Genomic DNA, 111,766 nt, shown 5'->3' on the forward strand with positions numbered 1-111,766 from the left:
CTGTTTCATTTCAACTGGGGAGAAAAATACTAATCATCTTGAGGCAATGCCAAAAAAAAAAAATAAAAGACTTATTGGGCCAATTACTGATCTTACTGACCCCTCTGGGCTTCAGCGGCCTCACCTATAAAATTGGAATCAGGTTGCTGTATGGATCAAAGATGTAAGAAAATTACCCAATTAGCACACTAGCTAATTAATAAATAACAGCTATTGTTGTTAAGAAAAATTAATTACTGAAAAACGGAGAGGAAATCATGGAATCATATTTGAGGAGGATGGGAAAGTGTCCCTAACCTAAAACAGAAATGAGAAAATAATCACTGTATAATGGGTGAGCTCTGTCATCTGTTCCAAAAACTCCACCCCCGAGAAATGATCTCTAGTTGCTCCCAAACACACATCTGTGTAACCCAGGGTGACTGGTTTACATCATTGACTGGACTTGTCCAAAGCAGGGGTGCAGTTTGATTGTACTGTGAGCTGGGGAAGGAAGTCTGTTCAGGAACCAGAATGGTTAGGAAAGGGCACAGAGTCTTAGAGCTGGACACTTCAGCGTTGTCTCCTGCTGTGTTCAAAGCCGTCTGACAGGGTGGGGAGCCGCTGCAGAGCCCTGAATAAAGATGAGGCCCCCTGCCCTGGGAAAACCTTTCTTTTCAACCTAGTTTCAACCTAGAGTGAATCTAGAAGGACCCCCAAAGAGGCATTGAGGAGAGGGGGCTGCTCTGGCCGCTCAGGTCAGCTCTGGTGGATGCTGGAGTCGGCAGATGTTGCAACCAGATCAGCCTCCCTTCTGCGTGGTGCAGAAAACAGGGCCCCTTACCAGCCACAGGGAGCTTTGGGACCAGTGTCAGTGACAGAAATGGGAGTCACAGACCCCACCACACTAGCCTGGTGAGCTTCCTGCTGCCCACCCCCCTCCACCCAGCTCTAATTCGGTGCTCATCAAGCAACTGCTTATTGGTAACTTGACCTGCCGTGTAGACTCTGCTAGAACAGAGTGCCCTGGGTGCACTGTTGATTTCTGAATCTCCAAAGCTAAGGACCAGGCTGGGGGGCGCTGCCAACACTGAGACATCCCTGCCCCTGAGAAAAAGAATAACAAGTGTCAATAGTACCTAGTCTTCACTGAGCTCTGACCACCTGTCAGGCATTCTTCTAAGTGCTTTGAGTTTATTCTCTCTCTGAATCTCACGACAATCCTGTGGGGATAGTTGTCATTATTAGCATCCATTATCTGGGCCAACTGAGGCCCAGAGGGATTAAGCAACTCCCCCAAGATCACACAGTACCTGGCAGGGCTTGGCCGTACACCCTGATGCGCTAACTACGGCAGATGTTCTTAACCTGTGCCCTACCCGTCCCCTCTGAGGGGCCTCCCACAAGTGCTGGACAGAACAAGAGCTGGAATTAGGTTGCTAGGTATCAATTATTAGTAATAGGAATGGGGGTGGGTACCCCTTTCAGAAGGCATCATTGATTAAAAAGAGAGAGAAGCGTTGCCTCTCCACTCAGCCACGGATCTGTGTCTCCCAGCCCTACTTACCCAGCCGCCCATACCCACCCCCATGCACTCTCACGAAAATGGGAAATGGGCCTGGGGAGAAGAGAGGATTCCTGAGTGAAAATAACAGGATTTTTCAGATGCCCAGCTCCCCCAGGATAAAAAGAACAGGAAAGAGCTAGGGCCAATGAAACACTTTTGTTTTGTGGAAAGGCAAAGGGAAGCAGGAAGAAACTAGAACAGTTTCCATGGTGCCGGAGGGATGGGGGTAGGGGTACCAGGAATTAACCGGGAGGAGGGGCGATCTCCACTTGCCCAGAGAGCACGCACATGATGGAAACCCTAACATGCTGACCTGTCCCTCTCTACCTTTCTTCCCTGAATCAACCAGAATCAAGTTTGTGGTGAAACTAGGGAAGGCCCCACCGGGATCTGTAGACAAAACACTGGATAAAGAAGCAGGAGGCCTGGGGTCCGGGCCCAGCCCTGGAGAACCCTAGCTGGGTGATCTGGGGCATCTTTTCCTTTGGGAAATCTGTGAAGCCAGTGCTGAACATCGCTCAGCCCTGACTCTCTGTGATGCTGGAACTCTGTGCAGAGGCCGAACGTAAACAGGGATCGGTTGGGGGCAGCAGGCAACCCTGGATGCAGCCCTCCCCTTCCCTACACAGAGGAGGCCAGAAAAACACCTAGATGGTGAGTCTTCCCTGGGAGTTTCTGCTTGGAAGCTGAAATGGCCTGACGGTGACTCAGAAACCACGGAAGTTCTCGAGGCTGATGGGTTCTTATAGATTGTACAGGCAGCTCTCCTCGGGGCTGCAAAACCACAGGACGGGCTGTGACCACTCTCAAGGAAGGAGCCGTATACTGCAAAGAGCTATCTGCCCTCTGGGTCTTAAAGCAAACTCAGACTCAACTCTCCCTCCTTTTGAGACAAAATTGCCTCTGGGGATACAGCAAGCCTCAATGTGTCTCCTTCTCCTAGAATTCTCCTCAATGAAAATATCATTTTGGGTATTAACAATGGCAACAGTAATGACAGCCATTCTCAGTGTTGCTTGTGGGCCCAGCACTGTACTAAGAGCTATATATATTATATATAATCATTTCATCTTTACAGCCACCCCATAATGTGGCTACTATTTTTATGCCCACTTTAAAGATGAAGAACCTGAGGCCTAGAGAGATCGAGTAACTTGGCTAAGTCACATAGCCAATAAGGGGATAGAGATAGACTTCCAACCCGGGTAGGCAGACTCCAGAGCCTGCATTTCGACCTCTGTGCATAATATCCCTCTTCCTGTACCAACGTCATCCTTCTCCAGGAAGCCTTCCTTGATGCTCCTTTCCCCCACAGAGAAGCCCTCTCTCTGTCCTCTACATTCTCACAGGGTACATTTTCATACCATTCTTTGCACATCTTTCTTATACTACCCTGATGGTGTTTCCCCTCCAGCCTCTCCCTGGGAACTTAACTGCTGTGATTAGGTGGGGGGCGGCGGGGGGATGGGGCGGGTTGCGGCGGGGCAGGATGACCTACACTAAACAAACTCACAAGAGACTGATTGTTAAATCTGAAGTGCAATTTATTAATTTACACTGAGAAATGAAACCACCTAGGAGACAGGAATCCTGAGGTTGATTGGTCAGCACAATCTCTTTCAGGAAGGACAGACTTTTGGGAAAGGAAATCAATACCAGAAGGTTCTTTGTTCAGTACAAAATCAGATTGAAGGGGATTGATGGACTGACACTTAGGTGAAGGCTAACGTACTCCTGTAAAGCCTCCTACCTGCCAAGGGACCAGAATATCCAAGGCAGGGAGCCATATGGGTGTCCTTTTCTCTGGACAGTGCTGGATTTTTCTGGCTTCTATGAAGATCTTACCTTTCCGGATGCATTTATCATCATCGTGGCTGGCTTTTTTGTTCACTTGTTTGCTTAGATTGAATTCTGCGTATTTGATAGAACTGAAAGGCAATTTCCCATTGAGACCCACTGAAGAATTAGCAATACGTACCAGCCGTTCTGCCCTTTGAAGAACCTTCACATCCATGTTATCATTTCATCTCCACACTGCCTTGCAATGGAGGGATGGCAAATGGTACAAAATCTGAAGCCAGACTGCCTGGGTTTGAATCCTGGTAAAGTGTTTCCCCATCTCTAAGTTGGAAATAATAATAACACCCACCTCATCATTTGTTGACAGAATTCAATGAGTTAATACACATAAAGTGCTTTGAACAGTGTCTGGCATCTGGTAAGCACTCAATACTTGTTAGCAATGATTAATAATTCATTTTATAGATGAAAAAACTGAAGCCCAGGGAGATAAAAAGTCACTAATATCATACAGCCAGTAAGTGGTGGAGATAGAATTCCAAATCAAACTGGCTTCCTTCAAGTGCTAAGGTCTTTCTCCAGACCAGTTTCTTATCCTTTCTCCTTCATGAGAATCCCAAGGAAAGCCTGTTTTTAAAAATGCAGATACCCATCCACCAGAATGGGTAAAATTTGAAAGGATGAAAAGATCAAAGAATGGTGGAACTTTTCTGGCGGTCCAGTGGTTAAGACTCTGTGCTTCCATTGCAGGGGTTCGATCCCTGGTTGGGGAACTAAGATCCCACATGCCACAGTGTGGCCAAAAAAAAAAAAAATGGTGAGGATGCAGCACAACTGGAGGTAGGGAATAGGAACAGCCACTTTGGAAGAGTGTTTGACAGTTTCTAATTGAGTTAAACAAACACCTACAGTAGCAGCCAGGTACAACCAGAGAAGCAGAAGCACTATATATATGGATATATATGGATTTGTCACAGGGATGTGGCCTCTCTCATTGTGGGAGCTGGTTAAGCAGTCTCTCAAGGCTGTTGTGGTTGCATCTCATGTTAGAGTTTGAATTCCATGGGTCAGGCAGTTGGGAACAGAAGGTGGATGTAAAGTGGGGGAGATCAAAAATAGGCTGGACCCCGTAAGCCCTAACGGGAACCACACAAGGATAGACTGAATCCCTGAAACTCTTGTCAGTTTTTGTTGCCTCTGTCATTGATGATGTGGGTATTTTGCAGAAGCCAGCATCCCTCACCACCAGAGCTAAACACATACACGCCTGGCTTAGGAGGAGAGGCCAAAAGAGGAACCAGCTGCCGCTCCCTGCCAACAAGGTGTGTCAGCAAAGCAGCCACAAGGTGTGAGCTACACAATGGCTGCTGCTTCCCTTACACCCCCCAAACCCCCTTGAGAATCCCTCCCGTGGCCCACCTGAACCAGAAACATACAAGAAAGGGAATTCAGCCTAGCCAAGTCAGCACATCACAAAGCCATCACACCCACCCCGAGATATCTGCCCGATAGAAATGAGTGCATATGTTCACAAAAGGCACATACAAGAATGCTCCTGGCAGCCTTCTTCATAATAGCCAAAAGCTAGAAACAGCTTTTGTGGGTACACATGACATAGATTAATTTCACAGATATGATGTGAGCAGAAGAAACCAGACACAAAAGAGTATATGATGTACAATTCTATTTGTGTGACATTCAAGAACAGGCGAAATGAACTGATGGTGATAAAACTCAGAGTGGTGGTTGATTACAGCCAAAAGGGGAAAGGTGTGTTAATTGCCTCTCGTGGGAAGTTGTGTGATGGAACCTTGGGGGTGCCTGGAAGGGTTCGATGCCTTGATCTGGGTGGTAGTTATATAGCTCTATTCATATGTAAAATGTCTCTGGGCTATACACTTAAGGTTTGTGCTCTTTTTCCTATGTATGATATACTGTCATTTAAAATGAAATGCAGATTCCTGGGTCCCCCTCCCCCAGAGACGTCTGATGCAGTTTAAGGACCACTCTGGGGAAAACTCTGCCCTGTGCCTCATTTCTTCTTGAATCTGGTCCCCTTTTTGTATAGTCAGTTGTCGAATTCATCCTAAAGCCAACTTTTTAAAGGAGAGAATATGTCCAATTTTAATCCTACGCCTCTGGGATTTGAAAAAGCAAATTTCTGTTCAAAAAGTCACCCCGAGCATAGGACTGAATCACACAAAGCTTCCTAGTAACGGCCTCGGAAGGTGTGTTGACAATATCTGAAGTTGAACCGCTCTTGGTTTTAAGATGCCAAGTAGCTTAATAGTTTCCCACTTTCACGGACCATTCCTTTGGGAACTGCTAGGAATTGGAGCTTCTCTGTTTTCATAACAATTTCCCACATCCCAAACTCAGCCACCCTCTCCTGGCGTGAACAGACCCAGTACAGCTGCCTCCATCTTTGGAGGCTGAGTCTTTCAGAGACCGGAAGGTCTCACTCCCTGAGGGGAGGGGCAACCTCCCTGGGGAAAGCTCTAGAAAGTCCTCAGAGTCCTGGATGCAAGTGGCCCAAGTTTCCGCACAGTTCAAAATGAGCATAATCCAGGACTTCCCTGGCGGTCCAGCGGTTAAGACTCCGTGCTTCTACTGCAGGGGGCGCGGGTTTGATCCCTGGTTGGGGAACTAAAATCCCGCATGCTGTGTGGTGCGGCCAAAAATAAATAATAAAATGAACCTAATCCTCTTTCCCCCCACTTAGAGCACAGATCTGCCTGTGGAGGAGATACACCAGTATGCACTGACGTTCCTGTCCGGTCCTCCCCGTATCCCCTCCTCAAGCCGGAGTTTCCATTCTTCAGAGCTGAACATGGGATGCTGCTTCCCGCTGGAGAACAGGGACGAGACAGAATAACCACTCGGATTGAAGCAGCTCTCTACAACTTGTCAAACAGAGCACTTCCCCAGGTTCCCCCTGAGCGTCCGCCCCACCAGTCAGAAGGGATGCAGCAGAGTGTTTGCGGACAGGTTTGGTTTCAGAGTCCCCAGTGAGAAGCAGATACCTCCCAGAGGTAACGCAGAGATGTTATCAGCTGTTCATTAGCCCACACCTAATAGGTATCTGGGCTCAGGGGAAGTGACACCAAGAGGTGCCACTGACAAATTAAGTGATTAGGCTCTGACCCAGCACCTGAGTCCGGTGAGAGAGGCAGGGGTAGAGTGGTGATACCTAGATTCCATTTTGCAATCAGAAGCCTGAGGCTTCTGGAAGAGCTGACGTGGCTAAGTGTACTTTCTGTGCAATCTTACCCTGCCACCAGGTGACGAGTCAGCCACGGAACCCCTCTTCCATCTATCGAAGCCAGGCAGTCAGGGCAGCCAGAGAGCCTGGACTGAGGGAGGATGGTTGCCCTTCTGCCCTCTCCACCTCAATCACCAAACTCACGCTGCCCTCTGTACCTTGAAGTCTGGGCAGGTTGTAGCCCACCTGCCTCATCCTACAACTTGTGCCCTCAACGTCGGGGCTCATCAGAGTTTCTGCCCAGCCCACACCCGCACATACGGTCAGCCTTTAAGCTATGTTAAGGTGCAAAGGAGACACCTGAAGTCAAACCCGGAAACAAAGAGGTCCAAGGCAAGTGATGGGATTGGAGGGACGCTGACACAGGGCTCCCGGCAGATTTATCCAGAAAGGGCAACGGGAGTGAACTGATCCCCACTGAGCTCCATGCAGGGCTTGGTCTATACATGGTGGTGCTGATGGATTGGGTCCAAGGAGGATCCTGGATGTCTACGGTTCCCTGGGATTGGGGACCGGGAGGGCCCAGAGCTGTGAAGGATCCAGGTCAGGCTATAGGACTCAGGAGTTAAGACAACCTAAAAGGAGGTGGAGAGGGGGGAATTCCCTGGCGGTCCAATGGTTAGGACTCCGCACTTCCACTGCTGGGGGTCTGGGTTCGATCCCTAGTCAGGGGAACTAAGATCCTGCAAGCAGCGCAGCATGGTTAAAAAAAAAAGAAAAAAGAAAAAAAGAAAAGGAGGCGGGACTAAACCTGCTCACACCTGAGGGGAGTGCCCAGGGAGGCTGGAATCTGACCCTGAGTCACGATTAGGAGGGCTTGGGGCCACTCCTGGGAGCTCTGGCTTGACAAACGCCCTTGAGAAAGATGCAGTCTGGGCTGGTTTTTGACTTGGCCCCAAGTCACTTGTCCAGACTCCTCAAAACAGGAGACTCCCAGAAAACAGAAGGAACCAAACTGCCTTGGGACTTTCACTAAATAGCTTCAGCATTGGGACTTCCCTGGTGGCGCAGTGGATAAGACGCTGCACTCCCAGTGCAGGGGGTCCAGGTTTGATCCCTGGTCCGGGAACTAGAGCCCACATGCATGCTGCTACTAAGAGTTCACATGCCGCAACTAAGGAGCCCACCTGGCGCAACCAAATAAATAAACAAATATTTTTAAAAAATTAAAAACCTTCCAAAAATAATAAATAAATAAATAGCTTCAGCATCAGTAAGAAAGGAACCCTCCATCTCTCAGCCAGGACGGGAGAGAGGGGCTGCAGGCCCCACTCTGGAGGGAAGGGGCAGTGAGGGGCAGCAGGAGAGGAGGAAGCATGGCTGCAAGATGCATGGGACACTCAGGCAGGGGTGTGTCTGGGAGGGCCTCACCGCCCCCCCCACCAAGTCTACAGAATTGACGATTAGGAGTCAAAGGTCATTATGATCCTCGTCCAAGCCTGTGATGGGCACCCCTGGTCCGTCCACAGCCTCCCTCCAGCTCTGAAACACTCTCCCTGGGTGTCCTTGAATAAGTCCCTTCTCCTCTGAGCCACTTCTTCAACCTGAAAAGAGGAATGCAGTTGCACTGGGCTCCCTCCGGGAACGCCATGAGCATCGTGTGAGATTTGGACACCCTTGCTCTGAATCCACACGTGCTGTCCTCCGTGTCCTCTCCATCATCAGCATTGTAGAATGCAGGCCGCAGAAAGAACTCTGGTGCTGAGTGAGGGCCTCTGGCTGGGAGCAGCTTGGGTGCTGAGACCCTGGGGCACACAGAGGGCCAGGGAGTAGCCAAGGCAGGGGTAAGAGGCATTAGTCACCCCTGAGGCAGGCTACCTGGGCCCAGCACCTCATGGCACCTGTGCATCAGTACTGAGCTCCCATGGCCCTGGGAAGAGCTGCTGCCCTCCCTTTATTAAAGTGATCTGAAACCTGGGACAGGCTGCAGTCCTCCTGGGCCTCACTTCTCCTCGTGGTTCTGTGGGAGAATCCACCAGGCCCAGCCCAGCTCTTGCAGAAGGCCTCCTACTCTGTTCCTCACCCCCTAGCCAACTCCTACTCGTCCTTCAGAGCCTAGCTCGAATATGACTTCCTGAAGGACACTGTCCTCCAGCACCAGGACTGGCACAAGTGCTCTCACTGTGGCCCATACTCTCTCATCATGGACTTTATCCCCGCTTATAATTAACATATTTGTGTTCGGGATTATTTGATTTCTGAGTTCTCCCCCATCACAGGCACAGGTAAACACTCATGGGTACACAGTGGGGGCAAGGACCTTTAGTCACTTATTCAACGACCATTTATTAAGTGACTGCTGATGCCAGGATGGCTCCAAGGGCTGCAGTTACATCAGTTGGATAAAAAGACAAAAACCCCTGCTCTCATGGAGCTTACTTTTTTTTTTTTTTTTTTTTTTTTTTTTTTTTGGCTGTTCTGTGTGGCTTGTGGGATCTTAGTTCCCCAACTAGGGATTGAACTCCCGGCAGTGAGAGCACGGAGTCCTAACCACTGGACCGCCAGGGAACTCCCGGAGCTTACATTCTAGTAGGAAGAGACAGACAATAAACAATAAACCCAGTAAATAAACAATAAATCCAGTAAAAACAAACAGCACAAAAGGTTACATAGTAAAACCTAAGTCCCCCAGTAAACAGACAATAAACAATAAACCCAGTAAATAACTAACTTACATTCTGTTGGAAGGTTATGGAAAAAAAAGAAAAAGTAGAGCAGGGTATGGGAAGACCTGTGTGCCAGGTGAGAGCCAGAGGTGCAGGATTAAGCAGGGAGGTCAGGGAGGCCTCACTGAGAAGGGGAAGCAGGGGCAAAGCCTTGAAGAAAGCAAGGACTTGGCAGACGGTGGCTGTTCACTGCTAAATTCCCAGCCCCTGGTCCCATGGTGGGCCCCCGGTAGTCATGTAATAAATGATTAAACAGATGAATGAGTGGGTGAATGGATGGATTGTCTTTATCTAGCTCAATGTCCAGCCAAGACACTCTTACCTGGACCTGGGGGGGCTGTGGTGGTCCTTGTAGTTGACCCCCTTTTGAGCATCTCTTCCCCCCTCTCCGCTGTTCGGCAATAATGTGGCTCTGGCTTTGATCTAGTCTGCAAGACTGCCCTGATGCAGCCAAGATAATCATAGCAGTATCACACTCCCTGCCAGGGACTGATTCAGGAACCCCAACCCAAGTCAGTCAGTATATAATACCCTCCAGGTGACCATTGTCTCAAGTGAGTTTTGACCTAAGATAACCCAGAGAGAAGGGAAAGATTTTTGTCCCGTGATGGGGGAAGGCCTGATTTCTCCTCCCAAGGAAGGACAAGGAGGCCAGATTCAGCCAGTTTGGGCTGGGTTTTCTATAACCTCCCAGAGCACTCTGGCCGATGAGGGGCGCCCCTTCCACTCCCACCGTGTGCTGGTTTGACCCCCTCACGGGTCAACATTACCCTTTTTGCCAAGGTCACAGATAAAGCGGTCTGTCCCATCTCTGGGTACCACCCAGCACCAGCTCCTGTCCTCTCAAACCGCCCTGTGAAGTATACATTATTCTCACCTAAATTTTTTTTTTTTTTAGTTTTTTATATCATCCCCATCTTAGAATAAAGCCCTTGGACTCAGAGAAGCTACTGAAATATGTCTTGACCAAAAACCCATCTCTGAAGCCATCCAGCTGCTGGTCAGAGAAGGGAGAGGATAAAATCTTCAGCTGAAAAAAGAGAGGGTGCCTGGGTCCTGCATGTGCCGTGGAGAGGCTCCAGCTGCAGCCTGGAGAGCCCCCATTTCTTAGGTGGGTCTTGCCTCAGGCAGGAAATTCCTCTTTTTTTTTTTAATTTTAAATTATTAAAGAGGTAATACAGGCACAGGGTTTTAAAAAGCAAATAGCACAAAAGGTTACATAGTAAAACCTAAGTCTCCCAGGATCTGGGGCAGTGCCTAGGGGTGGCTGTGGTGGGCATGGAGGTGGGGAGATCTCTATTACTTGAATCCACAAGCCCTTCAAATTACCCTGAGACTCAATACAGTCTGCTGGCTAGACAAACATTGCCCTTCCCTCCCTCTCAACCAGAGTCTTTCCAATACAAAATTCTGGGCAGCTACTCTTACCTATTTTATTTACGCTCTTCCAGAGATTGTCTATGCGTGTATCAGTATATGTGTGTATAATTATATATATATATATTTTATCCCACAGGGTTTTGATACAAATGATAAATATTATTACACTCTTCTGCACTTTGCTTTGTTAACTTAGTATCTTTGATATTGTTCCATATAAAAACATATAGACCTCGTTCATTCTTTTTGATGGCTGTATATGGACGTACTAAAATTTATGTAACCAACCCCTATTGATGATACTTAGGTTGTTTCCTACATCATATGCTACCACAATCAAGGCTACATTGGCTATTGAGCTACACATATCTTCGTGTACATTTCAAGAGTAACTGCAGGAGGGACTTCCCTGGTGGTCCAGTGGTTAAGACTCTGTGATCCCAATGCAGGGGACACAAGTTCCATCCCTGGCTGGGGAACTAAGATCCCACATGCCATGCAGCGCTGCTAAATAAATACATAAATAAGTAAATAAATAAGTAAGTAAGTAAGTAAGTAAGTAGAGGAGGGCTTCCCTGGTGGCGCAGTGGTTAAGAATCCGCCTGCCAATGCAGGGGACACGGGTTCGAGCCCTGGTCCGGGAAGATCCCACATGCCGCGGAGCAACTAAGCCGGTGCGCCACAACTACTGACCCTGCGCTCTAGAGCCTGTGAACCACAACTACTGAAGCCCGTGCGCCTAGAGCCCGTGCTCCACAACAAGAGAAGCCACTGCAGTGAGGCCTGTGCACCACAACGAAGAGTAGCCCCCGCTCACAACAACTAAAGAAAGCCCGTGCGCAGCAATGAAGACCCAATGCAGCCAAAAACAATAAATAATAAATTTATAAAAAATAAAATAAATTCGTAGAGGAAAATTAACTTAAATAAATAAATAAATAAATAAATGCACTCTTTGGAGGAAAAAAAAAAAAGAATAACTGCAGGATAATTTCCTAAACAGTGAATTTTGAGATCCATGAGCACGTGCGTTTTATTTTATTTTTATTTTTCTAAGTGTTTTGTTTGTTTGTTTGCTTGTTTGTTTTTTTGGCTGCATTGGGTCTTCGTTGCTGCGCGCGGGCTTTCTCTAGTTGCGGCGAGTGGAGGATACTTTTTGTTGTGGTGCGCGGGCTTCTCATTGTGGTGGCTTGCCTTTGTTGCGGGGCACGGGCTCTAGGCTTGTGGGCTTCAGTAGTTGCGGTGCGTGGGCTCAGTAGTTGTGGCTCGCGGGCTTAGTTGCTCTGCAGCATGTGGAATCTTCCTGGACCAGGGCTCAAACCCGTATCCCCTGCACTGGCAGGAGGATTCTTAACCACTGCACCACCAGGGAAGTCCCAAAAAAGAAGATTCTTAAACAAAAAGGAAAACCACTCATCAATTCCCCAACCTTAAATAATTTTCATTTTTGCATATTCTCCTCCAGACTTTGTCAACATGAATACTTACTATTTGTGGTTGCGATCACAGTGTTCATGCAAATTGTGTATCCTGCTTTTTCTCAACAAACATGATGTTATAAACAGTTTCCATGCTTCTGCATATTCTTTATAACTATCATTTTTGTGGCAGCATAATATTGTATTGACTAGATTAGGCATGGTTTTCTTAACCATCTCACTGCCTGGAAAAATACAGGAGAATAATGCCAGTGGCATGCCTGGAGCTTTTTTCTTCTGTTGAATTACGGTCTTAAGATCAATTCCCAGGAGTGAGATTAATGAGTCAAAAGGTAATAATATTTTCAAGGCTCTTGTTACATTGTACTAGGTTGTTTTCCAGAGTTTTGCACACTGCTTCCAGAGACGGAGGAGCACAGACTTCATCCAATCTGGCTAGCACCAGGGTAATGGTGTTTGTAAATTCTGCTAATTTAATAAGTATGAAGTGCTATCTCCATACTGCTCTCATTTGCATCTCTTTGATCACTAACCAGTTGAACTATTTTCCAAGCATTTGTTTACTCTCTGCTTATCCTCTTGGGTGAAGTAGTGGTCCACGACCTTCACCTGTTTATCTGTTGGAGTCCTGAGGCCTTTCTTATCAATTTGAATGAGCATTTTAGAGTCGATAAATATTAATCATTTGCCAGCCAGATTTGGCCATTGGAGGCTTCTGAGCAGGTGAGTGCATGATCAAACTACAGCTTGGGAAGATTAATATTTAGGTTGATTGAGGAAAGTGGGCTGAGAGACAGAGAAATCTGTCGGTAGGCTGCCAGGCTTGATCCCACAGAGGGGGCCTGAAGAGCACGGTGGGAGTGGAAAGGGGCAGGAGGGTCCGCGGCCCCCATACTGGAGCTTGTGGTTCTCTGCATTGCCTCCAGCAATGCCCCTCATGCTCCCTTGCAAGTTCAGTGGCTTCAGCCCACAGAATTGGAGGGGAAAGGGATTGTTGTGTCCTGTTCATTCACTCTGCAGATAAGAAATGTTGTGTGTGGAGGACCACACAGCGAGGGGATGCCCTAAGCACCTTCCTCATCTGGTGTCTCCAAGGGGGTGGGGGAGGGGTTGGAGCATTAGTGCAACAGGGAAGGGGGAATCACCAGAGTCTTTTGCCCTATTATTTGGGTTCCCAGACAAATGGAGTCTAAGGTAACTCATCCCATAGCCACCCCCAGGCAGGGCTTCCCAATACTTCCCCATACCCACCTCCACCCCAGATTTTTTTTTTTTTCCCATTGGATTATTTTATTACATTTCACAACTAGTTTATCTCTGCGAGTTCACCATGGTATCACAAGATTCAAAGTCTGGTGTTATTAAAATGTGCTATTGAGGTTTTTTTTTTTTTTTTTTTTGGAGTATAGTTGCTTTACAACGTTGTATTAGTTTCTGCTGTACAGCAAAGTGAATCAGCCACATGTATACATATATCCCCTGTTCCTTGGATTTCCTTCCCATTTAGGTTACCACAGAGCATTGATAGAGTTCTCTGCGCTATATAGTCTGTTCTCATTGGTTATCTATTTTATACATAGTAGTGTATGTATGTCAATCTCAGCCTCCCAATCCATCCCACCCCCGACCCCAGACTTTTCACACACTGCTGGATACCAGCATGACCATCGGCACCTTGCACCATGATTGTCTGATTAGCATCTTCTTACTAGTCGGTGGGTCCAATAGGTCAGCCGCACTTGTGCTGAGTGCCTACTCTGGACCGGGCTGTACCAGGTACACGAAATAAAACAAAGTCAAAAAAGATATGGACCCTGCACTCAGTGAACTCATGGTCTCGTGAGAAAGGGAGGCTCTCTGCACCGGGAAGGGCACTCCAGCAGACACAACGGGACCCAACTTTCTAACCAAGAGGCCTCCAGGGCACCAAAACTCTGACTTACGGTCAGGACTGGCATGGAGCTTCATGAAAGAAGGAAAGGGGGCACACAGACCTGGATTCAGAACCTGGTTCCACAGCTTCCTTGCCCTATCCCCTTTGATGAAGCCATGTGACTTCTCGGTCCAGCTGCCCTTAATATTTGCAGGGCCAGGGCGGGATGCAAACAGAGGCTCTGGGACGCTAGGCTGAGCGGTTCCTCCTCACCCCACCAGCCCACGCCGGGCAACCCGTGCCCACAAGTTACCCCAGCCTCCAGCACAGGAACTTTGCTCTTTTGTGTTCTTCAAAGGGACCCAACATTGGAAGGCAAGGTTCAAATGTCAAATGATCCAACTCCTCGGAGTTCTGTACAGAAATCCAGCCATCTCCTCTTCTCTTCCCAAACACAACTCCACCCCAAACCAGGGGCCTCATGGACATGCATGGGAATATGGCACCCACATGTCCAGGCTCCACCCACACCTCCTCCAAACAGATGCCCCTCAGCCACCCGAGGGGCACACATACTGGCACAAAGGTAGAGGGGAGATTATGCCTACACAGGTGCTAGAAGTAGACTTGGGCCATTTGAGCAAGAGATGCCAGGATTCTGGACACCCAAAGCGTGCTCTAAAAGGGGGAATGCGGGGAGTTCCCTGGTGGTCCAGTGGTTAGGATCCTGGGCTTTCCCTGCCATGGCCCGGGTTCAATCCCTGGTCGGGGAACTGAGATCCCGCGAGTGGCACGGCACAGCCAAATAAATAAATAAATAATAAAAAATAAAAGGGGAATTCAGGCTCTCAGAGGACACATCCCCTTAGCCTCAAGGTCTTTTTCCCCCATGGAAGGATGCTGGCTGGAGGAGGACCAGAGCAAAAAACCCTCTAAATCATGGGACCCAGGGCAAGACCCTTCTTGCCCAGATCTAAAAGTAGTACTACCGCTCTGAGTTTGTATCTCCATCCGTGAAAAGGGGATATTAGTAGACCTCCCCTCCCATAGAGCTGCTCTGAATGTTAAATGAGCCAGCACACATACATTCATAACATGACGTGAGTAGTTAACAAAGGTCAGTTATTATTATAAATAATGTAGAGGGACAGAAACTCGAGAAACCAAGCAGGGAAGGAGAAAGCACATTCTGACACCCCTGCCCTTTAAACGAATCTAGTTTAGGTTTTCTCCCCTGTTATAGAGAGGACCCGGAAAGGAGCCCTGTCCCCATCGGGCCAGGCAGAATAGGATGTGGAACTCACTGGCAAGGGTTCTGGGAGGCAAGTGCAGGCCCAGCTTTTTCCCCCTCCCTCCAGAGTATACGATCACCCCGACAGGTTCAGGGGCAGACCTGGTGGCCAGTGGGAGTCCTGAGGGGCCCAGAGTGGGGTCTGGGGGAATCCCTAGAAATTCTGATCTTCCTCTGGGGCCCACATCACAGCCCCAGAGCTGGGAAGTTGGGGACAGCATGGGATCTGGCTGAGATGCTTCACCTTAGCTTCTGATTCCAGAGTCACAGAGAAAGGAGGATGTCACCAAGTCATGGCTTTTTGGGACTTCAGGAGTTTTGGGTCCAAGATGTACCTTCTGATAATGGGGAGCCTGAAGCCCGGGGAGGAGAGAGGTCAGTCCCACATCACACAGCCATTCGGAGGCAGACTCCAGGCTAGAACTCAAGACTTCTAATTCTCAGGTTTGGATTGCTTTCGTCACACTGGGCAGACAGCCCTGGTCTGTGGCAGGGGCAGGTGGAGATGTGGAGGTCAGACACACACACACAGGGTGGGGAGTCCTAACTAAGAACTGACTCCCAGACCCAGCTCTGCCACTCAGGACTTCTGAGACCTCGGGTCATAACTTTACTTTCTGCCCCTGAACTGCAACATCTATTTCCTCAGCTTGCTGTTAGGCTAAACAAGAAAATTAATATGAATATTATTAGCGTTTATTGAGCACAGGGTCAGGCTCTCTGTCAGGTTCTTTCATGCTTTATCTCATTTCATCCTTAACCTGATGAGCTGGGAGCTACTATTGCCGCCCCCCCCCCCACCTCGTTTTCTGGATGAGAAAACTGAAGCTTAGAAATCTTCAACACCTTGCCCGAGGTCATCTAGCTATGAGAGCAGCAGAGGCAGGGCATGAACCCAGCAAAGCCTCTGCTCTTGACCATCGATTGAGCCAGCCCATCTTGTATGCCAACTGCCAAGTGTCCTACAGTCAAGTTGCCAAATAGGTGAAGAAAAGAAGCAGGGAAGTTCTGTGGACTCACTAAAGCGGTCCCCAAGAAGGAAGAGGGGCCCCAGGTGTCACACTGAGAGTAGGGGTGCTATTAATAAGCGGGAGCTGGTAGATGAAGTCAAGACTCATCTAGTTTGTGTCAATGTCCTGCTTCTTCTACATGACCTCCTTTCCAAAGCGCACAGTTCTCCACACAATGAAGCCTCCTTCTCAGGGAAAATCCGTCCATCAGCCCATTTCCCTGAGATCCTTGGCTTCCCTTGGGACTGCAGGTCCCCCTACAGCCACCAGAGGGTGGGCCAGCTCTGCGGCAAGTCCTGAGGACACAGTAAGCCGCCCACCAGCCCCCTCCCCCAAGTGTCCGGCCAGGAATGGACCTAGATGCCCTATGGCACAGCCCTCGGTTACACTTTGCCTCGGGTACATCAGTTTACTCCCTTAGATCTCAAAAAGTCTAACTGCAGAAGTTCAGTTCGATCAGACGTGGTGTCTGATTCTACTGAGATAAAGATCTTAAGAATCACCACCAAAACAGTAATGACAACAGCTACCACTACAGACACTGGTTAGAACCTCATTCTATGAAGCACATTCTCATACCTTGACGGGCTGGAGATTTACTGGGTAAGCTGAAGCTTATGCGTGAGTGGTGTATTCCATTGTGCAGATGAGGAAACTTGAGGCAAACGGGAAAGGAAGTAACTCCCTTCGGGTCACCTAGAGGACTCTGGTCTTCGGGGAGAGCTGTTTCCAACTCCCTGCCTGTCTGAAGGAGGGGATGGGGGTTGGGGGGACTGCAAATGTGGATAGGGAGAGGAGGAACAAGGGGTCAGGATGCTCTACTGGGAATATCAAATGCATTGTGGTATTTCCTGTAAACTGAGACCCTGGGCCATCACCCATGCGCCATTCTCCATCCAGCGGTGTTCACTGAGCACATGCTGCGGACACAAAGATGGATGAGAGGAATTTCCTGCCCTCAGAAAGCTGTCAGTCTAGTAGGGGAAAGTCGTGAGTCAGCAGATAACTATAGGAAACCGACGCCTGTACAGTGGGGTATAAGCAGAGGAATTTTTGACCGTCTGGAGCACACCCAAGTTCGGGGTGTCTCTTGGGGCTCCCAGGGCTGAAGGACAGGACTGGAGCCAAGGATCATTGGCGGGGACGCCCCCTTTCCTGAAGCTCACCCCGGGATGGGGGCTCCCCTCCCAGCTTCGGGTCCCCACCTGTGTTGGGGGCCGGGGTCCCAGCCCTCCCCCCCGCAGAAGAGCGCCAGCCCAGGGAACGGATGACAGCACACACCTGAGTCAGCCCGCCGCCCACCCGCCCCTCAGCGTCTGTCTCCGCATCTTGTGATATTTCGCTCGCCGGGAGCCAGCCCCACTGCGCTCCGGAGGCAGCTCGGCAAACAAACCCAGCGACAGATTGTGCCGCGGCTCATTCCGGGGAAGGACGCCAAATCCCACCCTACTACCCCCAACACTCCCTCCCCGCCGCCCCCTCCAGGCCTTCCTCCCAGGCGCGGGCCCTCGGCAGGGTGGGTCCCGGGAAACGCAGGGACCCTGCTTTCTAGAGATGGAAGAGGGACAGGAGCCCCAGAGACGCCCCCTTTTCACTCCCACCTCACCCAAACATAAGACGGGCCGGAAGAGGAAATTTAGTTGCTGGCAGGGCCTGGGAGCCCGGGAAGGGCAGAGGATGGAACCAGCAGGGGGCGCCCGAGCGTCGAGGTGCAAGAGGGCTGGGAGCCCGCTACTGAAACCCGGTGGAAAGGGAGATAAGCGACAGACATCCGACCCAGAGATGGAGAGACAGGGAGGCACAAGGACAGAAGGGAAGCGACAGAGACACGGACAGAAAGCGAGAGAGACAGAGAAGACAGTGACACAAAGAGACAAATCATAAAGGAAGGAAATGGCAGGGAGAGAGTAAGGAGGGGAGGAAGGGAGGGAGGGAACAGAGAGACGGAGACCATAAAATATGAATAAGAGCGGGAGGAGAAAATGAGAGAAATCGAACGAGAACGAGGGAAGAATGAGATTATGGATGGAACAGAAAATGAATGGGAAAATGAGATCAGCATTTATAAAGCGCCGACTGTATGCCAGGCGCTGCGTTGGGCTCTGGCACAGACGGGAGAGGAGGAGCCAGAGAGCCAGGTGGAGGGGCGAAGGGGTTGTTTTTCTTTGCTCGCGGGAGCGGCCGCCCGGGACTCCCGCGCTTCCTCGGGCCGGCTTCGCGCAGATTTCCCTGGCTCTGGCCGTCGGCGCCGCTCCAGGAGCCCCAACCCGGCCTGCGCCGCTTGGCCACTGTCCCCGAAGCGGCTACCCCGAGGGCCCCGCGACTGTCCCGCGCCGGGGCGGCTCCCAAGGTCCGGATGCCCGACGCCCTGGACCAGGTCAAGGCCAGGGTGATCCGCATCGCCCCCTTTATAAGGAGACGCTTAGGTCGCGGGCCTGCAGGTATCGCCCTGAACGAGGCCACGAGGGGCGCAAGGGGTCCCGAAGAGATCAGAATGCCCCCCTCTTTAAAAGGAAGCAGAAGAAGCTCCCGTGAAGCCAAAGCTCTCCTCCCACCTTTGAGTCTTCTATCCCCCTCACGGGCGATGAGACACACGCGCACCCAAACTTGCACCCGCTTGCAGATGCATTAAGGGACATACACACACCAAGGTACACATACCCTGGCCACCCATCCCCAAGTTTGCTTGCGCCAAACTCTCACACGTTTCCCATCCGCGCAGACACGCGCGCTGGCTGACACTCAGCGGCTCATCCATTCGCACACTCACGAGCCCCTGCTTCCCCCGGCCCGTACAAAAGATAACGTGCAAGCACTCAGTCACACCTGCACAAGCGTCCTTGCGCGCGCGCGTGCACGCTCATATGCACTCGATCTCGCACCCACAAACTCTTGCATATACTATTCTTATAGTCGCACACACTCAGGGCTTGGGGTCTGGGAACGGAAGGGACAGTGGAATCTTGGAGCTCTCCCAGAGGACAGGAACATTGGAGGCCTGGGCAAAGGTGCCTGGGGCCCGGCAAGGAGGAGGAGGTGACCCAGGAGCGCGGCTCCTCCCAGAAAGTTGGGAGGGGGGAACTGGGCAAGTCCACGGGGTTCCCTTACACTAACGCACCCCCCCCCCCAGGAAGGGATTTCTCTAGAAGCGTGGCGCCGTGACGGCGATCGAACACAGTCCTCCGGATCCCCCAAGAAAGAGAGGGGGCCTGGCTGGAGGGGGCTGGGAAGCCGCTACCGCCTCCTAGTGGCCAGGAAAGGGTTAAGTCGGCAAGCTAGGAAGCGAGGGAGGAGCCAGCGAGTGCGTGAAGGAGGGGGGTGGCTGGGAAGAGCATCCTCGCTGTCCCCACTCTCCCTCGGCGAGCAGCCGGCACGCACGGGCCGACGGACTGACGGACACCGCGCGCTGCCTGCGCTGCTGGGGGGCGCGGGCACCGGGCATCGACGGCCGGCTCGAGCCCCGTCCCGCCGCGCCCCACCCCGTCCCGTCGGGGCCGATGGCTCCTCCCGAGGTTCGCAGCCCGGGGGGCGCAGGGTAGAGCGCCGCGGCCCGGCCACACAGCCCGGGGACTCCCGGGCCCTCCCGGAGCCCCGCGGAGTCCCCGCCGTCCGTCTGGCCGGCTCAGGGAGCGAGTGGGAGCGCCCTCCCCCCCGCCGCCCCCTCCCCCGAGCGTCGAGACAAGATGCTGCCCGGGCTCAGGAGCCTGCTGCAAGGTAGGGACCCCAGCCTGCGGGAGGGCAGAGAGCATCCTGTGGAGGCAAGCGGGGCGCCCCCTCCGCCAGGGCGCGAGGGTGGGGCAGTGGTGGGGGTGGGGGTAGCCTGGGAGGAAAAACGCTTAGCCCCGGGCCCCGCCCCCGCCCCCGCCCCCAGAGCTGCCGGCAGGAGCCGCGCACCCGACTCGGAGCCTGCTGGGCTGTGCGGGGAGCTCGTGACCGAGGGGGGACGCAGGGGGCAGGCGGACCGGCCCCGGGGGGTGGGGAGGGAGGCTCAGGTTCTGCTGTCCCGGCTCCACCTGCTCTGGGGGGCGCTGAGGACTCAGGCCGGCTGGGGAAGCGCCGACTCAGCAACTTCTCGTGCCCCGTGCCTCAGCACTTTCCAGTCACCAGGGAGGACGAGGGATGAGGGTAGGGGGCTGTCCGGGAGGATGGGGAGCAGAGGGAGATCCAAATGGCCCTCCCCGGTAGAACAGATGGAGGGCGCTAGAAAAGGGATAGTTCCACGAACTGAGTGACAGACAGACAAGGGTGTGGGCCAGAGATTGGGGGTGGGGTGGGGAAGGGGTAAGAAGGAAGGGGATAGGAAGGGGCCAAAGATGGAGAGAGTGGTCAGGGGAGGGAGATAGGAGGAGGAATAAAGGTTAGACGGGAAACGCTGGGAGGGAAGTGAGACCCTGGTGAGGACAGAGGAAGAGGGAAAGAGAGGGGAGACCAGATTAGGGGAGGGATGGGGAGAAGACTAGGGCCAGGGACCCAGAACCTGGCGGTGGGAGAAATAGGAAAGAGAATGAGGTCTGGGACCCTAGGGATGGGGAAGGAACGGGGAGTGAGAAGATCAGAAAGCCAGAAACCAGAGGAGGATGGGGATGGTGGACAGAGATGGGGTGTCAGGAACAGGGGAAGAGGACTGGGACGAGCTCTAGGGCTGGGGATGGGAAACCAGAGACAGGAGAGGGGCTGGGGTTGATCAGGATAGGGATGGGGGCTGGAAAGGGAGGAAAGGACGAAGGAAGAGAAAGGGGAGAGAGAGAGAGAGACCAGGGTGGGCGGCCTAGGGATGAGACAAAGAGACTTCTGGTAACCACTTCCACGTGGGAAGCCCTCCATTTCCAAAGCGCCTGCCTGTCACTTCCCTTCTCTCAGGGAGTGGCCAGTGGGCCAGACCCTGGGCTCTGAGCTCAGGGCCTTGGGGGCGGCTGTGAGGGGGAGAGGAGGAAGACATTCAAGCGGAGTGGCAGCCTCCGAGGGTGGGCACCCCGGCTGGCTCAGTGCTGCCATTTATATCTCCGGGCCCCGTCGTGGGATCCTGCCGGCGCCGCCACGGTGGCTGCTTATTTTGGGGTGTTACATTCTGGCAGAGTGAGAAGCTGTTTGCAGCAGCTCTAAACCTCCATCACCCGCGTCAGTGCCTCCCCAGGCCCCTGCGTCACTGGCATCATCACCACCTCCGTTCTGTTCCCCGGCTCCCACCTCCTCAAGCCCCTGCCACCTCAGCATCTGCCCGGCAGGCCCAGCCCTTTTGGGTGTGGAGCTGTTGCTTCTTGTCTGGGACCCTGTGCCCCTCCTGCAGAACCAGAGGCCTTGACTCCCTTTCCAGGGAGCACTTTTCCTGGGGCCACTCTGCCCTGAGGGTTGGCACCCTGTTTCCTGCCTCTACACTGGGTCCATCTGCTTCCTTCTCAAGTTTCTTCTTTCGCAGGGATCTCTGGACTTAATGGTGGCTCCCGGGCTGAGAACTTTGTTTGTGAGCCTTGGTGCTCCAGGATGATAGCCCAGAGTCCTTGACAGTGGGCCCTCAGTGAATGGATACTTTTTGGCTCTGGGCACCTCAGTCTTCTGGGATCAATACCATGTTCTGACCTCTCTCCGTTCCCTCCCCTGGTCAGTTCTGGCCACATCTTCTGGACACTGGTCATCTCTTCCTGACTCCCAGGTGGGCCGTCCCCTAGAACAACCACAGCCTGGAGCCCAGGAGGGGAAAGTTGGAGAGAACCTGGGTCCTTTACCTTGCCTTGAGCCTGAATAGCCAAACAGACCCGGTGTCATTGCTGGCCCAGCCCTGTGCACCTGGGTGCAATTTCTGTCCTCCCTTTACCCCGAGCGCAGTAACTCGCACACTCAGGGGTGGTGTCTGTGGACGACGTGGGGTCTCCCAAAGAAAGGTCAGAGAGAGTCCCTCTTGACATGGACTTGTCCAGTCTGGCTTCCACCTTGTACCAGCTGCATGCCCTGAGGCAACTCACTTCCTGTCTGTGAGCCTCCCTCCCCTCATCTGCAAATTGGGAGCCATAATATCGATCTCACCTATGTTACGTTGTATTCTATGCATAAAGACGTGTACAAATACAGTGGCTGGCACACAGTAGGTGTTTCATAACAGATGGTTTCTGCCCATCCTTGCTCTATGCTCCCCTGTAACTCTAGCCATCACCTGCTGACTTGAGAAAAAAAAGAGGATGGATGGAATGAGCAGAGAGGGTGGGGAGGCTGTTAGAATAGGCCCAGATAGTAGTGGGGGCATAAAATGAAGCCTTCGAGAAAGATAACCGAAGGTGGATTGACAGAGGTTCGGTCAGGCCTGGGCTGCTCCCTCAGAAGTGAGCTCTTCCCCTCTCCCGTCCTCAGTGGTGTGGCCTGTGAAATAAGGGGTTTGCTCTTGATGGCCGATGAGGTGTCCCCCACCTTCCTGCTCTGACACTCTGTGCATCTTGCCCCCGTCTTTGCCAGGGATTCACAAAATGGGGCCGGGAGTGGAACTGTGGTCCTCGGGGAGAGAGGGAAGACCCAGGCCTGGAGGGAAGGAGTGTTGGTGAAGAGCCGGGAGAAGCAGGGGGTGGGGAGGCGATGGTGGTGGGAAGGAAAAGGGCACACGCTGGGCAGGGGCTGAGGGCAGAGGAGGGAGAGAGAGGCACAGCTCACCAGGCCCTGCTGCCTCTGCCCAGGAGCACTCCAGCCAGGCCTGGGGGCAGAGCAATCTAGAGCCCCACCTGCCCCTCCTCCTCGCTTCCAGTGAGAGCCGCAGCCTGAATTATGGATGAGGCTCCTTGGGTTACAGCTGCTTTGCACGGCAGCAGCAACGAGGACCAGAAATGGCAACGGAGTCACTGTTACGCAGCAGCTGTCACGGAGGGGCCCCCTGCTCCGGGCCCCCCCCCTCAAAGAGCCCACAGGGAGCACCATCTTGGCCTTGGGGAGGTGGGTCATGATGGGGGGAGATATGGGGGCAAGAAGGAGGGGATGTGGGGAAATAAGAGAGAAGCCCCCTAATGAGGGCAAGCAGGGGGCCAGGGAATTGTGGGCTAGAGGAATGAGTGGGGCCCCCGCCAGCCCCTGCTGAGCTCGGCCTCCAGGCTGGAAGAGACCCTGGTGCCAGGGGACTGGCTTCTGACTCTGGAGCATTCTGGGATCACGTGTCCTTCCCTCTGTCTCTCCTGGGTTAACAGTTGGCCCTAGAGGCTGAGGAAAGAGCTCCATAATCCTTGGAGGGCTGGCGGCCTTCTGAATGAACACCCTGTGAGCTTGTGGATAAGGGGTGGGATTAAGGGATCAGAGAGGGATTTGGCTTTCTCTGGTGTCAAGTCCTTGGGGAAGCGAGCTCAGAGGGTGACTCCACCAGGAAGGGAAGTGCTCTGGCCGGTCATCAGAAGGCTCCTTTCTAGTCCTTGCCCTGCCAATCACGTTGCTGTGTGACCTTGGGCAAGTCACTTTCCCTCTCTGAGCCCCAGCCATCACCTCAGTAGAACCAGAGCTTGAACCAGATGAACCTGGAGGATTTTCCACCTCCAAGATCTCCTGTTCTAAGCCTCAAACCTCAGCCCTCCTGAAATCCACCCAGGGCTCCCTACCGGGCTCCCGCACCCCACCCCTGCCTGGTTGGGTTGAGGGGTGAGAGACATGCTCTTTCACCCAACGTGGCTCTGAAAAACTCGGGAGGAGAAAGTAATCGTGAAACGCCGCACGGGGGAGGGGTGAGAAGGGCCGAGAAACGCGGAGGTGGTGTGAACGAAGGGAACAGCAGCCGCTGTGTCACCGAGTATTACATCACACCCAGCCTACACACGCACGGGGCCCGGCACTCACACACACGCGGAGGACCACCGGCACACGCTTGCGCGCAGCGGCGCGGGGAGGGGCCGGGACGCTCCCCGTGGGCCGGGTGGCAGTGGCGCCGGGGTCCCCCACCCTGCGCCTTTGCGCTCCTCCACGGGAGGAGGCACAGCCCAGCTTCCGTGATGTCCGCGCCACACGCGGGGCCTGTCGGTGCCATGTGCCCACCCCGGGCTCAGCAGCACTTCATGTGGAGGGCACCCGGCTCCCACGCGCATTCACACACAGCAACCTCTGACGCCAGGCGTCAGTGAAAGGCACGGACCCCTCAGGCTCTACCCTGAGGACCCAGGATCTCAGGTCCTTGGGTCCAAGGGCAAAGGTCTTCCTCTGCCTTCGCAGGCGGTAGCACACTGTTTGGAGCTACCATGTCATTCTCTGGGCACTCATTGCATGTGTGCCCAGAGAATGACTGCCTGGCTTTTGGAGTGCAAAACCTGCCAGATGAAAATCCCGAGACTCATCCGGAAGTCATGATAAAGGGTAGAGGTCAAGCCAGTTCCAGCCCAGAACTTGCATCAGCTGCCGTGAGGGTCAGAAGGCCAGGGGACAGGGATGGATGAGGGGCCCCAGAGCCCCTGCTATAGCTCAGGGATACGGAGGCCTAGACACGACTCTTTAGCCCCCAGGCCCTTGGGCCCCCCTGGGCCTGCCTCTCCATCTGTGTCATAAGAAGGCTGGATCATAGCCAACCTTCAAAAGTTACTTTGAAAAAAAATTATTTTTTGGCCTCACCAAGTGGGATCAAAGTTCCCCAGGGGTGAACCCATGCCCCCTGCAGTGGAAGCGCAGAGTCTTAACCACTGGACCTCCGAGGAAGTCCTGAAAAAGAATTTTTAAGTGACTTTGAATGAGAAGAGCCTGGGGTGTAAAATGCAGATTCCTGGGCTATTCCCCCAGGGATGCTGATTCTGCACAGGCAGGGCCCAGGAAGCAGCATTCTTTCCAGGACCCTCTGATGATTCTGTTGCAGGTGGCTGGAGACCCCCTGTCCCTTGGTCCCTAAGATCCCTTCCAGTGTGGAGAGATGAGGGAGGAGGGCTGTGGTCACCAGTGGGCCAGCAAGACCAGACCCCAGAGGCAGCCAGAGGGCCATTTTACATGGGCCTTAGTTTCACAGAGGGTCTCAATTTAGTTCCACCTGTTCTCAAATGGAGTCAGTTTTGCTCCCCAGGTGGTATGTGGCGACGTCTGGAGACATTTCGGTTATCATAACGGCAGGGGGAGGGGTGTTACACATCTAACGGGTAGAGGGCAGGGGTGCTGCGAAACGCCCTGCACAGGACATCGTCGTGTAGGACCGCCTCCAGCAAAGCACTGCCCAGCCCAAGTCTCAAGACCAAAGTCATGGTCAAACCTACCAGAGTGAAAACAGGAATGAAAGCAGACGATCACTCATCAAACAACTTTCAACCTATCACAGTGCTTCCTACAATGTCCTCTTGGCATTTCTTTATTCTCTAATATACCAGGAGCCTCCAAAAGCGGAAGTGGCCAGGGCCTCTCGCGACTCTGAGGCTGCACCCAGAACCCCCGACCCAGGCTAGAAACGCAAGGCTCTCAGCAAGGGTCGCGTTAGGGGGTGGGTGGGCCGGGCCCCTGGCTGGCACTCCCACGCTCGCAGCCCGCCCAGAGAGCTCTCCCCCGCGCCCTCCCCGCAGGTCCCGCCCCGGCCTGCCTCCTGCTGATGCTCCTGGCCCTGCCCCCAGCCGCCCCCAGCTGCCCCATGCTCTGTACCTGCTACTCGTCCCCGCCCACCGTGAGCTGCCAGGCCAACAACTTCTCGTCGGTGCCGCTGTCCCTGCCGCCCAGCACGCAGCGCCTCTTCCTGCAGAACAACCTCATCCGCACGCTGCGGCCCGGCACCTTCGGGCCTAACCTGCTCACTCTGTGGCTCTTCTCCAACAACCTCTCCGCCATCTATCCGGGCACCTTCCGCCACCTGCAGGCGCTCGAGGAGCTGGACCTCGGCGACAACCGGCACCTGCGCTCTCTGGAGCCCGACACCTTCCAGGGCCTGGAGCGGCTGCAGTCGCTGCATCTGTACCGCTGTCAGCTCAGCACCCTGCCGGGCAACATCTTCCGCGGCCTGGTCAGCCTGCAGTACCTCTACCTCCAGGAAAACAGCCTGCTCCACCTACAGGTGAGCCGGCCCCAGCCCGGCGCGCGCACACGCACGCACACGCGCGCGCGCGCACACACACAGTCCTCTTCTGCTTCGCTCTCTCCCCGGGGCCTCTCGGCCCCTCTGTCCCTGCTCACCCTTCCCGCCTCTGTCTCAGCACCTCTCTATTTCTCTGTCCCTTTTCTAGGTTTCTGTCCCTCCCACTTCCTCCAGGGGCTTTTCTTTATTTTGTCTCCTCCGTCCATCTTTCTCTGTCACTAACACCCCACCCCCCATCTGACTGCGTCTGCCTGTCTGTCTCTCCCTTTCTGTCCCTCTCTGTCTCGCTCACTAACTTGCCTCCCCCATCTGTCTCCCTCTGCCTCTTCTGTCTGTCTCCCTTCACACGCCCACTCCACACACACACCCCCATGTCTGTCTGGGTGTATGTGTGTGTCTCTTTCTGTGATCTCTCCTTTCCCCCTTGTTTGCCTTCAGGGGACTCTGCCTTTCCCCAGGCACCCCAGCCCAAAGGGCTTCGTGGTGGCTTTTCTCACCCACCCCCATGCCCTCTCGCAATATGGGGAGGTGGGCAAGAGGGCAGAGCCACTGCAACTGGTATCCCATAGAAGGTTCCACCTCACTGGATCGTGGGACAAGGGAAAACCCTACCCTTTCTAGATTCCGTCCCCCAAACCTATCCCCCAAATCTGTTGTCTCAGTGCAACCGGTGAAGGAAAAAAAGCGTAACGAGCTGTTAAGGAGCTGGAAAATGGATGCTCTGAAAACGGAAGGAATAACAGTAATTGCTATTTATTGTTATTATTATTGATCTAAATATTGTTTATTGTTGTCGTTATGCTGACTGTTTGACAGTCAAATCCTCCCATTCTATTTCCCCAGGAAGCAATAACACACCCTCCAAGCCACTCTGGGAGAAAATTCTCCCTCGGCTACACAACCTCTGGATATCCAAACTCTCCCCTCTCCCCACACCAACCTGGAAGGCACTTCCTCCTCCCCATCCCAGGTTGAGGCCTAACTGGTGGATTTGATGCTGATAATTATAAAAACAGCAATAGCAATAATAATTTAACATTTATTGAGCACCCAGAATGTGCTTGGTGCTGAGAAAAGGGCAGCGAACAAAACAGATGAAACTCCTGCCTTCGCAGAGAGCATTCTAGTGGCGGGGAGAGACAAGAAGTAAAATGTACAGTATGTTGGGAAAATATGTTGTGTGTTATTATTATTGCATAAGTAATGATAATAATAGCCCACTAGCACTTAGCAGGCACACTGTGCATCAGGCGCTGTGCTAAGGACTTTATACGGGTATCAACTCTGCCATTTACAAGTGTGTGGCATTTTTTAACCTCCCTGAGCCTCAGTTTTTCCATCTGTAAAATGGGAGTAGCCATAGCACCCATCTTCTAGGGATTTTATAAGTGTTAAGTGCATGAATAATTTGTAAAGCACTTGGAACAGCGTTTGGCATACAGTGGGCACGCTATAAATGCTTGTTAAGATACTATTTAAAAAAAGAAACAAGCCTCATTTAACACTGATCTCAGTGAAATGGCCCATCTTGGACCCTTTCCTGAAGATATGGGTCAACTTCCAGGATTATACTGAGACCATGGGTGGGTCCCAGAACACTCCCTCCTTTTTCTTCTTCCTAACTTTGCACCTCATGGTTTCCAAAGTGCGCTCAGTCACCTCATCTCATTTCTACAGCCCTGTCGGGAGACTGTTTATACTCCCTTACAGATGAGGAAGCTGAGACCAAGGGTCCCAAAGTCTCTTAAATCATTGTCCATGTGCCTGGGGGCTTAACATGTTCTCAGTATCACGTCAAACCTCACAACAGGCTGGCAGTAGGGACAGTTAGGGGCAGTAGGGACAAAAAATGAAGTTTCTGAGGCCACACAACCAGGAAGAGCTGGTGGCACTTGAGCCTTCATAGTCTGATGACACTTCAGGCCATTTTTATCATTCAGAACTCTCCACTGGGCGCTGACCAGGTGCAGGGGGAAATGGTACTCAGAAGGACAGCAGAGCAGGCTTATTTTTGAAAGCACATGCTTTGTTTTGTTTTGGTTTTGGCTGCACTGCGCAGCATGTGGGATCTTAGTTCCCTGACCAGGGATCAAACACACGCCCCCTGCAGTGGAGCTCGGAGTCTTAACCTCTGCACCACCAGGGAAGTCCCTGAAAGCACATGCTTTGGAGTCTGCCAGACCTAAGTTCAAATCCTGGCTCCTATACGACATTGGACAAATTACTCATTACAAATTACTCTCTCCATTGCCATTTCCTCATCTGTAAAATGGCAATCATGATAGTAATTAACAATAATATTTACCTAAGAAGTTTTGTAAGGATTAAAATTTCGCACAGGGCCACATCAATATATGGGTGCTGTCATTATCATTATTGTTAATTATTACTAGTAGTGCAACAACCGCTACTACTGAGATCCTGACCTCCTTATCAACATATATTAGTTGTGCAGATTAGGAATCTGGGGTCAGCAGGCCTGAGTTTGAATACCTGCTCTGCTATTTTCTGACTTATTTAACTTTAGACAAGTTGCTGCCCCCTCTGAACCTCAGTTTTCTTATCTTTAAGATGGGAATAATAAAAATAATACCTTCCATAAAGAATGGCTGTAAAGAGTAAATGAGTTCGTATATATAAAGCACATAGTTAAGTGCTGAATAAATTTTGTCGTCATGACCTGATCCTCCATCACAAATGGCAGCCAGGGCCTGGGGTCAGGAAAGACCTGGGCAAGGGAGACCTTGAGTGGACACTGGGGTCTTCTGAAATGGGAAGTGTTGGTTCTGCACACACCTGGCGTGAATGGTAGGGGGCATCATGGGAAGGAAACATCTTCACACCTGGCCCTATATAGAAGAGAAAGAAAGAGACAGCCTCTGCCTGTGAACTGCCTGGAGAAACTAGGCTGGGAGATGCCACAGGCAGGCGAGGAAGTATGCAGGCTGGGCTGAGATCTGCAGAGTGCAGGTGTGACCCAAGATGGCACCGGGCCTGCCCCGAGAGGGGAGATCTGGAGGAGGCAAGAGGACCACAGCTTTTCAGGATGAGGAAGGTGGAAATAGGAATGGGGTAGAGTGGAGGTTCTCACAGACTGTCTGCTGTAGGCCAGGCACTGTGCCAGGTGCGTTCATCACAGATACTTACTGAGCATCTACTATATGCCAGGCAGTGTTCTGGGTGCCAGGGATTCAGAAGTGAACAAAAACAGTGTCCCTGCTCTCCTGGAGCATATTTCCTACTGGAGTGGAACCAGATGATAGAGGCACCTGTCTCTCTTTTAACTGTTAGAGCAGCCTGCATGGCGTAAAAGAGCAGTCTTTACATTCAGGCAGATCTGATTTGCTCTGTGGCTTTGGGCAAGTTACTTAACCACTCTGAGCCTCAGTGGACCCATCTGTGAAATGGAGAAAATGACCTGTAACTCAGGGGTTCGTTGTGAGGATTAAAGGAGATGCTACTTGAAAGGGGTTTAGTGCGTCCAGTCCAGAGTAAGCATCGTTTCCCACATTCAATGGCTGAGGACCCTGAGGCTCGGAGAAGTTAAGTCACCCATCCAAGGTCACCCAGCTTGTAAAGGGCACAGCCTAGAATTAGCCCAGGTCTGTCTGGCTCCGAAGTGCAACTGTTCAGAGCTCTGTCTCCAGAGTTCACGTCTGCCTTCCACTACATATTGGCTCTTGAACTCTAGGCCAGTCACTTGCCTTCTCTGAGCCTCCCTCTCCTAATCTCTGAAAGGGGGAGAATAATACTATCCGCTTCACGGGACTTCCCTGGCGGTCCAGGGGTTAAGACTCCGTGCTCCCAATGGAGGGGACATGGGTTCGATCCCTGGTCAGGGACTAAGATCCCACATGCCACATGGCGCAGCCAAAAAAAAAAAATTATCTGCCTCATAGGGCTGTGATGATTCGGTTACTACATGGGATCTGTGTAGCACAGAGCCTGGCACACGGTAAGCGCTCGATTAGTCAGCTGTTGACCCAAACGATGGCTATGATACCCAGCGTAGATCAGTGAGCACTGTGAGTAGGGGTGCCTGGCACGGAGCAGACACTCCTCAATACAGCTTTCTTGAATGAATGAGGTACATTCCGGGACTCACTTGCTCATTAATATCAGATGAGGATGGATCTTAATGATCAACGATCTCAAGTCCCTTGTTTCACAGATTGAAAAAAAACCTGAGGCTCAGAGAGGTGCCCGGAGCTGCCCAAGGTCACACAGCCCAGCAGCTGATTTGATCGGTGCCAGAGACTGGAGCTGGGAGGTTGGAGGGAGGCAAGGTTAAGAACAGGATGCTGTCCAGGGAAGGGGGCAGGGGTGCTGCGTTGAGGTTCCAAATGGATTCAGAGAGCTGTGAACCGGCCACGGGGAGGTGAGGGAAATGTGGTTTTCAAAATGGAAGAGGATGACTTTAACAGACACTCTCTGCCCAGAGGGAGGGCGTGATAGGGAGCGTGGTGGGGGAGGGGGAGGGCTGTGAAGGTCAAGAGCTTATTAATGCACAGAGAACCATTTTAGAGGAAGGACCGGATCTGAGAGCTGCAGCCTAGGAAGTGACAAGAGGATCTGGCAACAGCTTGGATGGGGGTTGGGGGAATGGACCCCCAGGCTGAGGCTCAGAGCAGGAGGGGCAGGACTTCTGCCAGGGGAGGGAGAAGGAGATTGGAATCGAGGAATCCTGTAGCCCAAAAACTGGGGCTGTAGGTCAAAGGTGCCTGAATTCCCTAGCATCTCTGAACTTCTGGTCTTCCCTTCCTGACTTCTGGAAGTCCCCAAAGTGCCATTGACCTCTGCTCCCTCTATACCCCACCCCACCCCGTATTTATCCTTTGACCAGGTATCTCTGGGTGTGTCCTACTCTTGCGGACACTCCATTAAAAAGAGAAACCCTAATTAGGTGTTTGAGTGGAAGGGATTCAGCCCACTCCCTGGGGGGGGGGGGGGCAAGAAGAAAAGGACAAGGACACCAGGCCTCGCTGGGCCAGGCTGAGGCCACGGACGTGCAGGGAGCCCTCCGCTGGAGACCTGAGCTGGGCATGGGGCCGTGGCAGCAGGAGGTGGAGAAAACTGGTGTCACAGGCAGCCGAGAAGGTTGAGGGGGACGGATCTCAATGTGGCCAAGAGGAAGGTTCTTGGCAGGCTCAGTTCCTGTAGCAGAGAGGGCGGAAGCCAGATGGGAGGGGGCGAGAAAATGCAGGAGCACAGGAAGGCGGAGGCTGTGAGTGTGGGCTGGGAGTCAACGCCCTCCCCCCACCTGAGAGCCTGAGACCAGGCTCCTGGGTGAGGTGGGGGGATCATCTCCCCAGGCAGGGAAGGGTGGGAGAGGCACCGCCAGGAAACAGGAATCCAGGGTGAGCTGGCTTGAGCACAGAGGATACCCCTGTCCCCCAGAACCAGACCCCCTGGGTCTGCTGACCACAATGATGTCCTCCACAAGAGGGGAGGACCTCAGCACTGGGGCTCTGGTCCCCTCTCTGGCAAGCCCTTCATCTCTCTGGGTCTCAGTGCTCTCCTCTGCAAAAAAGTAGGCTAGGCTGGTGCAACCAGAAGCGCTAACTCCCAAGTCTGGTTGATCATCACCAATACCTTGGTGAACCGGTTAAAATGCAGCGCCAGCCCCCTGCTCTCTCCCCTCCATGGAGCATACCCACTCCTCCACTCCACTGAACCACAGTTCAAGGTCCTTCCAGCACTAATATGGTCTGATTCAGAGACTCCCCAGCCTTGGGCAGGTGGGACAGCCCCTCTAAGGGGACAGTGAAGCAGGGCACGGGGCAGCAGGCTTCCTTCCCCTCCCCTGCTGCCTCTGTGGGGTGGAGCTGATATGGTCCCCTTAATGTCCCAGCCCAGCAGCAGAACTTTGGGGTCCCAGGAAGCTCCTCTATTAGAGGAAAATGGATGGGACCTAATTCTAACTAAGACACTATTGTCATAATAATCACCATTTATTGATGGTGGTCTGTGTGCCCACCGGGTACGGCATCCTTACAAGATCTCATCTAACCCTCCCTCAGCCTGCTGAAAGAGGTGTTCTCTGAGTTACACACACTGAGGCTAAATAACTTGCCCAAAGTAACGCAGCTGGGAAGAGGGCAAGCTGGATTTGAGCCGGGGCTCTGCTGACTCCTGAGCCTGTGGGCTTCATCACTGGACCGAATCCCAATGTGCCAGGCCCTGTGCCCGACACTTCACCCATCTGATAGGTATGGGGATTGTCTTCTTAAATCCTCAAAACAAACCCAGGGGGAGGTACACTCACCTCCATTTTAAAGACGAGGAAACAGATTGCTGGCTTGGCCAAGTTCACAATAATGGCTAACTCATAGAATGCCCACCACATGTATTAATACATGTTGTTTCATTTAATCTCCACATGTTACAGATGAAGAAACTGAGTCATAAGGATACTGAGTGACTTGCTCGAGTGTCAGTTAATAAGGCCAGGATTTGAAAGTCAGGGAGTCTGGAAGTCTGCATACTTAGCCAAATCAGAGGTTCTCATCCTCCAAGTGCGGTCCTCCCACCAGCGGCATCAGTACCACCTGGGAACTTGTAAAGACGTGCAGAATCTCACCTCCGCCCCCCGCGGCCACCCCCACCCCCGCTCCAAGACCGGCTGAATCAGAAACCCTGCTGGCAGGGCTCAGGGATCTGCAGGGGATTCTGATGCACCCCCAAAGTTTTAAGAACTCTATTGCGTTTCTCACATTAACCTCTAAATAGGTTAGAGGAGGCAGGATTAGAACCCAGGACTCTATGAGTCAGAAGGTCAAACCCCTTCTGTTCTACCACAATGGTCCCCTTCTTTCCCAGATTTCTTCGGTACCTGTCTCAGAACCACTCACCACTCTTCTTCTCTCCCCTTCCCCCCCCCCGCCCCCCTCTCCCCCCGCCAGGATGACCTGTTCGCGGACCTGGCCAACCTGAGCCACCTCTTCCTCCACGGGAACCGCCTGCGGTTGCTCACGGAGCACGTGTTCCGCGGTCTGGGCAGTCTGGACCGGCTGCTGCTGCACGGGAACCGGCTGCAGGGCGTGCACCGCGCGGCCTTCCGCGGCCTCAGCCGCCTCACCATCCTCTACCTGTTCAACAACAGCCTGGCCTCGCTGCCGGGCGAGGCGCTCGCCGACCTGCCGGCGCTGGAGTTTCTGCGGCTCAACGCCAACCCCTGGGCGTGCGACTGCCGCGCGCGGCCGCTCTGGGCCTGGTTCCAGCGCGCGCGCGTGTCCAGCTCCGACGTGACCTGCGCCACCCCCCCGGAGCGCCAGGGCCGCGACCTGCGCGCCCTCCGCGAGGCCGACTTCCAGGCCTGCCCGCCCGCCGTGCCCACGCGGCCCGGCAGCCGCGCCCGCGGCAACAGCTCGTCCAACCACCTGTACGGGGTGGCCGAGGCCGGGGCGCCCCCCGCCGACCCCTCCACCCTCTACCGAGACCTGCCAGCCGAAGACCCGCGGGGGCGCCAGGGCGGGGACGCACCCACCGAGGACGACTACTGGGAGGGCTACGGGGGCGAGGACCAGCGGGGCGAGCAGACGTGCCCCGGCGCTGCCTGCCAGGCGACCCCGGACTCCCGCGGCCCCGCGCTCTCGGCCGGGCTCCGCACCCCTCTGCTTTGTCTCTTGCTCCTGGTCCCCCACCACCTCTGACTGCGGTGCTGAGACTGAAGAGGCCGGTGTGTCTCGCTCCCCCTCATCCCTCATCCCCCATCCCCAGCTGCGGCTCTGGCCCAGTCTCTGCCCTCTGGCCCTGCGGCCTTGCTGCCTTCTTTCCCCTCCCAGCTTCTCTCTTCCTCTGGGACCAGGCCACCTCTCCCTGCCTCCCAGGCTGCTGGCTTATGGCAGCCCCAGGAGGACACATCTGCTGGCTCAGCCCTGTTCTCCCCAACTCTGGCCATTAACCCGTTCCCATCCCAAGGCTGGGGTGGGCACCCCAGGCAGCCGCTGACCCCTTCTCCCAGTGCCCACAGTGGACTCGGGACGGGCTTTGTCTGCAGAGCGTCTTCCACCAGCAGAGCCTTTGGAAGCTCCCGGGAAGGGAGCCCTGCCCAGGAGCCCTTTGGAGGGATGCTTCAGTCGGGGCCAGGCCAACCCTAGGCCCCTGCTTATCCTAGCACCCCTCAACCTCCCGACACTGGAGAAATACTTTTCTCCTATGTCTACCTTGGACACTTTTTAGGGTGCCTGGAGAGAACTTTCCTCTCCACCGTGGCCCCTGTGTGGTGAAGATCAACAGAAGTTGTTTGGGAAAAAAAAAAAATTTATTAAAAAATTCTATTATTTTATCTTCTGTAAGATTTGTTGGCTCAGGTCCTCAAAAGTGGGAGGAGGGCTTAGAACCATCAGGCTTTCAGGGCCAGCAGGGTTAGAAAAAGGGGAACCATTTCATGCTATCAAAGTGCTTCTTGCTGTTTTCCCATGACAAGAAAGAAGCTGAAGCCTCAGGAACAGGGTTGTGACCCTGGAGTCCCAGGCAGGACAGGAGAAATCTGACAGCCAGGAGTGGGCGCTAATGGCACCTCACCTCCTCATTTGTCCAGGAGAAGCAGCTACAGACGACCCTGAGTTGTCTATGCCTGAGGAGCTAAGCCTGGGGAAGGCTCTCTCTGAGGCTCTGTTCCTTCAGGGAGGGAGAGCAGTTCCCTCTTTCCCCTGCAAGGAGGAGTAACATGGACAGCCATGGTCACAGCCAGCCCAAACATGACTTTGGGTAAAACTGAAAAAGGCACCTCTTCCCCAGGGGAACCCAGCCGCATACCACAGCAAACACTAGCAAACAGAGCATAAGGCTGGATTTCAGCTCACACTTGCCCCCTCAGGTGACTGCCCTTGTGCAGTGTACAGCCTGCACAGCTGTACACAGCAACCTTGTAGACAAATGGTCTCTTTCCCTTGGGTCCTGTGAGGTAGAAGTCATCAGGGAGGAATCAGGTCAGAGCAGCAGTTCTCCAAGCAGGTTAGAGGAGAAGTCAAGGGGCTAGGGTGACAGAGGGACACGAATCCCAAGCTGGGGTGTCTTGCTGGCTTGAGGTGTGATCAGAAGCTTCACCTTTCCAGGGTGTGGAGGAGAGGCTGGGGAAAGGGAAGAGCCCCGGCTAAGAAGGACTTGGTTGAGTCTCATCCAACAGAAGCAATTGGGGAGACATTTGATGGTTTAAGTTTAGGGTTAAAAAATCTAACTTGGGATCTGGGGATGGAAAGAGAAGGTACCTGGGTGCCAGGGCTCAAGGATGCTGAGATTCTGTGGCCCTGGCCAGACAAGTCAGAAGGATAGTGGGAAGAGGAGGCAGAAACGGGACAGAGTGAACATCTAAGGCCTGAAGCCGGTGGACTTTGGATAAAGATGTGGGGTTGGGGTGGGGGGATAGTGCCCCCCCCAAGTCTGGGGTCTCATGGGGGCCTGTGTCAGGCTGGCTTTGAGGAGGCTAATGAGGGAGACTAGGGGGCCAGCCAGGCAAGAGCTCTGAAGGAGGGATGGCTGGGGCCTGGGCAGGGGAGGAGGGAAGGAAGATGCTGGTAAATCAGAAGCAGGCAGTCCAGGTCACAGAATTTTCGTTGTGAAATATTCATGGGCCTTTGGTCCAGATGCTATTTCAGAGCAGTGAAAGCAAGAGGAGTGTGTGAGCCTCAGGAAGAAGCCTACAGCAATGCCACTTCCCCCACCCCCGCCCAGACAGACCCACGGACGCCCATCACGTGCACACCCACACTCACACGCTCTCTCACACACACTAACACAGAGCGGAGCTAGAGAGCACGTGCAGGCATGCCGACACCCACGGGTCCCACAGACAGGAGGATGCACCCCCAAACACCGACGTGCGCGTGCAGCTGCTCACATGGGTCCCTGCCCATGAGATGTCACACACACAGACCCCAGCCTCTCCAAACAACCCAGCCTGATAACCCTGAGCCACACACCCTGAAATAGGAGGGACTTTCAAGGCCATGCAGTCCAACACCCACCGATGCTCCGAGGGGCAACGGAGGCCCAGAGAGGGGAAGTGATATGTCCAAGATTTCCCAGCCCTGAAAGGAACAGAACTCATTCACCTCCTGCATCCTGAGTGTATACCCACATGCTGAGTTCTCTCTGTCTGCCCGACACCAGTGGGAGTTAACTCCTCCCTTTCTTTAATGTCCTGTCTCTACTCTCTCACCCAGTCCCCCTCGCAGCCCCCATCCAGCCCTTCCTTTCCGTTCCTCCTGCTACCTCCCTGCTTCATCTCCTCATTACCTCATGCCTAGAATATAGAAGAAAATAGCCATAACCTCCTGTCTGGTTTTCCTCCATTCACTCTCTCTCTCCCTCCCGCTCAACTGGCCCCTGTTGGCCAGATTCATCTGACCAAAATTTGCATTATGTCATTCTGTTACTCGGGAACTTACAATGGCTCCCTATTGCCTACAGGTTAAAGATAAAACACCTTAGCGAAGCATCAAAGATCCTTCAGAGTCTGGTCCCAACTGCCTTTCTAGCTTTTTCTCTCCTGGCCTCCTCCCAAATCTTCACTCCAGCTAGACAGATTGTATCATGCTGGCCATCAGTTACCATGTACTTGAAACCCACAAACCTACTTTGAACCCTCCCCAAAATTCCTCAATCTCCCCCAGACTAGGAGCCCTCTCCCCCTGTCCTCAGATGACAGACTCCAGAGCCCTTCCCCAAGGCCAAAACTGCATCTCCGGGACTTTATCCATGGGGTTCTTTTCCTGTCCTTCAAAGCTTCAGTAGAGGCTCAGGCTAGGGCTCCCTCATAGGAGATAGCTGCCCTCCACTGGCCACCTCGGGTATCACAGCCAGGCTGAGTTACCCTAAACTGAGAGTGAGTATCTGTCTGCCTGGGGAGAGGAACAGAAGGACGCCAGATGACAAGGTTTATAAGCCCTGAAACCTCTAAGGTTCTTACACTCAGAGTGGGGGGAGGGTTCTCAGCCCTGCTTTCTCAGCTGCTGGCTCCTGACTTTAGCTCCCTAATCCATGAGAGAACCCCCCGCCTGTGAAATACGGACTCGGGGGCTCCCAGGACACTGCTGAAGGGAAATTTGCCCACCAGGCTCTGAGAGGCCACCAGGCCAGGGACAGTGCAGGTGGCAGACCCAAGGTCCAGCTGGGGTCAGGTTCCATTATGAATTTTTAATGCTTCCAGCCAGACTTGTCAGATGTTCCGAAACCCGAGCATCTCCTTTCATCTCTGTACATGATGCCCTTCCCCACCCCCACTGCCCTGGAGGGTAGGGCAGGGAAGGGAGGCCTGGGTCAGCTACCCAGCAGCCTCTTGAGAAATGATTTGGGGGAAATAGAAGGGTGAATGACCTAGTTATTTTCCCACTTACTGTGTGACCTTGAGCAAGTCACTTAACCTCTCTGAACATCCCTTGTTTTGTTTTGCATGTATAACCTGGGGGCAATAGCGCCTGCCTAAATTGAGTTGTTGTGGGGAGTAAGTACAATAACCCGTGGAAAGGTGGCCTATATGTTTGTTGTCACCCTTATCTTTCCTCAAGCCCTGCCTCCCTCCTCCTGTTTTCTTCCAACCCCAGAGGTAGGTGCTTTGCCTCTTTCTTTTGGAGGTGGGGACTTTGGCTCTGCCCTTACTCCCTAAGATCCAAACTGCCTACCCCAAGATTCTTTGGCCTTCTTAGAAACTTCAGATGAGGTGGGGGAAGGGAAGTGAGAGAGGAAGATGGATGGAGCAGCTGAGGCTGATGGGAGGGAAGCAGGCAGCAGAGAGAGGAAGGCTAAGACCCTGCTCAGAGAGAGAACAGCCAGCTGAGACTCACTCTTTCTTTCTTCTCCTTCCTCCCCCCCTTCCTCCCTTCCTTCCCTCCTCCCTGGCACCTTCTCCATCCCCTGGTACTCTCACACCGGAAGCAGAGATGGCCATACTGAGCGGAGGTGAGGTCAGGAGCATGGAGGAGGGGTGGAGGGCTGTTGATGAAGACTTGTCCAGTCTTCCCAGCCCACCAGTTCCCTGCACAGTGTTTCTGAAACTGAAGGTCTTTTATATGTGATTTAGGTGGGAAACTGCTAAGATGCAGATTCCTGAGCCCCTGAACCAGATCTCTAAGGGAGCCCTGGAATCTGCATTTTAACATGTAGGGGTGGGTTATGAAGCTCTCTAAAGGCTGAGAAACGGCTCCTCAAAGGTGGGGTGGTCCTTGGGGGGCAGACGGGAGAAAGCGAAGGAAGAAAAGTTAGATTCCCTCCCCTCCCCCACTCTCTTGGTGGAAGTTACAGACAATACTCTTGCAAGGAGAGGGTGATGCCAGGGATGGGGGGAAAGGATGGAGACAGATGGGGGAAGGGGGATGCAGTGAATGTGACACCCAGTGTAAGCAGCCACAAGCGGAAACAGCCACTGGCACGTTGCCCCCACCTTCGTGGCGATCTGAGACCCTGAACTTCTGGTCCCGCGATGTGGAGACTCTGGAAGAGTCCCCTGTGTCTGGGGCGTAGGGTCAAGGAGGAAGCCTCATCTTCAGAGACCAGCGGCCCTCCCCGGAGGGTCCATGCAGCGATAAACGGATACACATCTACCCATCACTCCCCCGGCCGGAGCCCTCCTGCCCTCCCCTCGGGTCCAGCGTCCGTCAGACCTTCTTCTCCCTCCATCGGCCCTCCCCAGCCCCCGTCCCAGCTCATCTGCATAAAGTTCCAATTAACACGTTTTCCCTCAGCTATTTACGATCCCTGAAGTCGCTCCCGGCTCGGGAGCCCGCTTCCCGCCGCCCCCTCGCCCCTCGGAGTGTGGCCCCATTAATCCCTGCGACCCGGGCTGCTCCCTGCGGCCTGGACCCCGCCGGCTTGGCCCGCGCCGGGAGTCCAGGGGGTGAGCGGGGCGACCCGGGGGGACGGCGGGGTCTGCCGCAGGCCAGAGGCCGGGGCTCTCCGGGGAAAAGGCAGGCGCTTGCCCGCCCCTCTTTCTGGGAAGAGATGGGGAGGGGGGCTTCTCCTGGGAGACTCGGGGCGTCGAAATTCCTCGTTCCTCATCCTGCGGCCCCCGCACCCCTCCTCCTCCCCGCCACGTACCCTCTCCCCTCCCCAGCCATCTGTTCCACTCGGCAGCGCCGCGGCAAACTCGGCTCCAGCTCGCTTCCGCCCCTGCCCAGCCCCCTCCCCAAGCGCCCCACCCCGGGAACGGGGAGTGAGGAGACACCCCTCCCCCAGGAGGCCGAGATCTCTGCCTGCACCTCCCACCCGGTCCCACGCCCCAGCTGGGCAGGGGCAGCGTCGAGACCCCCTCCTTCAGCCTCGAGGGTCAGTGGGGCAGGGGATAACGCTTGAACGGATGTTCGGCGAAGGAGGGCAGAGCAAGCCAGGGTAGGGGCCTGGAGATCGAGACCCGGGAAAGGGCAGACTAGTGGGTAAGGGGTGTATGTGGAGGGGTGTCGGGGTTCCCTTCCTGGCTCGCCGCCGGCTCCCACCCCCCCACCCCGTCCCAGCCGCAGCCACGCAGCGCCGCCTGCTGGGCACGCCGAGCACCCGGCGCACACGCCTCGCTTCCTCCGCCCGCCCCGCTTCTGTTCATCGCTTGTGATCAACTTCCACCAGACTGTACGGAAAGTCAAGGTCCGGGACAGAGATGGTAGTGAGACCAGGGCAAGGCCTCTGGGAACCCGTCCAACCCGTTGGTGGGTGCTGTCCAGTTCTGGTTTTGTATTTTGCGAAAAGGGCACAGTGCTGCAAGCCAGGAGTCTGGGCTCACAGCAGGCAGGTATCTGCTGTGTGACTTTGTCAAGTCTCCAGACCCCTCTGGACATCTATAAAATGGGTGGGTCAGCCTGTTTTATCAACTCCTAAAGACAGTTTAAGACAAAGGGAGGGCTTATCTGTAATACTGTCTTCCAGGGCTAAAATTTGGGGGTTCTCCAAGGTTTTTTTTTTTTGGTGGGGGGGTGGATAAGGGTTTTGTGGTTACTCTCAGCCCTGAGAGGGCAGCAGAAAGTTGAGCTCATTATCTTGGAACCTCCTTTCTGCTGCTGATTGCCTTGGCAGACCTGTGGTTAGGACTCAGCAGTTAGAATGCCCAGGTTCCACCACCTACCAGCTGTGTGCCCTTGGGTCTTGTGCCTTAACCTGTCTGAGCTTTCCTCAATCTACGAAACAACCCAAAGACACCGACTTCTACAGTTAGGATGAAATGAGATACCCGTGTAGCTAGGACAGGCAGATCCTCAACAAATGTTAGTGGTCCCTCCCCGCCCCATCCCTCCATTCTGTGACTTGAAGGTTTATGTCCCAGGACAGAAAGAGATGTAGGAGTGGGATAAATAAGGTATAGCTTGCTGGAAGGTCCCTTGCCCTCAAAGACAGTGTCTTCCCTTGATGCAGGTAATTTTAAAGCCTCACTTTATTGCTAAAAGTAAATATGAACATAGCATAAAATGAAGCTCAAAATTTGCATGAAGTTTTAAGATAAAACACTATAAAGAATGTTACTTGCAACAGACCTCCCTCCAGGGATCCCTGGATAGGAAACTTGGAGAGGCATTCCTTAGCATTCTTTCCAAAGCATCCTGCCCCTTATCCCCTGTAGGGAGAAAGGCCAACCTCCCGGATGTACCCCAAACCCTGAGAAGTGGGGGGCAGGAGCAGAGGGCAGCATCTGGACTCCCTCCAGACACTAAGGGCAGGGCAGGGCTGAGAACAGGGAGGTGAGCCAGACAGCCACAGGTGGGCAGGCTGGCACTTCAGGTGTCCTACTTAATGCCCAGCTGAGCCTGGCTGAGGACGAGGGATGGGGTGTGGGAAGACACCCACCTCCCCCAAGACACAGGCAGGTACACACCAGCCAGTCTCTCACTTCCCTTTTTATTTCCTCTAAGATCTGCAAGCAGCAGCAGCAGCAGGGAGGGAACCCAGCCTCCAGCCTCAGGAAGGGGCTTACCGCCCACGTGGCAGCATTCAGGACGCAGCCAGCACCTCAGGCCCCTTTCCTCTGAGGGGCAGGGACTTTCATACCCACATGTACACACACACACGCCTGCACACTCTGGACACTGCACGGCTGAGATCTCAGGGGTCGCCTGTTCACTGATCCCACAAGCCCCCAGGAGGCAGCAGCAGGCAGACCCCTAGGCCCAGAGAAAGGGCAGGGCTGGACCCCGGTCTCCTCCAATCCCAGGAACAAGAAGGTCCAGTCCTAGCACGGGGGACATCTTCAGTCAATGGAGCACTGCTTTGGGGATTTTTTTTTTTTTTTTTTCCTTTTTAACAAGTCCCTACAAAAATAGAACTTCTCTTGGTATTTATAAATCCCCGGCGCCTGGCTCTGTGCGGAGGTTACAAGTAGAAAAGCCACGAGGCATTCCCTTTGGCTGCTCAGGCCTTGACTGCCTGTCACCCAGGCCCCTCAGAGGCCTAGGCAGTCACCTCAGGGCTGCCAAGCACCTTCAGGGGGCCCTCCCAGTGGGTGATGTACTCCCTCTGGAGCCGGGTGCGATAATAGAAGAGGTAGCAAGGTAGCAGGAATCCCAGGAGTGAGAACAGCAGGAGGCCCAGATTCACCTTTAGGGCAAAGAGAGAGAGAGAGAGAGAAAAGAGAGTCAAGTGGGTACCTGTTCACCCTCATCACCCTCAGGGATCCTCCTTAGCCTCCCACAGGGAGGAGAAGGCCGCCAATTTTAGTCCAGGTCCTTGGCCAGAATGATAGACAGAGCTAGTACTTGCTGTGTGCAATCACTCTCCACCAGCATCTCACTGAATGTTCGGCAGCCTTATAAAGTGTCAGAGCCTGGTTTGAACCCCAGCTAATGCTGGTGCCCAAATCATCTGGTGCCGTCTGGGTAGCCTGGGCTGGGAACCTCGACCTTTGAGGGTGTTGGCAATGGGATCCCATTGGGAGTGGTGAGAAGAAGCTCCCAGGCAGTTAATAGCACTGGGGTGCAGCCTGGGATAGAAGGCCTGGGTCCGAGCCCACCTCCCGTGGGCTCGGACCCAGCGCACATCCCACCCTGCATTACTCACGGTGTGGCTCTGGGCAAGTCATCCTAATTCGACGCACCTCCTTCTCTGGGCCACTGTGGCAACGTTCAGTACAAAACACACGGTGCGCTTAGCACCTGGTGAGCACTTGGGAAATGGCAGCTGTCATTTCGTCATCATTCTGGCAGGAGGGTCTTGGGGTGTGGGTGGGCCCTCGAGGCAGATATCAGCTTTAGGGAGGTGAGGTCAGTTCGATGTAAGGAAAAGCCTTTCCAACAAGACCAACAGCTGCCTCCTTGTACAGGACCGGCACCCCATCGCTGCGGGCATTTGACTAAGAGGGTCTGGAGGAGCCCCTTTCCAGGGGCACTGGAGAGAAGATCCCTGCATCGGGTGGAACTGGACTGGATCAGGACTGGGCCACGGTACAAATCACCTGGGAGCTTCCTGGGCCCAGGCCAAGAGATGCTGATTCAGTAGGCTGGGGAATCTGTGGGTGGGTCTGATGGACAGCCAGCTTGGGAACCCCCTGATTAGAGACCTCCAAGGTGCCTCCTGGCTGAGATAAGAGCGAGGGATTCCATCACATACAAGAGCCCCCATCCTCAACTCCTTGGGTGCAACCAGGAAGGGGGATCCTGTTGCCCCCATGCCACCCTCCCCCCCGACTTCTCACCCAGAAGGGCTCTCCTTTCAAGGGTCCCACCATGGCCATGAAAAGCGGCTGCTGGAGCAGAGCGAACACAGCACTGATGAGGGACTGCAGGCCCGTCAGTGTCCCAAAGTGGTTGGACGGGTACCTGTCAATGAGAAGAGGGAGGGCGCGCCATGAGGGGCGTGGTCCTCTCCAGCCCCACCCCTTGTCCCGTCCCTCCCTAGATATCACTCTTTGTTAGCCAGGCAGGGCAGAGCTTAAGAATTCAGGCTCTCTGCATCTGCCCTGGCCTCGAGGGTGTATGCTGTGACTTCATGTCTACTGAGCTGGTTTCTGACATCTACTGTCTGTGTGATAACAGCAAGTTCCTCAACCTCTCTGAGCCTCACTTCCTTCCCTAAAAACAGGGATAGCACTAACCTCGCTGGGCTGTCTGTTTATTCTTTTAACACATATTTATTGAGCTCCTATTATGATATTTATTGAGCTCCTATTACGTGCCAGGTACTGTTCTAGGTGGGTGGAGATACAGCAATGAACCAGACATGGAGGTGGCATTCTGGCGACGGGTGGGGGGTTGGGGGGCGGCGTGCAGGTGTTCATCACACAACAAGCAAGAGAAATGCACCATTGGGACTTCCCTGGCGGTCCAGTGGTTAGGGCTCTGTGCTTCAACTGCAGGGGGCACGGATTCGATCCCTGATCTGGGAACTAAGATCCCACATGCCGGGCGTGGCCAAAAAAACAAAACAAAAACAAAAACGCACAGTGTGTCAGAAAGTGGTAAGTGCTATGGAGAGAAGTTCAGCAGAGGGAGGGGGGTGAGGGTATCTAGGGCGTTGCGACTGTAGACAGGACGGCCAGCAGAGGCCACTGAGACAAGGACAGCTGGGGAAAGGCCTGGAGAAGGTGAGACGGCTGGGAGCCTTGTGGCTATCTGGAGGAAGCACGTGCCAGGAAGAGGGGACAGCAAGTTCAAGGGCCCTGAGGAGGGAACACACATAGGGTTTCTGTGGCATGAGGCAGCCATGTGGGAAAAGGGGGTGAGCGAGGTGGGGAGGCGAAGGAAGAGGTCCCTGGGGGGGGGTGGTGGCCAGACCCTGTAGGGCCTTTTAAGCCATAATGAAGCCTTTGGCTTCTTCTCTACGTGAGATAAGACGGGCAGTCGCGGAGTGATGTGAAGAGACTTATGTCCTAACAGGTGTCTCCAGCTCCTGTGTTAAAAATACGGAGGGAAGCAAGGGCGGACGCAGGGACCGTCAGGAGGCAGCGGCAGTAATCCAGGCCAGGCGGTGGCACCGCTGGAGATGCTCGGAAGGGCAGGGTTTGGAGTCTGTGGCATGTGGCGTGGGCAGGCTCGCTGGCGGTCTGGGTGTGGACTGTGAGGAATGAGCGAGTGGAAGCAAGGACGACTCCAAGGTCTGGCTGGAGCTGCCCTCTGAGGTCTGAATGCGGGCGTGGGGTCAGCATCTCTCGCCACGCCCACGATGGAGTAATAAGCGCTCCGGGACAGTTACTCCATCAAACGCCGGAGAGACGCTCAGCCGTGGAAACCAGAAGGAAAAGGGAAAAGGGAACAGGGCCAGGGGGGTGGGGTAGGGTAGGGGGTTGCTCGACATGAAGTAGTAAAGTCAGGAGGCAAACGAGACTGCTGTCTGGAAGTTTCGACAGGGCTGGCACAGGGAGAGAGGCCACTCCAGGGGCCGTTCCCGAGAGCAGACATAGGACCCAAGGGTCATGCAACCAAGGATTTCAGCTGCCCCTAAGGGAAGACGTTCTGACAGGGGGGGTCATCCCGCAGTGGGGCAGGCTGCCTTGGAGGAAGTGAGCTCCCTGTTATTAGGGGGTGGGGCCGGGGGGAGGGCAGCGAGCCAGACAGCCTCCAGAGCCTGGCCGGCCCTGACGCAGCAGCAGTCCAGGCAGGCCGCGGAAGGGTGCGCTCAGGGGGGCCCAGGAGCCCAGCTGACTCACACGGCTGCGTAGAGGCCTCCGCAGGCCGAGTGGTAGAAGCCTCGGACCATGGTGTGCAGGACAAAGGTCAAAAACTGAAACCAAAAAGAGAGCGGGGAGAGCTTAAGAGCAGCGTGGAGACAGGAGGAAGGGCGGTCACGGTGAGGAGGTGAACGGAGCCTGCACACGCCTGCCCCCTCGCCAACCCAACCTCCTACAAACACTACCTGGAGAACCCAGAAAACAGACCCAGAGGACGGGAGCCCTGCTTCCCGGAAGGCACCTGCCTGGGGTGAACCGTGCCTGGGGCGGCACTCTGCGAGGCAGGGAGAGCGGGGAGGATGGAAGTCGGTACCTGGAGGTGTAAGTTGTTGATGAGGCAGGTGATGCCGAAACCCACGAGCAGTAGGTTGGTCAGGGTGAAGGCGTTGATGGCATTGGTGAGCTTTTGGATCTTGCGGTAGCGTGGTCTGACGGACTTGGTGGCCACCCCGTCCCTGAGGAGAACAGGCCGTCACCGGCCGCTGCCCCGACCTCCTCGGCAGCCCTCCCCACCCCCTGGGTTCTCAGCCTGGCCCCTCCCCTTTCAGGGTAGCAGAAAAGGGAGAAAGTCATTCCTCCAGCCCTGTGTTTCTCAAAGCGTGGCTCCCCCAGCATCATCTGGAGCTTTTCTTTAAAATGCACATTCCAGGGCCTTGCCCCAGACATCAGAATCTCGGGCGGTGGGCCCTGGAATCTGCATTTGGAAAACTATCTCCTATTTCATAAGCACACTGAAGTCTGAGAATCGAGGATGGGAAGGAAGGTGGAGAATGGGAAGCTCTCACACCACCTCTCATCAGAAGCCCCCACAAAAGTGTCCCTGCCCACCAGCCTAGACAAAAGTAGATGACACTCTAGGGACAGCCCCTTGGCCACTGACTGCCCAGCAAGCCCCTCCCTCTAGCATAATCAAGGGCTCTGAGGCTGGCCCAAAGGAGAGGTCAGCAGGCTGAGACAGATGAGGACAGGCCGCCCACTGGTCCGAGAGAAGGGCCCTGCTGATGGACCATGGCCGTCAGAACAGAGCGTAGAGGAGGAAGACTGGGTACCAGGGCCAGGGTACCACTGGTGGGGAGGGAAGCCACATCCTTAGATGACTTCTCTCCTAGTCTCCCTCTGCCATCCTCTCAGGACAAACAGGACCGTTTGGATCAACACAAAAAGAACACAAGCAGTCAGAAGACCTTCGTGCAAGACCCAGTGGTGTGGGACTTCCTTGGTGGCGCAGTGGTTAAGAATCCGCCTTCCAATGCAGGGGACACGGGTTCAAGCCCTGGTCCGGGAGGATCCCACATGCTGTGGAGCATGTGCGCCACAGCTACTGAGCCTGCGCTCTAGAGCCCACGAGCCACAACTATTGAGCCCACGTGCTGCAACTACTGAAGCCCGTGCGCCTAGAGCCCGTGCTCTGCAACAAGAGAAGCCACCTCAATGAGAAGCCCGTGCACCATGACGAAGAGTAGCCCCGCTCTCCGCAACTAGAGAAAGCCCGCGCGCAGCAACGAAGACCCAGCGCAGCCAAAAATAAATAAAATGTTGGGGCGGGGAGAAAAAGACCCATTGGTGGTCTCCAGCCCACAGGACGGCCCCGATGATCCCCGCATCCTGCATTCACACCCTGGTACAGTCCCCTTCCACAAGGTTCCAGAGTTACTCCATGTGCCTATAGAAGACCACCTCACTCGTGTATGTCACTTCTGAGATGACGTCATGAAAGACCTTGTAGCTTCTGTCCTGGTCTCCCTCCCTTAGCTGTCTTGCTCTGGGGCCAGCCAGCTGCCATGTCATGAGCAGACTATAGAGAGGCCCAGGTGGGGAGGAACCGAACCTCCTCCAATGCGCACACAAGTGAGCTTAGGAGTGACTGTCCAACCCCAGTCAGTACTTCAGATGACTGCGGCCCTGGCCAACAGCTTGACCACAACCTTATGAGAGACCCTGTTATGGTCTGAATGTTTGTGTCCTCCACAAATTCTTATGTTGAAATCCTAATGCCCATGTGATGGTATTAAGAGGTAGGGCCAGGAATTCCCTGGCGGTCCAGTGGTTAAGACTCCAAGCTTCCACTGCAGGGGGCCCGGGTTCGATCCCTGGTCAGGGAAGTAAGATCCCACAAGCCGCGTGGCATGGCCAAAAGAAAACAACAACAACAACAAAAAATAGAGGTAGAGGTAGGGCCTTTGGGATTGACTTGTGCCCTTATAAAGAGGCCCCACAGAGCTCCCTAGGTCCTACTATGTGAAGACACAACGAGAAGTCTTCCACCCAGAAGAGGACCCTCTCCTGACCATGCTGGCACCCCGATCTCAGACTTCCAGCCTCCAGAACTGTGAGAAATAAATTTCCATTGATTATAAGCTACCCTGTCTATGGTATTTTGTTATACCAGTCTGAACAGACTCAGACAGACTCTGAGACAAAACCACCCAGCTAAGTCATTCCCAGACTCCTGACTCTCAGCAACTATGAGATAATAAATGTTTGTTGTTTAAAGATGCCAAGTTTGGGGGTGATTTGTTATACAGCAATAGATGTCTAATACACCAACTCTATCTCTTTCTAACTGTAAGAAGGCTTTAGAGTGTACTCTTTATAACAAAGGTTCTGGAACCTACTACTAAATGCTGTGTGATCTTGGGTAAGTTAGTTAACCTTTCTGTATCTCAGCTCCTCATCTGTGAAACGAGGATAATAATGTAGGTACCTACCTCAGGGAGCTGGTGCAGGACTAAAGAGGACAATGCAAGTGCCTAGTGCACAGTCAGCATTTGATGTCAGCTATACTTATCATCAAGCCAGCCAAGCCCCCTCTTAGTGTCAGTTTCCTCATCTGTAAAATGGGGATGTACCCCTTCTCTCCCAGGGCTCCTGGGAGAATGAAGTAAGATGCTGGATGTGAAAGCACAAGGCTGCCACCACCCCCGGGCAGGTCACCTAGCGGTGGGGGTGTCCACGCAGTCCTTGATTCGCCAGTCCATGACGTAGCCAATGAGAGGGCAGGTGAGAAGGCACGACAGCTGCATGGCCCCAAAGACGGACGAGTAGAACTCAACTGGGCAGGGCAGGAAGAGAAGTGGGGTCAGGAGCTGACATGACAGATGCCAGCAGCCTAGTGGGCACTGTCACCCACGTCCAGCAGAGGAGAGAAAATGCCAAAATCACCTTCCTTTGACCCCCAAATTCTTAGATCCCCAAAACGCCCAGGGTGACGAGGGTGGGTCCAGGCTCCCCCCACTGCAGGCAGTGGCAGGGTGGGTGTGGGCAAGGACCCGAGCTTTTGTCCCCCTACCTGTCTCTGTCACCCTTTGTTTCAGGTCGTCCGTCTCTGTTGGGGGTGGAGGGGGAAAGCCAGGGTGAGAGGAGCTCAGCCAGGGTGACCCCCTGCACCTCCAGCCCCCAGTGGGCTCGGCTGCACCTCACCATGCTCCTGGCCTCCAGACACGATGTACTCCAGCATCTTGTTCATAGCGGCCATGTAGAAGATGATCCGCAGCTGGGTCATGCCCATGGTGAGAAGGCTCCACAGGAAAATGGGGGAGCAGAGGCTCTTGCGCAAGGGCACAGACTCTGGGGAGACAGCAGGAAGTGCCCCTGAGCCCTAGATCTTCCATCTGCCTCTGCGTGTCCCAGCTGATGCAGTTCTAGCAGAGGCTCTGACGCTGTGACTTCGGCGAGGGATCGGTTTCTTCAAAAGCGAGGGTTCAGCCTTACTGGCCTCCAAGTTCTTGCCCAGCTCTATAACTATCTCACTAGAGCATTTTCTTTTCTTTTCTTTTTTGGCCACGCTGCATGGCTTGTGGGAACTTAGTTCCCCAGCCAGGAATCGAACCCGGGCCGTCAGCAGTGAAAGTGTGGAGTCCTAACCACTGGACCACCAGGGAATTCCCCCACTAGAACATTTTCAGGTGACCTCCAGGTGTGTACCGTAGGCTTGGCATGGTAATAATAACTCGAGCTACTATTTATTAAGCACTTGCTATGTGCTGCACACTTGACAGGTGTTATCCCATGTAATCAAATTGTACAACAACCCTATCTTCAGCACATTCTACAGATGGGGAGACTGCAGCTCAGAACGCTCAGTGACTTGCCCGAGCTCATGGGGCTGGAAGGCGGGATGCAGGTGGGATAGACTCAGCTCATGCCTGTAACAACTCTGCCATGGGAGGATCGGCAGTGGGGATCAGACTCATAACTTCACAGCATTTGCAGTTTGCAAAGAGCTTCCGCGTCCCTGTCTTCATTCAATCCTCACAACTAACTTCCCTGTGAGGCGGGTGTTCTTAGTGCTAGTTTAAGAGACAGGGAAAGTGACAGCAGGGTTAAGTGATCTACCCAAGTCACATGGCCTGTAATTGGGAAGCAGGACTCCAACCCCCACCTCCTGACGCCCAGGCCCATCGTCCTTCCACTAATCACAGAGGTGTCACCTTGCAAAGTGGCCCAGGCAGAAGGCAGGTGCAGCTCCTCCTGTGGCCAGCAGGAGGCGCCAACCATCCAGGGGTCAGAGGACCCAGACTGAAGGCTGGCTCACCTGCGGTATCTGATGCAAGAGGCTTGGAGGTTGCAGGGAGCCCTGAGGAAACCAGCCCTCCCACAGGCCTGGACACCCGGCCCCGTTCTGCAAGCTGCCCCTCCCTCATCCCAGAAATCCCGCAGAGTACCCCTGAATCTGAGCTTCCCAGAGTTCCCTGAGCTTTGATCTGGCCCCATTCTAGACACAGGGAGTGTGCCCACCTCTGTGAGGGGGTGTTGTGAGAACTGAAGAGGGGAGAATGAGCACTTGGGCACGAGTGCTCGCTACGCGCGAGGACCCGTCCTCTCCGTCCCCCGGGGCCGGCACCTCGACCAGACACTCACTCTCAGCAGACTTTTCTGAGGTGTCACGAACGTCCTGGGACGAGATGAAGCTGTCTGTCCCCTCCTCCAGGCTGGGGGCCTTCTGGCTCAGCCGCTGGCCCACAGTGGTCACATAGGTGTAGAAGCGGTCACCTGTCACCTTGTGATCCAGGGCCAGCCCTCTGAGCTTGATCTTCTCCCTGCCAGTAGCCAGGCCACAGCACGTGGGAACCAGCCACACAGAGCCCCCCTTCAACAGCCTGCCTCTAGGGGGTGCCGTCCCAGGGGTGCCAAGCCCCCCCTTTAACCAGCACTGACATGCCCACCGACAAGCTCCCAAGGGCAGGGCTTGTGTCTGTGTGTCTCAGAGCCCGGCCCAGGCTCGGCACACACTAAGTGAGGGATGGATGAGCCATTTTGCACTTGGGCTGCAGCCATGGAGGCAGCATTAAGAACCCAGACTCTGGCGGGGGGCAGTGGGAGGGATAAACTAGGAGGTCGGGATTAACATATACACACTACTATACATGAAATCGATAACCAACAAGGACCTACGGTATAATACGGGGAACTCTACTCAATATTTATAATAACCTATAAGGGAAAAGAATCTGAAAAAGAATATATACATATAATAAGAATATAATGTATATAAAGAATATAATGAATAATAAAGAATAAAGAATATAATGTATAATTATAATATAATAATATAATAATAAAGAATATAATGTATATTATATAAATAATAAAGAATATAATGTATATTATAATATACATATAATAAGAATATAATAAGAAAAAGAATATATACATATATATATATGAATCACTTTGCTGTACACCTGAAACTAACACAGCATTATAAATCAACTATGCTTCAATAAATTAAAAAAAAAAAAAAAAGAACTCAGACTCTGGAGTTCTGATTCCAGCCTTAGATTCACCCCTCCCCCCTTCAGTGGTATGACCTTAGGAAAGTCACTTTGTTCCCTGTGCCTTTGTTATGAATGGAGTTAGTAACAGAACCCACGTCACAGAGCTGATCGAGAATGAGGGCTGAGCACAGTGCCTGGCACACAGGAGGTGCTCCATCAGCATCAGCTATTTGACTGGCACCCTAGGTGCCTGGTTGTGGAGCATCACCCCAGTCCCCTGGGGAACTGAAGGGGGCGGGGGTAGGTAAAGTTGGCATTCAGGTTGCCCCACAAAGGGTGGGATTTCATTCCTCTGTATCCCCCCTTTCTGGGTCCCCGTAGCACATGGCACTATCGCAACGGTCCCTCCTACTCTGAACCCATCCTCCAAACCTGGACAGAAGAAGACAGTCCCCACGTTTTGGCTGCCTGCTTTATGCCTGACCTACTCAGAACACCTGCAGGTGGGTGGGATCAGGCCTACGGTTCAGATGAGAAAGCGGAACTTGGAAAGCTCAGATGATCGGCAAATCTTGGTTTCTCTGAGTCCACAGCTGCTTCTGTCCCTCACACCACCACACCCCGGCCTCCAGATCTGCAGCGGGGCAGTCCCCCTCCCACCCCACACCCCCCGGTCACTCACTTGTAGTTGACTTCCTCCGGCGAGGGAAAGGCTTCACTCGGCCAGTTGAAGGCACAGTTCAGAAAGATGAGGCAGGCCAGGCTTGACCAGGTGAACATGATGATCATGAAGGACACGCCGGCATCATAGATCAGCTGTCGGGGGAGGGGGCGGGCCATGGAGGAGGCTGCCCAGCCCCAGGCCCGCGTCCTCCAGCTGGAGGTAGAACCCAGGCCCCACAGGCCTTAGAGAAGGTCTCTTCTACCCCATTCCTTGTACCCAATTTGCAGATGAAGAAACCAAGGCCAGAAGTTAAGAGTTGGATCTAGAAGCCCCACCATCCTCTTCCTTTCTCACCCCAGCCCCCCTCAAGAGGTGTGAAATAGTTCGCACACGGTGCCGAAGGGGCTGACCACAAGCTCAAAATGTCTTTGAAATCTCAATTATTATCTTAAAAAGACACACCAATGTTTGACTCCATACACGTTTGTTTTCACATGAAAGTCATTTCATTTTATGTACAAGAGAGGACAATGAAAGCGCCCAACCGTGTTTATCCTGTCCCTTCTGGGCACCCTCCCTGGGGGAAAGACAAACCCAGTCTGAGAAGCCTTATCTCACCTTGCACAGGTGTGACAACTGACAGGGGAGGGGCGTGTGCAAGCACTCTGCCCACAGCCTCCCAACCCCAGGACAAGCAGGTTCTGTATTGATTGGGATTCTGTGCCGACGCAGCAACTGCTCTAGTGAGGAAGCCAGGCATGCAGAAACGTCCTGCCTGCCACCCTCTGCCTGGGACGGCTGCTGTCTGCCCTCCACTCAGGCTCCAAGCTTCAGTGCTGCCTGGGAAAACTGCTCCTCCTGGGCCTCAGGCTTTGGGGCTCTTTCTTCCCCGGGAGCAGGACAGAACTTCAAAGGGCCACGCCCGCAAAGATCTGGCTCCTCAAATCCCACTGCCTTAGTCACGGGAAGGGAGACCCCCAGCCTCCAGGCCTGCTCCTACCTGAACAATTGTTGGTCACCCCCATCAGTGTGCTCTCCACCTCCTCTGGCGACGGATGCTGAGCAAGTGCCTTCTAAACCAATAAATTAACTGCCCAAGGCAGAATCTGAGGAGCATGGTGCGGCCCAGCTGAAAGGGTACTTTGATATCAGAGGGAGGAAAGAGGCCCCAAACTTGCCCAGAGCTAGAACGCAGGCCTTCTGGCTCTAGGTCCACCAGGTGGAGCTGTCTAGGAGCTGGCCAGGCCTGGACTAGCTTGGTGACCTTGGACCCAAGTCATCCAGCCTCTTCAGGGCTGGGGAAGGAGATATGGCCTGAAAGGTGAGGTGAGGCCAAAGAGTCGAGGGCCTTGAAGGCAGGTGAAGGGGTTGGACTTGATTCTGTAGGCGAAGCAGAGTGGGTGGATGAGCTAGTCCTCCATCTAAGGTCATTCTGGAAGTCACGTGAATGACAGCTTAGAGAGGGAAAAGCTCGGAGGCAGGGAGATCAGCTGAGAAAGCACTGGCCCAGGAGAGAGGATGAAGGCCTGGACAGAGCAGCAGAGAAGTCAGACCCACCACTGGTCCACAGCAGCACCTGGGCTCTTCCCATGATGCTGCAGCACTTTTCCCTGCCGTGGTGGGAACTGACCTCCGCCTGGCAGGAAGTAGGTCACCAGATATACTACGCACCCAGCCCCACCCAGTTCTTGTGTCAAGGCAGAAAGAAGGCCAAGCGACCTCACGGACCACCACCTGCCCACCCCCCAGGCAGCTCCGTACCTTGATTCCCGGGTACGTGATGGCAGAAGAGGCATAGGAGCCGATCATGAGGGCCATGAAAGTGGAGCGCAGGTTCCCAAACATGTTGGGCAGCTGAGAGAGGAGAGAAGTGTCAGTGAGCAGGGAGACCCTGACACCTGCCCAGGGCTCCCCTTTCTCCGCCCGAGCAAGCTTGGAAGCTTCTAGCCCAGTAGTCCTCAACGTGAGCTCCAGGAACACCAGCCCCAGAGTCGCAACAGAAAAGTTCTAAGGCAAAATCAGTGTCGGAAACCTGGCTATACTCCCCTCCCACACAAAGAAGTGCCCACGAAGAGAAATTTTGTTTAACCCCATGGTTTCCCAAGCTACTTATTTATGGAACCCCTTAATCATGACTCGCCTCTTAATAACCCATGGGTTAGGTGTATAAGAAACCCTGATCTCTTACTTTAAAATGTATATCTCAGAAATAACTAAATTTCCTTGTCAATTGCATTATTATGAACTTTCATCAAATCTTTAACCGTGGTCATTTTTAAGTCTTTTGTCATTTACAGACAGTTCTGGGTGTACGCTGATGCTTTTGCAAATATGTTCCTATAAAAGGGTTTCATCTTCAAGGAATTCATGGAAAAGACTCTGACAAGTACAGGTTTCTGGTAACTGTACTGCTGAACTGAATGAATAAGCATTTTCAGAACTCTAATGAAAAACTGATGAACTCATAAAAGTGCTAACAAAAGATCAAGATAAAAAAAATTAATTACATGGGACTGAGTGAACTGATGAGGATGATTATAATTTTTGTGACTTTCTGTTTGAATTTAAAAAAAAAAAAAAGAAACACTGATCTAGAGCAACTCTGACAGATGAGAACACAGAGGCCTGGAGCGGGAAAGGAACGTACTCGAGCTCACAGAGCACGTTACTGACTTTCTCCCCTGTCCTGGCCGTCCGAGTCCTATCCCAGAACCCAAGGCTGTGACCATGGCTGGCTCTGTAACAGGATGGTGCCCCTTAACCTTCTCGGTGGCCCCAGAGGCCCCCAGTCCATGGTTTCTACTGAGCCAGGACAAGTAACAGGACGACTAGGGAGGTGAGGGTGGGAGTAGGGGGGAAACAGGGCCAGGCCAGGTGTCCAGAAGACGAGGCTCTGACCCTCAGGGCAGGCCCAGAATTCCTACCAGTAGCGAACTGACTGTGTGTTCTACTCTCTGGCCTGAGCCAGGCCCTCAGGGGAGGGGAAAGCAAAGTCACACAGCCCTTTGTGTGCTCCCACCTCTCCCTCCTCCCCCCAGTCAACAGATCCCACCGCTGGAAGCGTCTTAGATGCCATACAAAGCTAAAACCCTCTCCACAGAGGGAAGAACTGGGGTCCAGCAGGGGATCTCAAATAGCTCTGGAGAGGAAGGCGACTAAACACGGAGAACTGACCCATCAACCTCCAAGCGGCTAGGAAAAACAGCTGGGGCCGGCCTGACCCCCTGGCACCCTGTCTGTGCGAGGCAGGCTGCAAGGACGCCACGGAGAAGCGCTAGGGCCGGGGGAGCGGCGGGGGCCTTGGCGCCCCTCACTACCCGCCGCCAGGGTCCGAGAGCGCTGTCTCCGCCCAGCACGGCCTAGGCCGGCCTGGCTGAGTCGCCAGGGCGCTGGCCGTGCTGGCTCGGATCTGTCCTGGCCGGCGAGCACCTAGGCCCGGGGGCGGCACCGGAGCCGGGGGCGGGACCGGAGCCCGGTCCTGTCATTGGTTGGAGATTACGGTGGCGGAGCAGGGGGCGGGCTGCGGGCGGAGAGCCCCCTAGGCCCCAGGGCAGGATTCAAGGTTAGGCCCCAGAGGGCAGGGGAGAGAAAGGCTTCAGGGCCTTGAGCAAAGGTGCGCAGCGTGGAGAAGGGGCTGCGGAGGGAGGCGGGGATGAAGGGGTCCGCTTCCTTAGAAAGTTGTGAAATGTCCTGGGCTGGAATTAAAGGCGGTTGCTGGGCGAGGTGAAATTCAGCCAAAAAACACCCAGTTTGGCGGTCAGGCGGCCCTCCTCTGAGATAAACAGCCCGAGGCTGGCCCGGCCAGGAACCCCTCCTCCCACCACACACGCTGAAGCCTTTAACCCTTCTGCACACTCACTCGCGTATACACTTAGAGTAACACACGTCAAACACACATGCAAGAGATCAAGCCAAGTGAAAAAGCCCTTTCTGTAGGTCAAGCACAGTCAAGTGTCGGCAGTATCATATGGTTCAATCCAACACACTCACAAATACATCTACCTACCCATGGACAGCACCACATATACACAACGTGGCAAACACACACACGCCCACTGTCTCAAGCTGCCCACCGCCCTTACTTTCGCATTACCCAGTTTTATTCTTTCCAGCACTTATGACTAGGGATATCATTTATTAGTTTACTTGTTTTTAGGCTTGTCTGTTCCCCCAACTCCTGAATGTAAGTTCCAGAAAGGTGAAGAAGTTGTCAGTTCTTTCTGTGCTGTGGCCCCAGGACAGAGTTCAACAGATGTATGGGCTTGGGGGACACACACACACACACACACACACACACACACACGTGCATTTGATCTGCGTCCACAGGCCCTTCTTCCACCCTCACCCTCACTCAACTCCTGGGTGCCCTACTGCCAAGTCGGGACCTGTCATACTCACTGTGAGTGAAGAGAATGTTAGGCAGATGCCACCAAAACCATTCAGGGACAGCGCCAGGAATATCAACGGAGACAGAACTGGGAAGGGGAGAGGGATGAATGAGGCACTGGGGAGCTGTGGGAGGCTAAAGGCAGGAGCTGGGGTAACATCCACCTTCATCCCACCCATTCTTTTCCTGTGAGGGCACGAGAGGCCAGACATCTCACCTTTGGTGTCCCAAGAGGCCAGGGCCATGAGGGTGCAGGATGCGGCGAAGCAGGCGCTGTGGGGATGCAGGGGAAGGGGGAGGGGCTGAACACTCTGTGCCTCCCCTCCCCCTGCAGCACCAGTCCTGCCCTGCAGCACCCCCCAAAGCCCCTTCCAGTTCCCCACAGCCCAGCCACCTCACCTGCCAATCAGCCGCACGGGCCGGGGCCCGAAGCGGTCCATGAGGACCCCCAGCGGCAGGGTGGTGGCACTGAGCACGAAGGAGCCGATGGTGAAGCCCAGGTTGAGCATCTCTTCCTGCTGGTTACAGCTCAGCCACGGGGGCTGCGCATCCTGGCTGGTGTTGGTGGTGTTCTCAGCTGAGGAGGGGGAGGGAAAGGCAGCACGTGACCACGGGAGCAGCTGGGCACAGGAGAGAGGCCTGGGATCAGGGGTCCCGCACTCACGTCGCACGCCTCTGCTTGGCTGCTAAGCAGGTGACTTTGGAATTATACCTACTCTGGTGGGGAAGGGGCTCCATAAACGGCAGCAATCAGTATCGGACCCAGGGAGGGTCATATACCCAATCTGAGGCCTCAACTAGCTCAAATGGAATAACGGACATCGAAGTATTTACCAAATTGAAATATTTACTCAGTGTCCAAGCTTAGGGGGTTGACGATCCCCAATAGGATCCACCCAATAGGATCCAATAGGAAGCACCCTCGAATCTGGGACAACATCAGTGGGTGATGCTCAAAGGATGTAACAAGAATTCCCTTAAAACTTAGAGGACGCTACCCCGTAAATGACGTTCTGATAAAATAATAGCTGATATTTGTTGAGCATTTAACTGTGTTCTAGGCATGTTCTCAGCGGTCACTGTATTAACTCACGACAGCCCCAGGAGTCAGCTAATAAAGTATCCCCACTCTCCAGATAATGAAACTGAGGCGCAGAATTAGGACCATGGCACTGCCCTCCAGTGCTCCTCTGGAAGTCCACCTCCGAGAAGACACGTCCTCCAGGTAAAAGGCCAACTTGGAATTGTGTCAAGTTAATGAAAAAGGCTGGTGGCGTGGGAAGGAGGCGGGTTTCACTTCACCCAATGCTCAGTGAGTCACGAGGTGGCGGCTCCCCTGCCTCCTACTTGTTACTTAGGCATCACTGCCAAGGGCAAAGTCAGGGTGCACCTGGAAGGTGGACAGACCAGGGTCTGAATTCCCACCACCATCCCTACTAGCTGTGCAACCTTGGATAAGTAACTTCCTCTCTTTGAGGCTCAGGCCCCTTGCCTGTAAAAAGGAGCAGAGAATGCCTAACCCAGGCTCCTTAGGAGATTCAGTTGGAGAAGGGGAACGAAGAGCTTTGCACAGGGTCCTGGCCCAGAGAGGGTGTCCTGAAACAGCTGATGAAGGGGTAGATGATGGCCCCCTGGGACAGCCACTACGTGGTGAGCCTCTTCTCTAGGTGCTGGGGGTCTCACGGTGAATAAGACGGGAAGCTCTCAGCTCTCATGGGGCTTGTATTAGATAATAAACAAGGAAACAAATGGACACTGATATAAAGAGTCACAGGTGCTATGAAGAGAACAAAACAGGAAGATGTGATAGTGCTGAATGCTGGGACGGGGAAGTATCTGCCCTCTGTGGTGACAGTGACCCCTGACTTCAGGTATCCAAAGGGCATTCAGGCGGCAGAAGGCTGACGTAAGGAAAGAAGAGAATGAATTCTTTTCAAAGCATGAGTGCTGGCTAACCAGAGGAGAGAGCCCCTTGGGCAATGGGGTACTCAGGTACCTGAAAGAAGGGGTTAGGGGTTTAGAGCACACAGCCTCTGGGGTTCAGGCTAGCCCCCCCCCAAATTTAGTGATTTTCATCATCACTGTTCATTTCTCCACCTGTTCATTCAATCTACATACACTTAAGCGACATCTACTGCACGACAGGCACTGTGTTGGGACAGTGGGTAAAGCAGGAAGAAATGCAATGCTAATTTAGACCAGAGGCTACAAACAGGTGACCAGCAATGAACCCCACCCATATTTTGCTTGGCTTGCAAATTTTAATTGGGTGCCAGTTTAAAATCAGGAGTTCTCACCTAAAAATCCAGAAGTCTGGCTTCTCTTTAGTAAGTCAGAAGATCTGGCCATTGCTGGAGCTGAGTAGAGACCACTCCTTTTCACCAGGGCTTGCCCTCTCTAAGTCACCCACGTCCTCACCTCTTCATGAGCTCTCAGACATTCGCCATCTTATATCTGCCCTGATTGGCCCAATTATTATTAGGTTTTCTATTGAAGTATATTTGACACGCAATATATTAGTTTCATGTGTACAACACAGTAATTTGATGTTTGTATACATTACAAAATGATCACGACAGTAAGTCTAGTTACCATCTGTCACCAGATGTACTATTACTGACTGTATTCTCATGTTGGGCATTACCACCCAATTGTTATTAACTGCCTGGCCCCTGTTGGCATCTGAGTTTGCAGGCCCTGAATTAGACACGGTCCCTGCTCCTAAGTCTTTCACAATCAAGTGACACTTTCCCTCACTAGCTCTCAACTAATTAATACCTACTTTGTGCCACGCTTTTCCATATAGTATATCATTTAATCTTCACAAAGTGAGTGTAATGATCCCCGTTTTATAGATCATGAGGCTCGGAGAAGCAAAGTAAGTCACAGTTACACAACTGCTTACAGGCAGGCCTAGATCCAAACTCAAGACCCTCTCCGAAGCCAACACTTCCCCGTTACCCCACTGGGCCTCTCTGTCCTGAACAGGGCAGCTTAGTAAGATTTCAAAGCCTGCGCTAGTGCTGGCAAGGAAATGTGTTCTTCTACTGGTGGCGATCTCCAGCCTAGTGTATGGTGAATAACTCAAGGTCAATTAATGCATTCACTTCTCTGGTTTAAATTGATCAGCCTCTTGTGAGTTTGACTAGTAAGAGCTAGTTCCTAAGGCCTGATGACTGAGTGGTTGGATAAAGCCAGACTTCTTTTTTTTTGCAATGTACTTTTTATTTTTATTTTTTATTAATTTTTATTGGAGTATAGTTGATTTACAATGTTGTGTCAGTTTCTGCTGTACAGCAAAGTGAATCAGTTATACATATATCCACTCTTTTTGAGATTCTTTTCCCATATAGGTCATTACAGAGTATTGAGTAGAGTTGCCTGTGCTATACAGTAGGTTCTTATTAGTTACCTATTTTATTTTTTAATATTAATCATGTTTTAATATTATGTTGAAATAATAATGTTTTGATATGTTGGATTAAATATGTTATGAGAAATTATTACAACTGTTTTTAATTACTTTTATTTTATTTTTTCATATTTGTTCCCTTGTTTATTTTTTTAGAGTCTATTTCCTTTTCTCCCCCTAAATTGAAAGAAACAGTTAATATCAATAGCTCTTGCTACTTCTGTTTTTTTTTTTTTTTGCATTTAAAAAAAATTTTTTATTGGAGTATAGTTGATTTACAATGTTGCATTAGTCCTTATTAGTTATCTATTTTATATATAGTAGTGTGTATATGTCAATCCAAATTTCCCGATTTATCCCTCCCCCTCCCTTTCCCCCTTGGTAACCATAAGTTTGTTTTCTACATCTGTGACTCTATTTCTGTTTGTAAATAAGTTCATTTGTACCTTTTTGTAGATTAAGCCAGACTTCTGAACCAAGAGGGAAGCCAAGCCAGCATGCAAAGACCTCTGTCCATGTCCATTACAACAGGAGAGGTCTCTGACATCTAACCTCTCCCATTTTATAGACAACTGAAGCATGGGGTGCAACAGGGAAAACATATGCAGTAAGTTACTGATAGAGGAGGGCTTAGAAGCCAGAGAAAATAGTGTTTCCCAAAGTGTGGTATGCACAGCATGTGTGCACTCAAGATGGGTTTAGAGGTACAGTTGACCCTTGAACCTCAGGGGGTTAGGGGCCTCAACCCTTCCCCTGTGCTTTGGAAAATCCACCTGTAATTTAGTCAGCCCTCCCTTTGTGGGGTCCCTCCATATCTGCGTTTCTGCAGCTGCAGATTCAACCAGCCACGGAGCGTGTAGTCCTGTACTATTTACTGTTGGAAAAAAATCCTAAGCAGTTCAAACCCGTGTTCAAGGGTCAACTGTACAGGTAATGGTTTTTGATGTTTCATAGTTATTAGCTATTTGAATGTGTATCAAACACACATATACATATATGTAAGTATTAGAAATATATACGTATGATGTATGTGTGTGTGTGTGTGTCTGAGTAACATCAAACTCAAGGTTCCAAGAATATTACACATTTTTTTTTAAACAGGATCTTTAGTTTTATTTAATTTAATTAATTAGTTAATTATTTTTTGGCCACGCCGCACAGCTTTCAGGATCTTAGTTCCCCGACCAGGGAATGAACCCTCACCCCCTGCAGTGGAAGCGCAGAGTTCTGACCACTGGACCGCCAGGGAAGTCCCAAGAACATTACACTTTAAAATGAGGCTTTTTATTTTTTAAAAAGTGGATTGATTTAAAAGGAAGTATTAAGTAAATAATAGTACCTATGGCACACAGAAATGGCAAAATCATAAAGGTGAACTGCAAATGACTAGGTCTAGGAAACACGGGAGAGAGGATCATGGTTAAGCATTCTTCATGTACAAATTCTGGCTCCACTAGCTGTGCTGCTGAAACTCAGAGGTTCTGTTATCCCATCTGTGAAATGGGGATAGTGACTGCAGCCATGTAAAAGGTGGGCTCTAAGGACTGCTGCACACACACAATACTCACTAAATGATCCCAGGTCTCTGAGCCCTTCCTCACCATCCCCCACCCTTGCCCCATCATTCATTTTCCTGCAGCTGACACAGCCACATTCACCAAAACACCCGCAGAACTGGGCTCTGGCTACTTGTCTTCTCTGTGACGGGACTCCCCCAGGGGAACTCTTAATCCTAAGGCCTCGGAGAAAGGTTCTGGGGCTGAATACTCACTCTGCTCCTTATTTAGTAGCTGTGTGACCTTGGGGAAATTACTTAGCGTCTCTGAGCTTCAGCTTTCCCTTCTATAAAAAGAGTTGTCGTGAGGACTAAAGATCTAACTAGCAAATAGTCAATGCTTGATGAACTTTAGCTACTGTTTTATTATTTTGGCACTTATGCTGGATATGCAGTTGTGTGTGATAAGCTGAATTGCCCCTGCCTACTTCTGAGTAAGAGTCCTCTTTAGCTGTGATGCCCCAATAGGTGGGTCAACCATCTACCCCAGGGTGTACCTCAAAAGAGGGAGAGCAGAAACCTGAGAAGACAGAGGGTGTGGCCAGGGAACCCCAAAGCCGACACTAATGAGCAGCTCAGTAATGAACTTGGGACTTCCCTGGTGGTCCAGCGGTTAAGGTGCCACGCTTCCATTGTAGGGGGCACAGGTTCAACCCCTGGTCATACAAAAATTAACTCCAAATGGATCAAAGGTTTAAATATAAGAGCTTAAACCTTAAAACTCTTAGAAGAAAACATAGACATAAAACTTTGTGACCTTAGATTAGGCAATGGTTTCTTAAACATGACACCAAAACACAAACGGCAAAAGAAAAGATAGCTTGGACTTCATCAATATTAAAAACTTTTATGCTCCAGACCTAGAAAACAAACTTACGGTTACCAAAGGGGAAAGGAGGGGAGGGATAAATTAGGAGTTTAAGATTAGCAGATACAAACTACTATAGATAAAATAGATAAACAACAAGGACCTACTGTATAGCCCAGGGAACTATAGTCAATATCCTGCAATAAACCATAATGGAAAAAGAATATGTACATATATGTGTGTGTACATATATATATACGAATCACTTTGCTGCACACCAGAAACTAACACAACATTGTAAATCAGCTATACTTCAATTTTTAAAAAATAATCTAAAAAAAAAAGAAAACTTTTGTGCTCCAAAGGACACCATGAAGAATGTGAAAAGACAACCCACGGTGGGAGAAAAATTTTGCAAATCCTGTATCTGATAAGGGACTTGTATCTACAATACAAAGAACTCTTACAACTCAATAATAAAAATAACCCAATTTAAAAATGGGCAAAGGATCTGAATAGATATTTCTCCAAGGAAGAAATACCAATGGCCAATAAATACATGAAAAAGATGCTCACCATCATTAGCCACTAGGGAAATGCAAATCAAAGCCACAAAAATATAACACTTTATGTCCACGAGAAGGGCCGTAATGAGAAAGATAAACAATAACAAGTGTTGTCTAGACTGTGAAGAAACTGGAACCCTCCTACACTGCTGGTGGGAATGTAAAATGGCCCAGCCACTTTGGAAAACAGTCTAGCAGTTCCTCAAAATGTTAAACATAGATTTACCCTATGGCCCAGCAATTCCATATGGAAGGAAAGCATATGTCCACACAGAACTTGAACATGAGTGTTCATAGGAGCATTACTCATAATAGCCAAAAAGTGGAAACAACCCACATGTCTATCAACTGTTGAGTGGATAAATAAAATGTGGTAGCAAAGGACTTGGAAAGGAACCAAGTCTTGATACATTTGCCAACATGAATGAACCTTGAAAACATCATGCTAAGTGACAAAAAGCCAGTTACAAAAGATCACCTATTATAAGATGCCATTTATATGAAATGTTCAGAATAGGCAAATCTATTTTTGTCATAGGCAAACCTGTAACAGAAAGTAGATGATTGGTTGCCTAGTGCTTGAGGGTAAAAGAACAGGTGGGGGGAGAGGTACTGCTAGTGGGTCCAGGGTGACTTTCTGGGGTAGAGAAAATGTCCTAAAATTTGTTGTGCTGATGGTGGCACAACTCTGAATAAACTAAAAACCATTAACTTGTGTACTTTAAATGGGTGCATTGTAATGTATGTGACTTATATCTTAATCTAGCTCTTATCCATATTTTTTAAAAGGTGGGAGGATGGGCAGCAAAAGGGAGGGAGTTTTGGGGATGATGGAAATATTCTAAATATTGATTGTGGTGACGGTTCCTGAGGTGTGTAAATTTGTCAAACCTCATCAAAATGTGTGATGTAAATTAATCTTCAATAAAGTTGATTAAAAAAACAGGTGAAGAAGGCAGGAAGAAGCCATCGGATGGGCAGCGGCAGGCATCAAGGCCAGTAGGCAGCGAAGGGAAGGTCTCTCCAGCCTCCAGGGTAAGCAACTCAGAGGGGACCTGGACTCCTGGCCTCTATTGGCAAAGGGATCCCCCACCCCTCTGTCTGGTTCTCTCAGCCACCCTGGAACACCCAGCATTTCATCCCAAGCCAGCTCCTCCTGACCCAACCTGCCTCCCCTGGCCAGCTGCCAACTCTAATCTCCACCTCCTCAGGCCCCCCAGCACCCTGTAATTGGGGCCAGGAGATGCACGCGCATCCTCGGTGCCACCTGCTGCTTCCTTACAGATAAGGCTGGCGGGGGGTTAGAGCAGAGTGGGTGCTGCCCAGAGATCAAGAGCACCCCAGCTCCACCCCTCAAGGCAATGGTTTTCTCCCACAGCCAAGGCAGACGCCTGCAGGGAGTGGAGTTGAGGAGTTGGGAGAAGCTGGGAGAAGCCAGCAGAAGCCAGGAATGACCCTAACATTGATCAAGCACTGTTAACTCTCAGCATAGATATTACTCTTCTTCCCATTTTGCAGGCCGGGCGACTGAAGCTCAATGTTTTAGGGAACTCGCCAATGTCAGCCAGCTGCTAAAAGTGGTGGAAGCTGGGAGTCTAACCCAAGCTGGCCTTCTTCCAAAGCCTGTTCCACAGCAAGGAGGTTGGAGGAAGAGGATAAGGAGGGGAGGGAAGGGCCAAACCCCACATCCCTCGAGCTCCTCAGGCTGAGCTTGTCCGCACAGCTCTCTCCTTCCCAGAAAAGAAAGATACCTATCAGATCACGAGAGCCTCAAGTCCCAGACACCAGGAAGGGCGACTCCTTGCCTCCAGGCACCTGAAGACAGCAGGGATGTGGTTACTACTCCCAAGGATTGTTAGAATTCTCACTCCTGCATCCAGGGCCCCTGATTCAAAGCCAAGGTGACCAAAGTGGAAAACAGGGACCATCCACAAGTTGGGGCCTAGGGGAAATGAGGCGATTAACTTTGTACAGATGGTTACTTGAAGACCTGGGGGCTCAAATGCTCTGGAAAAGGAGAAGCACACTGCCTGCCCCTCCCTTTACAATCAAATCCAGCTTGCAGGCTCTCCTTTGCCTCATTCAGCCTTACAATAGCCCTAGTAAGAAATCCCTCACCCAGCTAGTAGCTGCTGCACTTCTGGGAGTCTCCACCTTGCTCTAGACCTGAGGCTGCAAAGGGATCAGTCCCAGGATCCGGATGCCCGCAGGACACCTGGCGTTCAGCGAAAACTGGATTCGGTGAATGAGGTAGAGTGGCTCATTCTCTAGAGGAAGTTTGAAGAGGTCAAGAAGTGGGGCTGCCCAGTCCCCTGCGGAGTGCTCTGTCTCGAGCAGCCCGGCTTTCTGTCTCCTTGGCCGCCTGTCCTTTGCCGGCGTCCACCTTCCCCCTCTGCTGCCCGTCCCGAGCCCCACTGGCCCCCTCTCGGGCATACCTGAGCACATGCTGGAATAGAAGCCCTCGTTCTTGAGCATGATCAGCAGGGAGCTCCAGCCCAGGAGCACCGCGGAAAAGAAGAGGTTCTCCAGCACGGCCGTGCACGCCATCCACCAGCGCCTCCGGTACGCCTCCTCCAGCGTGGGGGCCATACTGGTCGCGAGCCTGCCCAGGAGCAGAGCACTGAGCGAAGGGCCCAGAGGACCCAGAGGAGCATCCTGTATCATGGTGGCTCCCGAGACCCCTCGAGCCAGCCCGCAAGGGGGCCTTCATGGAGGCCCCATAGAGCCCTGGGCTTCCCAGCGGGTGCCGCCGAGCTGGCTCTGGGCGCACTGGCAGCGCCAGGGGCGCACGAGGCGCTGGGCTCCCGCCGTGTCACTATCAGAGACAAGGAAGGTCCTGTCTGTGCGCAACAGCTTCTTGGCGCGCTGCCGGGCTCTTCCACCCAGGCCAAGGCACGCAGAGCCCGGCTCCCGGGGACCAATCCCGCACTTCCCCAAGTCCCCAAAGGTCAGCAAGGGGCAGGGCGCGCTCTGAAGCAACCGCTGGCCAGTATCCGGCCTCCCGCTCCAGGAAGGACCCCCAGAAGCAAGCAGGGGGAGGAAGGGGAAGTCTGATGTTAGCTCAAGGACACCCTCCCCTCTTCCTGTTGCCCCTATAAGACCACTCCTCTTCTCTGGGGCCGGGCTTCAGCAAGCCCTCCCCCTTTCCGCACTAGGCGACCCAAGTCCCTACAGTCTCTCGGTCCAAGCCGACAGCTGCCACGTGGAAGGAGACTCAGGCAGGCCCTCCAGCGCCCCCGGCGCCACCCACTCACACGGGCACCCAGCTGCGCGCCAGGGAACCAGCCCGCCCTCTCTCGCCCGGGGAGGGGGCTCGGGCACCCGCAGGAAGTCCGGCGGCCGCTGACTTTATAAGAGCAGTGGCGGCGGAGGGGCTGGCGGGAGGGTGGGTTTACCGGAGAGAGAAGGAGCCCGAGCACCCACCCCCACCCCCTCCGCCTAGGCCACGGCCGCCGCCGCGGGAGGAGACGGGACGCGGGCGGCGCGGGGGCGGAGAGCGGCCGGTGAGACCGAGAAGAGCAGAGAGGAGAGGGACAGGAAGGGCAAGAGAGAAAGGGCGCGAGGGAGCGGAGGAAAGCACGAATGCCTTCGCCGGAGGGCCTCAGTACTCTCATCTGTGAAATGGGGCTTTGCATTTAGGAGTTCCCGCAGGTCCGTTCGAACTCCGACAGGAGTGTTTCTCTAAACGGAGGCAGTGCAGCAAGAGAGGGCGCAGAGGGGCCAGACCAAAGCGGAAGGAGGGACGCGCTTGGAGAGGCGGGACCCACGGGCTCAGGTAACGGGTTTTTCTTGGGGAGCCTGGAAGTGTCGGTGGGAGCCAGCCGGGTGACTCTCAGAGAACGTGCAGCCCGGGACCCGGACCCCAGCCGCACCCGCTGCTCACCTCTGATCCGGGGCAAACGCGCCTCCTGTAGCCGCCGGCCGGTCGGGGAGCGGCGCGTGCACAATTTCGGCGTCCGGTGTCCGGCGGGCCCAGCTCGGAACCGCACCGGCGCTCGGGACTTCTCTGCGAGCCGGGTCCGGGCGGCCTCGGAGATTCTGCCGGACAGCCTGGTGTTCTCACCGCCTCGGTCCCATCGGAAGAAGTCGGGGAACGGGAACCCGGCGGGCGCCACCAATCCGCGAAATGAGGCTAGGACGAAGTGGATCGACGGAGTGAACAGTTGTACTTAAAACCGGCCGGGGCTGCACCCCGAGGTAGGGGCGGGGGCTCCCTTCCCTAACCCTCCCCCTAGGTCGAGTTTCACGAGCACGTGACTCGTCCTCTGGTCCCCAGATACTCTCCCCGGCACACGCCCCTGCACCTAAAATGTCCACCCTTACTCCCTCCCCCTCCCCTCCCCCTCGGCCCCCCAGACGAATCGGGGCAGCGCCCTCTGTATCCTTGGTCAAAACAAAGAACAACTCGGCCGGAGCAGACTGACCGCGATGCAGGGCAGCCTTGGGTGGGGTTTTGAACTGTGCACTTGGGAGTAGAGTTTTCCGAGAGTCAGAATGACACGGGTTTCTTTGTGGAGTTAGATCGAGGTCTGAGAGTGGACTTGAAAACTGGCCTGGGTTATCTTCAGCAAGTTGCTTAACCTCTCTGAGCCTTGGTTTCCTCCTGTAAGTTCTCATAACAATAGTACCTACCTTACAGCAGTACCTACAATAGTACTGCGGAGAGGTGGGGGCTGGAATTGGGGGTTATGAGGCAGGTAAGTGCTCATCACAGCGCTTGGCACAAAGTAAGCATAATAAATGTTCACTGTTGTTGTTACTACTGTCATTATTATTATTTTAGAAGATGTGGTGATGGGATGCTTCCAGCCACTTACTGATTCCTGGTAAATCTCTCAACCTCCCAGAGCCTCAGTTTCCTCATCTGTAAAATAGAGGGTGAACCGTGCTGTGGATTAATGGGATGAGGTCAAGGGCAAATAAATACAGATGTGAGTTTATTAGTGTGTTGAGAGTGATATTCGTGATACTCACAAAGCTCTGTGGGCATGTGAGCAACTGCCCAGGAACTTCCAGACCCCAGACAGGAGAGGCTCTCTGAACGGCTGAGCCACCCAGCCACGAGAGGGACTTACATTTGCCGAGCGGCTACTATATGCTGGGCACTTTCCAAACAAAAATTATCATTAAATCCTCCAAACATCACAGGCTCATTTAAACCTCAGAGCTTTTCACAGAGGGAGAAGACCGGAGGCTGGCAGCTGGAAAATGGTGGGTAGAAGCAGGATGCAAAGTCAGGTCTGTCTGCCTTTGAAAGTGTGGCCCGTTCCATTCCTCCAGGTCGGGAAGAAACAGCAAGAGCAAAGGCTTAGCAGCAGAAAAGGCACAAGGAGTTCTCTCTGGCGGGAGCACAGTGTCAGGCTCTGATGCTTTCACTTCTCAAAATTAATTACTGGCTCCCAGAACTTCCACATCAAGGTCAAACTCCTTAGTTTCGCACAAGGGGCCCTAGAATAAGGACCCCATGGCCCAACGCGGTCATGGATGGATCCCTTTGAGAATGCAATAAAATTTTATGAGTCCATTCTCTATGAAAATGCCTGTGTGAACGTGAACACACACATATATTTACATTCAATCTCCAAGTGTTTTGTGGACCCCCTCCACTGACTCTAGGGGTCCATGGGCCCCCGTGGCTGTAATGCTTGCCGTTCCTTATCTCCAACCGACATTTTGATATTTTCCCCTTGTGAACTGTCAGCTCCATGGGGGCAAGGGTCTGGTCTGCTGTGGTCACTGCTGTATCTCCAGCACCAAAAACAGCACCTGGCACCTAAGACGCACTCAGTAAATACCTGTGGAATGAAGTGTGAAGCCAGCTGGTTTCACACCTCCTGGCCTTTGCACCTGCTGTTCCTTCTTTTCTTTTTTTTTTTATAAATTTATTTATTTATTTTTGGCTGCGTTGGGCCTTCGTTGCTGCACATGGGCTTTCTCTAGTTGTGGCGAGCGGGGGCTACTCTTCATTGCGATGCACGGGCTTCTCATTGTGGTGGCTTTTCTTGTTGCGGAGCACGGGCTCTAGGCGTGCGGGCTTCAGTAGTTGTGGCACATGAGCTCAGTAGTTGTGGCTCGCAGGCTCTAGAGCACAGGCTCAGTAGTTGTGGCATACGGGCTTAGTTGTTCCATGGCATGTGGGAATCTGCCCGGACCAGGGCTCGAACCCGTGTCCCCTGCATTGGCAGACGGATTCTTAACCACTGTGCCACCAGGGAAGTCCCTCCTTCTTCATTTCTAATGCACTCATCCTTCACAACGCACCTCAATTTCACCTTTTTCTGGAAGCTCTGATCTCTTAGGCTGGGTTAGGGGTCCTGCCCATGTACTCCCCCCAAACGCTATTCTATCCTGAAATGAAGCCCTCACACTAATCTAGAATCATCAGTTTAGTTGCCTGCTCCCTCCCCATGAGCTATAAATCTCTGGAGGGCAGGCACCATGGGAACCACATTGTAGGTGATTTGTATGCCTGCTACCTATCCCAGGACCTGGCCTGTAACAGCCCGTGGTAAACATTTATGGAATAAGTGGAAGAGGGTAGTGGGAAAGGGAGCTGGAAACTGTGGTCAGTTTGGAATGACCTCTGCCAGACCAAGGATTTCTCATGTTGTGAGATAGGTGATGGGAACTCCTGGATTTTGTTTTCTTGTTTTATTTTGGTTTACTTTGTTTGTTTTTAAGGGAGGAGATAGATATGGTCGGGTTTGTGTGTTTAATGAATGGAAAGGAGAGGGACTTTAAAGCAGTTAAGAGGCCACTGTAATAGTTCAGATAATTAAAAAAAAAAAAAAATAGAGGAAAGAAGAGACTTTTTTTTTGGCCACACCACATGGCGTGTGGGATCTTAGTTCCCCCACCAGGGATCGAACCTGCACCCCCTGCATTGGAAGGGCAGAGTCTTAACCACTGGACCACCAGGGAAGTCCCAGAGAAGAGACTTAAGACACACTTCCATATCAGAATCAATAGGATTTACCAACCCCTCCTCCTGTCCCCAAAAGTAATCCCTTTCTAGACTCTGTTCCCTTGACACTACCCATAGCTAGAGTAGAACAGGGCTGTCACAGTGGATCTCCTGCAGGCCGGTGGCCAGAGTCGGCCTCACAGCTGAGTGAACAGGAGTACTGGCTCGTGAATCACAGGCTGGGTCCCAATCCTGGCTCCGCAGCTGATTAGTTGCGCAGTTTTGCCCAAGGCACTCACACTCCCGAGCCTTACTCTTCTAGTCTATTATGTGCTGGAAATAATAGTATCCAGTTCACAATGAAGAAATTATTTATTCAGCCTAACAAATAGTTATGGTAAAACTTGGCGTGAGGAATGTAAATAAAATAGTGCAGCCACTTTGGAAAAACAGTTTGGCTGATACTCAAATAGTTAAACATAGAGTCACCACTATGACCCAGCAATTCCTCTCCTAGGTATATACCCAAGAGAACTGAGAACATATGTGGACACAAAGACTTGGACACAAATGTTCATAGCATTGTTATTCATAATAGCCAAAAAGTGCAAACAACCCAATTGTCCGTTAACAAATGGATGAACACAATGTGTATAGTGGGAACTCCCTGGTGGTCCAGTGGTTAGGACTCTGCGCTTTCCCTACTGAAGGCCCGGGTTCAATCCCTGGTCGGGGAACTAAGATCCCACAAGCCGCGAGGTGTGACCAAAAAAAAAAATGTGTATAGTAACATTGAATGTATTATGATTTGGTCATAAAAAGGAAGGAGGTACTAGTACATGCTACAACATGGATGAACCTTGAAAACATTATGCTAAGTGAAAGCCAGATGCAAAAGATCACATATTGTAGGGGTGCACTCATATGAAATGCCCAGAATAGGCAGGTACACTGAGACAGTAGATTAGTCGTTGCCAAAAACTGGAGGAGGGAGAGATGGGAAGTGATTGCTAATGAGTATAGGGTTTCTTCTTGTGGGTGGTGAAAATGTTGCGCAGTTAGATAGTGGTGATGACGGTACAGCCCTGTGAATGCACTAAAATCCACTTAATTGGACACTTTAAAAGGGTGAATTTTATGATATGTGAATTATATCAGTTTAAAAAAAATTTTAAACGCTTTCACATGCATCAGGCACTAGGGATTGAAGGATGAATAAGACACAGACTCCATCCTCAGAGAACATAAAGTCCAGTGGGGGAGAGGAGTAGATGAATCAAATTATCACATAGTAAGTGTAATTGCATCTAAAGGAAGCGCCATGCAGTGGCTAAGAATCCTCCTGCCAATGCAGGGGTTACAGGTTCGAGCCCTGGTCCAGGAAGATCCCACATGCCGCGGAGCAACTAAGCCCATGTGCCACAACTACTGAGCCTGTGCTCTAGAGCCTGCGAGCCACAACTACTGAGCCCACGTGCCACAACTACAGAAGCCTAGAGCCCATGCTCTGCAACAAGAGAAGCCACCGCAATGAGAAGCCCACACACCACAACGAAGAGTAACCCCCGCTCGCCGCAACCAGAGAAAGCCCGCGCACAGCAACAAAGACCCAACGCAGCCAAAAATAAATAAACAAAATAAATAAATTTATAAAAAAAAATAAAGGAAGCGCCATGGAAGAGAAGTAACATATCACTGGGGAGGGGCGTTGATCTAGACTGGAGGGCAGGGAGGAGTCCTTAAAGGTGTTGTTTGTGCCAAAATCTGAAGATATAAGACTTCCCGTGTCTGAGTCAGTAGGATTTATCAACCCCCAAGAGGAGGACACAGCATGCAGAGGCACTACAACAGGAGGCTGCCTGAGACATTCAGGGAACTGAAGGAGGGCCTGAATGGAAGAACACATAGAATGAGGCGGGCTGTGGCACGAAGCTGCAGCTGGAAAAGTAGATACAGGCCGATTGTACCGGACCTTCTAAGATAATAAGAAGTGCTCAGTGGGACTTCCCTGGTGGTCCAGTGGTTAAGACTCCACGCTTCCAATGCAGGGGGTGTGGCTTCCATCCGTGGTTGGGGAACTAAGATTCCACATGCCGCGCAGCGCAGCCAAAAACATTTTTTTTAATTTAAAAATTAAAAAAAAAAAGTGCTCAGTGATGACAGAAAATGACCCTCCTCCTCCCTAACTCGCTCTACCTCCATTGCTGCCTGTGTTGGTAAAAGCACCACCTTGCACACAGTTGCTTAAGCTCAAAGCGAAGTTATCCAGACTCGGCTCCCAGCCTTACTTTCCACGTCCAACCTACCAGCGAGCTTGTGGCTCCTGCCTTTAAAGACTTCTCCTCTCCATCTTCTGCTGGCCCCCAAGCCTAGGTCTCGTTAACTCCTGCCTGGACTCCTGCGACCCTTTCAGCCTCGCCTTCCCGATTCCACTCGTGCCAGTGAGTCCACCTTCCGGTCTGAATGATCCTGGCTTCAACCAGGCCTCTCCCCTTGGAAGTGTCCACGACTGTTGGGCAAACGTACAAACTCCCAACAATGCCCCCTAGTCCATCCGAGCCCTCCTGCTGCCCTCACCTCCCTTCTGGCCTCTCTCTTCTCTATGCTTTCACTGTTGTGACCTGTTCTCATCCATTAAAACCCCGTGTTCTCCCATCTGGGCCTGGAACATTCCCCCACCCTGGCCCATCTAACTAATCCTTCAGATTTTGACTTAACGGGCACTTCCTACAGGAAGGCTCCTTGCCTGACTCCAGCAATAAATCCCTTTGCTATATGACTCGTATAACATTCGCGTCACCCTTTGATAACACTCATCACGACGTTGTCTGTTTCCTCTGATAGACTGTATGGGCCAGAGGATAGGGACCTGAGCCCACCTGCCCCACCACTATCCTCCCACCACTTAACAAAGAAGCCACCACCCACCACTGCCCCCAACCTGGCAAATTCCTACCCACCCATCCTTCAAATCTCACTCACCTACATCGCTTTCAGGGGGACAGCCTTCCCTGAGCACCCAGACTTGGGGGGTCATCCCTTTACATAGCCCCACACTTCCCTGGGCATCTCTTACAGCGCTTATCACAACTGTAAAAGTGACTGGTTTTAATATGCCTCCCCCCTTTGATTTTCTGTCTTGTTTCTCTTTGCCCCAGCATTTAAAAAAATGCTTGTCACAAGGCTCCCCCCAGGTCAGCCCACAAGAATTCTAATGAAAATCCCTAAAATTGCATGCAAAATTCTGTGCGTGAACAATTTTCTGAAGAACCAGTCTGTGGCTTTTGTTGGCGTTTCAAAGGGGCCCAAGATGTGAAAGGTTAAGAACCTTCTCCCAGGAGCTGAAGGGGCTGTCTTTCCTTCAAAATAGCACTGCCAACCCAGACTTCTATGCAAAACCGTTGACCTACAATATAAGTTCCAAGTGGGCAACAATCTTTATTTTGTTCATTGGTGTACCCCAGATGCCTGGAACAGTGCCTGGTCCCTTGCAGGTGTGGGTGTAGAATGACCAAACATAGTCTTTGACGACTGTAACAGTTGTGAGAACTGTCTGTGTAGTGGTTAACCGTTGCTGCGTAACAAATTACCCCAAAATGTAATGGCTTAAATCAACATTTATCATCTCAGTTTCTCTAGGCTGGGAGTCAGGGTGCAGCCTAGTTGGGTCCTCTGCTTCAGGGTCTCTCACAGGGCTGCAAAGTGCCAGCCAGGGCTCTAGTCATCTGAAAGTCTGACTGGGGAAAGATCTGCTTCTGAGCTCACTCATGTGGTTGCCAGCAGGATTCAGTTCCTCACTGGCTGTGGGCTGGAGGCTGCCCTGGGTTCCCCACCACATGGGCCTCTTCATAGGGCAGCTCACAACATGGAAGCTTGCTTCAACAGATTTTGCAAGGAAGAGGAGAGGAGGAGAAGGGGAGGAAGAGAGAGAGAGAGAGACAATAACAAGATGGCCATTACCATCTTTTGTGTCTTAACCTTGGAAGCAGCTTTCATCACCTTTGCTCTGTCCTGTTTGTTAGAAGCAAGTCTCTGTTTAGGTCTAGTGCACGCTCAAGGGAAGGAGATTATACTAGGAATGAACAGGAATGAACAGCAGCGGGCAGGATCATTAGGAGCCATCTCAGAGGCTGCCCACTCCAGGACCGTTACACGTTTCCTCATATAGTGTCCGGCACATCTGAAAACCCAAAGAGCAGAAGGTGCAGACCAAATGCCTACAGGTCAAGCAGATGGTGACGAGGGAAGACATGAGAGGTGGGAGGTTTGGTGGACAGCTGAGCCTCCACCCATCCTCCAGCAGCAGACCACCGCCAAGCAGGAATGTAGGCTGACTTGTCAGATCTTCTAACTTTTCAAAAGAAGCCAAAGTCCTGATGTTTATGAGACACCTCCTGGCTTTTAAAACTGATAATCGCCGCGGAGCAACTAAGCCCGTGCGCCACAACTACTGAGCCTGCGCTCTAGAGCCCCCGAGCCACAACTACTGAGCCCACGTGCCACAACTACTGAAGCCCACACACCTACAGCCCGTGCTCTGCAACAAGAAGCCACCGCAATGAGAAGCCCGCGCACCGCAATGAAGAATAGCCCCCGCTCACCACAACTAGAGAAAGCCCGAGCATGGCAACAAAGACCCAATGCAGCCAAAAATAAATAAATAAATACATAAATTTATGAAATAAATGAAACTAGCAAACACACATGTGAGAATTCAGTTTTTGACTCTTCTCGATGGCAGAAAAGGCCTAACCTATTCTACTACTCTTTATATGTTTGTTCCATCTCTCCTATGCCCACCCTCCCAACTGCCACACTTGTTCACCGAAGGCAGGGACCTAGTTAATTCACTTGCACACTTTCTACAGCTCTCTGCATGCAGCAAGCCAACAACAACTATTGCTGAATAAAATATGACATTGCTGACATTAGGGAGCATTCCCTACCCACACCCGCACTCCAGTCCTAGAGGGGTGGGTAAAAGTGGGCTCTGGTGTCTGAATTAGCTGGAATCCGGGCTCTAGCACTTGCTTGTTGTATGACCTTCAGCAAGTTACTAACTTTTCGGAGCCTCAACTTCTTCACCTATAAGATAAGAATAATGGTACCTGCCTCAGAGTTGTTATGAGTTTTAACTGAAATAATACACTTATTAGCACAATGTAGCAACTCGATAGCTATTCCTACTGGTATCATCCCCCTGTTTCCTCACCAGCTCCCTGGCATGTCTCCCCTGAATCCATTAAGCCATCATCTACCACTATCCACCTGGCTGACAGCTAGAGGGAGCTTTAAAATGCACATCTGGGGCTTCCCTGGTGGCGCAGTGGTTGAGAATCTGCCGCCAATGCAGGGGTCACAGGTTCGAGCCCTGGTCTGGGAAGACCCCACATGCCACAGAGCAGCTGGGCCCGTGAGACACAATTACTGAGCCTGCGCGTCTGGAGCCTGTGCTCCGCAACAAGAGAGGCCACGATAGTGAGAGGCCCGCGCACCGCGATGAAGAGTGGCCCCCACTTGCCGCAACTAGAGAAAGCCCTCGCACAGAAACGAAGACCCAACACAGCCATAAATAAATAAATAAACCCAAAGTTTAAAAAAAAAAAAAAAAGGAAAAAGAGAATTAAAAAATAATAATAATAATAAATAAAATGCACATCTGTCATTTTCACGGCCAGGGTTTACATCCTTCAACAGTTTGCTGATGCCCTTCGGAGAAAATCCAAACTCTTTTAAAAAACTCAGCTCATCAGGCTCTTTGGAGCTGCGCCTGCCCAGCCCTCGGGCAGGTCTCATCCCTCACCACTACCTGCCTTCCCACTTGGCACTCCGGGCAGGCCAAAGCTTTGTTTCTTGACGGCTCCACACTTTCTGCCACTTCAAAGCTTTTGCAAGTGCTCTCCGTCCAGCTGGAACCTATTCTCTCCATTCTCTACGACCCCTTCTAGATGTTCCAGCTATGTGCTCTGAAGATTTTTGACGTTTCTTGCTAAACCTGAGGGCAGGTACAATATCTGTTTTCCTCACCACCCTGCTCTTCCTAGTACAACGGCCGCAAGGAATACACGAATAATACACATTTGTAGAACTGGCCACAGCAGTGCTGATTCCCGTGAGCAGACAGCGCCACCTGTTGACCCAAGTTGGCACTTCAGTACCTAGAAAGGAGCCTTAGCTCTCTGCCCACCCTTAAGGTAAATGGACAATAGTTTTGAAGTTTTCAGGGGGTCTATTCCGAGACTCCTTACATCAAAGTTAGCAATTAAAAAAAAAAAAAAAAAGAGCTAACATTATTGAGTATTTAACGTGGGAGAATTAGGCACTTTCCTAAGTGCTTTAGTTATTAACACATTTCACCTTCACAACCACTCAATGAAGTAGGTACTTTTATCGCTTTGTAGATAGGGTAACTGAGGCACAGAGTAGTCAAATGCCTCACCCATGATCACACAGCCAGAAACTTTCATCCCAGGTGGTCTGACTTGAACCTGGATTTTTTTTTTTTGGCCACACTGCGCAGCTTGTAGGATCCTAGCTCCTGACCAAGAAATGAACCCAGGCCCTCGGCAGTGAAAGCGCCAAGTCCCAACCACTGGACCGCCAGGGAATTCCCTGGACATGTACTTTTAAGCCTGAAACTCACTGCCTCTACCGTCTCCTTTCCTGTGAGCCCAACGACCTGGTGAGGTTACATCCCAGACACCTCCCTCTGCTGTGAAGGTACTGCTATCAGTGGCACTGGCGTCAACCAAAATTCCTTCTGCAGTGAACCACACATTTTGAGAACTGCGCAGTTCTCCAAGGGCACCCTCAGGACAGGAAGTGGGTGCGGCCTCTCCTCCGAGAGCAGTCAACCCTGACCTCCGTCATTGCTCCTCTCCTGTGACCTCCAGCAAACCACCACCTCTCTGAGCCCCCATTTCCTAACAGGGCCTTTAGCCTGCTGAGTGGATGAGACTGGATACCCCATGAAGAGTGAGGAGCGCAGTCCCTGATTCAGATCCAGGTGAACACTGAATGGCAGTGCTTATCACTCGGTCCCCTCCCCAAATCACACACATCACACGTGAAGCTGGGTCCCTTCACATGTTTCGATATTGCTGTTTAGAACCAAGAGGTTGTGGCTACTTCCTTCTTAAGTTCCATCTACTTTCCACCCTCTCCTCTAAATCGTTCCTTTATATCATTGAGGAAAATGCCTGCCTGCACTTGATTTTAAGTTGTGAGACATAAATAATATATACTGGGCACTTTCTATGGCCCAGGCATTATTCTAAATAGTTTATTCATATTAACTCATTTAATCTTCACAACAGCCCTGATTCTCCCCACTTTACAGATGAGGAAGCTACGCACAGGGAAATGACACGTTCAGGGTCACACAGCAAGTGGCTGCCGTGGAATGTAAACTTAAGCCACGGTACCAGTCTATGCTTTTAAACACTACGTTAGACTCCCTCTGCTGGCAGAGGCTGTGTCTGCTGCCTTTACTCCCAAGTGCCAGGCACACTGCTTTGCACACTGTAGGTGTCAACAAACTTGTTTTAATATATAATATATATAAACACACACACAGTCACATGCCAGTGTGACAAATACCCCTTCTTCGACCGGGAAAGAGCTCCATCATACCCTGGGCTCCTGGAGACTCTCCAGAAAGAGCCTAGGCCTGGCAGTCTTCACAGATGACACCCAATGGGGACACTTTTATTAGACAAGTGGGAAAGGACAGGGTGCACCTTGAGGTGTACTGCCTGGGACCTCATGCAGGCCCGGAACTCTGCTGCACCCTCTTCATCAACTCTTCGTCCTGCATAGACAATTCTGTCAACTTTTTGCCCATCCGCTCATGGATGTCCAGGTACTTGGAGACACACCGGTCCAGGCACACAGACTCGCCCTTGGACAGTTCTGCTTCCTTGTAGTGGGGAGGCACGCACTTCCGGTGGCAGGCACTGGTCATTCTAGAAAGAAGGAAGGGCAAGGTCAGGTCAGCAGCATCCTGTGGCATACCAGGAACCCTCAGCCATTCCTGCCCTGCTATACTGATTTCACCTCCCAAGAAGGCAGTGTAAATCCTCAGTTTGCACCTCAACTATCTTGGAAGATCCTTGAGAGCAGGAACCTTGTCGGGGCCCATGTTTATGACTAATTAAACAGGAACCATTAGCTGAGTACCAGTTATGTTCCAGACATCACGCTAAGTGCTTGACATGGATTCTGTCATACAGTTCTTATGATAACCCTATGAGGTCGGCACAATCATTATCCCCCTTTTTACAGATAAGGAAATGAAGGCACAGAGCCTCAGGATCACATAAAGCTGGGCTATGAACCCAGGTAGCCTGACTTTACAGCCTGCCTTTAAAAATTATTCTAATAGCCTCCAAGATAAAACAACGAATCTAGGGAGGATACCAGAGAGCTTAAGCCAATAAAAATTGCAAATATTTGTTGACTGCTTACTTGACTTGTGTTGGGCTTAATGCTAAGAGCTTGTCATATACTTTTACATTTAATATTGATAATGTCTCTGTGAGGAAGGTCCTATTAACTCCACTTTACAGATGGGGAAACCACTGGTCTAACAGTCCATGTAACTTGCCCAAGGCCATAGTAGTGGTGGTTGGCGCAGCTACGATTTGCTCCCAAATTTGCCAGATGGTTATGGGCACTAGTTAGGAGTCAGACTGAGCTTCTGGTCCTGACATTGTTACTGACCAGCTGTGGACCCTGAGAGAGTTATTTAACCTCTAGAAACCTCAATCTCCTCACCTTTAAAAAAAGATAATGCATATAAAATGCTCAGCATGTGTCCGAGATGGATTAAGAGTTTAAGAAATGTTGACTACTAAGTGGGCTACGTGCTCTTTGTCAAAAGGCAAATGCTCTACTCTTCCTGGAACACAACTAGAGCCTGGACGGGACCTTCTCTTCCTGCTCAGCTCCTACATCGCCAATTCCATCCCAACCTAAACGCCCAATTCCTTCTAGTGACCCCACACTGCGTCTGCATTAGCCCTTAAGCATGGGGCGGGAGTTGGGGGTGCCGGGAGGGTAAGCCCGGGCCTCAGGTTCCCCCAGAATGAGGAAAATAACTTTCAGAAGTTATCCACCTCTGCCTTGGCAAGAGTGACCTGGGATCATTCTCTAAGACAAGGCAGTGCAGAATCAGCCCTTACCTGTTGTACATATCAGCCATCATCTCTACCTCCAGCTCTGCCGCCAGCTGCTGGGCCCTAAGCGGGTCCATTTCAGCCCTGCACCGTGGAAGAGATCTCCCTCTGGCCTCCTAATCCTGGGGGCAGACATCATGGTCAGCACCCACCCCTCCCATTCACCTTCCCATCGCAGGGGCTGGAGGATGTGGAGGAATCAGAGGGCATCAGACCAGCAGGGGCTACTGACCTCAGTGAACTCAAAAGTCCCATTTCACAGATGTGGGAACTGAGGCCCCGAAGGGGAACACTGCCTAGCCCAAGGTCACAGAACATGTCAGTGGCGGGGCTGGAACTCGAGCCCCGGAGCCCTGACTCCCAATCCCTCTAAGTCACCTCTATCCAGGAGAAGAAGGGGAGACCGGAACGGAGCATGAACCTGCGGGGCCCTAAGAATTCGATCATACGCGGAACTAAGGCGCCCGGGCCCCAGCCCAGGGTCTACACCTCTGAAATGGCGGCGCCATCATCAGGATCACCTTGAGGTCAGACGTCACTCACCACGGCCTGGGGCCAGCCACAACGCCCCCTATGTCCCCAACTTCGGGTAAACACTAGAAACTCACCGGCCGCTCAGGTAGGATAGGGCGGAAGCACCTGGGTCACTTCCGGGAGGGAAGTCCCGCCTCTTCTCTGATCCGTGCGCGCTTCCGGAATGAAGTACCAACGAGGCGGCGCAGGAAAATCTGCTACCATAGAGAGGGAGCTGCTGGCCCTGGTTAAGGCGTCTCCCAAATGCTAGAGAGGACTCCAAAATACCATAGAGGCTTGAGCGGGGCGCAGAGCGCCTGCAGACTGGTTAGAATTCTTGTCCTTAGGGGTGTCACGGAGAGGTTTGAGTTTATTGGTTCTGTAAGAGGGGCAGGACCACAGAACTCAGTGAACCTCGCCCTCACCTCCGGAGAGCTGAGGCCAGAGCGCAAATCAGGCGCGGAGTAGGAAGAATGCCGCCAAAGTGCAGCTCTCAGATTGTGATGTACTTAAGGTCACCTGGGACGCTTAAAATAATCCCGAAGCCCAGGGCTCACTTCATACCAATTAAATCAGAATCCCTGGGAGTAGGACCCAGGCATCAGTACATCTTAAAACTCCCCAGGTGAATCCCATGTGCAGCCAAGTTTGAGGACCAATGCTCAGAGGCCCTTTGTGTGAATACAGCTGTGTGTAGGTCGCTAAGCTTTCTCTGGGGTTGCAGAGACAAGCGAGGCACGGTTCCTGCTTGCAGAAAGATGAGTCAAGTATACAGTATGTTTTAGTCAGCTTCTGTTAGACGCCCTGGGCCCTAAAGAGATGAATAGGACCATTGTGGCTGCCACCAGAACTAACCTAGTGTGTTTGGGTGAGGAAGACGGAGGGTACTTGTGAACTCTTCATCTTTCAAGACTTAATGTATTTCTCGGTCTGCACGCCCCCCTCCCGCACCCCCCCCCAAGAAAAACCCACCTCAATCCCTGGATTTTTCAAGGGATTTCCCAGTAAACGAAATTTAGAAGATGCAAATTAATGATGCAGTGGTACACTGCCTATAGGAGAAGGTGGGCTAGACACTTTACATGACTGGTCACCATATGCTTCCCTAAGGAAGTCCCAATTTTAAATATTGCCCTCATTACTGCTCTAAGGACTCAAACTCTTTGTCAAACCCTGTGCCTTGATACTTTAAAATTTAGGTATAGCATTCAGATAGTAAAGTAGTAAAACACGCAAACTTAATTTTTAAATATATATTCATTTTTATAACTATCACCCAGATCAAGATACAAAATATTTCCAGCACCTTAAAAAGTTATCTCATGTTCCTTCCCAGTCAATACTCCCTCTTCTGCAGTGAACCACTATTCTGACTTCTGTCACCATCAGTTAGTTCTGCCTACTCTTGAACTTCATGTAAATGAAATTATACATTGTTTTCTGTTTTGTGCCTCACTTCTTTAGCTCAATGTAGCATCCGTAAGATTTCATCCATACTGTCGTGTGTATCTCTTATTCATTCTTTTTGATGGCTGTCTAGTGTTTGATTGTATAAATAAGCCACAGTTCATTTATCTATTCTCCTATTGATGGACTTTTGGGTTGTTTCCAGTTTGGGGCTATTATGATAATGCTGCTACGTATGTTATTGTATATATGTTATCCTGGTTTTTACTTTTGAGAATATAGTCAACATATTATGGAGTATTAAGAAATTGCATGGAAAAAGGAGATGGGTTCTTAAGAGAGGAATCTGCTTCCTAGATGGGATTTTTATTAGGTTTTATGAAAGGTTACATACTGTATGATTCCATTTAAATCACATTCTCAAAATGACAATATTATAGAGATGGGAGAAGAGATTAATGGTTGCCTAGGGTTAGAGTTGGTGGGGGGAGGGAAGGAGGTGTGCCTAAGGGGACAGCACAAGGGAGATCTTTGTGTTGATGAAATTGGTTCTGTGCCCTGATTGTGGGAGAAGGTGTTTATTCAAATCTAAGCTGTCGTAGAAGTATACACGTCATTGTACCAATGCCAATTTCCTGGCTTTGATATTGCATATAGTTATGTAAGATTTAGCCTTCAGTGGATAAATCTTAAGCAAAATTTAACCTTCTGTACCCTCTCTGTACTATTTATGCAACTTCCTATAAACCTATAATTATTTCAAAATAAAGTTTTAAAAATCATTACAAAACAAACGAACAAAAAAGATGATGTATTTAAAGCACCTAGTCCATGACAGATGCTCAATAAAAATGAATCTTTTTTTTTTTAGATTTTTATTTATTAGGGAAAATTTTTAAAGTACAGAAAAGCGGAGAGCACAATATATTGAACTTCCACATATTAATCACCCATCACCAAGATTTGACAATTGTCAACATTTAGCCATATTTTCTTCATCTAATTGTATCTTTAACAGATGAAGTCCTTTTTCCACAATGACTTTTTTTCTGTTTTTCTTTTTTTTTTTTTTTTTTTTTTTTGGCTGCATTGGGTCCTTGCTGCGCATGGGCTTCCTCTAGTTGCAGCGAGCTGGGGCTACTCTTTGTTGCAGTGTGCCGGCTTCTCATTGTGGTGGCTTCTCTCGTTGTGGAGCACGGGCTCTAGGAGCGCAGGCTTCAGTAGTTGCAGCACGCGGGCTCAGTAGTCGTGGTGCACGGGCTTAGTTGCTCCACAGCATGTGGAATCTTCCCGGACCAGGGCTCGAACCCATGTCCCCTGCACTGGCAGGTGGATTCTCAACCACTGTGCCACCAGGGAAGCCCCCCCACAATGCCCTTTTCATGCCCTTAAAATTACAGACATCTTATCACTAAATGCAGCTGGCAATCAACAATATTGCACTGTTCAACCATTGGTACCCAAACCTGGCTTTCAGATCATCCCAGGAACAGGCCCCCAAATTCCCGTTCCATATTTCTACTAACTAATTAAATCATTTATTTATTCGCTATCCATTTATTGAGCACTTCATATGACCCAGGCAATTTGCTAGGCCCTGGGCATACAGCCATGAACATGACAAAGTCCCTGCCCTCATGGAGCTTAGAGTCTAGAGAGAAAGTCAGGTAACAAGGAAATGAATAAGGTAACTTTGGATTCCAATCCATATTCCATAAGAAAATAAAATATGCAGAAGCGATGGAGAGGAACTCAATGTCGTGGGAGAACTCTCTGAGGAAATGAAATTTGAGCTGAGAGCAGAAGAATGAGAAAGAGCCAGCCTTGCAAACAGCAGAAGCAGAACGGTTTACAGGCCTGAGTATGGAAAGGAATCGACTCATCAGAGGAATACGAAGGAGCCAGTGTTGCTGAAGCGGTGGGGGGGGGGAGGGGTTGAGGGGGGTCACAAGCTTGCAAGTCACAAGCCCCTCACACATTCTCCAGAAGTAGTACCTTTCTTAGATCACAGGACACCTACAGAAGGTAAAGGTGTTTCGTCTTTCTGAGCAAAATCTCGATTCAGCACAAAAATCTGTTCAGAGCCTCCTGTGTACCCGTCACCTCAGCTCCAAATAGAACTCGGCTTTGTATTTCCTAGACTCTCAGCGCAGCGATCCATCAGCTTGGGCCATCACTCTTCTCTCTCTCCCCAACCGCTCCCCGTCCAGTGGGAGCCCTGAGAGACATCGCCACCTCGGCAGCTGTCCCGTTCACCCCTCCTTAGCCCACCCTTCCGCAGCTGCTTTAGTCTGAGGAAGGGTAAAAGGGACTATTTAAAGGAACGTGGTGGGGGGGATGCAGAGGAGGCCTAGCCTGGGCTCTGGATGGGCAGGGGAGACCAGACAGCTGGTGACCATGCTCCAAATGGGCCTGCAGATGGTCTGGGGAGTTGCCAGGGCCAGGCGAGTACATCGGGAAGGGAGATGAGCGCAGGACGGATGCTGCCCGGCGTCAGGCGGGAGGCACTGGCTGTGATTGAAAGGTGCCACCTGTCAGATTTCCATGGGAAATCCGAGCCTCCCAGTTCAGGGGAGAGTGTTGTACCAACAGGACAGTAAACAATGCTCGTCTGCAGCCCCAGGATCTTGCGGGGGGGCGGGCGGGGAGGGGGAACGGGGACTGAAGAGCTGGGGGCTAGAAGCCGCAGGGGCTTAAAGACAGCCCGGGAGTGCGGTCGCTCAGCTGGAGGAAGGAGACAGCTCCAAGCCCCCAGGGAGAGGCCCTACAGGTAGGAGAAGCCCTGGGCCCCTTTCTAGGCACCCCCTCCATCTGCCAACTCCTCTCCCATCTTCCAAGGGCCCGAGGAGCCTCCAAGCAGGGCCCCACCGTTGGAGAAATCCAGGCTCCTTCCTAAGTCTCTCCACCACTATGTCCACTCTTTTTCAATGCCAGAGTTCGGGGGCTCAGCCCTGCGGTGCTGGGCAACTTGAGGTCACCCGCCGAGCAGGCTGCAGGTGGCCATCCATGTGGACCTGACGGGCAGAGAGGGTCTTGGGAGACTTATCAGTCCAGTTGGGGTGGGAGGCAGAGTCTCTAAGCAGTTGAGAGTGGCATCTCCAAGGGATGTCCCCGCTGAGGTGAAAGCTTTAGGGCCACTGGAAGACAGACTGGGGAGCAGTGAGTCGTGGAGGTGTTAGCTGAACCATCAAACGTTGTCTGTACCATGTGGGGCTTGGAACACGGGCTCCTGGGTACTTTTCCTTCCAGTCTGCTGAGAAAAACAGGAAGAGAGAGAGGGGAGCTGTCTGCAGTGGACACAAAACAGGGGTGGAATGAATCTTTCCTTCCTCCTTCCTGGGGAAGGAACGAGGGAGGAAAGTGGAGAGGAAGGTCTGCCATGCACTTGGAAGAGAGCTGACCTCTTCCGCCATATCTGACTGCCCTCCCCACCAGTGGGGTGCCCCTCATCCTGGGCTGGAGCCTTTGAAGGGACACTGGCTGAGGAGCTGGCGGGGGCAGTGTCTCTGGCACATGCTCTGGACTGGTTGTCAGGAGACCTGGGTTCTAGGTACAGTTGGGCCATTTAACTGTCCTATGACTTTAGTCCCCAAGCCTCAAATTCCTGCTCTGTAAAATGGGGCCAGTAACACTTATTCTGAAGGGTTAGAGTGAGGAACTAGGAAGGTAAAGCAGGGCACCGCAGCGCAAGCTGTAAACTGCTATGGAATTAATGCTGGGGTGGGTGGTATTATCTGGGCGTCTCAGTATTCTGAGTTTCTTCACTCCTTGGCTATTTATGACAAGGCTGGAGGGTGGAAAGCTGAGATGATGAACACACAGGATGGCTGAGGGGTGTGTATGTGTGTTTATGTGTGTGTATACACCTGCCCTTCCCCTCCACTATGCTAAGTGTGTAGCATGTAGATGAAGGGTAAGATGGCTGCAGCACTCAGCTACGTCTTAGCCAATTACTCCCACATTTTGAGGTATAAAAAGGGCTTATCGGAACTTCCCTGGTGGCCCAGTGGTTAAGACTCCGCACTCCCAATGCAGGGGGCACGGGTTCGATCCCGGGTCGGGGAACTAAGATCCCACGTGCTGCACGGCGCAGCCAAAACAGTTTTTTAAATAAACAAATAAAAAGGGCTTATCATCTCATTGGTGTTCAGTTCTTTTTGCCTTGTCTTTTACCAACTAAATGCCCTCATGGCTGAGTCAGGACCTTAATCTGGCACAGGCTGGACAGAGGCCAGCCTACACCATACAAGCTGATGTATACTGAGTGCTCTTTCCATGCCAGGCACACCCCAAAATACTTTCTATGCATTGGCTTCCTTAACCCTCCACTGTCCCTATGAGGTGAGACCTATTTTTATCTCCAGAAATCAAAATACAGGGAGGGTAAGTAACTTGCTCAAGGTCACAGTGGGAGAAGAAGTGGGAGCTGGGATCCCATCACAGGAAGCTCCAGAATCAATGATTTTCACCTCTGCTTCCTGCCACCTTCCAAACAAGAGTGCAAGGCAGGGGCGGGTTGTGTGGATCATTTAGACGGGCACTTGCCATAGTTTCTTCTGCTAAAGGTGGCATCGCTCAAGAGGGCAATATAGATGCACCTCAGGGAAAATAAAGCAAAAAGAAAACGAAGCAAGAAAAAAAAAAAATCCATGGCCACATAGGTTTGGAGAAAAGCAAGTTAAATAGAGCTAAGCAAAATTAAGGTTCCTTTACCACGGGGTATCTGGAATCTATTTAAGTGCTAATGAAGTTGTAAGACTCTAAAAGGGTCAAGAGTAGGCTGTTTCTGGAACAACCTTAGCCAAAGGACACCTCCCCCACCACCGCAGCCCTTAATACGGTCTTAGGAGACCCTAGTTTTCCACAGAACACAGTTTGCAAACCTGATCTAGACCAATCCTGTCATTGTATTGGAAACCGAGGCTCTCTCCAGAGAGGCAAAAAGACTTGCTCAGGTCTCAGACCAGGAGATGGGGTTCAAGGCATGCTCCCAGCTCCCTGCAGATGTGCGTTCCATCCCCCAGGCTCATTTGTTTCCCTCTAACTTTAATAGATTCCCGGAGCTGCTGAACCATGAAGGGGCTCTGGTGGGAGGGGTGGAATTGGAGGGCAGCATGAGCATCTTTGAAAATCCCAGCCTACTTCCTAGGAAACGGTGGGAAACCAAATCCAGGGACACCAGGACTTCGATCTGGGGGCAGTAAGACCTGAATGGGTGGCAGAAACAGAGCCCTGTCCCTCATATGCCTGTCTTCTTGCCTTTGTCCCAATTACTCAGGTACCCTGGGTACTGTATCCAGAACGATGGCCCTGCAGAGGGCAGGAGGTATTTTTAGCCAGTGACAAGGAGCGTCTACTTCTTTTACTGCCTGAGTCATGCCCTGAACGTTATTTGGGGATTATTTTCTCTGTAAACAGACCCCCCCCCCCAAGAAGGGCAGAAGCTGAAGGAGCTGGCCCTGTCCGCCGCCGCCGCCCCCAGCTGTTTTTGTAGATCGGACAGTACAGTCATCCCTTAATGTCTGTGGGGGATTAGTCCCAGCTTCCCTTGCGGATACGGAAATCTGCGGATGCTCCAGTGCCGCATATGAAATGTTGCATTTGCCTATAACCTTACAATCCTCTCTAATACTTTAAATCATCTCTAGATTACTTATAATACCCAGTACAATGAAAATGTTATGTAAACAGTTGTTAATAACAATGTAAATGCTCTGTAAATAGTTGAAGTGGCAGCAAATTCAAGTTTGCCTTTTGGAATTTTCTGGAATTTTTTCTTCAAATTTTTTCCATCCAAGGTTGGTTGAATCCACAGAACCCACAGAAAAAGAAGGCTGACTGTATATACAGTACTTGAATAGGAAACCTCATGATAAAGTTGGAGGATCAGATTTCCCTGCAGAGGTTAGTTAGGGAGAGTTATTTTCTGTTCTTCACCAAAAGAAACTCTTCCATGCCCAGGCCCAGCTCTTCAGAGAACCACACACACAGGCTGTCTGTGCTGGCAGAGACCCAGAGACCAAGCTGGCCCAGGGTTTCCCAAATTTCAGGCATTTTAACACCACCTCCATGATTTAGGTATTTTGTATCCTGTATTCTGCTTTCCTGAAGGTCTTCCTTTGAATTAACTTACTTTACTTCAATAAATGTATTTATAAAAGAAATTTTATATCACTATTGGAAATGGAAACTCGATATTACTGACCAGAAACAGAAAGTAACTGTAAAAATAAATACAGTGGAATCAAAACAGTATTATTAGGGACTTCCCTGGTGGTCCATTGGGTAAGACTCTGAGCTTCCAAGGCAGGGGGCCTGGGTTCAATCCTTGGTCAGGGAACTAGATCCCGCATGCATGCCGCAACTTAAAGATCCCACATGCCTCAACGAAGACCTGGCGCAGCCAAAATAAGTAAATAAAATAAATACTCAAAACAAAACAAAAAACAGTATTATTAAGTTCTATCTAGAGACTTCTGTCTGCTTTGGGCTCTGAGCATGAGGGCAGCTATCTCCATCAAAAGGGGAGAATAGCAACTGCTCCATGGGGGTCTAGGAGGCTAGTGTCAGATTATAACCACCTCACTGACTTATTCAAAAAGAGGTCAAATCATTGAAAAGGCATTATGGAACCCAGTGTTCCTTAAAGCCCAAGTCACAACCTGCAGGGGGCCTTTAGGTGAACATCATCCAACATCAAGTAAACGTGGCTGGCCCAACACCCCAATTTTGGGGATGTGGTGCTCTACCCCTTCATTTAACCAAAGGGAAAGTGGATACTTGTGTCACATGTCTGAGCAGTGGGGGACCCAGGACTGAATCGCAGGTCTCCAGACTCCAGGGCCTTCAGCGGCAGAAAGGGGGCATGACCAGGCCTGCTTGTTTTCTCTTTTCAGAGATGGAGAAGAAGGAAGGGAAGCCCTCTGAGGACGGGACCCCTGTGTCCCCAGCCACGGAGGTCCCGGAGACAGTGGGAGGCGGAGCCTCTGCTGAGGAGGAGGCCACAGGCCCAGCTGAGAGGACCATCACAGAGGGGCCTCCAGATGGGGCAGGAAAGCAGGAGAGGGCACCAGCTGAGGACAGCATTTCAGCGGAATTCCAGGGGGAATCCAAAGGGGAGGCTGAACTTCAAAAGGAGGACAGTGGGAAGCAAGAGACCACCGTGGCTCCTCAGGAGATGGCTGAGAGGAAGGAAGAGACCGACTCTGAAACCAAGGAGGCTGAGGGAAAAGAGGAGACCACGTTGGCCTCTGAGAACCAGAAGGCTGATGAGAAAGAGGCCAAGCCTGGATCTAGGGAGAAAGCCAACGTGAGTGATGAGGCACAGGCTGCTGGGGAGCAGGAAGACAAGGCTGGAGGCAGGGAGGCTGCTGGGAAGGAGGAGGCCATGGCTGGAGGCAGGGAGGCTGCTGGGAAGGAGGAGGCCAAGGCTGGAGGCAGGGAGGCTGCTGGGAAGGAGGAGGCCAAGGCTGGAGGTAGGGAGGCTGCTGGGAAGGAGGAGGCCAAGGCTGTAGGCAGGGAGGCTGATGGGAAGGAGGAGGCCAAGGCTGGAGGCAGGGAGGCCAAAGGGAAGGAGGAGGCCATGGCTGGAGGCAGGGAGGCTGCTGGGAAGGAGGAGGCCAAGGCTGGAGGCAGGGAGGCTGCTGGGAAGGAGGAGGCCAAGGCTGGAGGCAGTGAGGCTGATGGGAAGGAAGAGGCCAAGGCTGGAGGCAGGGAGGCTGCTGGGAAGGAGGAGGCCAAGGCTGGAGGCAGTGAGGCTGATGGGAAGGAGGAGGCCATGGCTGGAGGCAGGGAGGCCAACGGGAAGGAGGAGGCCATGGCTGGAGGCAGGGAGGCCAAAGGGAAGGAGGAGGCCATGGCTGGAGGCAGGGAGGCTGCTGGGAAGGAGGAGGCCATGGCTGGAGGCAGAGAGGCCAAAGGGAAGGAGGAGGCCAAGGCTGGAGGCAGTGAGGCTGCTGGGAAGGAGGAGGCCATGGCTGGACGCAGTGAGGCTGATGGGAAGGAGGAGGCCATGGCTGGAGGCAGAGAGGCCAAAGGGAAGGAGGAGGCCAAGGCTGGAGGCAGTGAGGCTGATGGGAAGGAGGAGGCCATGGCTGGAGACAGGGAGGCCAAAGGGAAGGAGGAGGCCAAGGCTGGAGGCAGGGAGGCCAAAGAGAAGGAGGAGCCCAAGGCTGGAGGCAGGGAGGCCGAAGGGAAGGAGGAGGCCATGGCTGTAGGCAGGGAGGCTGCTGGGAAGCAGGAGGCCAAAGCTGGAGCCAGTGAGGCTGCTGGAAAGGAGGAGGCCACAGTGCCCTCTCAGGAGGAGAGCGACAAGACGGAGGAGCCCAAGGCTGAAGCCCAGGAGAAAGCCAGTGCTCCAGAGACCAAGTCAGACTCTCAGAAGAAGACTGCCATGGAAGATGAGGCCAAGCCTGAACCACAGGAGGAGGTGGTGAAGGAGGAGGTGAAGGAGGAGGTGGTGAGTGAGAAAGAGGAGAGGAGGGAGGAGGCCCCGCAACGTTCCGGAGTCCCCTGCCCACCCCGCCCCCAAGCAAGCCCCTCCCCTGCTTTAGTCCTTTGGGACAATCCAGTCTTCCACCCACTGATATCAAGAGCCTGGGGTGGGGGATGCAGCACTGTGGCCCCAGGCTGCCTTCCAGATCTTTCTGAAGCCCTCCAGAGCCTCAGGCAGGTGCGAGCCCACACAGCTCATGTCCATTCCAGGAGCCAGGCTGTCCTGATGAAGAACAGGACCAGGGTGTGGAGGAAGAGTCAGAGGAAGGGGCAGGAGTGCTTCCCAGCTCCGCCGAGGAATGGCCCGAGAGCCCCACGGAGGAGGGCAGCGGCCTCAGCCCAGGTGAGTGAGAGCCCAGGAGCCCACGGACGCTGCAGGGGCCTCCCTGAGGGAGCATGCGGGCAGCGCACCATGGGTCACCCCAGCTTCCCTCCCTCCCGTTCCTTTCCCCTAGACGGTCTGGGTCCAGACACCGCAGCTTCCGGAGAGACCAGTCCTTCAGCCAGGTAATGTCAAACTCTGGAGCCCCAGCTCCAACCCCTGCTACCACTTGCTTCCTTTAAAGGCTGCCATCCCCTGGGCCTGGGCCTCCCCAGTGCTGGTCTCAAGATATGCCAGGAATTATGGTTTTCAGCCCCCTAGCCCAGGGCAGAGCCCAGGAGACAAAAGGAGCCGGAGTGCGGGAGCGAAGGGGCAGTGGAGCATATCTGGTCCGTCTCTCACTCACTGCTGAAGCCTCCGTGGTGTCAGCCTCACCCGTAAGCGAGTGAGCAGAAAGCCTGGTTTTGAACAATGACTCTGCCACTTACCAGCTGTGTGGCCTTGGCCCCATCACTGCCCCTTTCCTCCCCTGTGAAGTGGGCACAGCCATGGTACCTACCTCATAGGATTTTTGTGAGGCTCAAACGACATCTGTGTATAAAGCACTCAGCCCAGCGCCTGGTGCCTGGCTGGTGCTGGATAAGATGAGAGCCTTACTCTTGCCAGGGCACAACTTCCGTCATTAGAAGAATCTTCCTTCATTTCGAGCTGAAATTCACCTCCGTGTCACCTTCTTAGGGAAAGGTACCCGGTTGAACGTTCGTGGAGCGTGGTCTACATTCCCCCTCCCACGCAGGCCTTAGAACCACCTTGTCAGGTAGCTATTCTTGCCCCATTTTACAGATGAGGAAGCTGAGGCTCAGAGGAGTGACATGACAGTCCCAAGATCACACAGCAAATAAGAGGCAAAGGCAGGATTCAAACTCGGGTCAGACCTCAGATGTGCCCTCGTTCTGCCCACACAGGCACCAGACCACTGAGCCTCACCATTCCTTCTCAGCTCTTGCCAGTGCTGGGCCCAGAGGAAACGTGTGCGAGAGTGGGGACCACAACTTCGTATGCCTCCTGAGACTGCAGGCACCACGCTCAGCCAGCCTCCTCCCTCCTCCCCATAGTGGCTGGTCCCAGCCCCTCTCACCCTTCTCCAAACGTTTCCATGCAGTGAATCTTCACCCAGCGATGTGTCCCAGAGTCCCACGGAGCCCCCTCCCTCCCAGGAGAAGAAGAAAGAGAAGGCACCAGAGCGCAGGGTGTCAGCCCCTGCCCGGCCCCGGGGGCCCCGTGCCCAGAACCGCAAAGCCATCGTAGACAAGTTTGGGGGGTAAGATGCGGGCGAGGAGCTGGTGGGCCTGGGTTGGTTGGACGGTCGGGGGCAGGGGAGTCCTGAGGGGCAATAGGAACAGCCCGAGCCCAGGCAGGAGGACTGACATCTGGGGCTGGGGCTCCTCCCTGGTGGGACCCTCCCACCTCTCTGGCCTGACCTTCTCTGTCCCTCGCGCACAGGGCAGCCTCGGGCCCCACGGCCCTGTTCCGGAACACCAAGGCCGCGGGGGCAGCCGTCGGCGGCGTTAAGAACATGCTCCTGGAGTGGTGCCGGGCCATGACGAGGAGCTACGAGGTGCATGGTGGGGCGAGGGACCCTTCCCCAGGGCAGCAGTGCTGGGAGGGTCTGTGTGGTGCAAAGCCCAGAGGGTGGGAGGTCCGGTGGGGGCAAAGTCCGGGTCCTCTGGCTGAGGCTCACCGAGGCCTCTGGGCCCCGCTTGCCCGCAGCACGTGGACATCCAGAACTTCTCCTCAAGCTGGAGCAGTGGCATGGCCTTCTGCGCCCTCATCCACAAGTTCTTCCCCGATGCCTTTGACTATGCTGCGCTGGACCCCGCCAAGCGCCGGCACAACTTCTCCCTGGCCTTCTCCACAGCCGAGTAAGCCACGCCAGGGGACGCAGAGGTGGGTGGGAGCTCGGGGCACCTACACAGAACTGAGTGCCGGATTCACAGGGGTCGGGTAGTGCGGTGGTCAGGTAGAGGCTGTCACCACACATTCATGAATTCAACAGATATTTTTTTTAAGATTTATTATTTATTTATTTAATTTATTTTTGGCTGCATCGGGTCTTAGTTGCGGCACGCGGGATCTTCACTGAGGTACGCGGGATCTTTTGTTGCAGCGCGCTGGCTTCTCTCTAGTTGTGCATGCAGGTTTTCTCTTCTCTAGTTGCGGCACGTGGGCTCTCTAGTTGAGGCGCACGAGCTCAGTAGTTGTGGCGCGTGGACTTAGTTGCCCCGCGGCCTGTGGGATCTTAGTCCCCTGACCAGGGATCGAACCTGCGTCCCCTGCACTGGAAGGCGGACTCTTTACCACTGGACCACGAGGGAAGTCCCCAACAGATATTTTTTGATTGCTGGGAACTGTTTTAGGACATAGCAGTGGGTGATACTTGCAAAAATCCCTGCGTGCCTATGACTCGCATTCTAAAGGGAGAGACAGATCGTAAACACACATACGTGTGAACTATGACGTGAGGGAACAAGTGCTGTGAAGAAAATGCAGGCAGGGTAAGGGGTAGAGGAGGGGCAGACAGGGTGGTTGCTGAGATTTAGGGCCAGATTCTGACTCTGCCATTTGTTAGCTGTGTGATCTTGGACAGGCGCCTTCACCTCTCTGAGCCTCCACATTCTGATCTTTAAAATGGGCATGACATTTCCTCTTTGGCAGGGCTACGGTGAGAATTAAGTAAATAATTAAGTAAAGTCCCTATAAACAGTGCCTAACCCATGGCAAACACTTCAAAAAATAAAAAATCTTAACTCCTGTGTTATAACGAATGATATCACAGTTGTTATGATAATTATTATTCAGTGAGGGACCTGGAGGGGATTTATTGCTGGGGTTCACACAGCTGGGTGCCGAGGTGGTGGAGGGATGGAGACAGGGGTGAAGTAGACAGGCAGGAGGGGTGTGAGGAGCAGTGTGGCCCAAGGAAGAACCTAAGAGACCAAGACATGGCTGCCAGGTGGCGGGGGAGGAGGAGGCACTCCCACCACCAAAGCACCGACACCAGACTCAGCCAAAGGCCTCCTCCATCTCTACCCACCGGAGAGACATGACCTGATGGCCTTGGGGCTCCCAAGGAGCTCACGCCTGGAGCACGCGTCCTTTCCCACCTGGGAGGGGCTTCTGAGCCGCCTGGTAGAGGCGGGACTATGCATAGGGAGTAGTCCATGCAGACAGCTCTGAGGCCCGGGAATGCATTTCCCGCCCAGTGCGTTTCTAAAGCCCGGGGACAGGGAATAAGTCACTGGGGGTGTCGGCAGCACCTTGGTCCAGGAGGCTGAGCCCTCTGGTCTAGTCCAGGCCTGGCCACCAGCCTGCAGGGAAGCCTGGGCAGCAATCTTCCCCTTTCTGGGCCTGCGTGTCCCCATCGGCAAAACGAGATGGCTGATATTGATCTGTGCTTTTCATACGTTTTTTTCCCCCCTGACAGATTCCTCAAGCAAAATATTAAATGAATGCCCAACATATTAAACAGATTTTAGGGAGGCTTTTTAGGTTGGGAGGGGTTCCTGCAGCACTCCAGCTCAGCGCCCAACCCTGCTTCCCAAGATGGTCCCTGAAGCATGTCTATAGGGCCCTAGGGCACCAAGGATGCTGTTTGAAATCCACCAGACTTGATGCTAGAGAAGATCCCTTCCAGTTCATCCTGCCAAGGGATGGGGGGAGTGCCCTGGGGTGGGGGATTGAGGGCGTCGGGAGCACCAGTCCTGCTCTGGGCTCAGAAGCACCTTTAATGGTGATGAACCAGGATTGGAAAGTGAAGCTCCTAGTCGGGGCTGAGAGCTCTCGGTGAACATCAGAAGGGCACGTGGCTCGGCCCTGACCAGGTGTCCCCGGCCTGTGGGGCCAGGTCATTGTCCTCCTGCAGCTGCCTTGCCTTGGCTCCAAGCCTGCAGAGCCACAGAAAGGCAGAAGGAATAATCAGGTGATGGCGACAGGCTGAGAGGAGGCATCAGGCAGCAGTGAAAAGGGAAGGATGCGCAGGGGATGCGTGGGGATGGAGGGTGGAGAAAAAAAGAGGTTGGAGGTGCCTCCTCCTTCCTAGCTCTTTTTTTTTTTTTTTTTTTTGGCTACGCCATGAGGCATGCGGGATCTTAGTTTCCTGACCAGTGATGATCAGAGTTCGAACCCGTGCCCCCTGCAGTGGAAGCTCAGATTCCCAACCACTGGACCAACAAGGAAGTCCCCCTTCCTAGCTCTTTGACCCTCGGCAGCTGACTTAACCTCTTTTAGGGCTTGGTGTGAAGATTAAGTGTGCAAAGTAAGGGGGCCCCTGCCGCAGCTGGCTCCCTTCTAGAACTTGCCTCTGATTCCCATGGAACGGTCAACGCTGGGGCCCCCAGGTGGCTTGATCTGCTGTGCTGCTCGAGGAGCCCGACCCCATTCCCCAGGCCCAGTGGGAATGAAGCTTTTGCCTCTCCTGCATGGGAACAGCACCCTGACCCACACCCAGGAGCCTAGAGCACTGCGCTGGTTGCAGGGAGCTTGTCCCATTCTTCGAAATCCTCCAGTCTGTGCTCCGCCCTCCCGCTCCCAGGCCAGCCTGGCTTGGGTTTCGGCCCAGCTGTCTCAGCTCTAAGAGAGGATTTCCGCTGGGACCCTGGTTTCTCCTACTGCCAGCACCCATGGCGGTTTGGCAGGCTGGGACTGCTGAGACCCGGCTACAGGGCAGGGATGCCAGAGGCATCAGGCAGGCCTGCGGTGGCGTCCCAGATGTGTCACTCACTTTGACATTGGGCAAATCACCAAAATGCTCTGAGTCTCCAGTTCCTCTTCTGCCGGTTGAACACAGAGGAGTGGAGTAAATGAGACCATTCAAGGGAAAGCACTTGGGAGTCCCCTGGTGGCCTAGTGGTTAGGATTCCAGGCTTTCACTGCCATGGCCCGGGTTCAATCCCTGGTTGGGGAACTAAGATCCTGTAAGCTGTGTGGTGCAACCAAAAAAAAAAAAAAAAGGTGGGGGAGGAAGCACTTGATAAAGCTCCTGGCACATGGTGGCGAGGTCCCAACAGTGGTTAGATCAGATGATCGGCTTTAGCGAAGCCAGGAGTAGCTGGGAAGTTAGAAAGAGAGGACTTGCTGCTAAGTTCCATGCAGTTGCTCAAACACATTAAGCACTCCTGCCTCAGGACCTTTGCACACGCTGTTTCCTCTGCCTGGCATCCTCTTCCCGCAGATATGTACCTGATTTACTCTTTTTAAATTTTTTTTTATACATTTGTCTTTTTTATTTATTTTTGACTGTGTTGGGTCTTCGTTGTTATGCGCGGGCTTCGTCTAGTTGTGGCGAGCGGGGGCTACTCTTTGTTGCGGTGCACGGGCCTCTCACTGCGGTGGCTTCTCTTGACGCGGAGCACGGGCTCTAGGCGCGTGGGCTTCAGTAGTTGTGGTGCACGGGCTTAGTTGCTCTGCGGCACGTGGGATCTTAGTTCCACGACCAGGGATTGAACCTGTGCCTCCTGCACTGGAAGCGCAGAGTCTTAACCACTGGACCACCAGGGACGTCCCCAATTTATTCTCTTTAAGAGAACTTTCCTGGGGTCCTTATTAAAATTCTCCTTGGAGAATTCCCTGGTGGTCCAGTGGTTAGGACTCCGTGTTTTCACTGCCAAGGGCCCGTTCAATCCCTGGTCGGGGAACTACAACCCCACTAGCTGCGAGGCGCTGGCACAAAATAAATAAATAAATAGATGAAAAATAAAAAAATTAAGCCATCACTAATATTAAAAAAAAAATCCCCTTGAACACAGAAACGTATCCTGTCCCCCTTCCCTGCCTTATTTTTCTCCACAGCACCTCTCATCATCTGACGTACCATCGATTTCTGTTTGATTACTGTCTGTCTAGTCTACTGTAGTGAGAATGTCAGTGACATGAGAGTGGGGAATTTTTATTTTGTTCAGTGCTGAATTCCCTGGAAGAGTACCTAGCACATAGTACCCCTCAATAAATACACGGAAACTGGATGAAGCTGGAGATGTTGCAGCTACAAGCCAACACTCTGGCTAGTGTTGGGGGTCTGTCCTTTAAACTCTCCCTGAGGACAGGTATATGAGCACGTGGAAGGGGTGGGCTAATGCAGAACTAGAGGGTCTCACTCCTACATGAAGGCACACAGTGCAGTGAAAACACGGGCTTAGGAATCAGACCACGCTGAGTTTGTGTCTTGACTCTTGGGCCTCAGTTATCTCATCTGTACGATGGGATGGTTGCCCTAGATGACCTCCCAGCTCTGCCACACACAGTTCTGTGGGCTTCATCCTTGCCGGGCTGTCCCCACCCGTTCCCTGAGGCCCTGCATCCTTCACCGTTGGCTCTCTGCTCCACCCCTCCTCACCCCTCCCCATCCTGCCCCTCAGGGAACTGGCCGACTGTGCCCAGCTGCTGGAGGTGGATGACATGGTGCGGCTGGCAGTGCCCGACTCCAAGTGCGTCTACACCTACATCCAGGAGCTGTACCGCAGCCTCGTGCAGAAGGGACTGGTGAAGACCAAGAAGAAATGAGGGAAGAAATGAGGGGCTGACCAACCCTGTGGGCAGAGGCGGGCAGGGGGCCCAGCTGACCAGCCGTGGCCCAGAGGCTCACTTCTGCTCATGGTGGCAGCAGTGCTGGGGCTCAGACAAGGGCAGATGGCACCAGTCTTAACTACATGAGAAGTTCTTTTGTAAAATCCGGTCTAGCCCCTTAGTGCTCCCTCCCTACCCCACCAGCAACATCTCTCACTCGGATAATAAACCCCGGCCGCCAGGGTTCCTCATCTGACATGATTTTCTCAACAACCATGAAAGGCATTTGGGAAAGGAGAGTGGGCTGGGTCCTACCACTAACCAGCTGTGTGTCCCTGGGCCAGTGGGTGAACCTCTCTGAGCTTCAGTTTACCTTCTGCATGGGGATGATAGGAGCTCAAAATCATGCAGGTGCTGTGAGCGTTAAATGAGATCATGAAAAGGACAAACAGCCTTGCCCGGGGCCTGTCACATAAGTGTTCTTTAAGTGGTGGCCCAAAGTAACAACACATCTTACATTTCCGGCCATGGGTGGCACTTTCCCAATTCTCTTCCCTTTTTCCACACTTCTCCCAGATTAGGCAATTCCAGGGCAGGGACTAGAGTAGAAGATTCTCTACAAATCTCACCCCAACTAGGCTAGTGGGGCCTGGAGTGATTCCCTTGACTCAAAGATACCCCATATTCTGTCTCTTAAAAGCCAGCGGTCTTCTAGGAGATTAGAACCACTGCACCCAGAAAGCTCCTCCTTTGTGCTAAGTTAATTCCTCCAACCCTGGCTAGATTTTTGGCTTCTTTTTGCTTTTCTGCTGCTCACTAGAGATGAACCCTGGAGCTGAGTATAATTTCCCGCTAACCATCTTGTCTAGCTTCATCAGCCATCTGGAGCATGTGCGCTGATGAGAACAGTTGATGAAAAACACAAAAACAAAACCCAGCCAGCTTGGCACTGCAGCTGGAGGTGTGGCCTCTGCCCTCATCAGCAGAGTGGACCTGGCAACCCACTGAAGCGCTCTGGGCCTTGGTTGTCTCATCTATAAAAACGGGGAGGTCATCCTTGTGGATGTGTCGACGACCGCTCAGGCCAAGGGTGGTCTAGTCCCTCACGGCCAGCTTTCCCCACAATGCTTGGGGTCACACAAGGCTCCACGCCCAGCGAGCCCTCAGCTGATGGAAAGCAGGGTCATACCTTTTACTAGACTGCAGCAAAATCCCCAGCCTCCTCTTCTCCCGATGAACCACCCGTCCCCTCAGTGAACACTCAGTTGGACTCCACAGTCCATCTGTGACTTTAATAGCTGGGCAAACACATGGTCTCCGTGGCTCCCGTGGACTGAAAGCTGGAGGGGAAACACCTCCCCGCCTAAAGCCTGGTCCCCAGGAACCAGCAACCTAATGGGATAGCAAGTGGTTTAAACACCGTGTGGTCAGGGGACCTCCCCAGCGGTCCAGTGGTTAAGACCTTGCGCTTCCACGGCAGGGGGTGTGGGTTCGATCCCTGGTTGTGTGGCCAAAAAAAAAAAAATTAAAAGAAAAAAAACAACAAAAAAACCCCATGTAGTCAGATTTCTGGGGTGGAGATTAGTTTCTTCACTTTATGATTCATCAGTGGAAGAGAAAAGGGTTTGCACCTAAATCTACACATGTCTATCAGCGGTCTGGCTGTTTCCAATCACTAAATCAACAAAACACTCAACTGTAAGTAGGAGTCCCTCCTCCCTGTGCCCTGCCTCCCTCCCATACTCCCCCCCTGCCCCTCTGCCCTCCCCACACCCCCGATGCCTGGGCCCTCAGGGGATTCTGGTTGACTGCTGGGCTCATTTCCTGCGAGCCGGCCTGCGATTCCCACATCACAGAGCTCACAGAGCGCTGGAGAGCTGGCCTGCGACTCTGCAAACCTAAATGCCCCTGGCCCTGGGGCAGAGAAAGGAAGTGGGGAAAGCACACCTGAGGCCAGTGGGTCCACGTACCACACACATAACTGCGGCCCCCCCCCCACACAGACACGCACACACACGCACATGCACCCACCCACCCACACACACACACATACAAATGACTAACAATCTAAGGAGGAAAGCTTGGAAGAAATGAGCAGGAAATGGACCACAAAGGGGCTCTGGCCCCTAGCCCATGACATGTGTCCGTCCATCACAGAGAAAGCATCCAGTGCACAGATGGGTCAGAGGCAGAGTTAGGAGGGCCGGTCCACTCCAAACTGGAGGGTGAACTCTTCGGCCCTCCTGTTGAACAGCTCCGGGTCCTGTGTCAGCTGGTCAGCAAGCTCCAAGCGAAGGGGCTGCCCCAGCTCTGGTTTATTCACCAGCACGTTGAGGGCCTCCAGAACTGGGGAGAGAGGTCAGATCAGGACATCAGGATGGAAGGAAGCGATGGCTGCCCAGATCCCAGATCCCCCGAAACGTCACACTCACTCCTTGGGAGATCCCCCCAGGAGGTTCCACGTCTTAGGATGACTCTGCAACCAAATGAAATGCCTCTTACCACATTCACTGATGATGCCCAAAGCCATAACCAGGTACATCAGTGCTTTTCAAACTATGTTTCACGGTGTCACAGAAGCTACCCATCATGGGGGCTGGTGAGATAAACAGGGTTTCTGGGTTCTATTCCCTTTTCAAGAAGAAACACTTTGCTTTTCTCTGTTGTGTTATTAGGATTCCAAAAAAACTTTTATTTGGGAAAAAAGATTCTGAGGCTCAAGACTGGAAACCACCACTGCCCCGTGGCTGGAAATCTTTCACGGGCGACTTTGGAAACCTGGTAAAGGCAGTGGCCCATCCCCCCAGGCACGTGCACATATGCATACACACAAACGTGTGGTTCTGGGTTCAGAGAGCTTCACCGACCTCCTGAAGCTCATCCAAGGACCACTCCTCCCCATCCCCGCCAGGATTCTTGTTTCCAGGGTTAAGAACTCCCGAGCTGCTCCAGAGGCAGGACTGATCGCACGCTAATTACGGCCATAGGCTCTAGAGCCATAGTGCGCACTATGGTAGCCACCAGCCATGCGTAGTTATCTCAATTTAAATTAATGGAAATTCACTACAATTAGGAATGCAGCTCATAATCACATCAGCCACATTTCAAGTGCTCGAAAGCTACACGTGGCTAGTGACCATGGCATTGGACAGGGCAGCTACAGAAGGATTCCATCACCGCAGAAAGTTCTGCTGGACGGTGCTGTTCCAGGGTCACCCAAGCAGGCTCCGAATCCCAGCTCTGCCACCTGCCAGCTCAGGCAAGAGCTTCTCCTCTCATATGCCTCAGTGTCCTCATCTATTAAATGGAGCTAATGAGCGCACTATTTCAGGGGGCTTCTGGGGGGATTAAATGAAGTTGGTGTGTTAAAAATGGCTGGTGTCCTTGGGTTAGAAAGTTCAAGTTCAAGTTCTCAGTGGTGCAGAGACATGTCTCAGACCAGGTCCTCAGTGGCCACCCAACTCCATTTTTGTATGCCTGAACTATGATTACTCCATTATAATTTCAATTTGTCATCAATGGATAGATACCAAAAATATAATAAGAAATAAAAAAGTGAATTTTTATGCTGGAGGGGGTGTGGAGAAAAGGGAACCCTCCTACACTGTTGGCGGGGAATGTAAATTGGTGCAGCCACTATGGAGAACAGTATGGAGGTTCCTTAAAAAACTAAAAGTAGAGTTACCATATGATCCTGCAATCCTACTCCTGGGCATATATCCAGAGAAAACTCTAATTCAAAAAGATACATGCACCCCAATGTTCAAAGCAGCACTATTTACAATAGTCAAGACATGGAAGCAGTCTGAATGTCCATTGACGTATGAATGGATAAAGAAGATGTGGTACATATATACAATGAAATATTACTCAGCCATAAAAAAGAATGAAATAATGCCATTTGCAGCAACATGGATGGATCTGGAGATTATCGTACTAAGTAATGTTAAGTCAAACAGAGAAAGACAAATATATGATATCACTTGTATGTGGAATCTAAAATACGATACAAATGAACTTATTTACAAAACAGAGACAGACTTAGGGACATAGAAAACAAACTTATGGTTACCATGCGGAAAAGGGGGGGAGGAGGGATAAATTAGGAGTTTGGGATTAACATATACACATTACTATATATAAAACAGATAAACAGCTAGGTCCTACTGTATAGCACAGGGAACTATATTCAATATCTTGTAATAAACTATAATGGAAAAGAATATGAAAAAGAATATATGTACATAAGTATAACTGAACACATGTGCATAAGTATAACTAACACAACATTGCAAATCAACTATACTTCAAATAAAAAGTGAACTTTTGGGACTTCCCTGGTGGTCCAGTGGCAAAGAATCCACCTTACAATGCAGGGGATGCAAGTTCGATCCCTGATCAGGGAACTAAGATCCCACATGCCACGGGGCTACTGAGCTTGTGCGCCACAACTACTGAGATTGCACGCCTCAACTAGAGAGCCTGTGTCTGCGAACTACACAGCCCACGCGCTCTGGAACCCACGTGCCACACTAGAGAAGAGAAAACCCGCACGCCATAACTAGAGAGGAGCCCGCCCACCACAACAAAGAGCCCGCGTACTGCAAGGAAAGATCCCGCATGCCGCAACAAAGATCCCACGAGCCGCAACTAAGAGCCGATGCAGCCAAAAATAAATTAAATAAATAAATAATAAATAAATCTTAAAAAGAAAAAAAGGTGGGGCTTCCCTGGTGGCGCAGTGATTAAGAATCCGCCTGCCAATGCAGGGGACACAGGTTCCATCCCTGGTCCGGGAAGATCCCACATGCTGCGGAGCAACTAAGCCTGTGCACCACAACTACTGAGCCTGCGCTCTAGAGCCTGCGAGCCACAACTACTGGAGCCCACGTGCCACAACTACTGAAGCCCACGTGCCTAGAGCCCACGCTCTGCCACAAGAGAAGCCACTGCAATGAGAAGTCCGTGCACCACAACGAAGAGTAGCCCCCGCTCGCCGCAACTAGAGAAAGCCCGCGCGCAGCAACGAAGACCCAACGCAGCCAAAAATTAATAAATAAATAAATTTGTTTTAAAAAAAGGAAAAAAGTGAACTTTTAAAAAATGGCATGTGGGAATTCCCTGGCAGACCAGTGGTTAGGACTCCGAGCTTCTGAGCTTCCACTGGGCTGGGGGTCCAGGTTCAATCCCCAGTCGGGGAACTAAGATCTCGCAAGCTGCAAAACACAGCCCCCTCCCCCCAAAAAAAGGCATGTGAAGCTCTTAGCACAGTGCCAAAGTGCCTAATTAAGTGATGTATGTTATCATTGTTAGGCCAGTCCCCTCAGCTGTCATTTAGGGCACTGAGCCCTGGAAAGGAACAGACTTCACCAAGGTCCCCAGATAGAGCACGCGGCCTTCTTATCCCAAGCCCTTCCCTCTAGAGCCCAGCTGCTTCTCTCTCCCCTGACCCAGCGTCAACGCTGCTCCTTCCCACCTGCCCAAGTATGAGAACAGAGGCAGGAGCAGGTCAGCCAGCCCAGGATCTCAGGACGCATTCCTTCTATCTGACGACAGGTTCAGCTGAGACTCACAATTTTTATCTCCTTCCTTCTGGGCTTTTCTAACTGAACGTCGGTCCCATGACCCCCACCCCCATCCAGTCCAGGTCCCTCCCTCTAGGCAGGGCCCGGGCCCACCTTGGCAGGTCTTGGTGAAAGGCTTCCAGTTCTCCTTGCTGATGATGGGCAGGCACACCCGCCCGCTGCTGTCCACGTTGGGGTGGTAGATCCTGGTTGTGAACGTCACTGTCGGAGGCTTGAATGGATACTCCTCAGGGAAGCTGATGCGCAGGTTGAAGGCCTTGAGGTTGTAGGGCGGTTTCTCCTGTGCAAGAGAGGGATTGAGCTCTGTGCCGAGGCACGGCGGCTCATTTTCCTTCTAGGGCCTGGATCTGGTTTCCCCCTCTCCCCGCCCCCACCCCAGGGTCCCAGGCATCCTCTGCTCCACTCCTAGGAAGAATCATGAATGGCGACAGGCCGCAACACCAATAAACTCTGAAGGCATTGTGCTAAGTGAAATAAGCTAGATCCAAAAAAAAAAAAAAAAGAACAAATATTGTATGATTCCACTTACGTGATGTACCTAGAATAGTTAAATTCATAGACATAAAATAGAAAATTAGTTACCAGATGCTGGAGGGAAGGAGGGATGGGGAGTTAGTGTTTAATAGACACACACTTTCAGTTCTGGAAGATGAAAAAGTTCTAGAGATGGATGGTGGTGATCGTTGCACAATAATGTGAGTGTACTTAGTGTCATTGAACTCAGAACATAAAAATGATGAGGATGGGGCTTCCCTGGTGGCGCAGTGGTTGAGAATCTGCCTGCCAATGCAGGGGACATGGGTTCGAGCCCTGGTCTGGGAAGATCCCACATGCCGTGGAGCAACTAGGCCCGTGAGCCACAACTACTGAGCCTGCGCGTCTGGAGCCTGTGCTCCACAACAAGAGAGGCCGCGACAGTGAGAGGCCCGCGCACCGCGATGAAGGGTGGCCTCCGCTCGCCGCAGCTAGAGAAAGCCCACGCACAGAAACGAAGACCCAACACAGCCAAAAATAAATAAATAAATAAAATTAAAAAAAAAAAAATGATGAGGATGGTACATATTGTTATGTGTATTTTACCATGTTAAAAGAGAAAAAAAAGAACTCAGAGCTGGAATGACCAGTTGCCAGGAGCCAGTAGAAGACCCTCTAGACTTCCAGCAACCAGAAGGCTTTCCTGGGCATCTACTCTGTGCCACCCTATGCTAAGGGCTCCACACACATTAGCCCATACAGCACAGTGTAGGGGTTATGTGGACTTTGGAGCCACTCTGCCTGAGTGTGACTCTTGGCTCTGCCACTTCCTAGCTGTGTAACCTCAGGCAAGTAACTTAACCTCTCTGTGCTTTTCCATACGGAACAAATAACAGACTTCTTCATAGGGTTTATGTAGGAATTAAATGAGCTAATTTACGTTAAGAGCTTAGAATAGGGCCTGGCACACGGCAAGCACTATGTACACGTCAGCTATTAGGATGAGTATTAGGAAAACTCACGAGTATTAGCGTCTCCACTCCCAGATGAGGAAACTCAAGTTCAATGTATATAAGTAACTTGCCCAGGGCCACAGTGACAGTGCTAGGATGGGAACTCAGCACTGCCAACTTGACTTCTCCACACACGGGCAGTGCTCTACGACCCTAGTGGGGAGGAACCTCAGGACTTGGGTGACCCCAGCATAGAGCACAGGGGCCTTCAGGCTGGTTCCAAAGCTCCAAATCCTTTCAGAACCTTCGTGATAGAGAAGACAGGACAAAGACAGTCAGAATGACATAGGTATGCAAGCGCAGAGTCAAGGTTTTAAGAGAGCTCCTCTTCCTTAGCAGAAGGCAGAAAGGAAGCCATAGGGGTCTTCGGTGTGTCTGAGATAAGAGCTGGGGCAAATGCTGGGTAGATAAAGAAAATGCTTTAGCTTTCATGCTCTCGATAATAAGAAGAGGCTGGGACCTGGGAAGTAGACACAAAGCCACGGGTGAGGCCTCAGAAAAGGACGAGAGAGCGTCTGTGTGTCCTTCTGCAGCGGTTGCAGGCTGGGCTGTCCGGGTCTTATCAGAGGAAGGAGGTGGCGGAGCCATGAAGCTGAGAGCCCTGGGTCCTGGGAACCCACCCTGGCTCTGCCAAGCCTCGAGCTTGCTGTGTGGTTTTGAGCAGCTCTGGGGCTCAGTTTCCTCATCTATAAAGATGAGGAAGTTGGACCAGACAGAGGGCTTCACACTGCACCTTAGGGTCAGCTGAGAAAGCCCTACTTCTTCCGAAGTCCTGAGTTAAATAAAGCATTTTGTTATTCTTCCAGCCCAGAGCAGGTGTGGTGGACTGTTTCAACCCAGCAGCCCACAGGACGTGACAGAGGGTCAAGGGTTGCCCTGACTCAAGCCTTTCTCCATTGTTCTGGGCTACAGGTCAGTTGAAAGAGAAGATGGCACAGGGACTTCCCTGGTGGTCCAATGGGTAAGACTCTGCGCTCCCAATGCAGGGGGTCTGGGTTCGATCCCTGGTCAGGGAACTAGATCCCGCATGCATGCCGCAACTAAGAAGCCTGCATACCGCAATGAAGATCCCACGTGCCGCAACTAAGACCCAGCGCAGCCAAAATAAATAAATAAATAAATTTTAAAAAATAAAAAATAAAAAAATAAAGAAAAAGAATATGGCACAACCCAAGCCATTGCCTTGTCAGGAAGAAGTCCAAATCCTAAATAATCAAATGAATTGTTCCCATTAAATTCCAAAGAGCTAATAAAAAGCTCAATTGTTTTCATTTTTATTTCCAAGTATCCAAAGGTATATAGATGAACTTCTCAAAGGAAATATCTGTGGTCACTAATAATTAGATGATACAATAGACATCTTGCACTCTGATAGGTCCTTTGGAATATTACTTTCAAAGGGAGATTCTATCGAGATGATCTTTAATAATAAACAGAGAAAAAGCAGAATAGTAGAGATGAGTTATCTGTGCTGTCATATGTAACAATAATTTTCTGAAATACGATTTTTAAAAGAGAACAGAACACATTTTAGGTCTGAGGCAGCAAATTCTACCAACTGTGGGAAACAGGAACTTTATCCCTATCCTTTGACAAAGACCCAACAGATCTTTTCTTCTTTTTCTTTTTCTTTTTTTTTTTTTTTTATGCCCTTTGTCTACTGAAGCTTCCGTGGTGGGCTTGGTAGAAGGGGTCTCTTACTAACTCCAAAAGGCTTTTAGCCTCTTCATCAGTCGTCCTGGACCTCAGAAGCAATCAATCCAGAGAGAGACCCCCCTCTGCCAATGATAACCTCCAGTGAAAAACAGGATTCGAAGGTAGGGAAGATTCTCGCCCAGTCCTAACCCTCCCTGCCCAGGCTCCTGGCCTAAGCGGCCCCAGTCCCAGGCCACGTCCTGCGGATACTCACAGGCAGGAGGAGAGCGTGCCACACCAGCACGTCGGCATCATCGCTGAACAGGTTCCGCAGGTACCTGGGGAGCCCCTTCTGAAGGTCCTCCAGCTCCTGCAGGGGGACAGAGCATGGGCAGCTGGCCTAGTCTCCCCTACTTCAGCCCCCTCCCCCTGCCCCACAGCACACTGTCCAAGTCCCAAACAGGACCGCCCAGGGGACGGAAGCTGGCAGAGTCATAGCCCCCATTTGCTGAGCACTTGGTATGTGTCAGGCACGGTGCTCAGGGCTTTGAGTGAATCACCCAGTTTCAGCCTCACCCCAGCTCTGTAGGTACCAGGTGGAGGGAACATGCACATGACTGCTTCCAGATATTACAACTTGGGAGTAAACTCTCTTAGGAGCCTTTTCTCCTGAAACCAAGGGACTTAATGTCTGCCCTCTTGTCCTCTTCCTAGAGAGTCACGAGGTCCTCCCTCCCTTCCATAGCACGCAGCATGACGACGTGCCTTTACAGTGCTCAGGGCAGAACGGGCAGCAAAGACAGCACCCTGCCCCTGTCAAACTGCTCCAGACCAGGCCTGGGGAGGCGAAATGACTCAGGCAGACCATAGCAGAGGAGAACTCTACACACCAAGCAGAGAAACAAGAGGACAAGCAGTGACTCACCTTCCCAGAAAGGTGACCCAGTCACCTGGACATCACTGAGTTCCCCCAACAGCCCTCTCCTCAATAGCGCCCTCTATTGACACCCGACTAAGACATGGCCCAGCCCTCGAGAACTTCACTGGAGCAATGGAAGAAACACGGATGTGATTATGTGCATAACGTGTGGACACATAATAGGGAAGGAGAGGAGAGGGGAGCAGGAAAGCTTCACGCAGGGTGACACTGTGAGCTGGGTCATGCGGAATGAATAAGAGTCTACCATGCAGAGAATTGGAGAGGTACCAAGGCAGAGGGCCCAGTAAGAGCAAATGTATACGGTGCGTCCCATGCAAGATTCATAGTTATTATGGGAAAAGGGTTCCACGGTCAAGTACACTGGGAAACACTAGGCTAAACAGACTTCTTTCCTACAGGACTTCCCAAAGCCTTTAATACGTTACTGTGTGTTGTGATTCTCAAAGGTATGAGCCCAAGCATGCAGTACTTCTCAAATGTATTAGACCAAAGAACCCCTCTCTCCATTTTGGGGTCCATCTTGTGGAACAACAGACTTTTTAAAAAATATATTTCCTTTTCTTTTTAAAAAAATTTTTAAAAATTGAAGTATAGTTGCTGTACAATATTATATGTTACAGGTGTACAATATAGTGATTCACAATTTTTAAAGGTTATACTCCATTTATAGCTATTATAAAATACCGGCTACATTCCTCATGTTGTACAATATATCCCTGTGGCTTATTTTATACCTAATGATTTGTACCTCTTACCCCTCTACCCCTATGCTGCCTCTCCCCACTGTAATAGACCTTTAAAAAAAAACAACAGCAACAGATAAAAAGACATTCAGGGAACTCCCGGGCAGTCCGGTGGTTAGGACTCCACACTTTCACTGCCAAGGGCGTGAGTTCGATCCCTGGTTGGGAACAGAGATCCTGTAAGTCACATGGTGCAGCCAAAATAAAAATAAAAATAAATAATAAATAAATAAAAGTATTTTTTTTAAAAAGACTTTCAAGGGCAGGTCATATTTTTCTGGAACACCAAATGGTATAAACCAGTGCTTCTCAACTGGGGGGTTACTTTACCTACTTGCCCCCGGGACATTTGGCAATGTCTACGACCATTTTTGGCTGTCACAAATGGAGGAGTGCTACTACATCTAGTGGGTAGAGGCCAGGGAAGCTGACAAACACGCTACAGAAAATTATCCAGCCCAAGATGTCAATAGTGACAAGGTTGGGAAACCCTGGTATAAACAAAGGCAGAGAGAAAGGTCCCCAAAGCCAGTGCACAGCTGGGGAGAGGTCCCTTCACACTGTGCACCATCTAAACTTTCCCTGCCCCCCAACATACAAACACACCCTTATCTCCTGTTTCTCATCTTTCCATACTCCAACTCTGTTCATGCCAACAAACTGCTTCTTGCACCTTCTGCCCGGAATCTATGACCCCTCATTTATCTTTTACCCCAAACTAGAAGCATCTGCTACTACAAGTCCTAGTTCCAGTATCATCTGTGACTCTTCAGCAAGAATGAAGCCCCAGGTTGAACACAGAAGCTCTGGAATGGACATTTTCCCCAAGTTTACTATAACTGGAAGAACTTGGACTTTACCGGTTGTATATGAGTTCTCTCAAGACTTTCCCAAAGCCTGGGGATGCTGAAACCCAAGCTAGGACACAAAGTTCGTTCCTGAGGCCTGTTAGGAAATCATCTGACTCCGAGGAACAGGAAATGAAAGTAGGGAAGCCACTGAAAGAGCCTGCCAACCTGGGCTCTAATCCCAGTCCCATCACTCCCTACTGGGTGACCCAGGACAATCAAGTTATTCTCTCTGAGCCTCAACTTCCCCATCTGTAAAATGGGGGTATAGGACTTATCTCACAGGGTTGCTGTGAGAATGAGATGAAATAACTAATGTAAACTACCTGGCATTTAGTGGTGCCAGTGCTATAAATACTGGCTCCTAGCTCTTTCCCACTTGGCTGGAAAGACTCTCTGCCCTATTTTGCTGCCAACCTCCAGATTTCAGTCCTTCTGGGCTGAGCCTGCTCTGGGTGCCCCAATCTCAGATCATTTTCTTCTCAGAGGCTGAGGGTAGCACCCCCTCTTCACCCCCCTCAAGCCTGCACATAGGAGGGGCACTTCTGAGAGCCTCAGAGCCTGAGGGGTGTCCGACCCAGGATCGCTCTACCTTCCCCATCTATCTCCAGTCCCAGCCACATCCCAGTCCTCCAAACACCTTGGGTTTTCCCACCTCCTGGGGAAAATCACCCCCTCCCCATCCTTCCCGACCTCACTTCAAATTGTGTCCCTGATCGGAATGAAAGCTCAGCAGGGGTAGGTTTGTTTATCTCTGCCTCCGTATCTCCTAGAACAGGAGCCAGCATATAGGAGGCACTCAACAACATTTGTAGAACTAATGAATACACGCCACCTACTCCAGGACACCTTCTAGGTTCTCCCTGGCATCTTTTCCTCCCGAGAATACCCTGAGAACGTTGCTTTCAACTCCCACTCAGCATCGCATACTTCTCGGGACTCTAATGTGGGTACCAAAATATGGGGCGGCCCATGGGCTATTCCAAGGCAAGGACCTTGTCCTGGTTATCTCTGTTCAAAAGGCACCTGCCACCACCCCCAACAGAACGCCTGGCTCCAAAAAAGACTCCAAGGAACCAACCCTTCCCGCACCTGAGACGCACGTAATTGTTATCACGAGTTTCTGGCAGAGAAATGAAACTGAAACCAATTTTGGGGGCGGTGGCTCATCCCCATCCCCAGCACAGCTCAGGGAGCCAGCGACACCCCCGCTCGACACGTCCTCACTTCCCCAAACTCCAGCTCTGGCCCCTCTCGTAGACCCACTCTTCCACTGGGGAGGGGGGAGGGATGCAGGGATTCAGCCAGCCCTCGTACCCAGACAAACAAATGCGCTCGGAGTGCTGGAAGAGGGATGGAGGGAGGACGGAATAGAAAGTCACCGGGAACTGTGACAAAGGGGTCATCCCACTCGCGGTTACCTTCGCCACCCGCTTGCTCGCCGTCATCTCGGGACCGAGTGTGAAGCTCCGACGGGCTCCAGCCAGAGTGCGCACCGGACTGCGAACGCCGCGCGCCCCGCCCCGGGGACACCACCTCCGGGAGCCCCGCCCACTTTCCGTTCCACCCGCGGGGACCGGGTTGACCTGCTCCCCACCGCCTCGGCTGAGACTTCGAGGCCACCGAGGGGAGGACCCGCCTGGTCCCCGGGGCGGTGGGCTCGGATCCCCGGAACTTGAGCTCTTTCGTCGTGAGACCAGGCGGGCCTGGGAGAGCGCGGCGTTGCCGGATCCCGGCGTCCCGCTAGGGGGCGCCCTGCACCAGGCAGCGAGCGCGAGGGGGCGCGGGGCCGGGGTCCGCCCATCCGGGTTCTAGTTCCAGCTCCGCCGCTAGAGGCCCAGCCGGGGGCTGCACCATCTCCGTCAGGCCCCTCTCAGCCGCCGCCCCAAACACACACTCGCTCTAAGCAAATACAGGGTGCTCGCTATGCACGCGCAGCTCCGCGACAGGTCGCTCGGGAGCCTCCGCCGTCAGACCGCCGCCCTAAGCCCCTCTAGCGAATTCCCAGAGCCCCCTGGGCAAATCATTTCCCCTCTCTGGGCCCATGTGCCCCATCTCTAAAAATGGGTGGGAGACAGCGTAGACTATATCCCCGACAAGGACCCCTCCCCTGGCAGCGTGGGATCCTTTGTGCTGTCCAGCATTCGGTGGTGGAACTGCAGACGTTCCTCCCAGGTGACTTCTTGATGCAGAGCACCGCAAGGGGGCGCTGTTGGATCCGTTCTCTTGCTTTGGGGTTTGGTAGACCCTTCAATCCTTTACTAGGTTTAATACTTAGTAAGTGCCTACTATATGTTAGATTTGGGAAACAGTTGGGGTGTTGAGAGCCCCAAGGTGGACTTAAGGGGCCTGCCTTATTTTACCATCAGTCCATTACAAACTGCAGGCCTACTGTGTGCCCCCAAACACAGCCCGGAGTCTCCACCCCTGTGCAAGAGCAGAGGGCCTTTCCCCCAGCACGAAGCTGAGGCCACTGTGGTGCAGCCCCAGAGCACGGAGCAGCATCTGGGGAAGAATCTCCTAGTAATGATGAGACTCTTTGGGAGGACTGCGCCCATCTTCCTCACCCCCATCCCCAGTCCAGAGGAGGAAGGAAATCAGAAAATATCTTGAGTACATATTTTGAGTTCTGAGCTCACTACCTCGCTTACTTTTTTTTTTTTTTTTTAATAAATTTATTTATTTGGGCTGCGTTGGGTCTTCGTTGCTGTGCACGGGCTTTCTCTAGTTGCGGCGAGTGGGGGCTACTCTTCGTTGTGGTGCGTGGGCTTCTCATTGCGGTGGCTTCTCTTGTTGCAGAGCACGGGCTCTAGGCGCGCGGGCTTCAGTAGTTGTGGCTCGCGGGCTCTAGGCACGCGGGCTCAGTAGTTGTGGCGCACGGGCTTAGTTGCTCCGCGGCATGTGGGATCTTCCCGGACCAGGACTCGAACCCGTGTCCCCGACATTGGCAGGCGGCTTCTTAACCACTGCGCCACCAGGGAAGTCCCCTCACTTACTTTTTATCTAAGTGTGTTGGAACCAAGCAACTTCTCTGCTCAGATGTGGGATGTACTGTATTTGCAGAACGATTAATTCTGTTTAATTCAATTCAGGAAACTTTAACTGGGCTTCGGCTGCTGCTGCTGCTGCTGCTTCTGCTTCTTTTGGGCCCACGGCGGCTTGTGGGATCTTAGTTCCCCGACCAGGGATCAAACCCCGGGCCCACAGCAGTGAAAGCACCAAGTCCTAACCACTGGACCACCAGGCAAGTCCCAAACTGGGCATCTTCTGTATGCCAGAAATGAATAGGACACTGTCCACGATCCCTTAACATAGGTAGCAATGAAGGAACTGAGGCGTTTGAACCCACCTCTGGTCATTCATCTAGTTAATAAGCGTTTACTACAGAGTGCCAGGCACTGACCACAACGAGAAAGTGGGGTCCCTGCGCTTGAGAAGCTCTCTGACTATTGGGACAGAGAGAAAGAATGCAGCCCCTACATTTTTAATGCAAAGTGGTCAGCATTAAGCTATAGGCAATCAACTGATGCTGTGGGAGCGGGAAGGAGGGTCACTGGATCCAGCCTCAGAGAGGGGCAGAGGTTTCCTAGAAGAGGTAAAGATCCAAGTGACTTGCAAGCACGATGAGTTAGCTAGAGTAGAATGTGGGATGAGGGCTGTTCCCGGAAGAGGGAACAGCATGAGCAAAGGTGCCCGGCTATGAATATGGAAACTCAAAGTGGCTCCAAAATGTGGAGCAAAGTCTGTTCTCCACTCTGTGGTTCGCCTTCCTTTCTCTCACAGAAGCCCTGAGTCCCCAGAGTGAATTCAGAATCATGGACTTAGCCCAGCCTCCCCATCCTGGGCTGGATCCCAAACCCTCACCCAGCTGGGAGGCCCACAGGTGTGGCCTTCACATTCTCACGCAAGGCAGACCTTTGTGTGTCAGAATGAGCCCTATCAGACCTGGATTCTAGTTCCATACCTGCCCCCTAGTGCAGCATGGCCTTTGGTGGGCTGTGGAAACTTCCACCTGCTTCCCAGGACCACTGTGAGGCTAAGCTCACAGCATCGGAGGAACTTTGAAAACTGTAAGTCTGATGCTGAAATCTCAGTCTTTGTACACCAGTGCCGAATCGAATCTCAGAGACAGAGTTTTGGGTGAAGTTAAAAGGAAGAGCTTTATTGCTTTGCCAGGCAAAGGGGAACACAACAGGCTCATGCCCGTCAAAACTGTGTGTCCCAACCTGGGAGGATTTGATGCGGGGATTTATAGCAATAGTTCAAGGGCGGGGTCTCTGACAAGGTTGGGGTGTGTGCAGGATGTGCACTCCCTTAATCTCAGCTCAGGTGGGCAGTCTCCTAATCCTGACGAGCTTCTCTGCTCCCTTTAATCTGGCCTCAGGTGGTTTCTTGGCTTCTCCTCCCTTAATTAGCAAGTGTTACAATCTGCCCTTTGGAACTCAGGGAAGGTCATGGAGGCTGGAGTCTTGCGTACAAGAAATGGGGGACAAAAAGACCTCTGTGCCTGGGAGCCCCACTGGGCCCCGCTCAGTTTCAAGCTCAAGATACAAATAATCAGGATGGAATCCCAGCTCCACTATCGTTGGCTGAATAACCTTGGGTAAATTACTTCCCCTCTCTGTGTCTCCAATGTCTCATCTGTAAAATGGGGCTAGTAATAGTGGATGTGAGGAGTCATGTGCTTATATTTGGACAATAAGTGACAGTTATAACAGTAAAAATATTGTAATAACAATAATAATCAGTATTCAAATGATGTCCGGTGCCTGCCCAGGAGTGAATGTGCTGGGTTGGAGGAACAGAGATGCCTGAGTTTGCTCCCTTAGAGCAATGGCAACACTATCTTCCTGAGTAGGAGAACTCTTTACTTCTCTCTGATCTAGTCGGCATTTATTCATTTATTCCACAAAAATTTTCAAGCGCCTGCTTCTGCAAGGCCCTCTGTTGAGCTCTCTGCGGGACACAGGGAAGGGTGAGGCCAGCCCTTTGTCTTTACCATCGAGTAGAAGGGACATATGTCTGTATAGACAACAAAAGTTGGAGGAGAAAGGCCTCTAAGTCACTTATATATGGAATCTAAACAAACAAACAAACAAACAATCAAGCTCATAGATACAGAGAACAGATTGCTTGCCAGAGGCAAGGGGAGGTGACATGGGAGGAATAGGTGAAGGGGATCAAAAGGTACCAACATCCAGTTATAAATAA

The 111,766-nt window shown here is 52.0% G+C and overlaps 5 protein-coding genes across 14 annotated transcripts; 2 read left to right on the top strand and 3 right to left on the bottom strand.

Moving 5' to 3' along the window:
* The first annotated feature begins 19,928 nt into the window (after positions 1 to 19,928).
* RTN4RL2 (reticulon 4 receptor like 2) lies at positions 19,929 to 34,542 on the top strand. Its single transcript, XM_082477153.1, has 3 exons — positions 19,929 to 19,981; positions 25,753 to 26,234; positions 33,158 to 34,542. Exons 1-3 carry the CDS (start codon positions 19,951 to 19,953, stop codon positions 33,905 to 33,907), a joined length of 1,263 nt encoding a protein of 420 aa, XP_082333279.1. The 5' UTR covers positions 19,929 to 19,950; the 3' UTR covers positions 33,908 to 34,542.
* Positions 34,543 to 41,053: 6,511 nt separating this feature from the next.
* Positions 41,054 to 66,898, bottom strand: SLC43A1 (solute carrier family 43 member 1). Of its 2 annotated transcripts, XM_082477152.1 has the most exons (15): positions 65,825 to 66,898; positions 64,377 to 64,543; positions 56,000 to 56,177; positions 55,818 to 55,873; positions 55,612 to 55,688; positions 52,975 to 53,067; positions 51,232 to 51,365; positions 49,693 to 49,871; positions 48,253 to 48,399; positions 48,122 to 48,157; positions 47,767 to 47,884; positions 45,146 to 45,287; positions 44,812 to 44,885; positions 42,862 to 42,985; positions 41,054 to 41,768 (listed from the first exon to the last, which is right to left on the bottom strand). In XM_082477152.1, the coding sequence occupies exons 2-15, from the start codon at positions 64,528 to 64,530 to the stop codon at positions 41,622 to 41,624; spliced, it is 1,659 nt and encodes a 552-aa protein (XP_082333278.1). In that variant the 5' UTR covers positions 64,531 to 64,543; positions 65,825 to 66,898; the 3' UTR covers positions 41,054 to 41,621. The 2 variants fall into 2 exon arrangements, with proteins under 2 accessions (XP_082333278.1, XP_082333277.1); XM_082477151.1 differs by lacking the exon at positions 65,825 to 66,898 and having other exon boundaries at positions 64,377 to 65,808.
* A 9,475-nt stretch (positions 66,899 to 76,373) lies between these two features.
* On the bottom strand, positions 76,374 to 78,760 carry TIMM10 (translocase of inner mitochondrial membrane 10). 6 transcript variants are annotated; one of them, XM_082476172.1, is made up of 3 exons: positions 78,630 to 78,760; positions 78,028 to 78,143; positions 76,374 to 76,809 (listed from the first exon to the last, which is right to left on the bottom strand). In XM_082476172.1, the coding sequence occupies exons 2-3, from the start codon at positions 78,096 to 78,098 to the stop codon at positions 76,608 to 76,610; spliced, it is 273 nt and encodes a 90-aa protein (XP_082332298.1). In that variant the 5' UTR covers positions 78,099 to 78,143; positions 78,630 to 78,760; the 3' UTR covers positions 76,374 to 76,607. The 6 variants fall into 6 exon arrangements, with proteins under 6 accessions (XP_082332298.1, XP_082332300.1, XP_082332301.1 ...); XM_082476174.1 differs by having other exon boundaries at positions 78,565 to 78,639; XM_082476175.1 differs by lacking the exon at positions 78,630 to 78,760 and adding an exon at positions 78,543 to 78,567.
* Positions 78,761 to 82,590: 3,830 nt separating this feature from the next.
* Positions 82,591 to 100,385, top strand: SMTNL1 (smoothelin like 1). Of its 2 annotated transcripts, none has more exons than XM_082476092.1 (8): positions 82,591 to 82,711; positions 86,838 to 88,399; positions 88,645 to 88,777; positions 88,890 to 88,941; positions 89,919 to 90,077; positions 90,260 to 90,374; positions 90,527 to 90,678; positions 100,087 to 100,385. In XM_082476092.1, exons 2-8 carry the CDS (start codon positions 86,840 to 86,842, stop codon positions 100,175 to 100,177), a joined length of 2,262 nt encoding a protein of 753 aa, XP_082332218.1. In that variant the 5' UTR covers positions 82,591 to 82,711; positions 86,838 to 86,839; the 3' UTR covers positions 100,178 to 100,385. The 2 variants fall into 2 exon arrangements, with proteins under 2 accessions (XP_082332218.1, XP_082332217.1); XM_082476091.1 differs by lacking the exon at positions 100,087 to 100,385 and adding an exon at positions 95,170 to 95,568.
* On the bottom strand, positions 96,589 to 108,334 carry UBE2L6 (ubiquitin conjugating enzyme E2 L6). 3 transcript variants are annotated; one of them, XM_082476167.1, is made up of 4 exons: positions 107,977 to 108,290; positions 104,299 to 104,394; positions 100,996 to 101,182; positions 96,589 to 97,663 (listed from the first exon to the last, which is right to left on the bottom strand). In XM_082476167.1, the coding sequence occupies exons 1-4, from the start codon at positions 108,001 to 108,003 to the stop codon at positions 97,512 to 97,514; spliced, it is 462 nt and encodes a 153-aa protein (XP_082332293.1). In that variant the 5' UTR covers positions 108,004 to 108,290; the 3' UTR covers positions 96,589 to 97,511. The 3 variants fall into 3 exon arrangements, with proteins under 3 accessions (XP_082332293.1, XP_082332292.1, XP_082332294.1); XM_082476166.1 differs by lacking the exon at positions 107,977 to 108,290 and adding an exon at positions 105,385 to 106,494; XM_082476168.1 differs by lacking the exon at positions 104,299 to 104,394 and having other exon boundaries at positions 107,977 to 108,334.
* Between the last annotated feature and the right edge of the window lie 3,432 nt (positions 108,335 to 111,766).

Source organism: Balaenoptera physalus (genome assembly GCF_965194825.1).
Source record: "Balaenoptera physalus genome assembly, chromosome: 10".
Classification (NCBI taxonomy): Eukaryota; Metazoa; Chordata; class Mammalia; order Artiodactyla; family Balaenopteridae; genus Balaenoptera; species Balaenoptera physalus.

Excerpts from the sequence above, each read along its gene's own strand:
- TIMM10 (XM_082476172.1), bottom strand. The coding sequence starts at position 78,098 with ATGGACCCGCTTAGGGCCCAGCAGCTGGCGGCAGAGCTGGAGGTAGAG. Across the intron at positions 76,810-78,027 it reads ATGGCTGATATGTACAACAG|AATGACCAGTGCCTGCCACC; the intron begins GTAAGGGCTGAT and ends CCTTCTTTCTAG.
- UBE2L6 (XM_082476166.1), bottom strand. The coding sequence starts at position 105,483 with ATGGACCCCAAAATGGAGAGAGGGGTTCTTTGGTCTAATACATTTGAG. Across the intron at positions 101,183-104,298 it reads GGCACGCTCTCCTCCTGCCT|GAGAAACCGCCCTACAACCT; the intron begins GTGAGTATCCGC and ends TCTCTTGCACAG. Across the intron at positions 97,664-100,995 it reads TTTCACCAAGACCTGCCAAG|TTCTGGAGGCCCTCAACGTG; the intron begins GTGGGCCCGGGC and ends CTCTCTCCCCAG.
- SMTNL1 (XM_082476091.1), top strand. The coding sequence starts at position 86,840 with ATGGAGAAGAAGGAAGGGAAGCCCTCTGAGGACGGGACCCCTGTGTCC. Across the intron at positions 88,400-88,644 it reads AGGAGGTGAAGGAGGAGGTG|GAGCCAGGCTGTCCTGATGA; the intron begins GTGAGTGAGAAA and ends TGTCCATTCCAG. Across the intron at positions 90,375-90,526 it reads CCATGACGAGGAGCTACGAG|CACGTGGACATCCAGAACTT; the intron begins GTGCATGGTGGG and ends GCTTGCCCGCAG.
- SLC43A1 (XM_082477151.1), bottom strand. The coding sequence starts at position 64,605 with ATGATACAGGATGCTCCTCTGGGTCCTCTGGGCCCTTCGCTCAGTGCT. Across the intron at positions 53,068-55,611 it reads TAACATTCTCTTCACTCACA|CTGCCCAACATGTTTGGGAA; the intron begins GTGAGTATGACA and ends CTCCTCTCTCAG. Across the intron at positions 48,158-48,252 it reads GTCTGGAGGCCAGGAGCATG|AGACGGACGACCTGAAACAA; the intron begins GTGAGGTGCAGC and ends CACCCCCAACAG.
- RTN4RL2 (XM_082477153.1), top strand. The coding sequence starts at position 19,951 with ATGCTGCCCGGGCTCAGGAGCCTGCTGCAAG. Across the intron at positions 19,982-25,752 it reads GCTCAGGAGCCTGCTGCAAG|GTCCCGCCCCGGCCTGCCTC; the intron begins GTAGGGACCCCA and ends CCCTCCCCGCAG. Across the intron at positions 26,235-33,157 it reads ACAGCCTGCTCCACCTACAG|GATGACCTGTTCGCGGACCT; the intron begins GTGAGCCGGCCC and ends TCCCCCCGCCAG.